At 40.7% G+C, this 144,179-nt stretch overlaps 1 protein-coding gene across 1 annotated transcript; it reads right to left on the bottom strand.

Moving 5' to 3' along the window:
• Positions 1-64,840: 64,840 nt before the first annotated feature.
• LOC126175407 (aspartate aminotransferase, cytoplasmic) lies at positions 64,841-142,606 on the bottom strand. The gene is made up of 8 exons (XM_049922201.1): positions 142,430-142,606; positions 135,238-135,419; positions 135,035-135,143; positions 105,351-105,568; positions 85,640-85,790; positions 76,749-76,914; positions 74,436-74,578; positions 64,841-67,581 (listed from the first exon to the last, which is right to left on the bottom strand). Exons 1-8 carry the CDS (start codon positions 142,539-142,541, stop codon positions 67,430-67,432), a joined length of 1,233 nt encoding a protein of 410 aa, XP_049778158.1. The 5' UTR covers positions 142,542-142,606; the 3' UTR covers positions 64,841-67,429.
• Positions 142,607-144,179: the final 1,573 nt, after the last annotated feature.

Raw genomic sequence — 144,179 nt, 5'->3', positions numbered from 1 at the left:
GAGAGAGCACTTTGCGGGAAGAGTCGGACAACATATTACTCCCCCCACATACGCCTCATGTAATGACCACGAGGAGAAAATTCAAGAAGTTAGAGCCAATACAGAGGCTTACCGACAATCACTCTCTCCACGCGCTGTTCGCGAATCGAACAGGACTGGAGAGCTTAGTTAAAAATGGTTCAAATGGCTCTGAGCACTATGGGACTTAACTTCTGTGGTCATCAGTCCCCTAGAACTTAGAACTACTTAAACCTAACTAACCTAAGGACATCACACACATCCATGTCCGAGGCAGGATTCGAACCGGCGACCGTAGCAGTCGCGCGGTTCCGGACTGAGCGCTTGAACCGCTAGACCACCGCGGCCGGCAGAGCTTAGTTAGTGGCTTGCGAAGTATGACGTAGATGTCGACGTTGTATCTGGCTAATGGTTGATAGTCTAACGCCACATTTCTAACGAACATGTTAGAGGCATTACCTCCCGTTCATAGTGTGGCAGAGACAGTGGGCCTCGTCTCTCCTGCCTTGCCTCTCCTGCTAGTGCAGCGCTCTCTTCTCTGTTGCAGTCACCGCGCCCACAGACGGGAAAGAAGAGGTTGTTAGTGGCATACACTTCCAGTTTTAGGTGCGTGGTGGCTCCTCTTAGGGAAACAACATCACTATAGGGAAAGAGACCAAAAAAATGGCTCTGAGCACTATGGGACTCAACTGCTGAGGTCATTAGTCTCCTAGAACTTAGAACTAGTTAAACCTAACTAACCTAAGGACATCACAAACAGACATGCCCGAGGCAGGATTCGAACCTGCGACCGTAGCGGTCTTGTGGATCCAGACTGCAGCGCCTTTAACCGCACGGCCAAATCGGCCGGCGAAAGAGACCAAATGTGTATTCAGGGGAGGAATTGTTCTCCCGGTGGAAGGGGCACCCCCGAGCAATTGACAGCACAAGTTGCAGTCAGTGCAGATCGTCATTCACGTCGTCACCAACGATGGTGTATGGGTTCCGAGACATTTCTCGGCTCTTTCTGGAGACTGGCAGACGTGGTGAAGATAGCTACTCTTACTCGTGAGGTGTCAATCGACTGTCGATTTGCAGCTTCGTTCTCAAGACTAACCATGACCCTCCAGTCTCGAGCCGAGTGGAAGGTCTAAACCAGAAGCTTCATAGGTTCTGTGACGAGATCGGCCGTAGACTCCTCAAAGTGCGCTATACAGTGAAGATTCGTTAAGTCGTGGTGTGTACTATGCGCTGGGAACGGCCAATTAGGTAGCAGAGTTGATATGGTATGTATTTATTTTGAAAAAAATTTGAGCCGGCAGAGGCTTAGAAATCACAGTGCAAGATGCCTAGTATTGTGACAGTGTTGGAATGTCGGATTTTTAAATTCTCTACTGGAGTTCCCCCTTAATACTGCACTATCCTGAAGAAGAACTGCTTTGACATCTACGCAACGAATTATGTAACGCTAACTAATCTGAATAGGTTATAGCATTTGGTGTAGAGTTGGAACTTTATCATAAATTCACAATTAGTCAACAAATATCCCACAAAATTTAATTAAGAAATTACTAAGTAAATTAGGTAAGACTGGTTGTGAGTGTGGGGTTGCTATTGTCATTCTGCGCAACGGATTAATCTGAGATGTACCCTTTACCCTGTGGCTCCTGCAAGATGCAATTTCCACCCCCACACTACTACAGAAGTCAGACAGACGCTCCTAACGTTCTAAAGAGAAATGCCTGAAAAATTTTCAGCAATAAATATCTTCTGGAGTCGTCCGCTGTAAGAAAATGACACAAAAATTCACAAAATTTCTTACGTAACTAGTGGGACACTTGGGTGCTGGAGTAGTGCTAGTTAGTGTAAGAAAAACATGAAACTAACGAAAATTATTATTTTTCTTTTATTGCAAAAATTCTGAGAAATCACAATGGCACTTTTAGTTATGAACTGAACAAGTTATTTCCCGGTTCTTTTCGGAATGTGAAGTTACCTCTTAAAGATAGGATTGGTTCAAATGGCTCTGAGCACTATGGGACGTAACTGCTGTGGTCATCAGTCCCCTAGAACATAGCTCATGAAATTTCTATACAAAGTTTAAGATTGTTATGGCAGAATGGCAGAGAGCCGCGCCTACTCAACTTAAATAATTATCCGTTAGAATGTTGCTAGGTATGGTCGAGGCTGTCACGTGTGAAATGCAGTGACGTGTACTGTTGCGAAGGAAATATTGGGCTCGCAAGAGCTGTAGCGCACAATACCGTAAGCTGCGATGACTGCTGTCTGCGCTACTCGCTGCTGTCAAATAAGGTAACTCTCGTTCTATCTGGATTGACCTTCGCCAATCAAACCCTCCCTACACCTTGATGAAGTCAAGGACTCCTATTCGCCCCTAGTCTAACTATTGGCGTGGTACACCAGTCAGATAACCAGTCCAGCGCGATGCCACTCAAAAATTCGCTCGGAGGCGTTTAATTATAACTCTGTCTGTTCACACTGCACAATAAGTTTGGCGGCCAACACAGTGAACAATGCTTAATCGCAAGGACTCAATACAGAGTCACGCTCCGATTCGCTCTCGACAGAGGTGCTCTCCCAGTGAAGTACTGAGGAGAGACTTGTTCCTCGCTCTTTGAGTACACATACGAGCGCGCACGCTCTCGTTACGTGTTCTCGCTCCAAGAGCAACAACGGAACGGCCCCTCTCCACGTCAGACGTGAAGGGGTATATCTTTCAGTCTCTTCCATTACTCCTTCAGCTCAAGGTGTCAGAAATATCGTCTGCCAATCAGCATTGCTCTTCTAAAACGTGAGAATGACGTTTCGTTTAAGGCGACCAATCCGGAAATCTGTAGCATCGGCGTTTGGCGTTTGCTGTATCCCTGTGAAAATCTCTGAAACTGCGTGCTACATTTGTAAAGAATGCGTAGGTTAGGCGCTCCCACACAATGTAGCGGAATTTGCTTTTAAGCTGAACACGGAGTTGTTCCCCTTTCACTCGGGCACATGATGTCTGCTCCACGGGCGGTCACCGGCCAATGTAGATAGGTTGGGACCGGCCTCCTGGCGTTCAGTTGCTCTCCTGAACTAAAAGCTCCTGTGACCGTCGTGTCTGGAATGTATGACTGTACGCCAGCCTCGAGTATTTCAACCACAGTGCGCTTACTTGTTATTTGCATATCGTTTACATGAATTCATACAACATTGACTTTACCTTATCGAGTTTGGGTTCGAATGAAGCGTCTTGATGTGCGGAATATGATTCTGAGGGCGGAATATGTAAGCAATGCAGGTCAGGAGACCACAACGTCTTACATGGTCTTGAAATAACAGAGTATTTCAATATCACAAGTAGTTTTCTTTAACTAGAAACACTGATATGATCTGCTATTCAAACATAGATATGTTAAGATAGATTGTATGAGTGGCTATCAATAATTTAAGATCGATAGAATGGTAAGTTGGCAATGTTGGATTAAAGGCTCACTGTTTGACAACGCCAGACTATGCCACCTACTGTGGACACGACAGTAATACTTTCTAATACTTTATTACCATTTCTCGAGACAGTGAATGAGCATGATAACAGCGTATGACTATGGTGCAAGCAAAGATCTGCTGCCACTAAGTGTACGAATACACTACTGAGGGTGAAGGACGAACTCGACAAAGTTCCCTATATGCCAGAGCTGCCGGTATGTTACTATATACAGAGGCTGTCATTTGTGAACCTCACAGATAGCACTGAGTGAATCTGGAAACAGGTGATCGGGTCGGCTGGTCTCAGTCTCGAATAACAGACTCTGGCTGAAGTCTGCACTGGAATCTCATCTCCCAAAAATAAACCAAGTTGTCCGTCCAGTGGTCTAGGTCGCAATACTCTGACCTTCTAGTCCCGTGGTCTGGATCGGAATACTAAATCTCGCGTTCCGCAAACAACACCCAAAAAATCACACCACGACCTGTCAGCCAAAACTCAAAACGATCAATAGTGGAAGGAAGGATTTCTTCTCACCGATCATATGAACATACCACCGTGCAGTTCCTCCCACGAGAAGATGGGCAAAATGCACTCCCCCAATTGAGCAGCTGGTTCCCAAAAACTAGCAGCATTTCGCTACGTCAACTGACGTAGGAGTCTGATCTCCGACAAGAATGCATGAATGGGCGCACCGCCACATCCCTCCTCTCTTCCACAGGGCAGGCGCCACAGGTTATCGGCGCGCGAAATAGGAGGATTACACCGGCTGGATCGCTGTTTGCAAAAGATCGGAATGAGATGATAATGGTGATGGTAGCGGCGTAACGGCAGCTGCACGGCGTCAGCATTGGCTTCCATTGGCTCAACAGCGTCCGAAGAGAGGTCACCCTCGCAGGGATTGGCCGTCAATTGTCTCTGGTTCAGCGGGGTGTATGAGCGAAAGTGGTCCGGACGATGGTGTGCTGACCGTTGTGAGGGTCCCGCACATGGGGTCTCTGTGGACCATGCGGCGGCAAGAGGCAAGGGAATGTCCGCCAGTGCTCTGATAAGCGGGCGGCGTCTGACAAGCAGCCGTCAGACACTAGCTGAGGGTCTGGGGTAGCAGTGGCTCCAACTGCATGTCGTCAACATCCACCAGCACATCCGGTTATATACAACCTCTCGCTCACAGAAAGATCCGTACCTAAAGACTGGAAAATTGCTCAAGTCACATCAATACCCAAAAAGGGAAATAGCAGTAATCCGTTGAATTACAGGCCCATATCTCTACAGTCGATTTGCAGTAGGGCTTTGGAACATGTATTATGTTTGAACATTATGAATTACCTCGACGAAAACGATTTATTGACACACAATCAGCAAGGATTCAGAAAATATCGTTCTTGTGGAACACAACTAGTTTTTATACTCGTGAAGTAATGAGTGCTATCGACAGGGGATGTGAAACTGATTCCTTATTTTTAGATTTCCAGAAGGCTTTCGACATCGTTCCTCACAAGCGTCTTCTAACCAGACTGCGTGCTTACGGAGTATCGCCTCAGTTGTGCGACTGGATTCGTGATTTCCTGTCAGAAAGATCACAGTTCGTAGTAATAGACGGAAAGTCATCGAGTAAAACAGATGTAATATCCGGCGTTCCCCAATGAGGTGTTATAGGCCCTCTATTGTTCCCGATCTATATGAACGACATAGGAGACAGTCTCGGTAGCCGTCTTAGATTGTTTGCGGATGATGCTGTCATTTACCGTCTTGTAAAGTCATCAGATGACCAAAACGAATTGCAAAATTATTTAGATAAAATATCTGTATAGTGTTTCCACTATACAGATATTTTATCTAATTGGCAATTGACCCTGAACAAAGAAAAGTGTGAAATTATTCACATGAGTGCTAAAAGAAATCCGCTAAATTTCGATTACGCGATAAGTCACACAAATCTGAAGGCTGTAAAAACAGCTAAATACTTAGGGATCACAATTAAAAATAACATCAACTGGAATTATCACATTGATAATGTTATGGGTAGAGCAAACCAAAGACTGCGATTCATTGTCAGAACACTTAGAAGGTACAACAGGTCTACTAAAGAGACTGCTTACACCACGCTTATCCGACCTATTCTGGAGTATTGCTGTGCAATGTGGGATCCGCATCAGGCGTGAATGACGGATGACACTGAAAAAGTTCAAAGAAGGGCAGCTCGTTTTGTATTATCGCAAAATAGGGGAAATAGTGCCACAGTCGTGATAAATGAATCGGAGTGGCAATCATTGAAACAAAGACGTTTTTCGTTGCGACGGGATGTTCTCAGGAAATTTCGATCACCAGTTTTCTCCTCCGATTGCGAAAACGTTTGTTGCCAGCCACTTAAATAGGGAGAAATGATTATCACGATAAAATAAGAGAAATCAAGGCTCGCACAGAAAAATTTAAGTGCTCGTTTTTCCCGCGCGGCCTTCGAGAGTGGAACGTTAGAGAGACAGCTTGAAGGCGGTTGATTGAACCCTCTACCAGAAACTTTATTGTGAATAGCAGAGTAATCACGTAGATGTAGATGTAGATCCATGGCGCCCAGCCCCTGGGAGGGGAAGGGGGGGGGGCGAGGCGCCTGCAGCAGGACCAGCCAACAGTGCCTGCTGTGGCTGCGGTGGTTCGTTGCCCCACCGAGGGCACAGATGACACTGATGACGCGATGACGGGAGAGAGACGCCCCGCCAGCGTCCACGGTGAACACTCTGCAGCCGAGCGGCTCACGTTCAGCGATCATCCCTGCTGCCGACCGAAGCCGCACGCCCTGTCTGAATCACCCACAGCATACTGTGTAGGATGCGGCTGCTCCGAAGGCTGTTGCACAGGATGGAGCAGGTGTAGCAGCGTCGAGGTTGTCAGACATGGATAAACTCTGACAGGCTCGGGTCATTCAGCAGGATGATCCTGTAGGTGCTTTGGAAAACAGGCAAGCGAGTCTACCTAGCATTTTGCCAATTGCACCATACGTTGCACATCGCATTTCAGTTGGGGGTGAAATGGTGTGGATCTGAGGTAAGCAATACCATTCCAGATGCAGAAATTGCAGAATAATGCAGAGGCAAACTGTGGGCCGTTATCTGAGACGACAATACGTAGCAATCCTTTTATAACAAAAATCTGTGTTACAGCTCGCACTGTAGCTTCTGCCAAGACGGAGCACATGTGTGTGGCATGTGGGTAATTTTACGGGGCATCCGCCACTACTAACCACATGGAATGACAGAAAGGACCCACCAATTCGATGTGGACATTGTCCCACGCCCACAGAGCTGAAGTTCATGGTGGGGCTGCCTGATGCTCGGCACACTCTTTGCACGCACAGACTAGGTTCTCAATCGCTGAATCAGTGCCAGACAAGTAAACAAAACGCCTCGCTAGCAGTTTGATGCTAGTTATGGCCTGATGGCCACAGTGCAGAAGCACAGTAATCCGGAACCCCAGAACCAGCGAGACGACAATGTGGACTTCGTCCGAATCCATACTAAGGGAGGAGTGTTCCATCAACCACCAACAGCCACTTACAAAGAAGAAAAAACTGCTAAGTGGGACTGACTCCTTAGTGGGCAAAAATGGTTCAAATGGTTCTGAGCACTATGGGACTTAACATCTGTGGTCATCAGTCCCCTAGAACTTAGAACTACTTAAACCTAACTAACCTAAGGACATCACACATCCATGCCCGAGGCAGGATTCGAACCTGCGACCGTAGCAGTCTCGCGGTTCCGGACGGAGCGCCTGAACCGCTAGACCACCGCGGCCGGCCCCTTAGTGGGCAGCCATTTGTGCCAACCTTTCAACACAAAATGAGACACCTGATGGAGCACCGGATCTTGCTGAGTGGCTTGCTTTGCGCACTTTGCTGTGACTGGTAGCCTATTCAACTCATATGACCATCGGTTTGGAAAACACAACTTCCGTTTTTCGAATTCTGGGTCAGGACCAATGGGTAAGCGCAACAGCGCATCTCTGTTGGCATGACCAGCAGTGGGACGATAATGAACCTCGTGCTGATTCGCGCTCAGAAATCAAGCCCACAGCTGAAGTCTTTGTGCAGTCCTGTCAGGAAGAACGGTGGCCGAAAAGCACCACTAGCGGTTTCTGGTGTGTGATGAAATGAAATTTGTTTTTCCATAAAAGTAAACGTGGAAATTGTAGACCAAGTAGACGATAGTCGACACTTCCTTTTCTATTTGCGAATATTTAAATTGGGCCGCTGTCAATGTTTTTGAGGCATATGCCAGAGGTTGTACAGATCCATCAGCTTCCCTCTGAGACAAAACCGGCCCATATCCATACTGGGACGTGTCTGTGGCAAGAAAAGCTGTTAACCCAGTGTAAAGATATGGAGACACGGGAAAAACTTTAGCAATGGCTTGATGTGGGGGAACCAAACAAAATGAAGACCTTGCTTCCATAAGTTGTTTGAGAGATGGATGACATCCACCGGACTGGGGGTAAATCTTGAGCAGTTACTGACTGCTTTGAGTTCTTTCAGGCTTCGTGGCTAGGGAAGGTTGACAACAGCCGTTAGATGATGCTGCCTGGAACAGAATCTATCCCACAAAAGAAGATGACCCACATATTCTACTTCAGTCTGAAAAAAACTTTGACTTCCGCAGGTTGCACTTAATGGCTGCCTCTTGCAATTTAATAAGAGTCTGAAGGTTGTCAAGATGTTCTTGCCATTAAGACCCTGTGACGATAATGTCAACTAGTTAGTTTACACAGCATGGGACGTCACGTAATTAACTGCTCTAAGAAGCGCTGAAAATAGCAGGCGGCGCACTCGCAATGCCAATATATGAGCGCTTGTAACGATATAACCTAAACGGTATGTTGATAACCATAACCTGTTGGGAAGTGGAATCCAGGCAAACCTGTAAATACGCCTCCGCCAAATCAATTTATGAAAAATATTCGCCACCCTCCAGTGCCGCGAGGATTTCGTCGGTCCATGGAAGAATCCACTACCACCTGAGTGTTAGTGGTGTATTTGGAATCTCCACACAAACGAAGCGTTCCTAAAGGTTTGCTAATGGTGCCGCCCATTGGCTAGAGGTGACCAGTTCAATGATAACCACGCCCTGCAGCCTATCAAGTTCCTCCTTGGCTGTCGATCTCAGGGCGAAGGGGAGAGGCCGAGCACGACAAAGTTGAGAAATGGCCATCGGTTTGAGGGTGATATGTGCCTCGAAATCCTTTGAGACCACCAAACCTATCGAAAACAGGTCACCAAACTCATGCCAGAGGTCGCCCAGTTTCTGGAACGGAATACTTGTACAGTGTCTTGAATCTGAAACTCAGAGACAATGAATGCACCGAGACCAAAAATGTTCTGCGACGTTCTCCGACATCGCACTGTCCACTGTCAAAAACGTGATCGCCCTCGTGACGAGCTGACACTCGACGTCAATCGTGGACCTTCAGTTAACAAGAATGGTCTGGTTTCTATAAACAAGCAAACGCCGACGATTTGTAGAGAAGAGAGCAGATCGATCCTGATGATGATATAAACACAGAGGACGCAGTGTCGCCCTGGAAACGGAACGGTCGTTGTTGAATCAACAGCATGATGTAAAACTTGCTCGCGGCCAAGGACTGGCGAAACACCATGCACTTCCGTGAACTCCACATCCGCTCTCGAGGCCCAGCTGTGCGGGGAGTTACAACAGACCGCGGTCGCATGGCCTTGTTTACGGCACACGGCACACACCGCTCGCTTATGTGGACTGCGACCCGAGAGTGTACACGGAAACAGTCGGGACATGACCGAAAACAGCGGTGGAAAACAGCAACTTCCGATTGCAACCCGAATGAATTAGAGGAGGAAAATGCAGGAGGTCGCAAGGGAATGTGCCAACAAACGCACTGACGCAACGTCCATGACCTGCATAAAGTGTTCAGCTAGAGCCTGTGACACTTCGAATGCCTTGATGACAGCCAAAACCTCGTGAACCGTTGGATCGGCTAAAGATAACGCCTACCGACGGACCTCTCCGTCCAGGACAGAACGAACAACGAAGTCACGAATCAGACAATCGGTATAGGAATGTTGGCAGTGAGCGCAGACAAATTGACACTTCCTACTTAGCCCACGGAAGTCAGGTACCCACGCTTGATAGGACCGGCCTATTTCCTTTTGCCGCTGGTGGAATTCCATATGGGAAACAAATGGAAATTTGTGGTAAGCACTATGGGACCAAACTGCTGAGGTCATCGGTCTCTAGGCTTATGCACTACTTAATCTAACTTAAACTAATTTACGCTAAGAACAACACACACACCCATGCCCGAGGGAGGGCGCGAACCATGACAAGACGCCTTACACCGCACGGCTACACCGCGCGGCTATAGGAAAGAACCATGTGAGTTTATTTAAGATAGTAAGCACTAAACAAGTCACACATTTCAGAAAATGACAACGCTGATGGCTCTTTCAATAGGGTAAGTTTTCCAAGCAAATGAAATGTTTCAGCCGCAATCCACGGCAAGAAAAAACCCATTGAATGACCAAGTACACATGCCAAGCAATTCATTATTTACACTAATAGGGAAAAAATAAAATAACGTTCGTAAAAAGTATTAATACAATAATACTGTCCAATGTAATAATAATAGAACCCAACGTCTTTACACTCACTCATCCATGAACCACTCCACAGAATATTGAAACGAAAAGTCAAAACAGCTGTCACCAAAGTTTTCAGCCACTTGCTAACAGTTGGTACACCTGCCACACAAAATGTCGGGTCTATCCCCCTCTCTCTCTCTCTCATACACACACACACACACACACACACACACACACACACACACACATGCGCGCGCGCGCGGTATAAATATCACAAATAGAAGTTAGTATCGAACATATACTTCGTTAGGTTGGCAACAAATAGATTAACATACCAAAGAAGATGAAACACGTAAAGGAGTCGCAATATTTACGCTGTGAACAGCAGTGTACGACGAAATAGTTGTAGGAGGAGGAAATTAGTGTTTAACGTCCCGTCGACAACGAGATCACTAGAGACGGAGCACAAGCTCGGATTAGGGAAGGATGGGCAAGGAAATCGGCGGTGCCTTTTCAAAGGAACCATCCCGGCATTTGCCTGAAGTGATTTAGGGAAATCACGGAAAACCTAAATCAGCATGGCCGGATGTGGGATTGAACCGTCGTCCTCCCGAATGCGAGTCCAGTGTGCTAACCACTGCGCCACCTAGCTCAGTGAAATTGTTGTATGGAGTGACAGAAGAACAACAGTCCACCACAAAAAAGGAGTGAGAAATATGGTGAACAGTATGTGGAAGGCGAGAACACAAAGATGTGATTATACGGCAGTGATAAAAGTGGTAATGCGACCTCCAGGCCAGATGTGAGGAAATGCAGATCAGCAATCCGTAAGTATTTACTTTTTGTACAAAAAAAATCGTGAAGTGAACTGTTTGATAATCTATAACTAACAAAACTGTGTCGTTATAGATCCCACTGATTATGCCTTAGAACAAGAGAAGGCGAAACGCGTATGGGATAAATAAAGTAACTAGCAGCAGGAAAAGGCAGTTTTATTTACAAAACAAGTATTTATATGCTTGCTGCGGAGGATGGCCACACAAACTTGTTAAGAAAAAATCTTTTTTGGACGATGGATCCTCTACCTGAAATGCTGCTGCAGACGTCGCACGTATGTGTCCCAACTTTCCCTTGCTTCTTAGAATGGTGGAAAAACTTGGGGCGGGCAGGGTTGGTGGGGGGGGGGGGGGGAGAGAGGGGAAGGCAGGGGATCGGGCAGCGGATACGTATGTTGGTGGAAGTGGCTGTGGGGCCGCTACTCCCAGCGAATTCTTTAAATAATTGACGCAATAACACTAACTGCTAGTGTTGTTCAAATTGTTGCTGATGTAGCAATTGGGTCAATACCGGACCCACTTCACTCGCGAAAGACACGAACTACCTCGTCGCCAAAACTGCGGCATCTGCACTCTTTATTAATAACCGCTACGCACACAAACATTATGTAGGCTAATAACTGCACCCCAAATAACGACAAGGTTTTTTTCTTTTTTTTTTCCTTGAGTGATCAGTCATCTGACTGGTTTGATGCGGCCCTCGACGTTAGAGGCGCCGTGTCACTGAATGCACTGCCCCTCAAGCCGGAGGTTCGAGTCCTCCCTCGGGCATAGGCGTGTGTGTTGTTCTTAGCGAAAGGTAGTTTAAGTTGGATTAAGTAGTGTGTCAGTCTAGGGACCGATAACCTCAGCAGTTTGGTCCCTTAGGAATTCACGCACATTTGAACATTTTGATGCAACCCGCCACGAATTCCTCTCCTGTTCCACCCTCTTCATCTCAGAGTAGCACTTGCAACCTACGTCCTTAATTATTTGCTGGATGTATTCCAATCTCTGTCTTCTCTACAGTTCTTCCCTTCTGTAGCTCCCTCTAGTACCACGGAAGTCATTCCCTGATGTCTTAACACATGTCCTGTCAATCTATCCCTTCTCCTTGTCTGTGGTTTCCACGTACTCCTATCCCCTCCTATTCTGCGCAGAACCTCCTCATTCCTCACCTTATCAGTCCACATAATTTTCAACATTCGTCTGTAGCATCACACCTCAGACGCTTCGATTCTCTTCAGTTCCGGTTTTCCGACAGCCCATGTTTCACTAGCATACAATGCTGTGCTCCAAACGTACATTCTCAGAAATTTCTTCCTCTAGTCTGCTTTTGATGTTCTTCTTGCTGCGTTCGTCATTGGTTATTCTGCTGTCTAGGTAGTGGAACTCCGTAACTTCATCTCCTTCGTGACCATCAATCCTGATGTTAAGTCTCTAGCTGTTCTCATTTCTGCTGCATCTCATTTCTGCTATATCTTGTAAGTTTGCTGTTTATGTTTTTATGTAAGTAGGCTGTTTATGTTTTCTTTATGTAAGTTTGCTGTTTATGTTTTTTTATTGGCAACGTTACGTAGCACTCTCTATATGAAAAGTTTGAATTGTTGTCTGCCATTGTTGTCATGAACTGCCATAGCTGGATGCGAACAGCGCGTAGCGCTGGGCAGTTGGAGGTGAGCCGCCAGCAGTGGTGGACGTGGGGAGAGAGATGGCCGAGTTTTGATAATCTGTAAGACTGGATGTCAATTATGAATATTAAGGTAAATACATTGTTTGTTCTCTAATAATATCTTTCATTTGCTAACTATCCCTATCAGTAGTTAGTGCCTCCAGTAGTTTGAATCTTTTATTTAGCTGGCAGTAGTGGCACTCGCTGTATTGCAGTAGTTCGAGCAGCGAAGATTTTTGTGAGGTAAGTGATTTGTAAAAGGTATAGGTTAAAGTTAGTCAGGGCCATTGTTTTGTAGGGGTTATTGAAAGTCAGATTGCGTTGCGCTAAAAATTATTGTGTGCCAGGTTAAGCACAGTCTTGTACAATTGTTCTAAGGGGACGTTTCATATGTCGACCCTTAGCCTAGGATACCTCACTGGAATCTTCTGATTTTTTCTTGTAGTTTGTGTATTTAGTGTAGCTTTTGTTTATTGCTAGCGCGTAATTGTAGAGAGAATCTCCTTTGTAGTTGCAGTCTTTCATTGTTGTAATGTAAAACAGTTGTGGCATGCATGTAGATTTGCAACAAGTATTTCGCAGCTGCGCTTGTAATTAACTACATATTATTTTCAGTGCTATGTTAATGTGTTCTCTTATTTTTGCTCTTCAAATTGTGTTTTCGTGTGTTATCGTGTGAAATATTGTCTCAATAATGGCGTGTGAAAAACGTAACACTCGGCTCCAAAGTAAACTAAGAAACGACAGTGAAGACGAAAGCAATGTTTTAGCGCCACTGTGTAATGAGTTAACTAATGTTCAAAGTAGTAATTTGGTAACTGTGCATAGGGAAATGGAGCGGGCGTCAAACAATGGCGTAGACAGTCAAACAGGTAGTGAACAGGGAAGCATTATCGATCGATCGGTCGGCAACAGCTCGCCTCAGGAATCCGAAATGATAGGACACAATTTTGCAAATACTGTAGATTCAGGTTTTGGGTCCTCACCTTTTTCTCAAATGAGTCAAGACACATTTTCTGCTTGTCAAAATGTGAATGTTGCCGGTCAAAATGCACTGCTAAAAAGCATAGAGAAACAGATTCCAGACACTAATACATTATTATTGCAATTAATGCAACAAATGGAACAAAATCAGAGACAGATGGGACAAAATCTTCAAAAGTTAGACACAATGGAACAAAATCTTAAAAAATTAGACACAGTGGAACAAAATCTTCAAAAGTTAGACACAATGGAACAACACCAGAGACAAACACAGCAAAAGTTAGACACAATGGAACAAAATCTTCGGAAGTTAGACACCACACTTGAACAAACACGTGAAGATTTAACTACTGAATTACATAACATTGAATCGAAATGTCAAAAAGTCTGTAATGACGTAAAAACACAAATTTGTGAGCATTTTCAGCCTATTTTTTCGCGGCATGAAAATGCATTACAGAATCACGAAGCAGCCATAAAAGAGCTGCAAACCATTGTTCATGAAAATCATGAGACCTTGTGGGCTAAAATTGACTCAGTTGCATCTACCGATTCGGTTACGCAACTGGCAAAAACTCAGGACAACTTAAAGAACACAGTAGATTCGATTGCAACACAAATGGACACTCTGAAACTTGGTTCAGAAAAACACACTGAGGAAATGTGTTCACTATCGGAGAAAGTAGCTGAACTTTCGGATCAGGTCACTAACTTATCTACAAAGGTAGATGATGATCTGAATGACACAAGACCCGTAGCCTTCACGGACACAGAAGAGTATGAACAAATAAGAAAATTCAAACAAAATCAGAATCAAATTAATACGCAATACAAAAGAGAAATGCGGGAAGTACAAGATCAGCTGACACAGGTAATACAAGAATTACGTATTTCAGAGGACACTCGCGCCCCAATAAGGGAAGAGGGACATATAAATACGGAAAAGCCACAAAATAATAACACAGAGCATTTCGGTAATTATGAAAGGAACTGGCAAGGTGCACCGAATTTTGAGATGGAACCGCCGACACGACGTAACAATGACCGATATGCTACTCGCCGACACGATGATTTTGATTATAAGCTGTTCATTACTACACGTAAATTCAAAACATTTAAGAATTCTGGCAACGACATTCATCCACAAGCATGGCTCCATCAATTCTCTCATTGTTTTCCTCCCAACTGGTCATTAGAACACAGATTAGAATTTATGTGTGGCTATTTGGAGAATGAACCAGCTGTAAGAATGCGATCGGTCATTCACGATTGTCACAGTGAAGGAGATTTTTATCATGCCTTCCTCTCAGCATATTGGTCTCAAGCCACACAAGACCGCGTAAAACATAGCATCATGATGATGAAACACTTTGAACAATCTGAATTTTCCAGTCTTGTCAAATATTTTGAAGACATGTTGCACAAGAATCAATACCTGTCAAACCCATACAGCCCCTCAGAACTCATCCGCATTTGCTTAATCAAACTGCCTGAACATTTGAGACATATTACTTTAGCAGGACGTTGCAAAGATGACATTGAAGCTTTTCAGGGACTGTTACAAGAACTGGAAATTGACACAGACAGTCGCGGAATGCGAAAACAGGAAAACAATCACTACAGGTCACATCCGTCTCAATTCCGTGACGACAGAAACAATAAATGGCCACGACAAACCTATTCTTACAACGTAAATCGTGACCAAAACAGACACCACCCATATGATAACCACTGGCAGAGTAATAGTTACAGGGAAAGATCACCTTTCCGCGGTAATGACTATCACAGAGACAATCAGAGAAACAGACAATATGGGAACCAAAATAACTATTATCAAGGGAGACAGAATAACTTTAGACGCAACGGTCCAGCGCGTAGTTACGATTCAAGGAGAAATTCTCCACCATGTGACCGACAAGAAAGAAACTATGGAAACTACCGACATGACGACAGACGATATGATCGTAACGACAGACCTGAATTGCATCAGAACTGGCGAGATTTAAACAGAGCAGAGCACTCTCGTCACGATGAATTTGTAGAAGTTAGGTCTCCAAATCCCAATAACGACGCGCGCCAACAAAGAGACAATAGGCGATGACTCACACCACTGGCAGCCACAAGACGTACTTATGAAACTGATGACGCAGCTGCCGTAGCTAGTAATTACGTAAAAATGGAAGACATTAGGGACATCTTACTCCAGGAACACGACGTAACATATAACACCATTGCATATCCTGTGATTCACATTACTGTACATGACGTAAAATTTACGGCAGTACTTGACTCTGGCAGTCCCATTTCAGTAATTAGCGAAACAGCGTTTAGCAAATGCAACAAAGCGAACGATTGCCCCACACTTCCGTTACGTAAGATTAAATTACAAGGTGCAATCTTTGGAAAAAGTGTAGATGTACGCCAACAAACCAATTTAGAATTCTTTTGTCAAAGCCACAGCTTCTCTATGAACTTCCTTATTGTTCCATTATTGTCGACGGAAATTATACTGGGAGTAGACTTTTTGAATGAATACAAAGCAATCTTAAGCTTTCACGATGCTGAAATAAGTTTAGAGAAAGAAGGTAAGTCAATAGCTTTGAAATTTGAAGACTGGCTCTCAAACCATGATGTGGAAATTAATCGGCTTTACCTTCTGTTAGATAACAGTTCGGAATTTTCTACGGAACTAGACACTAACAATCACTCTGCAAGTACTGACAGGGTTGACATCGACGGCATATTTGAAATTAATGAGTTAATTCAGAATAAAATTCAGACAATTGAGAATTGTAATGACACTGATAGGCAGGACCTTTTTGAGATTTTACAAGCACATTCCACAGTTTTTACTCACAAAACAGGAACAATCAAGGGATTTCAATACCAATTTCGTGTTCGTGAGCATACTAAATTTTGTGTTAGACCTTACGTAATTCCGGCGCATTATAGGGACCGTGTTAGAACAGAAATACAATCTATGCTTGTCGAGGGCATTATTGAGCCTGCAGTAAGCTCATACAACAACCCATTACATGTTGTTGAGAAGAAGAATGGATCGATCAGGCTTGTTTTAGATTCGAGACAAATCAATACTATCATCATTTCTGAAACAGACAGGCCGCAGACGATGGAAGAACTTCTTCAAAATTTTAATGGTGTAAAAGTGTTATCTTCCATTGATCTCAGATCCAGCTTTTATCAGATCGAACTTCATCCAGAATGCAGAAAATACACAGCTTTCCTTTGTTTCGGCGTTTGTTATCAGTTTCGGAAACTTCCTTTTGGTTTGAACATTTCTTCAGCGGCATTCATTCGGGGGCTAAATTCCATATTACCTGAGTTCTTAAAACGTCACATCACTTTATATGTGGACGATATTCTAATAGCAGAAGCTTCATGGGAACAACATAACCGCATCCTCAACAGTTTGTTACGTATTTTTGCAGAATCTGGAATTACAGTTAACTTGGAAAAGTCAGAATTCGGTAGGTCAAAGGTGAAGTTTTTGGGACATATTATTTCTTCTGAAGGCATTCAGCCGGATCCAGAAAAGTTAGAAGCAATCAGAGCCATTCCAGTTCCATCCACAAAAAAACAAGTCCGCAGTTTTCTAGGTCTCGTAAATTTTTACCGTCGTTTTCTGAATATGCAAATTCTAGTTACACCAAAACTTTGTTCTCTCACTGGAAAAAATACTATTTGGAACTGGGACGAACAAGCACAGTTGGAATTCAATTCTTTGAAAGAAGCGTTACTTCACGCGCCAATACTAGCTCATCCAGATCTGTCACAAGATTTCTGCCTTAGCACTGATTCTTCCAAAGTTGGTCTTGGTGCCCATTTATTTCAAGAAGCCATAGAAGATGACATTACTGTTCAGAAAACCATTGCTTTTGCTAGCCGAGTGCTAACAAAATCTGAAAAAAATTATTCCGTTACTGAATTAGAAGCTTTAGCTATCGTTTGGGCATTTAACAAATTCCGTTTCTTTCTTTCTGGTAAGCACGTAAAAGTATACAGTGATCATCGTGCATTACAATTTCTTATGTCTTCAAAATTAAATCATGATAGGTTAAAACGTTGGGCATTGTTTCTGCAAGAATTCCGCTTCACAATAGTCTACATTCCCGGCAAGGAGAACATTGTTGCGGACGCGCTGTCACGCGCACCGGCTGGGCTTGAGAAAAGTAACACAGAAGGCAACCTCGAGAAAAATTTCAGTATTCTTTACATTCAGAAAGTCGCCTTTGAAAACTTCATCACCACATCTTTAAAGGACATTGCTCATGAACAAGATAAAGATCCGATTTGGAAAGATATCAAAAGTAAATGGCATGAAAAGACACACACTCAGATTCGGCATTATTACCTGGTTAGAAACAACATACTCTTCAAACGCTGCACTGTTGATGACAAGCTATGGGTACTTTGCATTCCAGACGATTTTGTTAATAAGCTCATTTGGTACATTCATTTCAGCTACGCACATTTTGGCCCACGAAAATGTTATCATATTCTTCGAACGACTTGTTATTTTAACAATATGGAAAAGAGAATTCGAAGAGTCTTGTCTATTTGTAAACTTTGTCAAAAGGCGAAACCATCTACTATCTCACATCGTGCTCCGTTGTTTCCAATTATTCCTTCTATATTAAAAGAATTTGCTGCTGTTGATCTTTTGGGACCCCTTGTCAGAACATCGAATGGATTTTCGTACGTTCTAGTCGCTGTTGAACTTACTTCAAAATTTGTTTCTTTCACTCCGTTACGTAAAGCCACTGGACGGTCTGTATCCAACGCCTTTGTTAAAAATTTCTTACGTGAAGTTGGACACGTTAGTAAAGTCATTTCAGATAACGGACCGCAATTCAGATCTGCTGTTTGGTCACGCATGCTTCGGAATCATAAAATCAAACCTGTTTTTATTTCATTGTATTCACCACATTGTAACCCGTCTGAACGGATTATGAAAGAAATCAATAAGCTTTGCAGACTTTATTGTCACAGAAAGCATCAGCATTGGGACAGATATTTACACTTATTTCAAAATGTGCTGAATGAAATGCCTCATGATTCCACTGCTTTACCACCTACTCTTGTACTGAAGAATGTAGAACCTCCGAACAGAATCAGAGAGCTTGTACCTTTCCCGAATACACGTAAACTGCGACACAAAGACATAATTGATTTGGCTCTTAAAAATATAAAATCTGCAGCAGAGAAAAGGAGAAAACTACACGGTAAAGCAAATGCAAAGAAATTATATATTGGTCAGAAAGTTCTCATTAAAGCTCATTCATTGTCACATAAGAAGAAACACTTGAGTCACAAATTCTTTCTAGTTTACAATGGACCTTACAGAATCCGACGTATGCCACATGATAATTGCGTTGAAGTTGAAACTCTGCGTACTAGGAAGAGTAAAGGTTTACACCACATTTCTCATGTAAAACCATTTATTGACAGATAATCTGCTTTTTAACTTAGTCTTTGCAATTTTCACTTCACGCTACTTGTACAATTTGTCACACTGAGAAACTGTTAACACGCAACATTTTGGTTTGCTTACGAGTGGATTCTGGATTTGAGGTGCTTTATGTGAAATGCCAGATGACACAGTGGTTAGTTTATGTGACAGCTACACGATTATATCACGATGTTACTAATGAGTGACAATTTACAATGTCGCTTTTGCGGTGTATCTGTTTTATATCTGCACAGTTTTTTCTGAATTCTTCTATAAAGTGAGACATATTTTAGTGGTGACTTTTGTGCTATTGCTACAAGGAGACAGCCTTTTCCGTAGGACAACAATACGTTACAGCACAGTACTTTCCTCATCACGGCAATAAGCGTAATAACTAAGAAATCTATACGCAAAGCATTTCACTTTTGTGTATCATGAGGTAAGTACATTGACTTCTGCAGAACTTAGCTTTCGGAGGACAATAACTACGACACTTCCCAGAGATTATCTTACAGCAAGACGCATATTTAGCGCTACAGGACACGTATTTGAGTGATTAATTTTGTACTTAAAACATTTATTTTTAAAGAGTTTTGAATTACAAAGAAAGTTTTTCGTGATACATTTCATTCCATTGCTGTAATCTGTAACACCTGAGGGTATAATTACAATAACCTCAGGGGGGTACACGCCTACTTTGTGTACCATGTGTTTGGCAAGCACAAGGAGCCCTAGCTAATATGGTATTTGCTTATACAATTTAACACATCGGTACCATATTTCTCTAACACATAAATTACACACCTATCTGATCATTTAACAGAGAAACAAACATCCTTTTACTACGTCAGTGACACATGTTTACGCAATTACAGAGTTGGATTACTTCACACTTAAGAAATTGTACTTTGTCTGTACTTTGTGCACTGTTCATATTTTTTTGGAACCATTGTGATACTATGAGAACTTTGAATGATGTATTTGGTAAGGGAGTATAATTTTTAAAGTACGTTTGAGGTAGATGACACTACTGAAATGAGCAGAGAATTTTCTTTAGGTTTTGAAATCATTAGAGGAAGCTACGACGTTTTTGACATTTGACTGAGGTGTTATGATGTTATTTTTACGACGACGATGTGTATTATGCTGTTGAGGTATGTTTATGTCAATAAAATTCTTGACCTGTGAAATGTTTTTATATGAGACTGTCACTGTAGCGGAAACTACTGTCGTAAATATTTCCGTAAGAAAGTTAAGTGACCACCTGCACATAATGTGACGTGGGCACCCAGGTGTGTCAGACACCTGGAGAACAAGCCTTTTCAGACGCTCAGGTAGAAAAGAAAGCCATTAGGGTGTGCCAGAGGCACAGGTGGAAGAGAAGGACAAAGAGAGGCCTATATAAAGCTGTTAATGATATTCCTTTGTAGAGGGCATCGCTAATGCGACACCCTCATCACTTAAAAACATATGATTTTTGTAATGCGTTGTGGGCACACAGCTGTGTCAAACACCTGGAGAATAAGCCATTAGGATGTGCCTTTCATCGCTAATGCGACACCCTCATTACTTAAAAACATATGATTACTCGCACTTTGTGCTAATTATTGAAATGCTTATGAATTGATGGGAAATATTCGTACATCTGCTCACCTGATTATGACAAGTGTCTTTCTACGAGAGTTGAGAGCCATTAACTTATGAAACGAAATGCCACATGACTATTGAATGATATTTTTATGCTTTGGTTTGCGTAATTGCTTATTTCATTTGATATCTGGTTTCCAGCTGTGTTGCAGCATTGCTTTTATAAAATGAAATGCATTTGCTAATGTGAACTCTTTCTGTCAACAGATCTATTAAATAATTATTTTATGATCCACATTCTTTAAAAAAGGAGCACTTGGAAAGGAAAGAACAATAAGAAGGAACTAATAACAGTAACACATAATTTTCTTTTCAAGTACACGGTAATATTTTTTTTACAATAAGTTGTTATGGTGCACCACTTTAATTACATAGACATTAAGATGTGAATATGCTTTTCCCTTGTCTGCATTGTTGTTTTTACTGTAATATTTTTTCTGCTTGAGCTATGTCATGTTTAGGTATAAGTTGCTGCTGTTTGCCAGGCATAGTGTTACTGAATTTGACTTTGTGTTACTCTTCTAAGCTAGTTTTTCTTGTTTCCTGCATTGCCTTATATTAGTTGTAATATTGCACTTGCTTTGCTAATTTATGCTGCTTGCTTTGTCATTTCTATTTTTTGTCATTGATGTTTGTGTTAATTATTTTTTTTTTTGCTGCATTGCCTCGTCCCTTGGTATATATATCTGAGCTCAGTAGATTTAAGTTAGCTTAAGAGGGGGTAGACTATATAAGAAACTGACTATGGAGAATAGGTAAAGAATGCATTGCGAAGAAAGATTTGGGCCCCAATGAGTATTGTACAATCAGAAATAATTATTTTGAAAGAAATATGAATAGAATACAGGAACGAGGTATAGGTAGGATTTTCTTGTAAATAAATGATGGGGTAAGCAATATGTGAACATATAAATACAGAAAGCATGCTTAGATAGGATTTTTTTGGTGGAAGCAAAGGTTGAAATAAGACGAACGATCTATGGAATGAAGGGAGATCTCCAAGCAAAGTACTGCAGTAAAACAAACCCTGTCCTTTCCTCTTTGCTGTTTTTTCCCAATATGTAATTGTGTGTTGTCCTTTCCTTTTGGTGTTATCCCACTATGTGTTTGGGTACCCGTGTGTATTTGTGTTTTTCCTGTCTTTATGTGTTTAGCTGATGAGAGCTATGTTGTAGAATTTTTCTAATACTCTGTTATTTTCTTTGTAAAGATGCTTAGACTTTATTTATTCTGCTTTGTTTTAATGCTCATGTGTGAAGTTGACGTTTCAAAAGTTATTCTGATCTTTTATGTATGTACTCATGTCATCATTCCTGTAACACTGATGTATATGTTTATTTCTATTCTTTTGTAAAGCCCCTATTACTACAAATATTATCTGTATTGTTATGTTTTTAATGATGTATTTTGTATCTTTGTAATTGTATTCTTATGTTATATAATTGTAATTGACACCAGTTCATCATATTATTAACTTGTAAGCATTCATTTCACTGCACACATTCTGTTGGTCATAGTATATGGACAATATGTGAGAAGTAGGGACTGTTAGTGTTTGCACGTGTGTTACTAATTCAGCAAGGGACTGGATAACAGCATTGCTGGTTCTAAGGACAATTCCCAAAAACTTTGTGCGTGCACAAGTGGTGGTTTATGGACTTGCTATCTTCTCTGCAAGACTCTTCGATGGTGATTGTGCACCTGCACAGTCGCAGCAGATGGCTGCTGGCCATCTCTACCAGGACTACAGTGGGTCTACACCTTTGCTGACTCACCAGTACCACAGTTTCTACAAGGACTACAGTGGGTCTACACCTTTGCTGACTCACCAGTACCACAGTTTCTACAAGGACTGCAGTGGGTCTGCACCTCTGGTGGCCCACCAATACCATACTCTCTACCAGGACTGCAGTTGGTCTGCTCTGTGATGACCTATCTACCAATATTCGTCAGAACTTCGAATGACTCTGCTGTGGGTTTGCTCCATTGTGGCCCATTACCTGTCAGCATTTCAAGAGTCAGCACTGTCTTTCCGTTGGAAGGACAACACTACTTCTTCAATACTACATGGAAATCCACTACTTCTGTGTGCAATTTCTTTTACTAATGAGAAACTGTAATTACTATTATGATGAACAATCTGGACTGTCTTTATGGACTGTGAGAAAATTTTAGCTGTTGACCAACATTGTATTAATAAGTGTGTGCATTTGATATCTTTGTGATTGTAATTATGAAAATTTTTTTCAAATCTGTATTGGCCAGTGCCCAACACCATTTGTAAAAATTTTTTGTGGGGAGCATGGGGGCTATGTAAGTTTGCTGTTTATGTTTTTATGTAAGTAGGCTGTTTATGTTTTCTTTATGTAAGTTTGCTGTTTATGTTTTTTTATTGGCAACGTTACGTAGCACTCTCTATATGAAAAGTTTGAATTGTTGTCTGCCATTGTTGTCATGAACTGCCATAGCTGGATGCGAACAGCGCGTAGCGCTGGGCAGTTGGAGGTGAGCCGCCAGCAGTGGTGGACGTGGGGAGAGAGATGGCCGAGTTTTGATAATCTGTAAGACTGGATGTCAATTATGAATATTAAGGTAAATACATTGTTTGTTCTCTAATAATATCTTTCATTTGCTAACTATCCCTATCAGTAGTTAGTGCCTCCAGTAGTTTGAATCTTTTATTTAGCTGGCAGTAGTGGCACTCGCTGTATTGCAGTAGTTCGAGCAGCGAAGATTTTTGTGAGGTAAGTGATTTGTAAAAGGTATAGGTTAAAGTTAGTCAGGGCCATTGTTTTGTAGGGGTTATTGAAAGTCAGATTGCGTTGCGCTAAAAATTATTGTGTGCCAGGTTAAGCACAGTCTTGTACAATTGTTCTAAGGGGACGTTTCAATCTCATTACTTTGGTTTTTCTACGATTTACTCCTAATCCATATTCTGAACTTAATAAACAGTTCATTCCATTCAGCAGATCTTGTAATTCTTTACTTTCACACAGGATAGCAATGTCATCAGCGAATCGTATCACTGATATCCTTTCACCTTGAATTTTAATCCTATTCCTCAACCTATTTCTGTCATTGCTTCTTCGATGTACAGACTGAACAGTAGGGGACGAAAAACTACATCCCTGTCTTACACCCTTTTTAATCTGAGCACTTAGTTCTTGGTTGCCCATATCTCGCTATAGCTTTCCCCTATTTTTCTCAGAGTTTCGAAGATCTTGCACCATTTTACACTGTCGAGCGCTTTTTCCAGGTCGTCAAATCATATGAACGTGTCTTTGGTTTTGCTTCCATTATCAACCACAATGTCAGAATTGCCTATCTGGTGCCTTTACCTTGCCTAAACCCAAACTGATCGTCATCTTACACATCCTAAATTCTCTTTTCCATTCTTCTATATATTATTCTTGTCAGACACTTAGATGCATGAACTGTTAAGCTGATTGTGCGATAATTCTCACAGTTGTCAGCTCTTGGGGTCTTCGGAATTGTGTGGATAATATTTCTCCGAAAGTCAGATGGTATGTCGCCTGACTCATAAATTCTACACACCAACGTGAAAAGTCGTTTTGTTTCCACTTCCCCCAATGATTTTAGAAATTCTGATGGAATGTTATCTATCCCTTCTGCTTTTTTAATCTTAAGCCCTCCAATGCTCTATTAAATTCTGATTCTAGTACTGCATTACATCTCTCCTCTAAATCAACTGCTGTTTCCTCTTCTATCACATCAGACAAATCTTCTGCCTCATAGAGGCCTTCAATGTACTCTTTCCACCTATCCGTTCTCTCCTCTGCACTTAACAGTGGAATTCCTGCTGCACTCTTAATGTTAACACCTTTGCTTTTAATTTCACCGAAGGTTATTTTGACTTTCCTATATGCTGAGTCAGTCCTTCCGACAATCATTTCTTTTTCGATTTCTTCCTATTTTTCATGCAGCTATTTCGTCTTAGCTTTCCTGCAATCCCTATTTATTTCATTCCTTAGCGACTTTGCATTTCGGTATTCCTGAATTTCCCTGGACATTTTTGTACTTCCTTGTTTCATCGTTCAATTGAATTATTTCTTCTATTACCCATGATTTCTTTGCAGTTACCTTCTTTGTACCCGTGTTTTTCTTTCCAGCTTTGCCTTTTTAGAGATATCCATTCCTCTTCAACTGTGCTGCCTACCGAGCTATTCCTTATTGCTGTATCCACAGCCTTAGAGAATTTCAAGTGTATCCCGTGTTTCCTTAGTACTTCCACATCCCACTTCTTTTTGTATTGATTCCTCCTGACTGATCTCTTAAACTTCACTCTACTCTTCATCACTACTACATTGTGATCTGAGTCTATATCTGTTCCTGTGTAAGCCTTACAATCTAGTATCTGATATCGGCATCTCTGTCTGACCATGATGTTATCTAACTGAAATCTTCGCGTATCACCCGGCCTTTTCCAAGTATATCTCCTCCTCTTGTGATTCTTGAACAGAGTATTCGCTATTACTAGCTGAAACTTGTTACAGGACTCAATTAGTCTTTCTCCTCTTTCATTCCTTGTCCCAAGCCCATATTCTCCTGTAACCTTTTCTTCTACTCCTTCCCCTACAACTGCATTCCAGTCGCCCATGACTATTAGATTTTCGTCCCCCTTTACATACTGCATTACCCTTTCAATATCCTCATACACTTTCTCTATCTGTTCATCTTCAGCTTGCGACGTCGGCATGTATACCTGAACTATCGTTGTCGGTGTTGGTGTGCTGTCGATTCTGATTAGAACAACCCGGTCACTGAACTGTTCACAGTAACACACCCTCTGCCCTACCTTCCTATTCATAACGAATCCTACACCTGTTATACCATTTTCTGCTGCTGTTGGTATTACCCGATACTCATCTGACCAGAAATCCTTGTCTTCCTTCCACTTCACTTCACTGACCCCTAGATTGAGCCTTTGCATTTCCCTTTTCAGATTTTCTAGTTTCCCTACCACGTTCAAGCTTCTGACATTCCACGCTCCGACTCGTAGAACGTTACTTTCGTTGATTATTCAATCTTTTTCTCATGGTAACCTCCCCCTTGGCAGTCCCCTCCCGGAGATCCGAATGGGGGACTACTCCGGAATCTTTTGCCAATGGAGAGATCATCATGACACTTCTTCAATTACAGGCCACATGTCCTGTGGATACACGTTACGTGTGTTTAATGCAGTGGGTTCCATTGCCTTCTGCATCCTCATGTCGTTGATCATTGCTGATTCTTCCGCCTTTAGGGGCAATTTCCCACCCCTAGGACAAGAGAATGCCCTGACCCTCTATCCGCTCCTCCGCCCTCTTTGACAAGGCCGTTGGCAGAATGAGGCTGACTTCTTATGCCGGAAGTCTTCGGCCGCCAATGCTGATTATTTATCAAAAATTAGACAGTGGCGGGGATCGAACCCGGGACCGAAGACGTTTTGATTATGAATCAAAGACGCTACCCCTAGTCCACTTTTTTTTATTTACTTTTTTTTCTCCATCCCTTTTTTTATCCATCCTTTTCTTCCAGCAATCCAATTTTTATTAACCACTTTTATTTATTTTATTTTTTATTTATTTATTTTTTTATTTTTTTATTTTTTTTTATTTTTTTATTTTTTTATATTTTTTTTAGGATGGTCAGGGCTTGGTACACGCCGCACTAGCAGTGGGGTCTGTTCACGGCACTGCCAGTGCGTCGAGCCCCAAACCCCTCCCACCCCTTTTTCATGTTCCCTGTTGGGTCATAGCACTAAGTGTGTAGAAATCTTAACACAATATTCCCATTCTCCGATGTAAGAAAGACAAAGAAACCTCTTCTCTGAGTAAAAACTGAACACTGATTTAAAAAAAAAAAAAAGTTCCGGAAGCAAGGTAATAGTAAATAATAATAAGGAACCAAGTGACTTTTATTTTTCTTCTGTTCGTTCTCGTTCAAGGTGTTGTAGTGGTTTCACATATTTAACCAACACCCATTCTTTCAAAAATGATCTTCAGCATGTTGCCATAGTGCTTCTTGTGGTTGCGATACGTGCTGATTTTTGCATATTCACACTTCATGTAAACGCGGAATTCTATCTCGTTGTCCGAACCAAGTGTGTGGATGACATAACTAACATATTTGCCCAGTAACCAGCTAATGGCGTTGGTTTTTAATATCGGAAAGTATGTCATGTCCGGTCTCGGGAGGAGCGATGGCGTTATATATTGCGTAGAGGATCTGGTGAGAAAGGCGATTTGTTGCCTGATCCAATTCCAGTTATGCACATTGCCACCACAGGTGAATCTGTGGCTGAGTGTATCCACCAGATTGCATTTTCCACAAAGGTGTGTCTGGTTTAAACCGATTCCATATAGTCTCTCGTTGGTGCTGATGACATTATTAACTGTTTTGTACCATGCGGAAATAGCGTCTGTAGATAGCCCGGCATAGTTGATGTTCCGCCATACAGCTTTCCAGTCACAATTTGGGAATTTCGTTTCAATTTTGTTTCTACCCTCATTTAACTTCCTTTCAAATATGATGTCGCGCGCTGTGATACGTGTGTTGCTTCTGATTTCGTCACTAAGATAACTTGCTTCGAGGAAAAAGTTCCTCACATACTGCAGACGGGCATTAATCCTTCGCACATCAATCGGTGCTTGCAGGTTATGGGGTGTCACAGCCTCAAAGAGCTTTGCGATTATACATTGTGGAAGTTCTCTGAGTATATGGAAAGTCCGTTTGAGGAACAGAGCAGACGCTTTATTGCGAATATCCACCAAACCGAGGCCCCCGTTTCTGACATCCAGTATAAGCGTAGTCGCACCAACCCTGAATATGTCTCCTCGCCATAAATAATTGGTAACAGTGGACATGATCCCTTTCGCTACTAGTTTAGGGATTGGAAATACCTGCGCAGTGAAATACGCTTTAGACAAAACACAGGAGTTGATGAATCTGACTTTTTGCACCAGGTCCATAGTTCGATGGATGTTCTCCATTACAGCACCATGAACTTTCCTCCTAGTTTCCGTCCAGTTAAAAGCAGCCATCCGCATCGGACATGCCATTAAGGTTATTCCCAAAGTTTTATGTTTGTTGTCTTGTTTTGCCCATGCCAGTCGAAGGTGATCTAGGCCCCGTAGATTCAATATTTGACTTTTGTTTTCATTTGCTGTCGCTCCCGACGCTAGACAATACCTTTGGATTTCTCTTTCCAGTGTAACTGTCTCCGCCTTATTCCTTATTACAACGCCCACGTCATCAGAATAAGCTCGTATGACAGTTTTCTCACCACTCAATGTTATGGCTGTTAATCTTGCGTGGACAGTGCGGAGGAAGGGCTCTAAAGATACGGAAAAAAAAACATAGATAAGGGACTGCCCTGTGGAACCCCTCGCCTTATCTGTATTGGTTTAGATGTTTGACCATTGATTGCTATTTTCGCATTTATACCTGTTGCAATATTCCTTAGCATGTTCACAATCTGGGGGTGGAAAGCTATTCTTGACAGCGTCTCAAAGAGGTATCTATGACTAACGCGGTCAAAAGCTTTGTTGAAATCTATAAAGATTAACGCACATTTTATACTTGTCACTGAGGTAATTGCAATGACGTCTCTGTATGCAGATAGACTTTCGAATATCGTTCTGGTCGGAGAACAAGATTGGTGATGACTCAATATTTTGTTGGAAAAGGCAGAGAGTCTTTTGTTGATAATACGCGAAATTATTTTGTAATCAGAATTTAGTAGCGAAAGAGGCCGAAAATTGTTTAAGTTGGTTTTGCCTTTACTCTTAGGAATCAGTACTATTTTACTTTCCTTAAACTCTGCAGGGACCGGTTTTCCGTTCAGGACCTCATTTGCCATGGAAGTGATCTTGTCCCCAATTATAGACCAGTAGCGGGCATAAAACTCCACAGGGAGGCCATCAAGTCCCGGAGATTTGTTGAGAGGTGAGTTACGTACTGCCTCATGCACTTCATCTTTAGTAATAGGTGACAGGATGTCAGCGTTGTCTGTTCCCGACAATTGTGGATCTAAAATAGTGAGAAAGTCCTCGAGAGCTGCATCTTCCACTGTGGTAGGGGCATATAAGGTTTCATAGTACCTGTGGACTTCGTCCAGTATTTGTTTCTGGCATGTGAGCCTCGTACCAGTATGCGTCTGGACTTCATCAATTAGAGTTAGACGTCTGTTTTTAGCATGCCGCACCAAGTGATACAGAGAAGCTGTTTCATCTGCTACGACTGATGTGGCTTTCGATTTAATTTTGAGTCCCTCCATCTGTTGCCGTTTAATGCTTAATAACTGGGCTTTTATTTTTTTGATATCATTCAGACGAATTACGTCATCATTGATATAAGTCTCTTAAAACTTTATAATAAAACTCCATTGTATTCCTCAAACCCCCTGTGCCTTGCTGCACTATACTGCATGACATCTTTCCGCAGCCTTGGTTTAGCCCTCCTTGTCCACCAGTCAATGACTGTTGGGTGCTTGTCTACTGTGCGGAGGCACATAGTCCACGCAAACCTTATTTCCTGTTCCAGTTCTTCGTCAGTTAAAACAGAGATATTTAAGTTCCATTGGCCTCTGAATCGACGGGTTGGCTATACACTTAAATTAAAGCAAGTTAAAAGTGTACTGTGATCGCTAAAATACACGGGAATAGTTTCAACGTTTAATAAATAATTTTGCAAATTTGGTGACACGTAAATTCTATCTAGTCTGCTGATTAGATTAGATTAGATTAGATTAGATTAGATTAATACTAGTTCCATGGATCATGAATACGATATTTCGTAATGATGTGGAACGAGTCAAATTTTCCAATACATGACATAATTAAGTTAATTTAACAACATACTTAAGTTAATATAACAACTTTTTCATTTTTTGTGTCTTTATTTTTATTTTTTTATTTGTTTTATTTTTTTAATTTATACCTAAAAATTCCTCTATGGAGTAGAAGGAGTTGTCATTCATAAATTCTTTTAATTTCTTCTTAAATACTTGTTGGTTATCTGTCAGACTTTTGATACTATTTGGTAAGTGACCAAAGACTTTAGTGCCAGTATAATTCACCCCTTTCTTTGCCAAAGTTAGATTTAATCTTGAATGGCTGGTTATATACGTGAACCCGACTGACGTCGGGTGCTGAAGTTCCCACACATCCTTAAGGTGTAGATCATTTACTAACTTTTTTAACTATGGCGAGTAGTTGAAGTTGGGTTGTTGATCTTTCTGGTTTAAAACACAGTTAAAATCTCCACCTAGTATAAGAGAACACGGATTTTTCCTCAATAAATAAATCAGTTCATCTTGAAAAAACTTCGCACGATCCAATTTGTGGGAATTTCCTGATGGGGCGTAAAGGTTAAGCACTGTCACATCGAAAATTTTTATGCCTATGGCTCTTCCCGATTCTAGTCGTTCGATTTCAGTCACCGGAATGCCTTCCCTTATAAGAATGGCTGTACCGATATTGGCTTCCGTAGAAACATTAACAATTTCAAAAAAGCCTGGGATCCGAAATTCCGTTATCGCAACTTCTTGTAGCAACGCGATATCTGTTCCGAACTGGTACAAGAATTCTTTTAGTGCTGCCAATTTCAAGGGTGACTGTATTTTATTAATGTTAATAGTAGTAATGCTATAAGCTTGCAGCACAGACATACCAGAAGAAGCTATTTGGGATGAGGTTCGGTATGATTATAGCAGCAACGTGCTTCCCTACAAGGCACGATCTTTACAAGCTGTGTGCCCATTACATGTACTAACTTCCTAGAAAAATTTGCACTGCTTTTAAACAAATAGCTTGAGAAGAAAAGTATCCTGAAATCCTGACAATGCATTGCTATAAGTCACTGTGGCCATTCTCTTTCTCCTCGTCAGTGTTGGCCCTGATGACTTCATATTTAATATTCTTTTTCTTGATGTCCTTCTTCTCTGGTATGGCTTTCGCTTGATGACGCGTGACAGCAAGAACCGGTGTCGGTCGCAGCCGTCGGCGGTGGCTGAATGGGGCAACGGCCGTGACTTGCGAGTCGTCAATGTTTGGTTCCGGCGTGGTGTCTGTTGTGTTGTCTTGCTGGCGAGGCGGTGATGCTTGTTTATTTCCTCCTTCGGCGCGGTGTTGCGCTTCGGAGTCAGCAGGTGGTTTACTTGGTACTTCCCCGAACTGATCGCACTGTATGGGTTGTGCACTTGATGCGGTTATTTCAGCCATGACCTTAGGCTCAGGGTCACATTTCCGTGAAAAGTCACTACCCGCTGCGTCACTATCTGTTCGTGGCGGTGTAAGTCCCTGTGCGGAAGTGGGAGCCACATCGACCTTCATTCCATCTCCTTTTTCCACTTCCAACAGATCTTCAGGACTGGGCTTCGGCCTCCTGGCAACGGGTGTTTCACAGGAAGAGTCCTCATCAACATTTTTTTCAGTGTCCTCTAGAGGACGCTTTTTTGTGGGAATCTCGCTGTCACGGGGCGGAATTTCAGCAGTTAATGCAGGTTTTAAAGACGGAAAGTCATTAACATTAAGTGCAACATTTTCAGAGGTAGTAACAGGATCCACGACTGCCGCCGGCTCTGTTGTATTACTGGCTGGCAACAAATCGTTGAGTGTTGATTTCCGGCGTTGCGTAAGGTTATTTGTTAGCACAAAAACACGGCGAGGGCAGTCCTGACGAAGGTGACCAGACTCGTTACATACATGACATGTAGGGGTTTGCCCTGAGTACATAACATGCGCCTTGTGCCCGTCAACAAAGATGTGGGAGGGAATGTTTGCTTTCACTTCCATCTCCACGGAGCGAATGCCGTTAAAGCACTGCAGCTTGAAATGCGAAGCCCACCTTTTGTTGACTATTTGCCTGACAACCCCATACTTTGAAAGGACATCTTTAATTTTCGAATTGTCTACTTCTATGGGAATATTCAAAACCCTAACATTCCTAATTACAGACTCGGAATTCCGGAGTTTGACAGTACTTTTAGTACCATCACGGTGTATAAATTCCGTTTCATAACCAAAATTTGCCAGAAAGCGGTCTACACTCACGGAATCGTTAAACTTTACAAAAATGCAGTATTCATCAGAATCTAGCTGCATGGTATGAACAGATTCAGAATGAAGGCCAATTATCTCGGTAATCCAGTCGTGTATTTCAAGTGCAGAGGGCTGTACTCGACGGGTGTACTTGTCGAAGGTGAAAATCACGGTTTTTTCTCACGGAGTTTGCCATGGTGTTCTGCAGCGAAGAAATCTCGGACAACGCCGAAATCCCAACGGCACTTCGTAGAAAGATGACACGAAAGAAGACCAAATGCTCAACTGATAACGCTTAATTCACGTGCAAAACGTCAATAAACGAGCACAAAACACGAAAAACACTGGCGTAAACACTGAACGTTCACGGAGCAAACTTGAGGAGCGTGCGACCGCTGCGGCAGCTAAAGCCAGACTCGACCACGGGTACTTACAGGAACCAGATAGCAATCCCTTAATACCCTAGAAAGCGACCTGTATGGAGGTCGTGGTTTGATAGTGTGGGGTGGGATGATGATTGGTGCACGTACACTCCTGCATGTCTTTGACAGAGGAACTGTAACAGGTCAGGTGTTTCGGGACGTCATTTTGCACCAGTATGTCCGCCTTTTCAGGGGTGCAGTGGGTCCCACCTTCCCCCTGATAACGCACGACCCCACCGAGCTGCCATCATGGAGGAGCACCTTGAAAACAGAAGATATCAGGTGAATGGAGTGGCGTGCCTGTTCTCCAGACCTAAACCCCATCGAGTACGTCCGGGATGCTCTCGGTCGACGTATCGCTGCACGTCTTCACACCCCTAGGACACTTCAGGAGCTCCGACAGGCACAGGTGCAAGAATGGGAGGCTATATCCGAGCAGCTGCTCGACCACCTGATCCAGAGTATCCCAACCCGTTGTGCGGTCTATGTATGTGTGCATGGTGAACATATCCCATATTGATGTCGGTGTACATGCGCAGGAAACAGTGGCGTTTAGTAACACATGTGTTTCGCGACGGTTTTCTCAACTTATCACCAATACCGTGGACTTACAGATCTGTGTCGTGTGTGTTCCCTATGTACCTATGCTATTAGCGCCAGTTTTGTGTAGTGCCACGTTGTGTGGCACCACATTCCTTAATTTATGAGCAATGAGCATGAGTGTATTAACAGTCCAACCCGCCAGGACTGGGGTAGGCGCACCGGCCCCGGATCGAATCCGCCCGGCGGATTAACGACGACGGCCGGTGTGCTGGCCAGCCTGGATGTGGTTTTTAGGCGGTTTTCCACATCCTACTGGGTGAATACCGGGATGGTCCCCACGTCCCGCCTCAGTTGCACGACTCGCAGACATTTGAAGCACAATCGCACTATTTCACGATTTACACTAGACGCAGACAACTGGGGTCCAGTAATTCCGTCCCAGGCGGTATGCGTGGCGGCAGGAAGGGCATCCGGCCATCCTTTAAACTTAACCGTGCCAAATCCGTCCTTAACCCTGCTGACCCTGCGCATAATGCGGGATAAGGCAGTAGCAAAAGAAAGGAAGGAAGTGTATTAACAGTCCAAGTACAGTTTCCTATCACTGACAATTGAATGCACGAAGGCACGGAGGTGGTCTGAATCGAGAACATTTGCGTACGGCGGAACAGACGAAAGTGGAAGGTCCTGTTGGCAGCGGCCAGACGTGCTCGTATTTGCCGGCGCGCGATGGTTGTGCGCATGCTTCACCCGGCCGCCGCTGGTGCCGGATGCAAACGCTACGACGGAGGATTGCGCAGACCCGCCTCCAAAGAAACAAGCTGCCTGCATGGGCTCAGTTTGATGGCACCTCGCTGCGCTAGCTGTGCTCCTCCTCGGAAGAGGAACATTCTCAGTGACTACAGACACGGAACTCAGAGAATAGGTGCCCCGCTGTTCAACCAGCAAACTCCAACAGGCGTCCAAAACACTCCTCCCCCGCCGTAAAGCGATTTAGGAGGCGCTAGCCTGGTGTGGGCCACTGCGACATTAAACTACGAAAAATGGCGTGGCTAGTGAACAAAAGCGCCGGCCCGGCATTAGCCGAAGGGCAGGGGAGGCACTCCAGCGATATCTCGGTGTCCTTCCTTTGAGTCTACAAGAGTCAGAGCCTCGCTTCCTACTTGTCCCGCTCACTGTAAGAATTCGCCCAGAAGTCCAGCTCAGTGAAAACACCCCTCTGTAACGTGCTTCCTCGGTAAAAACTGGCAGTAAAGAGACCCCAGAAAAATACAGAGAAATGAAGGAACGGTCCGTCAGCTAAGTATCCAGAGCAACAAATTGTCGAGGCTCTCAGTACCCAGTCACTGACATTTCTCAATATTAACCGGCATACAATCAACAGATACAATGAGGTGACAAAAGTCATGCGATAGCAGTTTGCACGTATACAGATGGCTGTAGTATCGCGTACACAAAGTATAAAAGGGCAGCGCTTTGGCGGAGCTGTCATTTATACTTAGGTGATTCATTGTAAAACGGTTTCTACGTGATTATGGCCGCATGAAAGGAATTAACAGACTCGAATGCGGAATGGTAGTTGGAGTTAGACGCATGGGACATTCCATTCCGGAAATCGTTAGGGAATTCAATATAACGAGAATACCGAATTTTAGGCAGTACCTCTATCCTCGGGCAACGCAGTGGTCGATTGCCTTCACTTAACGACCGAGAGCAGTGGCGTTTGCTTAGAGTTGTCAGTGCTAACAGACACACAACACTGCGTGAAATAACAGAGTATCGGGTAGGACAGTGCAGCGAAATTTGGCGTTAATGCACTATGGCAGCAAACGACCGACATGTGTGCCTTTGCTCATGAGCAAATCGGTTGGACTCTAGACAACTGGAGAACTGCGGCCTGGTCAGATGATACCAAATACCAGTTGGTAAGAGCTGACGGTAGGGTTCGAGTCTGGTGCAGACCCCACGAAGCCATTGTTCCAATTTGTCAACAAGGCACTGTGCAAGATATTGGTGGCTTCATAATGGTGTGGGCTGTGTTTATGTGAAATGTACTGGGTTCTGGTATTGTTCGTCTACTTGGATACCATTTGCAGCCATTCGTGGACTGAACGTTCCCAAAAAAACGATGGAATTTTTACGATGACAATGCTCCAAGTCCCCGGCTCACAATCGCTCACGGTCAGTTTGAAGAACATTCTGGTCAATTCGAGTGAACGATTTGGCCACTAACATCACCGACATGATTTTTTCCGCCTTGTACCAACTCTAGGGGCAGATCGATGAGAGGATTTGGAACAAGAGAAGGCTGATGAACTTGCCTGTATTTCCGGAAACGCATGATTTCCATGCTGGAGACCATTTATTCAGTCATACATTGTTACAGAGAATGCGGTCTAATACGCGCTGTGCCTTGCAGCCACAGTTACAGTATGTGCTGAAAATGATTTCCATGTGCCTCAACGCATGGCATGTACGTGCCATAGCACGTTCTGCTCACACGTTCACAATGGTCAGGTAGAATCCGAACAGTGTCAAAGGTAGCATGAATACGCTGCTCCAGAGTCTCCACATCTGGAATGGGCTGTGCATATATGATACTTTGATACGATCCATAACTAGAAATCGCACGGATTGAGATCCGGTGAATGAGCAGGCCAAACAACTGGACCCCCCTCGTTAGATCCATCGACAAGGGAAGACACGATTGAGATGCGTCCGGACGTTAAAGGCGAAGTGGGCTGGAGCACCATCGTGTAGCAGCCACATAACCCTTCGAATCATTAATGGCACTTCTTCCAGTAGGGGAGGCAAAGTCACCCACAAGAAACACCTATAGTTCCGGCCTATTAGGCGACGTGGAAGGAAGACTGGTCCCAAAATAGAGTCGGCAATTATTCCGGCCCACACAAATCGGCTGCGCCGATGCTGATGATTCGCTGTCACCATACCATGGGAGTTCTGCGTACTATCCCACAGATGACCGTTATGAAAGTGGAAGGTACCACTCCGCGTAAAGGTGACGTCACCTGTGAATAGGATGGATGACAAATCCCGGAATCGTTGTTGCCTGGTGAATAAATCAATGACAAAACTGGTCCCGATATGGAAAGTCTGTCGCTAGTAAGCCCTGCACATGCTGCTAGTGATAATGGTGGTAACAATTGTCAAGGAGAATGTTCCACACGGTCGTCTGGCTCACCCTGTACTGGCAGGCCAACTGCCTGATACTATCACGGCGGTCGCCTTTCACAGTGTTAATAACATTTTCCTCCAAGTCAGGTGTACGAACATTTCTGGTACATCCTTCATGATTTCCTGCTTCCTAAACGACACTGTCTCTGACAAACGGCGAAACACTGTTGCAAACATTGATCGCTGTGATCCTGATACAACCATGCTGCCCGCCACCCGTTGCCATTTGCTTTCCGTGAGTGAACACTGTGTCGGCAAGCTCTCGATAGAACCGTTGTGTTCAACTCTGTGTCACATCCACTACAAGGTGAGTTAGCAAGAGAAGTGAATCGGAAAAAACATTACTAATGACTACGGCAGGAGAGGGCGCTAGGGTACGACGTATGATGAACAGTGCCACCCTCTAGGAGGAAACCATGCGTACTGTAACTGTGGATGCATGGTACAGCACGCAGTAGGCCGCAGTCTCGGCAACAAAGTGTGATTAATAAATGATCTCTAGCTTGGCAACCATTAGATCTTTTTTGTTCTGTATCCTCTCATCGATCAATCCCTACGGTGGAAAAAATCACCCTGTGTATGAGACATAATCGAGAGGTCAGTTCGCACTCAAAATCCTGCACCGGCAAAACCTTCGCAGTTATGGACGGATACAGAAGCAGCATGGCTCGGTATTTCTGCAGGGGGGGACCCCCAACGACTTGTTGAGTCTATGCCACATCGAGTTGCTGCACTAAACCGGGCAAAAGGAGGTCCGGTACGATATTAGGAGGCATCTCATGACCTTTTCCGCATCAATGTAAACATCACACTCGCAATGAAAGTCAAAGGATGGCAAACCGAAAGGCTAAAAGGGCTTGACAGCTTTCAAGAGATTATGTTATTAGCACCGTCTCTACTGAATACCGTTTAATACTACTTAAAGTGAAAAAGCTACCATGCCATGATGGAATTGCAGTTACATTTTACGTTGACTGTGCTGCAGAATTACCTCCTTTCCCATCTCATATTCATCGAGAATCTCTTGTGCAACGCATAATCCCATTCGTAGGGAAAAGTGTGTTAATCACTCATGTTTACATAAGATGCATAGAATTATATATCAATATCGCAGTCTTCGCTCTATTGCAGGATGCTATATTCTAAGCTCAAATATTGTGACTTTCCTGGAGGAAAACAAGATTCTCTCAAAGAATTGCAACCAGTTCAGGAAAACTACTTTTCACAAACATGTGACTGGTTCGAGGAATATTTCTCTGACAGAACCCAGTGTTCTACAGAAACGAAAGTAATATCAGGTGTGTCCCAAGGACTTGCACTGGAACCTCTGGTGTTTTTAGCACACATGAACGATTTACTAGACAGCACTATAAGATTATGCACTTACGGTGTACAAAACCGTATTTTCCTTGGACGATCTTATGAATTTGATCAAAATTTCCATTTTGGTTATGAATACCTCTTCTCCTTAAAGGTAAATAAGGATCAGATAACGTCTGTAACGCAGATAAAGGTCCCATTAGTATCTTATTACAGCGTTGACGGTGAACATAATTGAGAACGTCAGGTCATGTAAGTATTTAGGGGTGAAAGACTACATCCCTGATGTAATCTTTCGCCCCTACTGTTCAATCTGTACATCGAAGAAGCAATGGTGGAAATAAAGAAAGACTCAGGAGTGGAATTAAAATTCAAGGTGAAAGGATATCAATGATACGATTCGCTGATGACACTACTATTCTGAGTGAAAGTGAAGAAGAATTACGTGATCTGCTAATAGAACGAACAGTGTAATGTGTACAGAATATGATCGAGAGCAAATCAAAGAAAGACGAAAGTAATGAGAAGTACCAGACATGAGAACAACAAGTAACTTAACTTCAGGACTGTTGGTCACGAAGTAGATGAATTCAAGGAATTCTGCTACCTAGACAGCAAAACAACCAATGACGGACGGATCAAGGATGACATCAAAAGCACACTAGCACTGGCAAAAAGGGCATTTCAGGCCAACAGAAGTCTACTTGGATCAAACAAAGGCCTTAATCTGAGGAAGAAATTTCTGAGAAATGTACGTTTTGAGCACAGCATTGTATGGCAGGGAAACATGGACTGTGGGAAAACCGGAACAGAAGAGAGTCGAAGTATTCGATATGTGGTGTTACAGACAAATGTTGAAAATTATGTGGGCTGATAAGGTAAGGAATGAGAATGTTCTGCACAGAATCGGAGAGAAAAGGAATATGTGGAAAACACAAGGAGAAGGGACAGGATGATAGGACACCTGTTAAGACATCAAGGAATGACTTCCATGATATTAGAGGGAGCTGTAGAGGGGCAAAAACTGTAGAGGAAGACAGGGATTGGAATACATTCAGCAAATAATTGAGGACGTAGATTGCAAGTGCTACTCTGAGATGAAGAGGCTGGCACAAGAGAGGAATTCGTGGCGGGCTGCATCAAACAAGTCAGAAGACTGATGACTCAAAAAAATAAATAAATAAAATGTGTCCAATATTATGTAAGTCAGCAGCCTTTCGTGGCTGTTTTCATTGAAGATAAAATCTTATAGGAAATTAGACCTCATCATATTCCTCTTCAATGTCTTCTACACAATCGACGTTCCGACCCTTCTGCTGGGATCTTATTCAAGATCTTCTGGTACTGACAGTTTCCTGAACAGCTAACCGTGAACATCGAAAGAGCCAGTAAAGGGGTTGAAAGGTCGATCGTGTAGAAGAAACTGAAGAGGAACATGACCGGGCCTAATTTCCTATAAGATTTTATCTTCAATGTGCAGTTTTTATTGGTTACAGAGATACAACTGTTTAGGGAGATACGTTTTCATTTCCCGCGTTGGTATTCCAGTTGCTATGTGTTAATTGAGCGACTTTTATATTTGTTTTGAAATTCAGACTTTAAAAGTGTGCTTGTGTTTACAAAACTAAATTTTTTTAGTCGTACCTGTGATTTTTTTACCGTACCGCATGTATTTACAAATGCTGAGTATGCCGGTATGCTATTTATGAACGGGTTTTGTAAAGGAAACACTACTCCTAATGATTGTAAAGAGTACGGCAGGTGATTTCCTAACCACAGTGGACCAGATTAGACTGTATTTAGCTAGTCGTGTCTTCACTAAACTGTGTGAGACTAATGTAGTGCCCAGCAGTAATACTTTATCTGAACGTGAATGAACTAGAAAACATTGTTCAGATGGTAGTGCCTAGTCCTTCAAAAAGCAAACGCAGAATTTCTACCAGTTTCGTTGGATATTACGAATGTACGGCCTCTATACTTGTCATTCACAGCGGATTCAGTACTTTCGAGGAGGACAATGATGTAGGCGATCGGAATTTTGTCGTTGCCTAGTTGCAAATCGCCGAACAAACTTATTAAAAAATGTTTGGCGATGAAGGCACTTTCACACGCGACAGTATCAGTAACACTCGTAATTCACACCAGTTGTCCGACGAAGACACACTTGTTTTGTGGCGACGGATTTTGCAGAACGCTTCTCTGTAACTGTGTGATGTGGTTTGAGAAGCAATCAGTTGGCTGAGGTTGTTGTGGTACAGCATACATAAATGATTTGGCAACTTTCACTCTCGCAGGCATACGTTCAATCAGGTGCTGAATGTTTTCTTGGGGCATGGCAGTCCATTCTTCACGGAGTTCTGCACTGAGGAGAGAGATCGATGTCGGCGCGAAGTCGGCGTTCCAAAACATCCCAAAAGTGTTCTACAGGATTCAGGTGCAGACTCTGTGCAGGCCAGTCCATTACAGGGATGTTATTGTCAGGTAACCACATCGCCACAGGCCGTGCATTATGAACAAGTGCTCGGTCGTGTTGAAACATGCAATCGCCATTTCCGAATTGCTCTTCAACAGTGGGAAGCAAGAAGGTGCTTAAAACATCAATGTAGGCCTGTGCTGTGATAGTGTGACGCAAAACAACAAGGGGTGCAAGCCCCCTCCATGAGAAACACGAACACCAACGCCTCCGAATTTTACTGTCGGCACTACACACGCTGGCAGATGACTTTCACCGGGCGTTCGCCTTACCCACACCCTGCCATTGGATTGCCACATTGCGTACAGTGATTCGTCACCCCACATAACGTTTTTCCACTGTTCAATCGTCTATTGTTTACTCCTTAACCAAGTGAGGCGTCGTTCGGCATTTACCGGCGTGATGTGTGGCTTATGAGCAGCCGCTCAACCATGAAATCCAAGTTTTCTCACCTCCCGCCTAACTGTCATGGTACTTGCAGTGGATTCTGATGCAGTTTGAAATTCCTGTGTGATGGTCTGGATAGATGTCTGCCTATTACACGTTACAACCCTCTTCAACTGTTAGCGGTCTCTGTCAGTCAACAGACGATGTGGGCTTGCACGCTTTTGTGCTGTATGTGTCCCTTCACGTTTCCACGTGGACCTGGGGATGTTTAGGAGTGTGGAAATCTGGCGTACTGACGTATGACAGAAGTGACACCCAATCACCTGACCACATTCGAAGTCCGTGAGTCCGCGGAGCTCCCCATTCTGCTCTCTCGTGAAGTCTAATGATTACTGAGGTCGCTGATGCTGAGTACCTGGCAGTAGGTGACAGCACAATGCATCTAATATGAAAAACGAATGTTTTGGGAGGTGTCCGGATACATTTGATCACATAGTGTATATGTAGATCTAAAGAGATCCGTTAACTAAGACTTTCTTGATAGTGAGTTTGCAGTGTTGTTGGACGAGGTTCCTTTGGCTACAAGAATGCATATGTTCTGATCGTCAGATAACACGCCAGCTAAGCCTAACAATATCTGAAAGGCGGATCAGACTTTATCCCTTTAGAATTTTGCCTGTGTGGGGTGGTTCCAAGGGAAGTCTACAACGATAAGGAAATGCAAGAGAGAAATTGTCGTTTCAATTAAGAGTAGTAATGTCCTTATAAAAAAAAGACAAGGCGACCTGGGAATAGCTATATGTGGTGTTGTCAACAGAATCCTAAAGTGCACTGAAGTCGAAGGTGGAATTTGTGAAAATCAACTTTCAACTTAATCATTTGCCTTTGCTTAACATCTACATTTATTATAGGCGTTTTGACGGTAATAAAAGCTTCTGTACAGATGCACATTACGTCCGAACTCTTGTGGGAATCAGGTAAAGCAGCGAGCAATGAGGACTGTGGATGTTACGTGTGTAGTGTGCTACAAGTTGAGAATCTGGGTTGGAAGTTACTTAGTTGGTTAGTTAGTTGCATGTTCCATAGACCATTTGAACGATTCTTTTGTTGAAGTGATGTGGAACGAGTAGGTTACATTAATGAATGCATTATCGTTTTATTCCTACTTATGCAACTACACGTTTTGTCTGTCTACAAGTTTTTAAGTAGAAATTCGTCAATGGAATAGATAAAGTTGTCCAGCAGAAATGATTTTAAATTAGATTCAAAATTTTTCACTGTGTGTCAGACATGTTATGTCATTGGCCAAATCATCAGAAATGTTTATTGCTGCATAGAACGAACTACTCTCTGAGCCTCTGACAGCTTTAACAATGGGTAATAAAAGTCATTTTTCTCTCTTGCGTTGTAAGTCTATCATATTACTGTTCGTCTCAAATTGTTATGGATTATTTATGACGACTTTCATACGCGAAAACATATAGTGATCGTTTTATTCAGTACCCAATTGCGGCTGATGTCTGTATTTCTCTTCAATACTCTTTATTTGTTTGGATTATATTCTAACGGCTGTTATCTTTGTAACCAATAAAACTGGACAGATGTTTCATTGTCGTCTACCGCCACCTAAAGTATTTTTTGTTCCGCCTGATAAACCCAGTATACGTAGATGAAGAATCGAATCGGGTAAAAAAATTTATGGCACAGTTTTACTAAAAGAACGAACTGGCTGATAGGACAGACACATCTTGATGCTTCAAGGAATAGTTTCTTTAATAAAATAGGTAAATACGTGTGCGGGAGGAGAGGGAAGGGAGGAATGGAGCGGGGGGGGGGGGAGGGAGGGGTTACAAACTGTAAGGCAGACCAACAGCGTGACTATAGCAAGCAGACTCAAGTGTAAGTAGGTTGTTTAATAGTTATGCAGAGAGGAAGAGATCCGTGAAGGATAGACTAACATCAAGAGCTGCATGAAACTAGTCTGTGAACTGAACTACTACATTACTCTGAAAGCCTTTGTGAGACCGCTAACGACAGCAGAGCATTGCAGTCGTTAAACCGCAGCTCGTAGACTTCTTCCGTTTCTGGAAAGCAGTGGTTGGCCTTGCTTATTGCGTAACTACCGGCTAAGCGTTGCCCCTTCTTGTATACAATACGTCAGCGACTGGAGTACTGGAGCGGGAACATTCTCTTCTCAGAAAGGGAAGGGCGCTGCCGCACCACGGACAAGAGCGAGGGGCAGCCCCGCGCTCGCTGCAACGCAAGAGACGTCACTTCCGGTCGACACCGTGCGTGTGGTCCCATGCTGCCAAAGCGCCTAAATTGCATTACTCACTTTGAGTAACTGAGCGTTAGAAATATGCGGTAGTTTTCCAGCTTTTGACAAGTGAGTGATAGCCAGGAGTAGCGTAGCACCAATGTTTGGACTGTATTTAGCGACTGCTGGGGTTAGTAGTGTATCTCTTATTGTACACGATCCTATCACATTAATGTGACCACCTCCTATGTTCGACATCAACTTGAAATAACCACTCACAGACAGCAGGTGGAAACACTATGAGTGAAGGGTATATAAAGTGGAGGGTATATAAAGTGTGTCGATGGGACCTGCAAAACAGTGCAGTCATTGTCGTAATGCACAAGTAGTGCGATTTGCCTTATGTCCAAAACAACACGATCATTGGCTTTCGGGCCAAGGGTGGAAACATTCTCGAAACGGCTAAGTCTGTAAACTGTTCACGAACCGCCATTGGTAAAGTATACCGTGCATTGCAAAATGGCACTACTCAAAACTGGTGCCGAGGCAACTGTGTGCACCACGAGCGGTAGATGGCAGGGGTCACTGATTGTTGTGGAGATGTCCACGGGCAGACTGACATGCAACTGTCGATCAACTGACCAGCCAGAAGATCCAAGGGGCAACCATCAGCCTCTCGTCAATGACAGTTCAGCGGACGTTCCTGCATATGGGCCCGCACAGGAGTCGTCTGGTTCATACATTCATGCTGACTGCTGTTCACTGGCGACGAAGACTGGAATTTGCATGCCAATACCGCAACTAGACGTCCACCGAGTGGCGACAGGTGGCATTTTCGGATGAATTACGTCCTGTGTTCCATCGAACAGATTGCCATTGGTGTGTACAGTGTGAAACGTCTGAAAGCAAAAACCCTGCAACAATTTTAGAAGGTTCAGGTTGGTGGAGGAAGCTTTATTGTCTGGTAAATGTTTCCAGGCATCCCTGGGTGATCTTGTCATTCTGTAAGTCACAATGGATAAGTATGCATGTATCCCCGAGGAGAATGTCCATCCCTACATGCAATTTGTTTTTTCTCAGCACAATGACATCTACCAGTAGGACAATGCAATGTGTCACACAGCTCACAGTGTATCTGTCTGGTTCAAAGAGCACCAGGATGCGTGCAGTAAGATAGTCAGTGAGCTTTTGGAAAGTACCGACAGGGATGTGGAGTCATGCTGACTACAGGTTTCTTATTTGCGTATCCATGTCTGAACAGCCTAATCGATGTTGTCCCACAGATTCTCGACTGGGAATCTGGTGGCCAGGGGAGTATGGTAAACGCATCCTGGTGCCAGAATGAGGTTTTCACTCTGCAGCGGAGTATGTGCTGATATGAAACTTCCTGGCAGATTAAAACTGTGTGCCGGACCGAGACTCGAACTCGGGACCTTTGCCTTTTGCGAGCAAGTGATCTACCAACTGAGCTACCCAAGCACGACTCACGCCCCGTCCTCACAGCTTTACTTCTGCCAGTACCTCGTCTCCTACCTTCTAAACTTTACAGAAGCTCTCCTACGAACCTTGCAGAACTAGCACTCCTGCAAGAAAGGATAGTGTGTGTGTGTGTGTGTGTGTGTGTGTGTGTGTGTCCGTCCCCACATGTGTGGGGTGTGTGTGTGGGGGGGGGGGGGCGTGTGTGTGGGGGAGGGCATGTGGGGGGGCGTGTGTGTGTGTTTAGGGGGGGTGTGGGGATGGCGGTCGTGTGTGTGGGGGGAGGGGGGTGGAGGGGGGCGCGCGCGCGCGCGCGCGCGCCCGCGTGTGTGTGTGTGTGTGTGTGTGTGTGTGTGTGTGTGTGTGTGTGCGCGTGTGGTGGGAGCGTATGGGGGGGCGTGTGTGTGGGGGGCGAGCGTGTGTGTATGTGTGGGGGGCGTGTGTGTGGGGGGACGTGCGTGTGGGGGGGGAGGACCGTGTGTGTGTGGGGGGGGGGGGGGGTGGGGGGGGGTGCATGTGTGTGTGGGTGGGTTTGGGGGGTGCGTGTATGGGGGGGCGTGTGTGTGTGTGGGGGGCGTGTGTGGGGGGGCGTGTGTGTGTGGGGGGCGTGTGTATGGGGTGTGAGCTGTGTGGGGGGGGGGCCTTGTGTATGGAGGGTGGGCTGTGTGGGGAGGCGTGTGTATGGTGGGTGGGCTGTGTGGGGGGGGCTGTGGGGGGGGGGGGGGGGGCGCACGCACTCTCTACTCTGATGAAGGTCTGTTTTGCCAAAAGCTGTTTGACAGTCTTTTTGTTGTCTCTATCTGTGACTCAGCATCTCCACTATACGGTGAATAGTAACTATCCTTTTCATAATATTGTAAATAATGTATAAGCCTTCTTCCGCCACTGATCCCAATGCTACAGTTTCACCTGACAAGCTGCCCACAGAAGATATCGGAGATATTGTGATGAGCAACATTTTCATCAAGGTCATCCACCAAGAACTTTCAGAGGGATATACCATGACAACACATCCAGGCTCTTACCTAGAGCCTTATACTGCAAAAAAATGGGGGCTTAATATGATACTGCATTCAGTCAAAGATCATGTACTGTTCAGTAAGCCCTTTTATAAGTGTGTCATGAATCTCAACTGAGTATACAGTTCATTTCAGTCAACTGCATAACTCCTAATGTAAGAGGTACACAGAAGTGCAGTCCTTAAGCACTCTTACAAAGTTATGTGCCACAACAATCCAGTTAAATTAAATAGTAATTATACTACCACTAAAATTGGTAGACTGACAGAAAGGGTTTGAGGAAGCATAAAAAAGTGGTTAAATAAATATACCTATATTGAAAGGAAAGTAATAATATTTTTGACTCTAGAAATTACGAGCTTGAAAAAGTCTCCCTTTTCCCCAAGAAATTGTTGGTACAAACAAAAACAAATTTTTTATCTGTTTCACACATTGTGTGACACCTCCTGAAACAAAGTGCAAATTTGCCTCTTTATGCATAAACTTGGTGCTCTCATCCAAAATATGGCATGCAGGTGAATTTATATTATATAAACCAAACACTTGTGATTCACTGTCAAAGACAGTAGTTCCCAAACAGTAAGGTAACTGGACTCTCATTTTTACAAAAACAGAATGGGTTTTAAATTCTGACAGATGAAAACTTACCTATACTATGTGATCAGAAGTATCCAGACACCTGGCTGAAAATGACTTACAAGTTTGTGGTGCCCTCCATTGGTAATGCTGGAATTCGGCATGGTGTTGATCCACCCTTAGCCTTGATGACAGCTTCCTCTCTCTCTCTCTCTCTCTCTCTCTCTCTCTCTCTCACACACACACACACACACACACACACACACATATGTTCAATCACATGCTGGAAGGTTTCTTAGGGAATGGCAGCCCATTCTTCACAGAGTGCACGAATCAGGAGAGGTATCGATGTCGGTCGGTGAGACCTGGCAGGAAGTCGGCATTCAAAAAGATGCCAAAGATTTTCTATGGGATTCAGGTCAGGACTCTGTGCAGGCCAGTCCATTACAGGGATGTGATTGTCATGTAACCACTCTAGCACAAGCTGTGCATTATGAACAGGTGCCAGATCGTGTTGAAAGATGCAGTCACCATGCCCAAATTGCTCTTCAACAGTGAGAAGCAAGAAGGTGCTTAAAACATCAATGTAGGGCCGTGCTGTGATAGTGTCATGCAAAACAACAAACGGTGCTGGCCCCCTCCATGAAAAACACAACCACACCATAACACCACCACCTCCAAATTTTACTATTGGCACGTGACGTTCACCAGGCATTCGCCATACCCATACCTTGCCATCGGCTGGCCACACTGTGTACCATGATTCGTCACTCCACACAATGTTTATCCACTGTTCAATCATCCTACATTTACACTCCTTATGCCAAGCGAAGCGTTGTTTGACATTTACCTGCATGATGTGTGGCGTATGAAAAGCTGCTCGACCATGAAATCCAAGTTTTCCCACCTTCCGCCTAAGTGTCACAGTACATGGAGTTTGTAATTCCTGTGTGATGATGGGGATAAATGTCTGACTATTACACATTACGAACCTCTTCAACTGTCGGTGGTCTCTGTCAGTCAACTTCACTATCACATCGGAAATAGTTGACCTAGGGATGTTTAGGAATGTGGAAATCTCGTGCACAGATGTACAACACAGTTGACACCCAATCACATGACCATGTTCGAAGTCCGTGAGTTCCACAGAGTACCCCATTCTGCTCTCTCGCGATGTCTAATGACTACTGAAGTCTCTGATATGGTGTACCTGGCAGTAGGTGGCAGTACAATGCACCTAATATGAGAAACATATGTTTTGTTGGGGGGGGGGGGGGGTCCGGATACTTTTATGGGAATTACTGCTGTATTATTTTTATAATATTACATCTAAGGAGAAAAGCCCCCCCCCCCCCCCCCATGAAGCATGGACCTTGCCGTTGGTGGGGAGGCTTGTGTGCCTCAGTGATACAGGTAGCCGTACCGTAGGTGCAACCACAACGGAGGGGTATCTGTTGAGAGGCCAGAGAAACGTGTGGTTCCTGAAGAGGGGCAACAGCCTTCTCAGTAGTTGCTGAAAGCAAGGGGAAGCTACATTCATAATTTTTCCCGAGGGCATGCAGATGTATGGTTAAAGGATGATGGTGTCCTCTTGGGTAAAAAATTCTGGATCTCCGGGCGGGGACTACTCAGGAGGGCGTTGTTACCAGGAGAAAGAAAACTGGCGTTCTACGTGTCAGAGCATGGAATGTCAGATCCCTTAATCGGGCAGGTAGGTTAGAAAATTTAAAAAGGGAAATGGATAGGTTAAAGTTAGATATAGTGGGAATTAGGAAAGTTCGGTGGCAGGATAAACATGACTTCTGGTCAGGTGAATACAAGGTTACAAATACAAAATCAAATAGGGTTAATGCAGGAGTAGGTTTAATAATGAATAAAAAAGTAGGAATGCGGGTAAGCTACTACAAACAGCATGGTGAACACATTATTGTGGCCAAGATAGACATGAAGCCCATGCCTACCACAGTAGTACAAGTTTATATGCCAACTAGCTCCGCAGATGACGAAGAGATTGATGAAATGTATGATAAGATAAAAGAAATTATTCAGATAGTGAAGGGAGACGAAAATTTAATAGTCATGTGTGACTGGAATTCAATAGCAGGAAAAGGAAGAGAAGGAAACATAGTAGGTGAATGTGGAATGGGGTTAAGGAATGAAAGAGGAAGCTGCCTGGTAGAATTTTGCACAGAGCATAACTTAATCATAGCTAACAGTTGGTTCAAGAACCATAAAAGAAGGTTGTATACATGGAAGAAGCTTGGAGATACTGGATGGTGTCAGAGTATATAATGGTAAGACAGAGATTTAGGAACCAGGTTTTAAATTGGAAGACATTTCCAAGGGCAGATGTGGACACTGTGCACCATCTATTGGTTATGAACTGTAGATTAAAACTGAAGAAACTGCAGAAAGGTGGTAATTTAAGGAGATGGTACCTGGATAAATTGAAAGAACCAGAGGCTGTAGCGGGGCTCAGGGAGAGCATTAGGGAACGACTGACAAGAATGGGGGAAAGAAATACAGTAAAAGAAGAACGGGTAGCTTTGAGAGATGAAATAGTAAAAGATCAAGTAGGTAAAAAGACGAGGGCTAATAGAAATCCTTGGGTAACAGAAGAGATATTGAATTTAATTGATGAAAGGAGAAAATATGAAAATGCAGTAAATGAAACAGGCAAAAAGGAATACAAACGTCTCAAAAATGAGATCGACAGGAAGTGCAAAATGGCTAAGCAGGGTTGGCTAGAGGACAAATGTAAGGATGTAGAAGCATTTATCACTAGGGGTAAGATAGATACTGCCTACAGGAAATTTAAAGAGACCTTTGGAGAAATAAGAACCACTTGCATGAATATCAAGAGCTAAGATGGAAATCCAGTTCTAAGCAAAAAAGGGAAAGCAGAAAGGTGGAAGAAGTATATAGAGGGTCCATACAAGGGCGATATTCTTGAGGACAGTATTATGGAAATGAAAGAGGAGGTAGAAGAAGATGAAATGGGAGATATGATACTGCGTGAAGAGTTTGGCAGAGCACTGAAAGACCCAAGTCGAAACAAGGCCCCGGGAGTAGACAACATTCCATTAGAACTACTGATAGCCTTGGGAGAGCCAGCCCTGACCATCTGGTGAGACAGGCGAAATACCCTCATACTTCAAGAAGAATATAATAATTCCAATCCCAAAGAAAGCAGGTGCTGACAGATGTGAAAATTACCGAACTATCAGTTTAATAAGCCACGGCTGCCAAATACTAACACAAATTCTTTACAGATGAATGGAAAAACTGGTAGAAGCCGACCTCGGGGAAGATCAGTTTGGATTCCGTAGAAATATTGGAACACACGAGGCAATACTGACCCTACGACTTATCTTAGAAAATAGATTAAGGAAAGGCAAGCCTACGTTTCCAGCATTTGTAGACTTAGAGAAAGCTTTTGACAATGTTGATTGGAATACTCTCTTTCAAATTCCGAAGGTGGCAGGGGTAAAATACAGGAAGCAAAAGGCTATTTACAATTTGTACAGAAACCAGATGGCAGTTATAAGAGTCGAGGGGCATGAAAGGGAAGCAGTGTTTGGGAAGGGAGTGAGACAGGGTTGTAGCTTCTCCTCGATGTTATTGAATCTGTATATTGAGCAAGCAGTAAAGGAAACAAAAGAAAAATTCAGAGTAGGTATTAAAATCCATGGAGAAGAAGTAAAAACTCTGAGGTTCACCAATGACATTGTAATTCTGTCAGAGACAGCAAAGGATCTGGAAGAGCAGCTGAACGGAATGGACAGTGTCTTGAAAGGAGGATATAAGATGAACATCAACAAAAGCAAAATGAGGATAATGAAATGTAGTCGAATTAAATTGGGTGGTGCTGTGGGAATTAGATTAGGAAATGAGACGCTTAAAGTAGTAAAGGAGTTTTGCTATTTGGGGAGTAAAATAACTGATGATGGTGGAAGTAGAGAGGATATAAAATGTAGACTCGCAATGGCAAGGAAAGTGTTTCTGAAGAAGAGAAATTTGTTAACATCGAGTATACATTTAAGTGTCAGGAAGTCGTTTCTGAAAGTATTTGTATGGAGCGTAGCCATGTATGGAACTGAAACATGGACGATAACCAGTTTGGACAAGAAGAGAATAGAAGCTTTCGAAATGTGGTGCTACAGAAGAATGCTGAAGATTAGATGGGTAGATCACATAACAAATGAGGAGGTATTGAATAGGACTGGGGAGAAGAGAAGTTTGTGGCACAACTTGCCTAGAAGAAGGGATCGGTTGGTAGGACATGTTCTGAGGCATCAAGGGATCACCAATTTAGTATTGGAGGGCAGTGTGGAGGGTAAAAATCGTAGAGGGAGACCAAGAGACGAATACACTAAACAGATTCAGAAGGATGTAGGTTGCAGTAGGTACTGGGAGATGAAGAAGCTTGCACAGGATAGAGTAGCATGGGGAGCTGCATCAAACCAGTCTCAGGACTAAAGACAACAACAACAACAACAACAACAACAACAACAAATGCACCTATACAAAACCTTGATTGCTTTTCCTCCTACATTACTCAGCTGTTGTTTTTATCCACTGCTTCGTACTAAGCACTTGTGTAATTTTACTGGCTTCAAATAGCACCTTGAAACTGGAAAAGTTTGAACCTACTTAGAATGTAAACTCCAGTAAACACTAACATTTAATATTAGAGTGCAAATATTTTGGTAAGTTGTAGGAGGAGTTAATGAAGGAAGTATTCATTTACTTTGTATAGTTTTTTAGACCAGAATATAAAACGTCAAAGCAGAAACTGCAGTAAACTGGGGTGAAACATCACAGCAGGTGGCATAGGCATCATGATTAATGAGGAAGGCAGTGAGAGGGTGGGTAAAGGACAGCTGACACCTGATTGAGGGAGGCAGCAAATGCAGTGAACAGGAATATAGGGGAGGGGGAGGGGGGAGGGGAAAGGGGAAAGGGGGGAGGAGGAAGGGGGGAGGGGGAGGGGGAGGGGAGAGGAGAGAGAGAGAGAGAGAGAGAGAGAGAGACTGGTGCAGTGCTCAGTGCTCACTGGTGCATAGTGTAGATTGGGAGGGAGAAACAGAACAGAGCAAGGTGGAGGTTGTGGAGAAGAGGGTGTGACTGCAGGGTAAGTGAAATTAGGGTCATAAGGCAAATGTGGAGGTTAAGGCAGGGCAGGTGTTGCAGAAATTGAGGCAGGAGGATTACAGGATCGAAAGCTGTTTTGCAAGGACAACTAACACGTAAATAATTCAGGAAAACTGGTGTTGGGGGAAGGATCTAGATGGCACTGCAGAAATCAAGTATGGTAAGCTCAGCAGCATATTGTACCACTGGGTGGTGAACTCTCCTCTTGGGCACAGTTTTGCAGTGGCCTTACATTCAGGAGGACAGTTGTTTGGTGGTCACGACCACATAAAATGTCGTGCAGAGCATTTATAGCAGAACTGGTATATGGTGTTCATGGGCCACAATGCAGAGGCATCTCTCCATCCCATATGGGGAGATAAGTAGAACTGTCATGCACAATTCTGTGGCTCTCTCCATTTATTGATTGATTTACTACCTTCACTATTAAAAGATTCAGCTTTTTTGCACGGACTCAAATTTGCATTTGCATTAACACTTTGGCCGAGTAGTCCAATGAGAAACACATGGATTTTGAACAGTATTATCAAGCACTTCCTTTTTTTCTAGCTGGTTAATTCAATGGGTTATAAAGACATAGTGAAACAAAATTATTGTCTTGAATGATTCTGGGACCTTCGACATGCCTAAACTGCCTGGTTCCTTTACTAGCCATTTCAATTCATAGTTTGCATCAACAAAAGTAAACAAACACTGAAAATGTGCTTCTAATTGAAACAGCTGCTTCCACTGCTGTTCAGGTGATGCAGAATCATTTGTCTACCATCTAAAGACCCCCCACACACTGTGTGAAATTCCACCTCACTTCAGTATCTCTCCTGACATCCAACCACTCTCCTCTAGAGTTTAGAGACTGAAGGTAAACAAAAATTAAACTAAAATATCCATGTACTTTTCATAAAATAAGATGTTTTCTCACTGCTCATCAAACACATACATGAGCATATTCAGAAAATAACACATATTCGTATACCCTGGGACTATTGACTGTAAATGTTAACCGTGAAATAAGTGTTTGATTTTCCAGACAATGAAAAGTTAAGTGGTCATGAACTTACTTCACTGTAACTTCCCTGAGACTCTGTCAGAACCTGGCAAACGTCTGGGGCAATAGATTTCTATGCATTAGATATCTGGAACTGAATTTTAAACTGCAGTAACTGTCACCAGGAGTAAAACTTTGAAGTGTCAGATTTATCCTTGTTGCAACTGTTTAGTGTCCCTGTACACAGTATTTTCTTTCATTGCCAATTGTCAGACATAGTAGAGGGAGAAGAGCAAGTAATGGTATGTAAATGTCAAAGAGGTATGTAAGCATGGAGAAATTTAATGATCTTTGCCCTATGTGTTGTCATCTTTCTATTAAACAATCTATGGTCTATGAGTGCATACAGTAAGTTAGTTGCTGGGGAGTAATTTGTCTAGAGAATTTGTGTATGGCAGCAGGTGGTCAAGGTTGGATGAATGCTGCTCATCAAGTCTAAATAACAATGCTCAAAAGTATATTTCCCTAATTGTGACCCACAAGGAAAAGTGTTATTTAAATTTGTGAAACGATTTCAAGAATATATCAACAACGTGAAAACTGAAATGTTTTCATTGTTTTGATTACAACTGATACAACAAAATAAAACCCATGAACTCCTGCAAATCCAAATATTTTGCCAATATTCTACAAGGAAACGATAAAGAAGACCCCGATGTGAACCACAAGAAACAAAATGTTCAAATGTGTGTAAAATCTTATGGTACTTAACTTCACACTACTTAATCTAAATTATCCTAAGGACAAACACACACACACCCATGCCCGAGGGAGGACTCGAACCTCCGCCAGGACCAGCTGCACAGTCCGTGACTGCAGCGCCTTAGACCACTAGGTTAATCCCGCACGGCCCACAAGAAACAATAATGAAGAATTTTAACAGCAACATAACAGTCTTTTTGATCAATCAACATTTTTTTTTATCTTTCCACCCTGTTTGTTCAGTGTGCTGTTATGAAGGACGAAGTATATGTCCTGAAAATGAGCAGAGACAGAATTTAAATAATTAATTTGAATCAATAATTATAGGGTGGGGGATTAGAAAAAGGGGATTAGTGCAGGATAAAGTACAAATTACATATCTGTGATTAATCAAACAATACTTTTCAGGCTATTTGATTGTTGCTGTTCTTTCTGGATAATACCAGAAAATAATAAGTTATTCCAACTTGAAAGAAGATTTAATTTAAAGGACAAAAATCAAGAAGGATGAACCAGAATTAACAGTCATCAGCAATGTCAGAGAAGACAACAGCAAGCTGAGCATAAAAGTGAATTTTTTTTAATTTTTTTATGTTTTTTTGCTTTGTGATGAACAGAAGTGAAAATGACCATTTTAGGCCCAAAAGAAAATTCAGAATGTGTATAACAATGGGAACAGAGAAATGTTTAATTACAGGGACCTAAGTGCAACAGCAAAGGACAAAAATATTTATCATTTGTGGAACCTGACTTTGCTGAGAAAGACAGTAGTAGTAAGATAGCCCAATTAAATCAATTAATTCTAGACACAGGCAAGTCATTAAAACTGAACAATTAAAAGATGGACCATAAAAATGATCAATTAAATCACAGTTGAGGTATCAGTGGGTGTCCTTGAGACGTGAGTGGAGAAGTTAACAAGAGCCTTATTAAAAAAAATTGAACAATAAACAGACAAACTTGCAAAAAAAAAGGGAAAAATAAAAGTGCCTTTGATGAAGTAAACTTGAAAATCACTACTATTAATGAAAATCTAGATAAAAATATTAACATTGTTGAGGAAAATATAAATGTGAAGCTAGCTACTATTACTAGTAGCCTAGAACAGAAAGTAAAATCAGTAGGGTGAAAAGTAGAACTTAAACATTGTAATCAGCAACAATGACAATTTTTCTGACCTAGCTAAAAAAGTAAAAAACCTCAACACAGACACTGTCAATAGAAACCTAATTAATAATACTGGTATGATGGTAATACACCAGAGAAAAAATTTTCTGATGGTTAGATTTTATGTGACTTTGTAAAGGTAATTTTGTGCAAAACATGACAGACTGCATGAAAATTAAGTTCGTTAAAAATTTTTTAGATGTTGAAGCAATGTCATGTGCAAACCAAAATTTTTGTACTGATATGTCATCTGAAACTTTCAAAAAGAAGTTTTTAGAGAAATTGTGGTTGGAAACAGCATGCACAGGTCAGAAGTGAATTTTTGAATGGAGCAAGTTACAGGGAGGGGAGAGACAGTATGAAACAATTTTACAAAAAACAGATATGCAACTTAGCACACATCAGTAAACCTTTTGACAAACTCACAATGACTGATGCTTTAAGACATGGATTACCAGCAGAAATTCATTGGGATCTAATTTATGGATAGATGACACACTTCAATGGTTTCGGACATTTGCTGACAAGTTGGATAGCACTTTTGAAAGAATAGGAAAACAGCACCATAGTTACCACAGTTCTGCAAAATTGGAGAAATAGTAATTACCACTAAAAAAGAACACAGACTATCACCACCACAACAACTTTCCACCACAGAATCACAGTAGTCATTGTGAAAATAATCAGTATCAGCAGAACAGGTATCACACCACAGTTTGCCAAAGGAACGACATTAAAAATTTCGAACACAGAAACAGACATTGGCAAGATCATCACAATTTCAAAGAATACCAAAGTGCAACTGTACATGAAGGAAGGAGCGGGGGGAGGGGTGGGGCAACTAAGCAGCACTCTATTGTCGGTCCACAAGTCAGGAGCAGAGAAATGTAATAGCACGTGGACCAATCAACCTAATTATCCATGGCAAACAAAGTCATCTAATGTAATGAATAATTATAATAATTATTTTAAGAAAGCGTGTTATCCACTACACACCATTACGGTAGAGAAGAATGAATGCCACACACCAAAACACAAAGAAGCAACAGACAACACACGATAAGATTGAACATGATGTAGAAATGAATTTAGTAGATTTTTATGAATGGGCAGAAAACAATACTTTATCAGAAGAGTTAACTCATGCCTGTAATGATTTTGGGATGTCAATTTATGGAGAAACCAGGTAAGTCAGAAGCACACATTGTGTTATGTGAAAATGACTCTCGTGAATTTGGATATGAAAATGATGCTGTGTTTAAGAGAGATTTGAAAGGTAATGATTCTTGTAGTGTTGTTTGTGTTAGCAAATATGAAGATGATGATGATCATCTTGTGGGGCGAAAGTGAGGAATAGAAGTATTTTGTATGTTTTAAGAAAGAAGTTGAGGTATATGATGATAAGGAGGAGAATGATGTTCATAATAGTATTTTAGAAATATCCAAGGACATAGTTGAGAAAATTAATAATTGTAAAGATAGTGTTAAAGCTACTATGACCCTCTTGGTATAGACATAACTGAGGCAGAGTTTGAAGAACTTATTAACACTAAAATAGGACAAGCTGGTGGCTCAGTGAACATCAAAAGCAGGAATTAAGGTCTTTATTTTGGAAGTACAGTGATGTCTTCAGTAATGTGCCAGGAAGTGTAAAAGGTTACCAGTGTACTTTACAATTGAAACCTCACAAGACCTCCTAGTGTACCAATAGCCAGAAGACTAGCAGAAGACAAAGAATGATACAAAATGGAAGTATGTAATGTTATTGAAAGAAGTACTTGTCTTTGCAATAACCAACTTCTTGTAGCTTTGGAGAAATATGAAAGAGTGAGATTGGTGCTGACAAGTTAAATTTTTAAACAGGGAAATGCACCATCCTGAAAATATTGATCAGCTTTTACAAAAATTTAGGAACACACAATTTGTGTCAAGCATTGATGTGACCTAAGGATTTCATGTTACCTTTAGCAAAAGATTCAAGAAAGTATACTGCTTTTTTATATAATGGTCATGGTTATCAACACTGTGCTGTACCATTTGGTTTGATTTTATCTGTTGCTTAATTTATTGGAGCTTTGGATCATGCACTTGGTAGAGAACATGTATCACAACTGACAATCTATAGATGATATTTTGGTAACTGCTCATAATTGGAATGAACACTCAAGTTTTGAAACAAGTATACAATAAACTTAGACAGGGGTGAATGACACTTAAATTAGAGAAATGCAAATCTACTATACTAGAACTTCAATTTTTATGTTATGTTACTACTAAAGATAGGTTTCTTGCTGACCCTGAGAAAACAGAAGCCGTTTCCAGCACCACATTACAGAAAGCAGTTAATGTCATTTTTTGGTTTATATGGATCTTATCAAAAGTTTGTTAGTAATAAGTTTGAATGCACCATGTTTGAGAAATTGAGTTAAGAAGAATACTGTTTGGATTTGGGGTGATGAATGTCAGAAAGCTTCTGAATGTATTAATAAAGAATGAAACAGCCAACACACAGACCTAATTTCAGTTTGCCTTTTTGCTTACACACTGACAGCAGTAATTATGAACTAGGTGCTCAGATATTTCAGGAAAAAGAAATTAATTGTAAAATTACATAGTCTAATTGCTTGTGGCAGTAGAATGTTACTCCAACATGAAAAATCTTACACCATTGCTGAAAGAGTTATTGGCTAGTCACTGAGCATTTCACAAGCTTCAATATTATCTATTAGGTCATAAAATCAAAGTATACTCAGATCACAAAGCATTAACTTACTTTCAAGAGTGCAGATTACACCATGAAACACTCACAAAATGGGGTATGGTTTCACATAAATTTGACTATAAAGTGGTCTACATCAAAGATACTGACAATGTTGCTGCAGATGCTTTATATACGTTCCTCTTAGGTGCAGTTAAGGAATTACATGATCAGGAGGAGGAAAAGGAGTTTAAGATGAGATATATGAAGGGTGTTCCAGATGAGAAAGTCATTAGAGCTGGGTGTCACAGAATTATGAAAAATCAAAATCATCTTTCAAACTGGAGGTTAGTGAAAAACTGTTTAGCTAAGGGTTGGTATGAAAAACTGGATAAATTTTACAAGGTACACAAATGTATGCTGTTTAGGAGAAGAGATTCTGACTCTGATAACTGAAAGTTATGTTGGCCAGAGGAGGAAACTGAAAAATTAATTGGGTACACTCATGAATCATATGTACATTGTGACATTCAAAAGCTAACACAGAATGTTTACTTTTACAATATGGCTAAAAAGGTAACAAAAGAATTGTCATCCTCTCAAAGACGTCAAAGAATAAAGGTGAGTAACAGGACTTGTCAAGGTAAAATGCAATTCCGGAAAAACCTATGGATTTTGTAGCCGTCGACTTCTATGGATCTTTGCCACAGCGTAGAGGTGATCACAGTTACATTTTTGCTGTGACTAACATCTTTTCCAAATTTATAAAATTGTACCCTGTCAGAAATGCCACACATAAACAGATTATTTCCAAGACTGAAAAGGATTACTTTAAAAATGAAGGAAAACCAAAAGCCATTCAGTGAGATAATGGATCACAGTTCACATCCAAAAATTGGAATGCATTTGCTGAAAGAACAATAGTTAAACACATTTTGATTTCAGAGTATTGCTCGTCATCAAACCCTGCAAAAAGATACAAGAGAAATTGGTCGCCTTTGTTGTGCACATCGTATTCACAAGCTCCTACCTGGATTGAACACTTTAGTGATTTTGAAGACACAATGAATAACTTACAACACAGTTCTACTGGATTTACACCTTTTTGAGATTATGTTTCATAAGAAACCTGCAAACATTCTGTAAGAGTTGACTGAATACTCACCATGTACAATTTTGTCTTTACAAGAAAGAGAGGAGATGGTCAGAGAAACCATGAATAAACAGGGAGAGGCATGAAAAACAAGGCATGACAGTAATGTAAAAGTAACAAAGTTTAAGATTAGGGGTTATATACTTGTGAAATCAAACAAAATATCTCAAATATTTAAAGCAGCACTAAAGAAATTCCTTGACATACACATTGTCACATTCGAAATTGTTGAAAATTCGCGCCCTAATGCCTAACATTTGATGTACAAAATCCAGAAAACATCCTGGGTTGAGGAATATTACCTCATTAGAACTGCACAAACAAAAAAGTAAATTTTAAATCTTGTGTTTCATAATGAACTTGAGCAAAAAAATTAAAAAAATAAAAGTTTTTCACTGATAAACAGAACTTTAAATACTAAATTAGTAACTTTGTATGGATTTAGATAAAATTTGAGTCAGGTATTTGTCTGACTATTTGTGCCAAAGTATATGCAGATATGGTGTCTTGATGTCATGACTGTAACCTAAACTTCTTGTGCATTAAATGCTTGGTGAGCACAAAGGCCTTAGCTGCTGTTGTATGTTACCTGCTAGTTTTCTGTACTACAGCTTCTTCTGCTAGCTTTGCACCTATCAATATTTCTTCTACTGTCAATGCTATCTTTTCTTTCTGAAACCATCAATAATCAAGGAACAATAGCAATTTACCTGGAAAATGTTTAGCTATAAAATTCTCTCTATTGATTTAACACTACATAATGTACCTACTGTGATACGAACTTCTAATCTATGCTTTAAATTTTGATATGTACCACACTTTTGAATTATTTTTTTGTGAACTGAAGTCAACTAGGATGATAATGTAGCTGAGAGAAGTAGATACAATGGAAATAAAAAGAAAGTAATATTTTTCAAACCTGTGTACACTGGAGAGTAAAGTGAGACTAAAACTTCTGAGGTGACTTGAGTAACTTCTTGTTAATAAATGGGTTAACTGTATGGAGGAAAAGTAATAAATGTGATATTGAGCTGAATTTGAGATAGAGATGATGTATTGGGTTATCATAGAAGAAATGTTGTACTGAATTACTGAGAAGGATGATGTTTTTGGTGCTTGTTGCACACATTTGTGGAATGAGATAATTTGTGATGAATAGGGAGCAGCTTTATGGTAAAGAAAATGAAGCTTAAACAAAATACAAAAAAACTGATTCTGCATTATGTATAAAAAACATAGTTCTAGCAAAGGAAGGGATGTCAGACTTAAAAATGCAAGTGTTAAAAAGAAAAAAAAAGTTAATGTATAGAACAACAGATACCAGTTGGAATAGTCATGAGTAGCTCACATGGTGCCTGAATTTAAAAGATGTGCAGAAACTAATACGTCTGATTAATAAAGCAAACCTCACAAAGCAATATGCCTATACTTACACTAAAATATCTAACCAAGTAGCTAATGAACCACAATAAGCACAGTATGATACAGTTTCTCTTTTTTTCTTAGCACTTATCGTTCCTGATTATTTATTGTGTCTTTTATGCTATGTATTTTCATATTATTGTGATTGCTGTATTATCCTAGTTCTGTGACAACGTCTTTCACATTTTACAATCCACTGTGTCTCATCCACAAATCCTATTGTGATTGTGATTGTGTCCTCACCAGTTAGTGATAAAGTGTCATATCTGTTGTAGCTATCTCCAGAAATATAAAATGATTGTGAAGCAGTATGAGGATGTGCCATATACAACCCATCATGCTAAAGAAGTACAGCAAGAGAAACTCTCAACGCTATGGAGAACAGGTCAAACAAGCCCTTCATGAAGAAAACTAAAATGTACTATTTTGTATTGTATAAATATAATAATTCCAGTCCCAAAGAAATCAGGCGTTGACAGATGTGAAAATTACCGAACTATCAAATTAATAAGTCACAGATGCAAAATATAAATGCGAATTCTTTACAGATGAATGGAAAAACTAGTAGAAGCTGACCGGGGAAGATCAGTTTGGATTCCGTAGAAACATGGGAACACGTGAGGCAATACTGACCCTACGACTTATTTTAGAAGCTATATTAAGAAAAGGCATACCTACGTTTCTAGCATTTATAGACTTAGAGAAAGCTTTTGACAATGTTGACTGGAATACTTTCTTTCAAATTCTGAAGGTGGCAGGGGTAAAATACAGGGAGCGAAAGGCTGTTTATAATTTGTACAGAAAGCAGATGGCAGTTATAAGAGTCGAGGGACACGGAAGGGAAGCAGTGGTTGGGAAGGGAGTGAGACAGGGTTGTAGCCTCTCCCCCATGTTGTTCAATCTGTATATTGAGCAAGCAGTAAAGGAAACAAAAGAAAAATTCGGAGTAGGTATTAAAATCCACAGAGAAGAAATAAAAACTTTGAGGTTAGCCGATGACGTCGTAATTCTGTGAGAGACAGCAAAGGATCTGGAAGAGCAGCTGAACGGAATGGACAGTGTCTTGAAAGGAGGGTATAAGATGAACATCAACAAAAGCAAAACGAGGATAATGGAATGTAGTCGAATTAAGTCGGGTGATACTGAGGGAATTAGATTAGGAAATGAGGCACTTAAAGTAGTAAAGGAGTTTTGCTATTTGGGGAGTAAAATAACTGATGGGAGTCAAAGCAGAGAGGATATAAAATGTAGACTGGCAATGGCAAGGAAAGCGTTTCTGAAGAAGAGAAATTTGTTAACATCGAGTATAGATTTAAGTGTCAGGAAGTCGTTTCTGAAAGTATTTGTATGGAGCGTAGCCATGTATGGAACTGAAACATGGACGATAAATAGTTTGGACAAGAAGAGGATAGAAGCTTTCGAAATGTGGTGCTACAGAAGAATGCTGAAGATTAGATGGGTAGATCACATAACTAATGAGGAGGTACTGAATAGGATTGGGGAGAAGAAGAGTTTGTGGCACAACTTGCCTAGAAGAAGGGATCGGTTGGTAGGACATGTTCTGAGACATCAAGGGATCACCAATTTGGTATTGGAGGGCAGTGTGGAGGGTAAAAATCGTAGAGGGAGACCAAGAGATGAATACACTAAACAGATTCAGAAGGATGTAGGTTGCAGTAGGTACTGGGAGATGAAGAAGCTTGCACAGGATAGAGTAGCGTGGAGAGCTGCATCAAACCAGTCTCAGGACTGAAGACCACAACAACAACAAATTGTAAAAGTGTAGACAGAACAGTTCCCTTTATGATTTCATCAGCCTGTTAACAATCTCATGCTCACATTCTGACTGATGGGCTTGTGTAATGAAACTGGTCCGATTACTACATTTCATGTACCAAGTGTAATTTCATGTACCAAGTGTAATTTCCAATACTAGACATTTTGTCACGTGTTTTGCAGTTTCCTTTTTCAGTTGTCATATATTTTGTAAATATTTCTTGTAAATAAAAATTGTCTCAACTATTTTGATGAATGTAAATGTCTGAGGGGTATGTAGGCCAGAGAAATTTAATAATCTTTTTTGACCAGTTTGTTGTTATCTTTGTATTTAGCAATCTATGGACTATGCTTTGGTAACGTAAGTAAGTTGCTGGGAAGTTGTTTGTCTAGAGAATCTGTGTATGGCCACATGTGATTAAAGTTGGGTGAGTGTTGCCCATTATCTCTAAACAACATTGCTCAAAAGTATCTTTCCATAACTGTGAACCACAAAGAAAAGTGTTACTTAAAATTCGTGAAATGATTTCAATTGATAGAACAAGATCAAACCCATGAACTCCTGCCACTCCAAATATTTTGTCAATATTCTACAGGAAAGCGAGAAAGAAGACCCCTAGATGTGAACCACAAGAAACAATGTAGAATAATTTTACCAGTCAAGTAACAATTATTTTGATCGATCAACATTTCTGAACTTTCGACCCTGTTTGCTCACTGTGCTATTATGAAGGACAAAGTATATGTCCTGAAAATCAGTAGAGATAGAATTTAAATAATTTGAATCAGTAATTATACAATTGGGGGGGAGGGGGGGGGGGCAAAGTATGCAATTCCTATCACAGCAAATTTAATGGATCTGCGTTTGATGTTCCATACTTTGTTCCTTTCCTTTCTGCTACTGTTAAAGCAAAGTCATAGAATTTAGTGAGCAATGAATTAAACTAACACCATTTGTCCTGAAGTTATATTAATCAGTGTGTTTAGTATCAGTTGCCTTACACAGTTTATTCTTTTCATGTTTAATAATGCTAAACAGTCTCTGCTTTGATTTGCAATTCGTTTTTGTGTATAGAGTCTTGGTTTCTGATGATAGTTAATTTCCAACATTACTTTTACTTTGCTTTCTGTCTTCATTAAAGTTAATCTTTTGCATTAAATAGAGCCCTCCTCCTGGTACAAGACACTTATTGCAAATGTTAATCACTCTGTCTCCTGGCATCCATCTAAAGGAAAGCTGGATTCCTAGTGTTGTAAGAATATTTTTAGGAAAGAACTGAATTTTCACCTACTTTGTTCCCTTAACCCCTTACTGGCCATTGCCCCCTTTTTGGGACGCATATATTTTACTTATTTCTACGTAAGCAATGGAGCTTTTAGCCTTTATTGTTGCACCTGTAGGTTCAACTAACTGCTATAATGCCTGTAAACGTAAAATAAATAACTTTTTTTCTAAGTACTTCACGTCAGGAAAATTATAAACTTGCCGATTTTTTGTTCTCGCACTTGGCAGCACTGTACGTCTGCTGGTAGTTCCTGGGCGAAAATGAGCTGTGATTTAGTTGCCTGGGTGTGCTTGTTATGATCATATGGATATCCGTGTAAGATTAAGTATACTTCAGGTTTTTTGCATCCCAATAATGGGATAATGGCATGTTACACTATCATTTATTGTTGATGTGCCCTATTCTTGTATACACGTATTATACAGAGAAGAATTGCATTATATCTGCTTTTCTTCATATTCTATTCGAATTTTACGATTCCAACAGGATAAAAACATGCCACGTGGACTTACACTTGAAGAAATTCTAGCAGAACTAGAGAACCATCAAGAGAATGACGATGAAGATGATGACGTAGAATTGGCAGTTATTCCACCCGATGCACATGTAATAACAGATGAAGAAGACATTGACGAAAATGTACTGAACAATGAGTCTGTTGTACAAGATGTAGCCAGTACTTTAGAGCTCATAACCAACCGAGATGAAGCTAATGCTACAGATGCACCTCCAGAAACCAAAAGAAGGAAAGCGTTAGGAGATTGAGCAGCAAGTGGTATGTTATCTAAAAATAATAATAATAATAATAATAATAATAATAATAATAAATATGAATGTAAGTGGTGTAAATGTCAACCAACGTACACAAACACTAGTGAACCAGGGAAGAGCAACGAACATTAGTTGCAGAATGTCTAGCAAATAAGACAGTGCCCCAGGTGTTTGAGGATTTTTTTCTGAGAAACTAATGGATACTATTATTGAACAAAGCGAAATCTATGCTTGCCAACATAACAAAATAAATTTTCTGCTAACCAAAGAAGAACTAAAATAATTTATTGGCAGACTACTTCTGAGTGGTTATCATAAGCTTCCCCATGAGAATATGTACTGGGAACAGGCTCCCGATGTCAGTGTTCCTTTAGTCTTCAACTCCATGCCAAGAAATAGGTTTCGGGAAATAAAGAGATTCATGCATCTCAATAACAACTCCAAAATAGACAGAAACGAGATGTACAAACTGAGGTTGTACTTTGAAATGCTGAAAAACGAATTTGGTAAATTTGGCGTATTTCATTCAGAACTCTCAATTGATGAAATGGTGGTACGTTATTATGGCAAACATTCAGCTAAAATGTTTCTGAGGGGAAAGCCTATCAAATTTGGATATAAAATTTGGTATTTTACAAGTTCCAATGGCTTTCTTTATAATTTTTTGCCATACTGTGGCAAGACTGACAAACAGGAGCCTTTAGGTGCAAGGGTAATAAATGGACTAACCAGCATGATTCTAGAATCAGAGTATCCAAATTATAAGCTTTTCTTTGCCAATTTTTTCACCAGTTTGACGCACTGATCACATTCGGAAACAGTAAAATGAAAGCTACAGGAACAATAAGAGAGATCCGAACTAATGCATGTCCTTTGATTGACTCAAAAAGAAAGGCAAAAGAAAAGGAATGAGTATTCTATGACCACATGTTTGACAAAGAGAATGAAGTTTTGGTTGTGAAATGGACCGACAACAAACCAGTATGTGTAGCGACAAATTACAGTACTATTACTCCTCTGAGTTCTACTAAAGGATACTCACCTCATTGAAGAATACAACTCCCATATGGCTGGTGTAGATCTACTGGACAAGCAGAAATCACTTTGTAGGACGAGGATAAGGTCAAAGAAATGGTGGTGGCCATTATTCACACAGATGATAGATATCTGCATAGTAAACACATGGCGTGCATACCAAATTGCTAACTCTAAGAAGCTCTCACTTTTGGATGTCCGACGGACATAAAAGAAAACAGGATCAGTACCAAAACGCAGAGGACCACAAGGAAGCAAATTGATGGGAGGACGACTAGATCCAGGAAATCATTTCATTGTGCCAAGTAAAACACAGAAGAGATGTGCTTACTGCAAGAAAAAAAAAACAACAAAAATTTGTGATAGGTGCAATTTTTGTGTACACGACAAGTGTTTTGCTTCATTTCATACTGAATAGACATTCAATAATATTAAAACATTTTTTATTTATGGTCTGTGTTGTTTCTTACAACATTATGCATGGAGAATAAGGTTGTGAATTTGGATAGCGCATTTGGCCAATGTCCCAAAAATGGGACGGTCTGTAGTTTTTGTTCTAATAAACTGAAAATTTTCAAAACAACTTTTTATTCAGTTAATCACTCAATGTAAGGTATTTATGTATAAAAGTTTGCAAAAAATGATCTGATAAAGTTTTGGCCAGTAATGGGTTAATAAAACTGCTTCCAGCTGCCTGGCCTGTAAATTATTCCTGAATAGTGAGGCTGAACCAGTATTTTTCCCCTCTTAGCTAAACCAAATTGATAACTAACTGCTGCTGTTTAACCATCATAGACAATTTATTATGGGGGTCCACATCTGTTTAGAGGAGAACAGTTGTATTTAGATATCAACTAACAAATGTTCTTGCACTATTCTTCCTACTCACATTGGTATTGTTATATTAAGGACCAAACCAAAGCTGGACATCAACTCAAGGTTCCTTTGATATATTCTATCTGAATTGAAAGCAGTTTTTAAATCATCAGATAACATACTTTCTCAGTTATTTCTAGCAATCACTTCTTTATCAGTACCCTGTCTAACTGCCATATGAAGCTGAAACTTTTCGTTTAGGGGATCTGACATGAGGGAAACTAGTACTAAAATTTACAATACTTACCCAGACAAATTTTTTAACTGACACATTTAATTGTAAAGGTAGAAGTGCTTACTCATACTTCACAAAAATGACTTCCTTGTAAATAATACATAGTCAGGTCACATATGGCCATAAAATATTACAAAACAAGATAAATCGTACAACTTTATTTTTACTGTCAACATGCTACTGAACAAAATACAACTCAACAAAAAAATCAACACTGAATAAATATTTTTTTATAATTTTAATTGTTGTTTATATTTTGCTAACTGCAATATCACACTTTGTACTTCCCTAAATTTGTTATACCAGGAACTACATAAATAAATCACTCTCATAGGTAACACATGATTCCAATACAGGGAAAAACAGTTGGGTAAATTAGTTTTCATTCAAATATTACTGAAAGACTTCACTAGTCGTGTTAAAGGCAACAGTACCACAACTTGAACAAAGGAACAAATATTTGAAATTATATGACATAGCTGCCTTGTCATACAATTACAGTGGTTTAACGATATGCCCAAATGTACTGAACATCTTCTAAACCCATGTACATTGCCCACACCCTAAAATCTAGTAGCAGGCATGAGTGGATGCATATTAAATCTCAAAAGTTATACTCTTTAAACGGCTGTTAAACGTTAGCTGCTGGCTATAGCAATACCTTACGATCTTACAAAATATGTGTATCTTACTATCTCATGCCAAACAACTTCGTATGCAACCAAAGGACAATAAGATGACAACAGTTGTATTGATGTTACTTGATACATTTTGTTTTCCTATCTTATTAACAATGTTCAGCTTACAGCCATTTAAAGTCAACACATTCAACTAACACCATGGAGTATGATTTTATGGGAATAATACAGAAAGTTGGGTAGCAGGTCTGGGAGTCTTGAACTAAATGCAAAATAAATTCATTTTTTACCAACTCTGGTAAAACCAAATTATATGAAAATAGATCTCCAAATATCTCTGCAAGCATTGTTAGGAGAAGTGAGGTACATAGCAAAATTCTTGATTCCAACATCAGTGAAAGCTTTGAAATATCCTTGGGGGGTAAGAGTGGAATATGGCTCTGGGGAAAATATAATTAGGTATCCGATTTGATAGTTGCGTATACCTAATATTTGACATGCAAGTTGGCGAAGCGGTGTCTATTCGATGGGAGGCCCTAGCCAAATCATCATCATCATCATCATCATCATCATCATCATCATCATGCATATAACATGATAATGCAATGAACGATTAGTGGCTGTCTCAGGTCTTGTATAAGTAATATTAGTTAATGACCATTGTTCTCTAAGAGAGCAAATTTTTTGAAGGCTATGGAGTTATTTTTTGTTTACTGTAAATACAAGTTTTTCTGCAAGGGCATGGCTAAAAGAGGTTCTCTAGAAAAAATAAAAGTTATCTAATGAAATTAATGTTTAAACATGCAAGGGGTGTTCTGGAAATAACAACTGTCACTGAGGTTAACTATTTACAGTCTTGCTGTTATTCAATAATTTGAACAACACTATTAGGTGGTTTGAAGGTTTTCTATAGTATTATACAGAAGAAACATTTAATTGTGAAATGGGAAAACTTTCTTCATAATAAAATGGTACAAAATACTGTAACAGGCTGGCAGTAAAAATGGTGTAATGATAAAAAGATGCACAAAGTCAAAATAAAATTTGAGACCATGTAACAAAAAGCTTAAAAATTGCAGTTATGATCAAATGCAGAGTCCTCAGTTACAATCTTAAACTTAATTGCTGTTATCACTTATATTTTCACAGTGAACAAGGTTATTTTTTCAATATTTTGCAAATATTGCAATATTAGGCTTATACGTAGCTTATCTCAAATTAATAATTAAATTCATCAGTGTGACTTTAACAAAAATTGGATGTGCTAAATAACTTTATAGGTATAATGCAAACATATCATAATGACTGCTGCAGAATACCACTAAAACGTTCCAAATGAAAATATATGTAATACAGCACAAATAAATATTTCATAACTGCAATAAACTGGTAATGTTCTATACAGCAGCAAGCTTCTATATTATAAAATGCAAAAAAAAAATCACATAACACTGATTTCTATACCCGTCTCAATATGTTTTTGCATAATGTCATTTTTTTTGTCAGCCACAAACTCATAATACCAATTTTCTCAATTATTTCATAAAGCTATATAATGTTGAACTACATTCAATGTATAAAAATATTTACTTTTTCAACAACCAAAATTCCCCTTTTTAGAGTGCAATTCCATCTACCACATTATTCTAATTTAACATTGTTTCTATTTCATAAATTCGACTAAAGAATAAATTTGACACAGTAAAATAATTAACTGTATTTTCCCTGAGAGCAAACAATGTTCATAAAACCACATTCCACAATGTTTAGTGTACTTACACAATATTTCCTTTCTCCTTTTTACACACACACACACACACACACACACACACACACACACACACACACACACACACACACGAAATACAAAATTGGGCCCTAAGATCAGCGTAAGACTATATATACTTGGTGTTTTAAGAAACTCAGCTGTCTACATACTGCAATGGCTACTCAAAACTGTTGCCACTGCAGAAGTTAAAACTATCCAGTACAACTGCACGCATTCGCCAAGACTACGAAACCCACAAATCCTCAACAAATCTGGTTGGCTGCAGACAACCAAAGTATGTCACATATTAATACTGAATAAATTTTTCATATTTTGCTTTCAGGCAACAGTAGGATTGTATCATGGATTGCTTTGGCAATATAATCTATGTTATGTGTACTGACACCACACATATTAATACGTCCACTCTTCAGGAGATAGATGTGGTATTCACTCATGAGATGTTCACACTGACGAGCTGCAAAGAGACAAAAAGATAAAGGTGAAATTAGATAAATGAGATAGGAACTTATAAAGGTACAACAACCTGATTGAAATGTAATATATCAAATGCCGCAAAATATAATAAATAATTACTTTTAAAATTGCCGAATTCTCAGTCCTAAATGGGCATAATTGAATGGAATTTGTGGGTTTGAAACAAAGCAAGGTGAAATAAGTCCATATTCTGCATATTTAAAGACATCCCGTAACACCAATACTCATTTTTTCACTCTCTTCCATTTAAATTATTTGTGTGCAGTCTACATAAATATCGTAACGTTGTTATAAACTGTGTTTTATAACCTTCATTGTTCAGTCTGTACTTTTTCATGACAATGGTTTATATTGCTTCTCATCACATAGGAGAGACACTGAGTCACACACAGGCACAATGAGGAACACTGCTACCAACTGGCTCTGAGCGCTCAACCGTGTGCAGGCGTGCGCTTTTTCTTTTGTTGTTGTTGTTGTTGTTGTTGTTTTTTCCCTTCCCCTTCCTGTTTCTGAAGAAGGAGCTTGCGTCAAAGCTTAATTATTTTAGCACTCTCGGCATTGCTCTGGCCTGCGACTCAATACCTCTTCATTGTGCTGAGTAGCAATCTATCTTTTCTACATGTTATTCCTATGCCTTTTGGCATAAATATTTCATAGAGAAACGTTTTATTGAAGGGAATAATTGAAATTTAAAATCTGGATAACCCAGGTGTACCTTAGAATCTTTTCTTGCTAGTAACTATTTGTTTGAGAGCCACATTTCCCATTATGTAAAGAACATCTTGTCTTGTTCTAAATGTAAGACATATTATCATTCAAAGCTGCTATTGTATAACCATATTAAAAATCCAGCTATGCTGTAGCCCTATTTTTTCTGTATTCAAAAGTCCATACTTTTGCTAGATAAACATGTTAGTTGATGGAAATTTCATGAATCTGAAATTTGGATTTCTATAGAAATCTTGGACAGAAAATATTTTGCTAGAAAAAAGTGCACTCCTAAAAATATGCTCATCAAAATAGAACCTAGTATTAATGCGGAAGAATACATGGTTTACAGTTAAAAGAAATAACTTTATCAGCAGATATGAGTAATTGTTATTTATTATTCATGCCATCTATGTTATTTATTGCATATGTACCAGTAAAGTGAACAGCAATAACAGATTAGGCCTTACAACTGTTCTGACTGGTCAACTGAACCTACAAGGCAGTACAGGGAGCGATCTATGATGGCGCGACAAGCCATTATTGCCAGTAGATCAGCTCCTAATTTGGCATCACAAGGGCTGAGTGCACTCCATACCAGACCTCCCTACCTCAGAAAAAATCCAATGAATCGAACCAGTGTCCTTTCGCACTGAAGGCAGCGACACTAACTGTTCGGCTATGGAGGGTGTCATATAGTATGTAATTGCTCTGTATTTTGATATTTTATAAAAAACATATTCCAATGCCAGTGACGGTCAATCTTCAATGAGTAATATTGCATGAAATCAGTCTCCAAGAATTTGATTACACGTATATTTACAAACTACCATTCATTTAACTGGACTCCTTGAAACTGTTTAGATAATTGAACTATTTTTAATAACTGGCACTATGATCACAATTTATTAAGATAAAGGCACTATGGTTAATAACTTCGGTATTTGTTAATATTTTTGTGTCAAATTTGGCATGTTTGCCGATAGGACAAGAGTACATCGATTGTCATTGTTAAATATGCAATACTTTGAATTTCCATTTCTGACGTTCTGCCGTACGCACATACTAGCCTCACTAGATATGCGCGTACGGGCTAGGGGTCCGAGCCCCCTAGAACCCCGGTCCAATCCTTCTATAGCATTTTGTTTTGCTGAGCAGTGAAAACAGATAACCCTAAGTCTACTGTATTATGTGAGCAACCTTCATACAAATTCTGTACCAGCCTGCAGGTGTATGATAAACTCTTCAGCAGAAATTCCAAGATGGAATAACAATAACATTATGATAAGGATAGATAGCTGCTCACCATATAGAGGAGACCATCCCTAATGAGGATTATACTTCATGCACGTGTAACTTAACCTGAAAGGCAGTAGTTCAACATGGAGCAAAATGCTGCAACTGCACAAAGTAGGAATAACACTATGTTTGTTAATTTTATAAATAATGAAAGACTGCTCCAACAGAGTACTATTAATTAGGTTCTGTAACTAACATTTTTATATTGTATCACCTTCAGAGTAAATGTAGCTACTGCTTGGGGAAACAAAAATGCAAAATATCATGTCACAGGGATAGGGTGAATCAGAGAGATATTTGAAGCACTGATCTGGTCCTCTGTAAAATCTGTGTACTAGCTGAAGATGATGAAACAGAAGCCAAAGTTTTAAACTTCACATTTAAGAAATCATTCACACAGGAGAATCACATAAGCATACCACAGTCTGACCACTGAACAGACTCCTGTATGGATGACATAGTAATAAGCATCACTGGTGTAGAGAAACAACTGAATGAATAGGAAACAAGTAAGTCAGCAGGTCCAGACAAAACCCCAATTTCGATTTTCAAATTTTGGCATTGGTCCCTTACTTAGTGGCATTTATCATGAATCTTTCGCCCAGCACTAAATCCCATGCAACTGTAAAAAAGTGCAGGTGACTCCTGTCTACAAGAAGGGCAGAAGACCAGACTCGCAAAATTACAGACCAATATCCCTGACATCAGTTTGGTGCAGTATTCTTAAACATATTTTCAGTTTGAATATGACAAATTTTCTTGCGAACGAGAAGCTTATGTTCATGAATCAGCACGGTTTTACAAAGCATTGCTCATGCAAAACTAAACTTGCCATTTTCTCACACGATATATTGCAAATTACGGATGAAGGGCAACAGGCAGACTCCATATTTCTAGATTTCCAGAATGCGTTTGACATTGTGCTTGGAAGGTATGAACATATCAAGTAGATATGTGAATAGCTGAACACTTCTTAAGTTATAGAACCCAGTACGTCATCATCAATGGCGAGCGTTTATCACAGACAAGGTTGTCACAAGTGCACCAGGGAAGTGTGATAGGAATGCTATTAGTCTCTATATACATAAATGATTTGTCGGACAGGGTGTGCAGCAATCTGCAGTTCTTTGCTGATCATGGTGTGGTGTATGGCAAGGTGTCAAAGTTGTGTGACTAGGAGGATATAAGTTGACAGACATAATTTCTAATTTGTGATATGAATAGAAGTTGCCTCTACATGTAGAATAATGTAAGTTAAGGTAGATGAATAGGAAAAATAAAACTGGGCCACACAGAGGTCACTGGAGCCCACTCACCCTCTCAACCAGTTTTGATTCTACAGGAAACAATATAGTTTGCACAAATGACTTGCATGTACTGAAAAGAAGATAATGTCAAACAATGTGTTCTCTGAACAGTAAGAGCTGTGGATGTGAAACATAATGAGAAGCAAAGAACAAAATGCATAACTTTTGTGAATAGATCATTGTCTGGTGTAATAAAGACCTCTTTGTTCAATACATATCCATATTCCTTCCCTGTGAAGGGAATTTTTCTTGTCTGTTACTACCTTTTCTTTTACTTGTAGTTAATAGCAGAAAAGCTTCATCTCCCTCATGTCACACCAAAGCATAACACATCAAAACACAGTACAGCACAGTGCTACAAGCACACATTTTGCTTTGACATATTACATATATTTACCTTTACACTGTCCATATTACCAAAAATGCATCGATATATGCCAGTTCTTATACGTGCAGAATCAAAATTTGAATTCCATATAGTGCCAATAAGATCCGAAACAGTTGAAGTGGGAACCAGTTTATATTATTTCTAGAAAATTAAATTAGAGGCCTTAGGGGCAATGGAGTGTAGGAGAGAAAGGAAAAGAAAGAAAGCAAGCTTGGATACGGAGATAGAAAGCAGAAGACAGGCATCATCCAGTGGTTTCAAGGAGAGAATGTGAGAGAACCAAGGGAAAGAACAGGAGATAGGAACATCAAATGAAGAATGAACTGAAAGTGTAAGTCCTTAGAATACCCAGAAGGAAAAAGAAAAACCAGTTCAGTTGTATGTTATTTCTGTGACCAGCTGTGTTCAGCAACATAAGGTAGTAAAATATTAAATGCTGTACACTTAATGTATTATTATAAAGCTATGTCACTATAATGAAAAAGAAGAAAATATTTTCTTAATTTACTGTGACAAATCGAAGGTTATTTGCACTATCCTGTTAAAACATACACAGCCCAATTCAGAACACAGCTCTTATGTTTCTCTTCAAGTATTTCTTCATTACTTATTTTGTCCTTGTGATACGGTCATTTATTCATTTACTTACTTCAACTGATCTGATTAGCACCATCAGACCATGGTTTCACAAGTACAGTACCTTTCTTTTACATTTTATTTATCTACAAAATAATTTTAATAATAAATATTAAAAGGATACGAATGCCTTCATTGGCAACATGACTAAATAATACTAACTATGAACTAATAAAGTTAATACTGGCAGTACTTTTATTACAAGTATGGCTGCTGCTGCCGCCACAAACAACAACAACAACAACAACAACAACGACAACAACCATAGTAGCAATATACATGTTTTGCATGATGTCTATCAACATAGTATTGATTTCAGCGTAGCAAAGTACTAATGACCACTGCTATACCTTCACTGAAATTACTTGTCTTTTGACATTTGTCAGATGGTATTACAGGAGGGCTTTACAGCAAACACGTTCCATGAGTAGAAAGTGAGCACATGCCTGCAAGCAGTGAATACCGTATCCCTTTCATCACTTCAGGTGATACGGTGGGGAACCGTTCACAGATTTTGGAAACAAGAAAATCCATCCTGACGAAAATTCTTTGAAAAATCTAGAATAGAGTCATTCCACATCAACTCATCCAGGCCTCCTGCTCAACCATCATGGATTTCGATGAAATTTTATGTGAACATTTGCCCACTTCCCAGTGAATGCTGGTAAAGTTTAATGTCTGTCAAGACAATACTTGTTTAGATACAGTTACTTTTATTCTTTAGAAGGTATATATATTTCACTTAAGTGTAGTACACACAAAAACGTGTTATAGATTGTAAGAAATGTACCCTTTTAAGCATATAGGGTGGAATAAGTTCAACTTGAAGCTCGTTTCTAATTTTCACTGAAATCCCAACTTTTTTCTTGGTAGTACAACTAAGTGACAACTTTTGCATGAGATGAAAGATAGCTGTTTTATAGCGTTGGTCTCTGGTACATGGCTTACAAAACAGTTATTTCTCTCAAAATCCAGAAATGAGAGTTTTCACATGCTCATGTATGAAAAAGGACTCATGGTTAATTCCAATGGTTGAATACTGAGATTAAACACAAGCATGTGATTGCACTATGTTTAGGATCTCCTTCCTACTACATACTGGCAACATGCAAGCAAAACGAAGTCAAATGCCCATATACAACCTCTGACAATAAATTCCTGTGAATAACACTGTAACATTAATGTAGATGAACTGCGAACTACAGTTACCTTGCTGTCCTTCGAAACTGTCACCTCCCGTAACTAAGCAACACAGAGCTCCGTGATACAGGTCCTGGAAACTTTGCGCGAAGTCTTCCTTCGGGATGATGTTCGAAAACCGCATCACATTTCATTGGATGTCAGGAATATCGTCAAATCTCTTTTCTGTCAAAGTGAGTTTGAGTCGAGGGAATAAGTAGTAGTCTGGAGGTTTGAGATCCGGCAAGTATGGTGGATGTTCAAGTTTCACCACCCTTTATTTGCCAGGAAATGTTTGACGATATTGGTTGTGTGCGGTTGAGAGTTGTCGCGAAGAAAACACCAGAAACCTCGTTGTGCGTACTGGGGTCATACCCTGCATAGATATTGCATGAAACAGGTCAAAATTTCAACATACCATGCAGTGTTCAACATCGTTAGCTCAGGTAGAAATGCCTTGTGGATAATGCCTTGACTATCGAAAAAGGTGAAACATCATTTTGATGCGTAATTTTTCAGCTCTGACCTTTTCCCAATGATGTCAGATCACCATTCCATGCTTTGCCATTTCGTTTCAGGGTCATACCAGAGACATCAGTTTTCATCCTCTGTGACAATATGGATCAAGAAATTGGGTGTCGCATCCACTGTTTTCACAAAATCCTGTGGAGCCTCAAAATGTGCCTGCTTCTGATCATCAGTCAAGCGATGTGGCACAAGACGACAACACCTTCTCCTCTTCCATAACTCCTGGATAAGGATTTATCGCACAGAATCATGGTTCATCTGCAGTTCATCCACTATCATACACACAATTAATTGACGGTTGCTCATGATTAATGTCCTCACTTTCTCAATGTTTTCGTCACTGATGGCAGTCACCAGTCATCCACTAAAGAGATTGTCAGAAACACTTTCCCTGCCTCCTCAGAAACAGGTGTACCACTTGTACACACACTTCATGGACAGTGCTTGAACCTCTTAAACACTTACCAGCATTGCATGCGTTTCTTTCAGTGACTTGCCAAGCTTAAAACAAAACTTTAAATTGACCCTTCGCTCGTTCATTGTCCTGTTCTCAGTTCAGAACCAACACACTACACAAGCACTTTGTCCAACAGGTGCAACACACACGACGCTCAACTGAACTACGGTGGGGACAAATTGTCAACAACAGCAGCTACACAGATGCAGCATTGTGAGACACCAGTGTTGCCCGATCGACTGTTCTGACTTCATTCACCGAACTTTATTGTCAGAGGCTGTAAAATGTGTTTTCATGCTTTGACAAGAAAAAAGTTTCAAGAGGATACTCACGTGATAGCCCTGTGTAAGAGAACATTCCAATCTGTTGTGTGATGTGGTCCCATGTACCAGGAGTACCCAGTCGTTGAAGTCGCTCCTTTAAACCTTGCCTCATTTCCTTGATACGAGATGACATGGTAACAATGCAATCTTTCCTAGAATTCAAACACAATGCCAAAAGTAGATAACACCTCTGTGGGAAGAGTGAAGTGAAATCAGAAAAAAAAGTTTGTACTCATAACAATAGCTGAGAGAGAGAGAGAGAGAGAGAGAGAGAGAGAGAGAGAGAGAGAGAGATATCAATTATTGATTAGGTCATCTATAGCACATCACTGCATTACTAGTCTATTCTGTAAACTCATTTTCCCATTCAGTTCTTAGGGAGCAACACCAGGCACACTCCCAACTAATTCGCAATATGTGTGTGTGTGTGTGTGTGTGTGTGTGTGTGTGTGTGTGTGCGCACACATGCGCACACACTCAAGCTCATTAAAGAATATTCCAAAAACTACGAAGTTTTCACTCTTTTTTGTGTTCCTATCAATAATTCCAAACTTCTATTATTTGGCGAGTGGCCTCCTTTACTCCAAGCAATATGTTTTATTAACAAAAAGCTTATCATTTACTGAAATTTAATCCTACTTCAGTTCTGCTCATAATCAAGCCTGTTTAAGTATTTTCATACCTGTCTACAAGCTTAATAATTTCCATGTAGTACATGGCCACTGCCAGTTATTCACTGCATTCTTAGCCTCATCATCATTTTTGAAATATTTCCCACTTATCAACTGTCAGAGCTTTGTGAAACTGAAAACTGTTAAGAGAAAGATATGAAATGTAATGTAGATGTTTAAAATTTTCTCATCCAAATAAGCCTCTGGTTGCAGCAGCATTGTAAGAGCACACACTTTCATGAACGAGCAGAATACCATGTTGAAGCATTTTGGATTGCTTATTATAGTTTTCAGGTAATATCACACTGTCGATATGGACTACCTACAGATATAAATAAAAATCCACTTCAGCTGCTAGTAATTTTCTTAATTTATTCTACAACTGGTTTTGAAGCTTAAAGTTCATCTTCAGGTGCAACAAAATAATTATGAAAACAAGAATGTGTGGCAGTCGGGTCAGTCAGCCATTGGTGATCCCACCCGTGTCAAACAAATGCATTGGAGCGCAGGTGCAGCAATCGCAGTGTCTGCCTGTGCCTGGACAACATCTGCTGTCACGGATGTTCACCTTATCAAATATTTTGCAACAAAAAAACACCTTTACAATAAAAAAAAAGAATTAAAAATAAAAATCACTAAACTTCCACACCGACAGAGTTAGTCTGAATTTTCATGGATCTTTGGGTAAAAAGGGATGACATCATTTAAGTGACTGGCATGTGGGAGAAGTAAAATACTTGTCTCACTGCCAGTAAACATCTTAATCCAGAAAGGTATTACATCCTCATTGTACTGTGTCAGTAATGGCAGTACTGTGGCAATTCACTGTGTTTTGTGTTGGCCACTCAGTTGCCAGGGAACCCATTAGAGACAAATTTTGCTATACCCAACATGTTTGAACACAATTTCACCACAAAAAGAATGAGAAATATTTGAAAAAGGCATATGTAACTCGACTTGTGTTCCTTGTCTGTGCTACACGATTTCATTCCTTGTTTCATTCTACAAAATGTCTAATGAGTAACAGTTGTTCAGGTCAAGTTTAGTCATGCACAGTTATTCCCTCATTGCTGAATATTTCATACAACACTCCCACATGTCATTTGTTCACTGGCACCACTTGACACTTTCTGCAAGTTTCAGTTTCCAAGCGTTCAAAAAATTAAACAAATTCGCTGGGCTCACACTTCACAGGGCTTTGTCATTCAGTTCATTTTAATGAATCACACAATGGAGAACAATGGCAACTAATTTCAAATGGTACTCAGAACACAGACAAGATGATGAAACACCTCAATCTTGCATAGAAGCCTTTAATTAATCTGCGCAGAGGGAATGTGCAAAATGTCGTTACTTCCTAGATGACCCTTATACATATACATTGTGAGAGCACAGAATAAAATTGTGTCAATTACAGCTAACAAGTTTCTTTGAGTTTGAAGTTTCAGTATTGAATCTAACTTCATTTAGAACTTGACAACATTTATTTTAAATGTAACATATGTGGGGATGTGCTTAGTACTATAAATTAATGGCAAATGATCATTTGCCCACAATGCGCTCAGGCTTTCAAGCATGAAAAAGTTTTGGATCAATCTTCATTGGTTTAAGAGAAAACTTAAGTCAGAAATTTTTAACAGTGCAAACCTACCATTCTTGGCACAAATGTTCATTATTGAGAACAGTGCTAACAATCTTCGCTCCATGATTAGGTGGATTAGAGTACATTCCTCTCACAGTAAGAGTAAGCTGTGATTTAACATTTATAATCTCATCGCTGCTGTTGAGTACCACTGTCAGATTTCCCACTCGTTCATCTGAAAAAGAATAAAATATATATATCTGTAACATAACTGCCAATAGTACTTAAATACTGACTAGGATATTGCATCCTTTATCTCACATCTTCCAAAAGATGTTACAATGCAGCAATGGAAGAAATATTATCTTTTAGAAACAATGCAGCAATGGAAGAAATATTATCTTTTAGAAATATTCCGCGGACAGCATAAAATACAAAACAAATGGTAGCGAAGTAATAAATGTAAAGCACACATTATGGTCAACAAAATGCCCCCAAACATGTGGTTTTAATGAGGTTAAGTGAACTACACACTCAATTTTACAATTTTGTATTTTATTCTTTAAAGCAGTCTGTACGACACATGGCATTATGACAGGCCAGTTGAAATGTACTTGATGCACACTAACAATACATTATAATCTTCTGATGGAATATTTAGCAGCTCTCTGCTTACCATCCCAGCTCTCGCCACCATTTTTGGGTTATACATAAGAATCTGTATGTGCAATACAGAAAGAAGGATATAGTGAGATGTATCAGCAGCCTGGCTTTGGCATAAATCAACTCTATTTTAGAAGCATTTCCACTTTTAAATGAAATATTCAATGACAAATAGTAACATGAGGATGACATTGTATATGAAGCTATCAGACTCTTACTACTTTGAAATTAGAAGAACTTTGTGATATGCAATGACCAATTTCTCTTTCACATCCTCAAGCACATGCTTGAACCACATTCACACTACTGTAGGAGAAGGTGTACATCCATATAAATATGTATCTTAAATCTGTTTTGGCCATAAAGTCTCTCCACAAATGACTGAACAGTTTTTCTATGCAACTGCATCACTTCTTCTTGGGCACTTTGTACGAGTTTGTCTAATAACTGTCAGCTACTTCTTTCCAAGTCAACTGTTTTCCAGAAATGTTTAAAGAAATTTATACATTTCAGCTTCAATCTCAGCTGGCTAAAGAGTACTTACAGCTATTGTCAACTTAGGTATGTGGATACTGGGGGAATATTTTTACAAAGAACAACTTTTTGAAGAGATCCTCTGCATTCTTACAGGAACTGAAGCAATTCTGTTGTCTTAATGTTTTTATGTAGGTTCAATTCCCGCAAATACGAAATCCAAAGGAAATGAGCATTGCAAGAAGTATATTATTGGAATTTTCAATATCTTCTGTGTTACTGAAGCAGCAATATTTAACGTTCCATACACTTATTGTCAAAAGTACGATCATATTCGCTATCAAGGGAAATTTGTGACTGAATTGAGGACTTTTTGGAAGGGAGGACACAGCATGTTATCCTGGATGGAACAGAAGTAACTTCAGGGGTGCCCCAGGGACATTTCCTGGGACCCTTGCTGTTCATGCTTATATCAATGACCTTGCAGACAATATTAGCAGTAACGTCAGACTTTCTGCAGGTGATGCAGTTATCTATGATAAAATACTGTCTGAAATAAGCTGCATAAATATTCAGTCAGATCTTGATAAGATTTCAAAGTGGTGCAAAGATTGGCAACTTGCTTTAAATGTCCAGAAACGTAAAACTGTGCATTTCTCAAAACAAAAAAGCATAGTACCCTACGATTATAATAGGAATGAGTTACTGTTGGAATCAGCAATCTCTCACAAATACCTGTGGGAATGGTATGATCATACAGACTCAATTATGGCTGAAGCAGGTGGAAGACTTCAGTTTATTGATAGAATACTGGGAAAGTGCAGTTAGTCTGCAAAGAACATTGCTTACAAATTTCTCATGGGACTGGTTCTAGAATATTGCTCAAGTGTGTGTAACTCATATCAAATAGAAATAACAGGGGATATTGAACATATACAGAGAAGGGCAGCACAAATGGTCACATGTTTGTTTGATCCATGGGAAAGTGTCAGAGAGATACTCAAGAAAATGAACAGGAAGATTCTAAGACAGACTTAAGCTATCCCAACAAAGTCCATTAACAAAGTTTTAAGAATTTCCTTTAAACTATGATTCATGGAATATTCTACAACCCTCTATGTATCACTCACATAGGGATCATTAGGATTACAATAATTACTGCATGCACAGAGGCATTCTAACAATCATTCTTCTCGCACTTTATATGTGAATGGAACAGGAAGACACTTCAAAAACTGGTACAATGGGACTCTGCCATGCACCACAGTGGTTTGCAGAGTATTGACGTAGCTGCAGATGTAGATTTCATGCCTTAACAGCAATTCTTTTGCATTTTTCAAAATCCACAGCAGTGCTTAAGTTGCAATGGAAATAATGTGAAGCATTGGACTGATATTCTCAAATGAATGCTTCCATGTTGAATGTGAACCAGCATGTAACAACTAATTGTTGAAAAAACTACTGTATAGCTCCACAATGTGAATTCAAGTTTTTCCTCTTTCCGTTTTTTAGTGTATTTCTCAAAAAAGTGGAAACTTTGCACGACATGTGGAATGGGAAATAACATTGCACAACCAATTTTCTGAAATAACATGGTGCATTTTAAATTAGAAAGTAATCAGAATTACAGACGCAGTGCAAAATACCTACGATAGTTAAGGCAGCAAGAGTATGTTTATTTAGTATCATTAGCCAGGCAGAAAAAATAAAAATATCCCTTTAAAACTTACCCACCAAGTCAAATTAGAAGTTCTTCCTGTTGTAACGCTATAGTGTGAGCACACACAATCAAACAGTGCATGAAACAAATGTCTCCAAGGCCAGCCTAGAGAGGTCACCTCACTACCAGGACACACGACACAGCAAGCTCTGTGCCGTGTGCTCAACAGACCAATGTAAGCCCAGTGCGCCGAGTCTTCGGCATCACTTTTACTTACTTGCTTACTATAGCTAGGATACTTTGTACTATTCTATACTTCATTCAGTGTTATTGTGGATCTCTTCATGTGAAAGCAGAATAGAACTTGATTGGTGTTATTTCTGGTATCGTGTCTGTACAACATACTTGGCAATGAGTGCGATATTCCACTCTGCGCGTTTCGTTTCCTTGGTTCGATATACAGTGAACTTGTCAGTGAAGAAGTTCTTCAATCTCTTGTGAACAACAGTGAACCCTCACCGACCAGCAGCAGGCTCTCACTATGGCACTAAACAATTTAGCAGCCTTGCTGACGTACCATGTCCCACCACCGTTGACGCGACTCACACTGTTTTCTCCATATCATGATTCTGCAGAAGATTGGGACACACATGAAAAATTCCTTCAGCAACATTTTCAAGCTCTTTGTGCTGCAGACCCCAACTCGTATAGGGCTTTATTTCTTTCACAGATTTCTCCTCATGTTTATCACCTTTTGAGTCAGCTATCTCTTCTTCAGCAATGTGCCAGTCTCCTTTTTGATGAAGTGTGTAAGTTGCTCTATTATTATCACTGCAAATGTAGTTATGTCATTGCTGCTTGCACTGAATTCTACTGTTGTCACAAGCAGCCGCAACAGTCGTACAGAGCTTAGGTAGCAGAATGTCTTGAACTTCTGCATAGTTGCCAGTTCATTACTGAGCTCACAGCTTCATGCTGCTGTAATATACCTGGCCTGATAGGGAAGTTTTGGTGAATGTGCTTTACAATGTGAAAATCCCTCCCTTGCAGATGTTCTGAACAGTGCTCCGTCTTTTGAAGTATCTAGGGCAGCAGGAAATCAGATTGAAGAATGGTGTGAAGTAGCTGCTTCTCTTACTCAGCCGCCATCAGTTAGCTCATGGGTGGGGGTGGGGGTGGGGGTGGGGGTGGGGGTGGGGGGGTGGGGGGGGAAGAAGACATTGCGGTCATGCAACAGTGGCCTCCACAGCACATGGGGCAGCACCATGCTAAGCAGCAGCAGACAACATCACAACAGTGGTCATGTGCTCTTCTTCCATTGTGCCCTTATTATTTCAATCAACATGAGTGGGTCAGGTGCCCAAAACATTAGGCAACATACTGCTATTGTAAAAGTGGGGGGGGGGGGGGGGGGGCACTGAGTCTGTGTGCAACATTCAAAGTCCTTCACCAGACATGAACATGGCTGTGAATCATGTTTCCCAAGTAAAGATAGCCCCTAACGAACTCTACATTAAAGTACATGTGATGGACAAGATGTTAAAAATTCATGTGCACACGGGTGCAGCAGTGACTTTGTTAAATTCTCAAAGCTATGTGAATATGGATCACACACATTGTCCCTGTTCTTATCGGTTGGGGAGTTACAACAAACTACAAATATCTATACTGGGGTAGTTTTAGACTCCCTTAGTGTAAAAAGCAGTTCTTCAGCCTTTGACCTTTCTCTTCGTGGATGATGTCAACACTGAAGACTTATTTGGGTTAGATACCTTCAAAAATTTTGGCTTCTGTATTTTTGACAAATTGCATCGGGTGTCAGATCAAGCTTCATACCAATAACTGGACATGCTCTGCTTGGAATATTCCTCCCTGTTTTCGAAAAGTTTTCAGTGTGCTGCCAATTTCAACACTCACATCACACTGAAACTGACAGCAAGTCCCGTTTCTTTCATCCTCGCCCAGTCCCAGTAGATTTACAGGAACCAAGTCAGATTCGAACTAGATCAACTTACATCTTTGGGCATTATGATGCCTGTCTCCTCTAGTGGATCACCTACTCCATGGGTGTCAAAAAACCTAATGGCAGTCTTTGGCTCTGTGGTGATTTTGAAGTGTCATAGCCTATTATTGATACCTATCCTTTACCCCATCTAAAAGGACTCTTAGCACAGCTTTCTGGGGCTAATATTTTCCAAAGTAGACTTGTCAGAAGCCTGCTTACAACTGCCTCTGGGTGGTGATCTCAAACGTGTCCTCGTAGTGAATACCCCCATCAGGTTATATCAACACCAGCAGCTGCCGTTTGATGTGGCTAGCAATCCTACCATTTTACAACGATTTTTGGAGCAACTGAGAGCATCCATGTCAGGGTGTGTCAACTACCTGGATGATTCTGTCGTCTCAAGTTCTCCAACAGATGAACATTTGCAAAACCTTTGCGCCTTGTTCACAGTGCTACAGGTCACCAGTTTGAAATGTAACTTGCACAAATCACAATTTTTTCAGCCCTTTATCAACTATTTCGGTTTTGAAGTATCATGTGCTTGGCTCAAGCCCTTATGCCAGCACATCGAGACCATTACAGCTTTGTTGTGTCCAACAACATCAAAGATTTGTGAGCATTTCGCAGAAAGACTATAAACTACAATAAATTTCTTACTGGTACAGCTGCAATGGCCCAGCCACTTCATACAGTCTTACATAAAGATGTTTGTTTTCAAAGGTCGCCCACCTGCAAGTAAGCCTTTCCCCTCTTAAGATCAAAATTATACTCAGCACTTTGCTTGGTTGCCTTCCAAACAGACTGTTCTCATGCATAAATGTGCAGACTGTTCTGAACACACTATTGCTTGTGCTTCCAAAACTCTAATCAAATGCAACTGCGGTACCTGCAGATAGAAAAAGAAGCCGTTGCTATTGGGTACGCACTCAAAAATTTCATGTTTTATATGGTTCCAAGTTTTGTTTGATTGCTTATCAAACTTCTGGTTTCTCATTTCAGTTCTTCAGCATCTTTAGTGGATAAAGCGGAACATCACCAGCAATGCTGGACTCCGTTTTTGTCATGTTATAACTGTGAGATACATTCCAAAATAAAGCCCCGATCCAGTATTTGATCAGGATGAACTGTTGCGTTTCCATTTAGAGATCGAAGCCCAAAACAACATGGATAGTTTTCCTACTACTAGTTCTTCGATTTTGGTGGCTGTCATGGCATATAGACTTTGCTGCCTCTTTGGTTGCTCATGCCTATAGCAAATACCCTTTTGTTATTCCAATATATTTGATGAATGCTGCCAGCACCATGAAGGTACTTGCTTTTGTATTTTCTCTCCAAGGCTTGACACAAAGAATTGTTTCTGACAATGGACCTCAATTTTCTTCAAAGGAATTCTCACAATTTTTCAAATAAAATGGAATACAGCATGTCTGCACAACACCATTCTCACCACAGTCTAATGGAAAGTTTTTGTCAAACATTCAAGCCACAAATGTTGAAACTTCAAGCTTCACATTCACTTTAAGATCGCTCACTGATGTTTCTGAGTTCATATCAAACTTTGCCTCCTCCTGACATTTCGCTGGCAGTACGTTTGCATGGGAGATGCCATTGGTTTGCTGCATTTGCTTCATCCTTACCGCTCTCGTCCAGCTTCCAGCCTCACTATGAAGTTTCACTCAAACGTCGGAGTTCAATATCATGTGACAAGAAGCCACATTTATGGGAATCAGGTGCTGTCCTTAGATGAGCTGGTAGAGTGCAGTATACTATTCACAGCAGTGCAGGCATGCACCAGCACCACCAAAATCAGCTACGGCTCCATGAATTCAGTGATCCTGCCATAGGTCAAACTGTTTCAGATTTCTTCATTGCACAATGTTCGGCGGCCGTGACGCAGCCATGTCTGGCCGTCACAATGCAGCCATGTTTGGCTGTCACAATGCAGCCATGTTTGGCTGTCACAATGCAGCTTCCTAGACAGCTTACCAAGCCGTCTCACCAATGGGTGTTGATGCCGGCCCACCTGTGATACAGTTGCCATCAACACCCCAGGTCACCTCTCCCTTGGACATCGACGTTGTTGCCACAGCTAATCACCAGCACCCTGTGCTTTCATATGTATCTTGTGCCTGGTTTTCTGGGGCAGTTTCCCTGGCACTCACAAGGTGCGATACTGGGATGCAGGTTGATCTCTCTGCAGCCAGCCAAGCAACCAGCCTCATGATTTTCTATGGCACTGGCCTCCCCCCATACCATACCCACAAAGTTAGGCAGGGAGGGTGCGGTACCATCCGCCATTCAGAGGGTCACACTTTAAGACATGCACACTGCTATTCCTGCAGCAGCCATGGCGGTATGAGGGCACTACCTGCCGGAAACGACTGAGCTACTAACAAAGACTGCGAGCATCTGCTATCCGGAGCTCCAGTGTCAGGTCTATTTAAGCTCAAATATCGATGCACAGAGCCCTCATTTTGAGTTTCTGCCACTTAGGAACATTTACAGACAGGGCGTGTCATCTACGGAGTAGTCATCGAACTGCAAATCTTTATATCTGTATATATATATATCGACATTCACATCTACTGTTAGCAACTGATGTTGCAACTACTGTATTATTTTTACTATTTGATATTAGATGTAAATAAATTAATATCTGAATTCTCTGCCAATGAACTGCATCTGTTCCTCGCTCCTGTATCCGCTAAAGAACCATTAAGCATGCAAAGGAAGTTACAACAAAACAAAAATAGGGAAAAAGAAGGGATCCTACATACACAGTCAAAACTTGCAACTCTGGTTTTTTGCCTGTTTGAGAGCTCTACCTTTCAAATGTATTCCAACTGCCTGAATTAAATTAGCAAATGCTGTTCATGTAATATGTGACGAATTGAGGAGTGAAGCTTCTACTATTCATAATTATTTTCCTGTTCTCCATTTACCTTTATCATGATAAAATTTTTAAAAATTCTTTACGCTGAATGCATACTCTTGGGCCTAAGTAAACTGCTAAGTTTACACAACATCCAAAACCTACACAACATGTGCTCTTTCTTTACCACATGCAGTTTCAGAGAGAGATTGTTTGATTCAGTCAGGGAAGTAAAATGAGCACAAGAAAAGCAATGTTTCACTATTTTGGATATCATGAAAGTTCACAACATTGTTTAGAGAAATAAAATTTGTTAAAGTGATCTAGTGAAACAATGTCCATTAGATTAAATGCCAGTTGCTCCATCTAATGACACTCAGATGAGAAGAGAGAACAGTGATTTAATTAAGGGCCAAAACCATAGATTTTCTAATCTCCTTTATAGAACTGAATTAAATCCAACAACTTATCAAAAGTAAAAATGATGGTTGGATTTGGAGAAAGACTGAAAGCAGTGAAAGAATCTGCCATTTGAAGTCAACTGTATCTAGGCCAGATATCAATTACAAAACTTCACATCACTGGAGACAACACTGTCTTGCAGCATGTTCTTGACAAACACTCTAGCCCTATGGCTAAGTCAGAAAGAAATTTGATAAAGTCAGACACAAGCACAGCCTAATTAATTTCTGTGCACAATTCAAATGGTAAATTTGACAAACTGCAATTCCCAAAGAAAACTAATGGCTAACAAAATCAGTGAAAAATCAATAAATAATCCACAACAACAGATAATTTGAAGGAAAACAACAGTACAATGAAGTGGTTTCATGTGGACAAACGGCAATGTATCTCGCAAACAACACACCAAAACAAGATGCAGGACGTAGTAACAAAATCGTGACTGGAATATTTAAGGTAAGTAATGTACAAAAGGAGAACTAGACAAAAAGATATAGACTAGAGAAAACAGCGTGTTGAGAAACAAAGGGCAACTCATAGTTCAAAACTGACGACAAATACAGAAAATGCCAACAATGTGTGATCAACAACAACAACCAACAACAACAGCAACAACAAATGTCTTGCTATTGACATTTAGGTTAAATGCAAAGGAACTTAGTCTCAATAATCAAGAAGAAGGTGATTAGGATCAGAAAACATTTTTCTTCCTAGTACATGACAAAAACTGATTTTTAATTTAAAAGTTCAAAATTTTAAATACAAGCAATACCATTCAATGTGAATTGAAAACAAACGTTAAATAAAGTATACTTTATACTCACTATACAGGCCAAAGTTTTTGGCAAATGATTGGGCACACACAAATTCAAAGCCTTGCTGAGCAAAGTAACGAACAGCCCACGCATCTTTATCAGGATCTCCAGAAGCAAAGCCTTGGTACGCAGAGTCAAAAAATGGAAAAAGTTTCTTTTCCTGCAATAACAAAAAAGATCATCCTTATAAATTACTTAGAGCGGAAGAGTTTAAGTTGTTTGATAAAATTACAGCTGACAAAAACTGTACAGAATTAATAATGCCACTAATTTTTTGAAAGACTGCATTTTGAACATCTGAATAGTGAATACGGAATTATACAAACAAATAAAAATGAAATATAAATGAAACACTGGCAGAAAAGGCAGTAGGATTAAGATTTATCTGTCATTTCAGAAAAAGCCAAAAACACTATATTACTAGTGATATGCAATGGAGAATGTGAAATTATCTATGGCAGAACTAGTACAGTAGTAAAGGAAAGTAAGTGAAGGGAGGAGCATAGATTTATAAAATACAATTCGAAACAGTAGGTAAGAATTTAAAATAGAAGCTATTTGATATATAGGCACAGTAAATGCAATTAAAACCAAATGAAGATAGAACAGATACTTGTGGGCATTAACCAACAGACACACAACATAAGGAGGCACAAATGACAGTTTTCATAACTAGTGGATACTTACTTAACCTGGAAAGATAACAAATGGTTTTAAGAAAGAGGACAACTCTGGAATTAAATAAAAATTGTCGAAGAAGCCTACTTCAGGGAGCACATTGCATGGTTGCTCTTTGGGTGGCTGGGAGAGAGAAAAGGATGGCGATGGTGACCAGTAGGGGGTGGATTAACAGTAAGATGCATAGCTGCACATTGCTGTCGAGTTTTTCATGTTTTTTGTGCTGTGTGCTCCTTGGCTATTAAACTCTTGCACAAATCTTTCTAGCACTGAACATTACATGTGCCTGTTGCATGCAAAGGACCTTGATATTAGAGTGCAACTGGATATGCCAGAACATTCTTGCATCTCATCACTTTTCCTACACTGTTGTGTGACAAAACCTTCATGGTATGAACCAAAGAACACAACACAAAGAAACAGGTTTTAGAAACTACTTTTACATGCCACATTATAAACTAAATTAAAACATTATTTACATGATGTTAGAGGCAACGAATTTTTTTTTGGGGGGGGGGGGGGGTTAAGTGGGGGGGGGGGGGGGGGAGGGCCGTTAGCCAATTATATAGTTCTGCTGCCATTTATCTGCAACACGCTCATTAAAACAACTTATTTGACATTTGTCATGTACTGCTACAGTGCTGTTCCACTGCGTATCGGTCAAAAAATTTTTTTTCAGGCAACTGTCATCAGCATTGATATACTCTGAGAAACGCATGGTAAACACTGTGCTGCCTTACAATACATTTATTCACAACCAGTTTCAATCGTTGATCATCTTCACAGTGCTGGCACACAAATGGGAACAAAGTGAGAACTGTGAATATCAACACAAATTACATTTTCATGAGAATTATTAGTTAGAAAAATTACTTATGAACATGATGTGCACTAATAAAAAATAATGTGACAACTTCCATGTCATCAGAAAACGACACTTCATGCCATAATACCAGCTCAAGCAAACAGAAAACATTGAAAAATGAAACCATATGTCAGCAGTAAGTGCAAAGCACCAGTGCTCAGGCACAACAATATCCAGTAGGTTAACACACAAGTGTTGATCAAAGGAGCTACAAGCCAGAGTCGAAGAACAAGTAGCAAACCATGTACACTATACTATAGTCACAGAAAAATATACATGCACTACAATTATAATAAAAGGAATACAATAAAAACAGATATAAATGTATTTTTTAATCCTATTTTTCTTTTTCACTTTATTTCAAAACAATAGCAAGTAATCATACATAGTCGCATACAATAATATGCAATAAAACAGACACGTGATGCTATTGCAATGCCACACATGGTTAAAAACTAACTGAACATTAAGACCTATATCATGTAAAATTCTACATACGTATACAATGTTGCAAAAAATTATATTAGACAATACAACTACCACGAATCATTCAAACTGGCAGCAGCCAGAGGTCTGAGGATACAAATAGTGTTAACAAAATGAGGAGCTGCATACTGCACAAAATTTGCATAGATATATAATGTTACAACACAATGATAATCAGTAACTACTAAAAGCAGAGAGCATAAAAACCAAACAGCAACTAAAACAATTCCAGTGTCAAGTCCGTATCAGAAGTCGAGGATTAAACATAGCGTAACCAAATGAAACACCAAGGCTAAAATTGCTTCTCAGAGTGTCATACAGAAGCTGTAATTATTCATATATTACAACATGTGTGACACTACTGTCCATCCCTAAACAACTTTATTAAACTATTTTACCAGTTATCTGAACATGGAATCTGACAATGACTATCTATCACAAAACACATCCATCTCTTATCATATACCAGTAAGCCAGCTGTGAAGTAAAAGTCAGAGTTTAAAAAGAGAGAACGGGGAAGGGGGAGAGGGAGGGGGGGAGTGTAGATAAATCTGAGTAAAATATATGTGTGTGTGTGTGTGTGTGTGTGTGTGTGTGTGTGTGTGTGTGTGTGTGTGTGTGTGTGTCTACAAGATGTGCAACTATGAACCCCACACATTATTCTAACCACTTTCTTTTGAGCAGTGAATACTTTTTGTTTAAATGTCAAGTGTTGCTTTAGAAGATCCAAAGTATGAATTTTCCAATTAAGATTCTCATCTATATGTACACGCAAAAACTTAGTATGCTCTACCCCGTCTAATGACTTCTGTTGATGTATTTATTGAAGGAACTGTACTTTTTACAGCAGATGTAGTGTGTTTTTTCAAAGATTAGAGCAAGCCCATTTGCAGAAAACCAATTAATGACTTTTCCAAAGACCTTATTTGTATCATTTTCAATTGGAGTTTCTTTTACTGGATTAATAATGATGCTTCTATCATCAGCAAACAGTGTCAGTTCAGCTTCCTGTTTCAGACAGGAAGGGAGGCCGTTCACATATATCAAGAACAGAAGGGGACACATGATTGAAACCTGCGGAACACCTAATGTCATTTCACCTCTGTTAGATGAAGTGGCAAACTTATTTAAATCAGTTGACACATACAAGGAAACTTTTTTCCTTCCTGTTCTGTAGGTATGACAAACCATTCATATGTTATTCCATTTATACCATGGAATTTTAATTCCTGTAACATAATGTCATGGTTCACACAATCAAATACTTTGGACAAGTCACGGAAAATTCCTATTGGTGACATTTTACTATTTAAAGACTATTATGTGGACAGTGAAATTGTATATTGCTCTCTCTGTGGAACAGCATTTTTGAAATCCGAACTGTGATTTCCTAAGTATCCCATTACTGTTGAGATGGCTAACCATTCTTGAGTACATTACTCTCTCGAAGATATTTGAAAATGCTGTAAGCAAGGATACTGGCCGATAATTATTGACATCTGTGGTGTCCCCCATTTTGTAGAGAGGCCCGACTATGGCATATTTTAACCTGTCTGGGAAAATACCTTGAGTTAGTGATGCATTACATATGTGACATCAGCTGTAATTGCTCCACATCATTTTAATATCTTATTAGACATGTCATCTACTCCAACAGAACATTTATTTTTCAAAGATGTAATAATTTTACTTATTTCACAAGAGGTTGTTAGGTGAAAGTTAATCTGACTAAATTGTTTTCAAAACAGACTTCCATGTACTGCCTGGCTTTTTCTTTTGAACTGTTCTCACCAATTTCTTCTCCTACACTTAAGAAATGGTTGTTAAATACATTAGCTACTTGTGTATTGTTGGTTAGAATGGTCTTGTTCTCTTTAATAGTAATACTACCTACCCCAGTGGTTACTTTTCCTGTATCCCTCCTAACAACATTCCATACTGATTTGATTTAGTGCCAGAGTTGTTTATTTCTTCTATAACATACATCTTTCTTGATTTCCTTACAACTTTTCTCAGTATGTTACAATAATTTTTATAGTGTAAAACTACTTCTGGCTCTTTACTAGTTCTTGCTGTCTCATAGAGTTTTCTTTTCCTTTCTGAAGACACTTTAATGCCTGTAGTAATCCAAGGTTTCTTTGAAAAGTGTGTGGTGTTGCATTTAGTAATTTTCTTTGGGAAACAATGTTCAAAAAGGGTTATAAATTTATCAAGAAATATGTTACATTTATCATTAGCATTTGGCTCATTATATACACCTCCCCAATTAACATTTCTTAAGCTTTCTCTGAAAAGCTGTACAGATACCGAGGTTGAGTGACCTCACACTTTTACTTAATGGTTTCTGAACTGCACACATGTAATATATGAATAATTACAGTTTCTGTATGACACTATTGTAACTGATTTTAGTCTTGATATCACAATTGGTTACACTACTTTTAATCCTGAACTTCTGATATGGACTTGACATTGGAATTGTTTTGGTTACTGTTTGGTTTTCATGCTCTCTCATTTTAGTGGTTATTGTTTCTCATAGTATTTTAACATTGCTTATCTATGCACATTTTTTATTATGGTGTTGTTCTAATCAAATCTTTGGCTTCAATTTTTTTAACAGTATCATGTGATTATTGTTGTTTGTTGTGGTCTTCAGTCCTGAGACTGGTTTGACGCAGCTCTCCATGCTACTCTATCCTGTGCAAGCTTCTTCATCTCCCAGTACCTACTGCAACCTACATCCTTCAGAATCTGCTTAGTGTATTCATCTCTTGGTCTCCCCCTACGATTTTTACCCTCCACGCTGCCCTCCAATACTAAATTGGTGGTGCCTTGATGCCTCAGAACATGTCCTACCAACCGATCCCTTCTTCTGGTCAAGTTGTGCCACAAACTTCTCTTCTCCCCAATCCTATTCAATACTTCCTCATTAGGTATGTGATCTACCCATCTAATCTTCAGCATTCTTCTGTAGCACCACATTTCAAAAGCTTCTATCCTCTTCTTGTCCAAACTATTTACCGTCCATGTTTCACTTCCATACATGGCTACACTCCATACAAATACTTTCAGAAACGACTTCCTGACACTTAAATCTATACTCGATGTTAACAAATTTCTCTTCTTCAGAAACGCTTTCCTTGCCATTGCCAGTCTACATTTTATATCCTCTCTACTTCGACCATCATCAGTTATTTTGCTCCCCAAATAGCAAAACTCCTTTACTACTTTAAGTGTCTCATTTCCTAATCTAATACCCTCAACATCACCCGACTTAATTCGACTACATTCCATTATCCTCGTTTTGCTTTTGTTGATGTTCATCTTATAACCTCCCTTCAAGACACCATCCATTCCGTTCAACTGCTCTTCCAAGTCCTTTGCTGTCTCTGACAGAATTACAATGTCATTGGCAAACCTCAAAGTTTTTATTTCTTCTCCATGGATTTTAATACCTACTCCGAAATTTTCTTTTGTTTCTTTTACTGCTTGCTCAATATACAGATTGAATAACATCGGGGAGAGGCTACAACCCTGTCTTACTCCCTTCCCCACCACTGCTTCCCTTTCATGTCCCTCGACTCTTATAACTGCCATCTGGTTTCTGTACAAATTGTAAATAACCTTTCGCTCCCTGTATTTTACCCCTGCCACCTTTAGAATTTGAAAGAGAGTATTCCAGTTAACATTGTCAAAAGCTTTCTCTAAGTCTACAAACGCTAGAAACGTCGGTTTGCCTTTCCTTAATCTTTCTTCTAAGATAAGTCGTAAGGTCAGTATTGCCTCACGTGTTCCAGTATTTCTACGGAATCCAAACTGATCTTCCCCGAGGTTGGCTTCTACTAGTTTTTCCATTCGTCTGTAAAGAATTCGTGTTGGTATTTTGCAGCTGTGGCTTATTAAACTGATTGTTCGGTAATTTTCACATCTGTCAACACCTGCTTTCTTTGGGATTGGAATTATTATATTCTTCTTGAAGTCTGAGGGTATTTCACCTGTCTCATACATCTTGCTCACCAGATGGTAGAGTTTTGTCAGGACTGGCTCTCCCAAGGCCGTCAGTAGTTCCAATGGAATGTTGTCTACTCCGGGGGCCTTGTTTCGACTCAGGTCTTTCAGTGCTCTGTCAAACTCTTCACGCAGTATCGTATCTCCCATTTCATCTTCATCTACATCCTCTTCCCTTTCCATAATATTGTCCTCAAGTACATCGCCCTTGTATAGACCCTCTATATACTCCTTCCACCTTTCTGCTTTCCCTTCTTTGCTTAGAACTGGGTTTCCATCTGAGCTCTTGATGTTCATACAAGTGGTTCTCTTATCTCCAAAGGTCTCTTTAATTTTCCTGTAGGCAGTATCTATCTTACCCCTAGTGAGATAAGCCTCTACATCCTTACATTTGTCCTCTAGCCATCCCTGCTTAGCCATTTTGCACTTTCTGTCAATCTCATTTTTGAGACGTTTGTATTCCTTTTTGCCTGCTTCATTTACTGCATTTTTATATTTTCTCCTTTCATCAATTAAATTCAATATTTCTTCTGTTACCCAAGGATTTCTACTAGCCCTCGTCTTTTTACCTACTTCATCCTCTGCTGCCTTCACTACTTCATCCCTCAAAGCTACCCATTCTTCTTATACTGTATTTCTTTCCCCCATTCCTGTCAATTGTTTCCTTATGCTCTCCCTGAAACTCTGTACAACCCCTGGTTCTTTCAGTTTATCCAGGTCCCATCTCCTAAAATTCCCAACTTTTTGCAGTTTCTTCAGTTTTAATCTACAGGTCATAACCAATAGATTGTTGTCAGAGTCCACATCTGCCCCTGGAAATGTCTTACAATTTAAAACCTGGTTCCTAAATCTCTGTCTTACCATTATATAATCTATCTGATACCTTTTAGTATCTCCAGGGTTCTTCCATGTATACAACCTTCTATCATGATTCTTAAACCAAGTGTTAGCTATGATTAAGTTGTGCTCTGTGCAAAATTCTACCAGGCGGCTTCCTCTTTCATTTCTTAGCCCCAATCCATATTCACCTACTACGTTTCCTTCTCTCCCTTTTCCTACACTCGAATTCCAGTCACCCATGACTATTAAATTTTCGTCTCCCTTCACAATCTGAATAATTTTTTTTATTTCATCATACATTTCTTCAATTTCTTCGTCATCTGCAGAGCTAGTTGGCATATAAACTTGTACTACTGTAGTAGGTGTGGGCTTCGTATCTATCTTGGCCACAATAATGCGTTCACTATGCTGTTTGTAGTAACTTACCCGCATTCCTATTTTCCTATTCATTATTAAACCTACTCCTGCATTACCCCTATTTGACTTTGTGTTTATAACCCTGTAGTCACCTGACCAGAAGTCTTGTTCCTCCTGCCATCGAACTTCACTAATTCCCACTATATCTAACTTTAATCTATCCATTTCCCTTTTTAAATTTTCTAACCTACCTGCCCGATTAAGGGATCTGACATTCCATGCTCCGATCCGTAGAACGCCAGTTTTCTTTCTCCTGATAACGACATCCTCTTGAGTAGTCCCCGCCCGGAGATCCGAATGGGGGACTATTTTACCTCCGGAATATTTTACCCAAGAGGACGCCATCATCGTTTAATCATACAGTAAAGCTGCATGCCCTCGGGAAAAATTACGGCCGTAGTTTCCCCTTGCTTTCAGCCGTTCGCAGTACCAGCACAGCAAGGCCGTTTTGGTTATTGTTACAAGGCCAGATCAGTCAATCATCCAGACTGTTGCCCTTGCAACTACTGAAAAGGCTGCTGCCCCTCTTCAGGAACCACACGTTTGTCTGACCTCTCAACAGATACCCCTCCGTTGTGGTTGTACCTACGGTACGGCTATCTGTATCGCTGAGGCACGCAAGCCTCCCCACCAACGGCAAGGTCCATGGTTCATGGGGGGGTATGTGATTATTATATGACATAATACTGTATGCAGCTCCTCATTTTGTTACACTATTTGTATTCTCAAACCTCTGGCTGCTGCCAATTTGAATGATTTATGATAGCTGGATTGCCTAATATAATTTTTTCAGCATTGCATACCTACATACAGTTTCATATGATGTAGGTCTTATTTAATGGTGAGTTAGTTTTTATCACAAGACATTGCAATAGCACCATATGTGTATTTAATTGCATATTACTGTATATGACTAAGTATGTTTTTGCTGCGATGGTTTTCAGCAAATGGTTAGCATCATGTGCCTATTGTAATACTTAATATACTTTATTGAAATGAAGTCAAAAAGAAAAATAGGAATACAAATACATTTATATCTGTTTTTATTGTATTCCTTTGTTGTGATTGTAGTGCATGTGTATTTTTCTGTGACTGTACTATAGTATACCCATGTTTTGGTACTTGTTCTTTGACCTTTTTCTCTGACTCTGGCTTGTAGCTACTTTGATCGACACTTGTGTGTTAACCTCTTGGATATTGTTGCGCCTGAGCACTGATACTTTGCACTTACTGCTGAGACATGGTTCCATTTTTCAATGTTTTCTGTTTGCTTGAGCTAATATTATGGCATGAAGTATTGTTTTCTGATGTTTGCAAGTCAGCTAAGGCATCTTTCCTGGTTAAATAGCACATATGACATGTGAAGTTGTCACAATATATTTCATAAGTATACATAATTTTTCTGACTCATAATTCTCATAAAAATGTAATTTTGTGGTTGATATTCACAATTTCCTCTTTGTGCCCATTTTTGTGCCAGCACTGTGGAGATGATCAATGATCGAAACTGGTTGTGAGTAAATATACTGTCAGACAGCACAGTGTTTACCATGCATTTCTCATAGTGTATTGGTTAAAGCTCATAAAACAAAGAGTGGACTGCCAATGTGAGCAAAGTTCATTCTTGCTTACTGCATGTAGTGACAGTTAAATAGACACCTGACACTGCCTAACAATGACTACACATGTAAATCACACAGCTTTAGTACTTCAAGTCAGCTGGTGCTCTGTTAAGGCAAGTTAGCAACAGTGGTGGGTGACAGTGAGAGCTCTGATTGGAGGAACTGAGTATGCTGTGTTAACTAAAAAGAAATTTTAATCAAACCAAAGTGCATACCCCACTTACACATGAATAAATCAAGTACTTCATCCTCCTCAAAGGTAAGTTAATCACGCAAATGCTCATCTAAGATGCTGCATAGTTCATGATGATGATTATGGTGATTATTATTATTATTTCTTTACTTTCTCAGACGTTAAGTCTGGTTAAAAATGGAAAGTGACGCGGACCTTGATCAAGCGTCACTTCCTTTTAACTGTACGGTATATGTTATAATGCATTTAGGAACTTTTGGGTAATTGAACATGTATCAATAATTACGGATTTCTGTAATTGTATATATAAGTTTGGATGTAGCTGTATTGCATTGATATACTGGTGGATATTGTGTGGTATGACTCCTGTAGTTGATAGTATAATTGGTATAATGTCAACTTTATCCTGATGCCACATGTCCTTGACTTCCTCAGCCAGTTGGATGTATTTTTCAATTTTTTCTCCCATTTTCTTTTGTATATTTGTTGTATTGGGTATGGATATTTCGATTAGTTGTGTTACTTTCTTCTTTTTATTGGTGACTATGATGTCAGGTTTGTTATGTGGTGTTGTTTTATCTGTTATAATGGTTCTGTTCCAGTATAATTTGTATTCATCATTCTCCAGTACATTTTGTGGTGCATACTTGTATGTGGGAACGTGTTGTTTTGTAAGTTTATGTTGTAAGGCAAGCTGTTGATGTATTATTTTTGCTACATTGTCACTCTTCTGGGATATTCTATATTTGCTAGTATTGTACATCCACTTGTGATGTGATCTACTGTTTCTATTTGTTGTTTGCAAAGTCTGCATTTATCTGTTGTGGTATTGGAATCTCTAATAATATGCTTGGTGTAATATCTGGTGTTTATTGTTTGATCCTGTATTGCAATCATGAATCCTTCCGTCTCACTGTATATATTGCCTTTTCTTAGCCATGTGTTGCATGCGTCTTGATCGATGTGTGGCTGTGATAGATGATACGGGTGCTTGCCATGTAGTGTTTTCTTTTTCCAATTTACTTTCTTCGTATCTGTTGATGTTATGTGATCTAAAGGGTTGTAGAAGTGGTTATGAAATTGCAGTGGTGTAGCCGATGTATTTATATGAGTGATTGCTTTGTGTATTTTGCTAGTTTCTGCTCGTTCTAGAAAGAATTTTCTTAAATTGTCTACCTGTCCATAATGTAGGTTTTTTATGTCGATGAATCCCCTTCCTCCTTCCTTTCTGCTTAATGTGAATCTTTCTGTTGCTGGATGTATGTGATGTATTCTATATTTGTGGCATTGTGAACGTGTAAGTGTATTGAGTGCTTCTAGGTCCGTGTTACTCCATTTCACTACTCCAAATGAGTAGGTCAATATTGGTATAGCATAAGTATTTATAGCTTTTGTCTTGTTTCTTGCTGTCAATTCTGTTTTCAGTATTTTTGTTAGTCTTTGTCTATATTTTTCTTTTAGTTCTTCTTTAATATTTGTATTATCTATTCCTATTTTTTGTCTGTATCCTAGATATTTATAGGCACCTGTTTTTTCCATCGCTTCTATGGAGTCACTGTGGTTATTCAATATGTAATCTTCTTGTTTAGTGTGTTTTCCCTTGACTATGCTATTTTTCTTACATTTGTCTGTTCCAAAAGCCATATTTATATCATTGCTGAATACTTCTGTTATCTTTAGTAATTGGTTGAGTTGTTGATTGGTTGCTGCCAGTAGTTTTATATCATCCATGTATAGTAAATGTGTGATTTTGTGTGGGTATGTTCCAGTAATATTATATCCGTAATTTGTATTATTTAGCATGTTGGATAGTGGGTTCAGAGCAAGACAGAACCAGAAAGGACTTTATGAGTCTCCTTGGTATATTCCACGCTTAATCTGTATTGGTTGTGATGTGACATTATTAGAGTTAGTTTGGATATTAAGTGTGGTTTTCCAGTTTTTCATAACTATGTTTAGGAACTGTATCAATTTAAGATCTACTTTGTATATTTCCAATATCTGTAGTAACCATGAGTGGGTTACACTATCAAAAGCTTTTTGGTAATCAATGTATGCATAGTGTAGTGACCTTTGTTTAGTTTTAGCTTGATATATCACCTCTGCATCTATTATCAGTTGCTCTTTACATCCTCGTGCTCCTTTGCAACAGCCTTTTTGTTCTTCATTTATAATTTTGTTCTGTGTTGTATGTGTCATTAATTTCTGTGTAATGACTGAAGTTAATATTTTGTAGATTGTTGGTAGGCATGTTATGGGGCGATATTTAGCTGGGTTTGCTGTGTCTGCTTGATCTTTAGGTTTCAGATAGGTTATTCCATGTATAAGTGTATCAGGGAATGTCTATGGGTCTGCAATGTAACTGTTAAATAATTTAGTTAGATGTGAATGTGTTGAGGTGAACTTCTTTAGCCAGAAATTTGCTGTTTTATCATTTCCAGGGGCTTTCCAATTGTGAGTAGAATTAATTGCTCGGGTGACTTCATGTTGCAAAATTATCACTTCAGGCATTTGTGGTATCATCTTGTATGAGCCTGTTTCTGCTTGTATCCACTGTGCATGCCTGTTATGTTGTACCGGGTTTGACCATATGTTGCTCCAGAAGTGTTCCATGTATGTTATGTTTGGTGGATTGTCTATTTTAATGTGTATGTTATCTATTGTTTGGTAAAATCTCTTTTGGTTTGTGTTGAATGTTTGGTTTTGTTTCCTTCTATTTTCACTTTTTTTTGTATCTTCTAAGTCGTTTGGCCAATGCTTGTAATTTCTGCTTCTTTTCATCTAATTGCTCTATTGCTTCTTGTTGTGAGATTTTACCTAACCTTTTTCCTTTTTTTTCTCTGTTATCTCATTTCTTATAAATTGTGTTAGCTGTCCGATGTCTTTTCTCAGTTTTTCTATTCTGATCTGTAGCCTGTGTTGCCATGCTGGTTTTGTGGGTTTCTTCTGTGTGTTGGTTGGTTCTGATCTCTGCCTAGTGTGTATATTTAGTGTAGTGAGTGCTCCTACATAAACCAGTAGTTGTAACTCTTCCATAGTTGTGTTTTCATTTATTTTGTTGTGTATGATTGTGTTGATAGTTGTCATTGTTGTTTCGACTTTTGTGTTATTTGGTGGTCTATGCAAGAATGGTCTAATGTCTGTATTTGTCTCTTTGTATTCTATATATGCCAGCTGAAATTTTTCTTCTATATCTAACATGTGTGTCACTTCGTGTTCTATTTGTGCTTGTTCTGGTGGCTGTCTTAAGATGTCGTTTTCCTCTGATTGTTTAATTGACGTGTTTTGTTCTTTGTTTGTTTTCTCTGGGATGTTTGAGTCCGTTACTGTATTTTCTTCTTCTTCTGATTGTACATTATTTTGTTCTAGTATTTGTTGTACTTGTTGTTCGATGTTTTCTAATTCTGACTGGGGTATCCTGTTTTTTTTTATTATTACACGGATCTGATCAGCTAGTCGTCGTTCTGTTAAAAATTTTAATTCTGGGTATCTGGTAATAAATGTTGTGTATACTTGTGATCTGTATCCAGTTGTGTTGGTTCCTAGGTTTGTTGCTTGGTAATAACAGAACATGAGGTGTCGATTAACTTCATCTGACCATCTCATCCTCTGTCTTTGTTTTCCTTCTAGGGTGGTTGCAGGAATCATATCCTGCAAAACACCTCTATTATTATTATTATTATTATTATTATTATTATTATTATTATTATTATTATTATTAGGATGAAGGTGAAGAAGTGTATTCTGCCCTCATAATAATAGTAGTAGTGTTTTATTGGTTGTGTTATGGATTTTCAGCCTTCTTCAATAGGCTGATTCTAAGTTTATGCTGAATCCAATTTGTATGCTGCAACTGCCTTTTATTCTGTAACTGGCAGCTTATTGTTTTTGCATTAATATACATAAAACACGCACTTTCAGCTCCGCTGATGATTGCTATTCAATTCTGATTTCCCATAAGTATATGTAGTACTAGCTTAGCACCCGCTGTCCTGCTTGCACGGTCTCCACAGATTATTATTATTATTTGTTTTCCTTTAATCAACTTTTTATGTTGTTCACCAATTGCAGCATGGTCTTTTCCAAATTTACTTCTGACAAAAAAGTGATTCTTGTCACAGAGTCTAAGGTTTTTGGTCACCATGCCTTCTGTGTTCTTGTGGTGATATTTCTATATAAACTTTCATCCACTGACACATACTGCATTATACCTAACTGAGCACTGGAATACCAATTTTCACAGAATATAATGGAATATTTTCTTAAAAATTTTCATCCCCTATTTCACATCCTTTCTGGATGAATTCCAAAAACAGCAAAACACGTTTTTTTATTTCTAACACAGAAGCCAAATAAAATTTTCATATATTTAGCTATGGAAATGCTTTTGTAATTAAATAACTTCACAGAACTTTTGGTATAGAATTTCCAAAAACAAAGAAACACACTTTTCTATATTTCTAACCAAGAAAGCAAATACCAATTTTCATATGTGTGACTTCAAAAATACTTTGATGGTTCTTAAATAATTATTTATTCTCAAAATAATTTTTTATCGACTATTTCACCCCCAAAGGGGTTAAATTTCCAAAACTGCTGAGTCACATATTTCTTTATTTCTGACCTAAAAACAATTTTTGTTGGTCTAGCTTCAAAATTGCCTTAATAACGACTTATTTTCAAAAAGTCCTTTCATCCAGTATTTCACCCCCTTTGGGGTGGAATTTTGAAACATTGATGCCGGTAGGGTAAGGTCAACAACCTCTTCAAATTTCAAGTTTCTATCCTTAGCAGCTTCGGCTGGGCAGCTATGAGTCCCTCTGTCAGTACATTGCCATTTATATATACTGAGGCTACAAAAGTCATGAGCTATCTCCTAATATCGTGTCGAAAATCCTGTGGAGTGCAGCAACTCAATGTGGCAAGATTTAACATGTCTTTGGAAGTCCCCTGCAGAAATATTGAGTCATGCTGCCTTTATAGCCATCCATAGTTGCTTGTGTGTTGGCAATGCAGGATTTTGTGCATGAACTGACCTCTCGATTATGTCCCATAAATATTTGATGGGAGTAAAAAAATTCTATTACAGTGCATAATGGGAAAACATTTTTAGCTAACACACCTGACAACAATGACACTACTCAATTGAAAGGCTGGTATCTAGGCTTTATATTAACATTCCGATTCTGAAGAAACTAATCAACTTAAGAGATAATGTTACAGTTCGAACACCCCTAGATTTTCCATCGCAAATTTAGCCAGACTGCTTGTTAGATTCCAACTTTTGCCAAAATACTTTTGTTGCTCTAGATTTCCCCAACCAAATGACACGCTTCACTAAGTAATTAGGCCAATAATTAAGAATTGGCTAAAATTGGTATAAATACTTATAAATCTAAATAAGGCATCTGTTCTTGTAAGTGAGTTATTCCCAAAGTAGATACATAACCTGGTTCCTTGATTTTTCATATTTTCTTAAACCTCTAAATATTTTGTGAATGAGATCATTGCTGTAAAATACAATCCACGTGAATTAGCAAAATCTAATCTCATCATTTTTTAGTTGCTTGTAGTAAACACTTTATATTGTATACTTGTTTTGCTCCGTTCAAAATTTTGCAAATTCTGCCTGAGATGCAGGAAATGGCAGACTCGAATGAAAGTGTCCACTCTAACAGAGGGTGACTTTCATACTATTAATGGCTGAATATGACATAAGTTGAATAATTTGTTGTTAACTTCATTTACTCTCCTGCGAGTAGCCACATTTCTCACTGTGAAATTCTGGTCGTTAACCATTTTCTGTTTGCTGCAAGCTTGAGCCTTGATATGATTTTTTTTTAAGTCATCAGTCTTCTGACTGTTTTATGTGGGCTGCCATGAATTCGTCTCCTGTGCCAACCTTTTAATCTCAGAGTAGCTACTGCAATCAACATCTTCCATTATTTGCTCAATGTATTCCAATCTCTGTCTTCATCTAGAGTTCTTACACTCTACAGCTCCCACTAGTACCATGGAAGTTATTCTCTGATGTATTAACAGATGTCCTTTCTTCTAGTCAGCTTTTTCATATATTACTTTCCTCAATGATTTTGGAGAGAACCATCTCACTGCTTACTTGTAAGTCCACTTAATTTTCAACATTCATCTGTAGCGCCACATCTAAAATGCTTTTATTCTCTCCTGTTCCAGTTTTCCCACAGTCTATGTCTCACTAATGCAATGCTGCAATCCAAACATACGTTCTCAGAAATTTCTTCCTCAAATTAAGACCTATGTTCAATACTAATAGACTTCTCTTGGCCAGGAATGTCCTTTTTGCCAGTGCTCATCTGCTTTTCATGTCCTCCTTGGTCTGTCCATCACGAGTTATTTTGCTGCCTAGATAGCAGAACTTAACTGTTTTTTGTTCTTCTCATGTCCGCTACTTCTCATAAACTTCATTTTTCTTCAATTTACTCTCAATCCATATTCTGTACTCCTCATTAGACTGTTCATTCCATTCAACATATCTTCTAATTCGCCTTCACTTTCACTGTGGATAGCAATGTGATCAGCGAATCTTATTTACATCCTTTCACCTTTCTTTTATTTCCGCCACTGCTTCTTCAATGCACAGATTGAACAGTAGGGGTGAAAGACTAACTCCCTGTATTACAACCATTTTTAATCTGAGCACTTATTTCACTCTTATTGTTCCTTCTTGGTTCTCACAAATATGCAATTTCTAACATTTTGCACCATTTTATTGTCAAACACTTTTTTTCAGGTTGACAAATCCTATGAACATGTCTTGCTTTCCAACAGTCTTGCTTTCATTATTAACTGCAACGTCAGAACAGCGTCTCTGGTGCCTCTACCTTTCCTAAAGCCAAACTGATCGTCATACACCAGATCCTCAATTTTCTTTTCCCATTCTTCTGCATATTTTTCTTGTCAACAACTTGGATGCATAAGATGCTAAGTTGATTGTGCAGTAATTTTTGCACTTGTTGGCTCTTGATCTCTTTGGAATACTGTGGATGATGTTTCTCTGAAAATCTGATAGTGCATCACCAGTCTCAAACATGCCATACGTCAATGTGACCAGTTGTTTTGTTGCTATTTCCCCCAATGATTTCAGATATTCTGATGGCTTTGTACCTATCCCTTCTGCCTTATTTGATCTAAGTCTTCCAAAGGTCTTTTAAATTCAGATTGCAATACTGTATTCCTTAGCTTTTCCCTATCGACTTCTGTTTCTTCTTCCATCACGCCATCAGACCAGTCTTCTCCCTAACAGAGGACTTCAATGTACCCTTTCCAACTATCTGCTCTATCCTGTGCATTTAACAGTGGAATTCCCATTACACTCTTAATGTTACCACCATTACTTTTAATTTCACCAAAGGTTGTTTTGACTTTTCTGTATGCTGAGTCAATCCTTCTGACAATCTTTCTTTTTTTCCCTGTAGCCATTTCACCTTTAACGTTCCTGCACTTACTATTTATTTCATTCCTAAGTGACTTGTGTTTATGTACTCCTGTGCTTCCAAAACTTCCTCCTTTTGCGAATCAACTGAAGTATTTTTTCTGTTACCCTTGGTTCCTTCGCAGTTACTTTCCTCGTACCAATGTTTTTCTTTTCAATTTCTGTGTTTGCCCTTTTTACATATGTCCATTCCTCTTCAAATGAACTGCCTACAGAGCTATTCTTTATTGGAGTATCTATGGACTCAGAACTTCAAGCAATCTCTCTTCATTCCTCAATACTTCTGTATACCACTTCTTTGCACATTGATTCTTCCTGACTAGTCTCTCTAATTTCATCATTACTGAATTGCGATAGAAGTCTGTAACTGCTCCTGGGTACTCCTTACAATTCATTATCTGATTTTGGAATCTGTCCAGCAATGATACAAGCTAACTGGAATTTTCCCATATCTCCGGGTCATTTTCAAGTATATGTCTTGCCTATTGTGATTCTTGACTATAGTATTCAGTACTGAGAGTTGAAATTTATTGCAGAGTGTAATTACTCTTTCTCTTTTCTCATTCCTACTACCAGGCCCACATTCATCAGTAACCCTTTGTTCTATTCCTTCCTCTACAACTGCATTCCAGTCCCCCATGACTGTTAGATTTTCATGAACTGAATTATGCATTCATGATCCTAATATACTTTTTCCATCCCTTCATCTTCTGCTTTCAATGTCAGCACGGATACCTGAACTACTGCTGTAAGTGCTAGTTTGCTGTCAATTCCGATGAGAACAACCCTATGTTATACCATTTTCTTTTGCTGTTGATGTTACCCTATACTCATCTGACCAGAAATCTGTCTTCCTTCCATTATTACTTCTCTGATCCACACTACATCTAGACTGATCCTTAGCATATCCCTTTTCAGATTTCCAGTTTCCCCCACCACATTCATGCTTCTGACGTTCCACACCCCGTCTCAGAGTGTTATCATTTCGTTGATTATTCAATCGTTTTCTCACGGTTTCTCCCCCTTGGCAATCTCCTCCCAGAGATCCAAATGGGGACAAGTCCAGAACCTTTTGCCAGTAGAGAGATCACATGACACTTTTTCAATTACGCACCACATGTCCTACGATACACATTGTGTGTCTTTAATGCAATGGTTTCCAGTGCCTTCTGCATTGTTATGTCATTTATCACCGCTGATTCTTCTGGCTTTTCAGGGTAGTTTCCTACCCACAGAGCAAGAGTGCTTCTTTTTTTAAAAAAAACAGGCTTCAGGGCACTCTCTTGCCCTATGGGTAGGAAACTACCCCGAAAAGACAGAAGAATCAGTGGTGCACATGCACGCACGCACCCATCCACCCACCTTACTGCAGTATAGTGTCAAAGTTTTGCCCTGTAAAGAAAATAACTAAAATGTTCAGGTCAATAGTTTTGAATACAGTCTTTGTTGGGTGATTTTAGGTTTTCCCGGTATAGAAAGATCTTTAATAGTTTTTGGGTATTCAGACAGGTGTCAATGTCTAAAAAGGTACAATATTTTGGCAAGCTAACTTCTTGCTATCTTAAGGCTTTAACTGAGCTGCTGGGTGCTGCGTTTATTACCCCCTTCCCCTCCGCTCCTGTCACCTCCAGCCGGCAGCTAATGGTACGGACCTGTTGCAGTGGTGAGGGAAGTGTGGTGCTGGGCATTCATCCAGGGCCTTCAGTAGCACTACAGCCAGCACCACATGCAAATCTCTGTTGGCGTGGCAACAATGCTTTTTTGTACTCTTCAGTTGTCATGAATGGGGTGGAACTCCATGCAGACTGCTGCTGTGTTCTGATCATGCTCATGGCTGGATACCAGGCCTCACATAACTGAAACCCATTGTCCTAAGGTATTAGTCCGACGTAAGTCAGATCTCTACAGCTTCTTTGATAATACAATCCCACAAGGTGCTGGATTGTTGCAAGAACTTTGTGTCATCATAACTCGTGGAATGTCTGTGGGAGATGCAGTGTTCTGCGACAGCGGACTCTGTTGCTCAAATGCTGTCTGTATGATGTTTATGCTTAGTGCGTGTCTCCTGTGCTGTCTGGATAGTTCTGCACTACATTTTCATTTTCACACTGGCAAGGGATGCAGTAACTCCCAGTTTCTGGAGTCTTAGGTCATCCTTGAGTGATCCTAACAACAGGTTTGTCTCAGCAGATGGGCTGAACACGCAACAGACACTGTCTTTCCGAAGCAGTCTCCTGATGCATTCCTGACAACCGGAGTAATAAGCATCACGACCGCTTTCATCAACAGGTTGTCTTGGCTTCTTCAGTTTTAAGGCATACTCTATCTAGCATTTGTTGTAACTGTTCGTCTGGAACATGAACTGTAAGAGCTGCAATTCACCTGCTAGGCTGTTACAGTTTAAGATTGTGTGTGCTCTGTGCGCTACCGTGCTTGCAACACCTCATTATGAAGGTACACAAGAGCTCAACCCTGCAAATACAAATCTGGAAGGAAGAAGTGTGCTAGTACTGCAAGGTTCACTGGAGAACTTCTGTGAAGTTTGGAAGGTAGGAGATGAGGTACTGGCAGAAATAAAGTGGTGAGAACAGGTCATGAGTCATGCTTGGGTAACTCAGTTGGTAGGGCACTTGTCCACGGAAGGCAAAGATCCCAAGTTCGAGTGACGGTCTAACACACAGTTTTATCTGTCAAGAAGCCTAATATCAGTGCACACTCTGCTGCGGAATGAAAATCTCGTTCTAGGAACTGGCCAGTTGTTGGAATAAAAATCTGAAGACTCACATACAAATGATTTTATATGCGTAGTTCCATCTGCAACTTTTGAAGTTTTAAAAATTCAGTAGGAGGAAGGGAAAACTACAGACACTGAAGAGAAAGAAAATAATTAGTTTCATCGGAAGTTCTTTTCAAGAGTGCTTGTATGCCAACCATCAACTCAGTGTTACGGCACACAAAGATAAACAAAATGTTTGCCAATAAACGTTAATTATGAAATCATCATACACTAATTTTCAGTTACCTTTAAATCCCAGTATGTATATTAGCATACCATCAAATGGGACCAGCGGAAGAGGGTAAATTAATCAGTCTACCACAATAAATTCTGATGCTAGATTATGGTATATATGGTAGCATACCTTCATTACATCTGCAATTTTTATCCATTGCTCTTGTGTTGGGTCACTCCCTGTAGGATTATGGGCACAAGCATGTAATATAATAACAGAATTTTCAGGTGCGTCCCGCAGGTCAGCAATCAATCCATCAAAGTCTATTGCCCTCTTACTTGGATCCCAGTACCGATATTCCCTTGGATCAGTGAAGCCAGCATTTGTAAAAACCAAGCGATGATTTTCTGTAAAAATATTACAGTTTGAATAAGATCCAGTATGAAGTCAACAGTTTATGGACTAATCAACCACAAGAAAAATAACAATCCATACTGCAACTCAAAGACTGTAACAAGTAACAAAAAGTAAATCAGCTTACTAACACTGGAAAAAGTGTCCTTGGTTGAGGGAATTACAAATAAAACTTATCTCAAGAGACATTCTTTGCAGCTGCACACTGAGAAACTGATGAGTCGAGAAATTACTGATGTAAGTTATAGGACTGGAACCAATAATTCCATCAATTATTGTGACATTATTATGTTAGTCATATATTTTTATGCCAGTAGTTACAGTTCGCATGTTGCTCCGAGGGTAACTTAAGAGTACAAAAATTATTGAAGACTCAAAGTCTCCTGTTTACGAGGGATAAAAGCAGAAAAATTCATTATATAGTCTATCAGCAAGCAGCAATGTATCTCATAAACTTCAAGTTACTACACAAATACTTTAAACACGATTTAATCTGAAAGAAATTCATCATCATTGTGATACCATTTCCACTGTGTGTACAACTGCTTATACGAAATAAAAGATTATATCATTCTGCATGAAGTTTGAAGAAAACCACATCTAAGTACCTTCACTCCACAACAATGGGTAAAAGATTCCTCAAATTAAAAACCTGGTGGAAGATGACTTAAATGTCATTTAGCGGACCAGAAGAAATCGTGCATATGACATCAGCTATAATACAAACTTTACGTACTGGCCACTTGCACATGTCACAGGGAAGCACTCAGACTATTACATATGAACAAGAAGTGGTTGTTTCACTGATGGCTTTACACACTGTAAACATTAAAACAAAGTAATGTGGGAGTGTGAAATGGGAGAATAAAAAGGTGGCAAAAGACTTTACAAGTGACTTTTCCATGTGCAAAATTGTGGTAATTTTGTTAAAGAGATAAGACCGCTAGTTTGTTATGCTTGTAAAGAAGCATAGCTTAACAATATAGAAATCTGACAAGCTCCACTTGAACCACAAAATAAAATGAGGTGAAAAACTGGGTTGGCTTCAGAATTCACATCCAGTAGTTGTAATGCAGCAAAACATGTATTGTTAAAGAACATCATGACATCATTTTGGATAAAATAATTTTGGGTTTTGGGCCGCATCATTGTAAACAGTTAAAATAACTAAACTGCCAACATTTCAACCGAATTGCTGCAGTCCTCTTCAGGGCAGTTCACTGCTGTACATTGGTGAATGTCTTCCTTTATATACTGTCATTTTCAGTTATCTTTGATTACCAACATCACATATCTGAGATGTCAGACAATCTGAAGAGGTTGTTATGGAGAAGGTGGCTCTACGGTACGCTACTGCCCGTGCTACCCTGGTGGCTGATTGAAAGACAACTCTAGTAGGTGTTTGGTAGAAGGTGTATCAGCTGTCTGCGGCCTGTGCCATTCTGGTGAGTGATTAGTAGCCAATCTCACAGTGACGGGAAGACAATAGCAAATCAGCAGCTTGTATCCAGGGGGTATTGTTTTCCTACAGCAAAACAGTAAGGATGCATAGGAGTTCCCTCATAGCCTTGTTTATACTGTCAAATCTTGATCAAGTGGTGCTGCTGGCTGGCAAACACACACTGTCCACCGGGCTGGAATAGGTGGAGTCCAGGTCATAGGTAACATGTTGCCATACTCCCTGTTCATACTGTTGGGCATCTAATTACTTCAATAGCCTATCCCATTTTCTGTTGCTGCATTCCATGGCTACCAAGCAAGTACACAAGGTTTTTGAAAACTCATAGGATGGCCACATTTCTGGTGGTACTCTGCTATGGCTAACTTTTTCCATCCCAGTACGTAATGTTCACACACTAAAATGCAAATGCTAATGCTAATGGGTCTCCCAGTTTCACCAACTAAGATTTCACCACATGCACATCAAAGTTCATAGATACTGTAACATTATGTGTATTTATGCGAGTTAATCAGTGGCAAAGTAGTGGTACGAGATAAGATGAAACTGTTTTACAGCTGAATGCTAGTAGGTCCAAGAGCTCAAGCAGGCCTGAGGGCTCAGGGCACAATGTGGCAGGTCTGGCTAGGTGACTGGTCCAGGCCAGCCCAGGTGCAGATGCAGAGACAAGCAGCATGTGACCGGTAATGGGAAAATCCAGGTACAGGGAATTTTGACACTTAAAGAGGTCTAACAACACTGCATGAAATAAAGGAGTGTCTGGCAAGCTGAAAGACAGCTTCTTACAGCTCTTTGAGGGTCTACAATAATTTACAATCTAATATTAATGCAAATCTGAATGCTTCAGTGATCCCAGAAAAACGATGTGCATCCCATGACAACAATATTTTACTATGGCTTTAGGGCGCAAAACAGCTACGGTCATTAGTGCCCGGTCTGTGACTTAGGAAAAGGTAAGAAAATGAAACTGGAAACCAGCAGTAATGGGAACAAAACTCAAAAAATTGGGGAAACTAAAAACAGAAGGAAAGCTTAAAAAACCACTATAGAAGGGGGGTTGTTTGTCCCAAAAAGAGCTTCAAATGACTGATGTTATCTCACTGGCACTTATAAACTCGAGAACGCGATCGGCTGAACACGTGTCATCTGCTAAAATGGAAGATATATCAGGCGACAGCTGTAGACGGGCGCGTAACGGAGTAAAATAGGGGCACTCAAGTAAAAGGTGTCTCACCGTCCACAGCTGAGAGCAGTGGGGGCAGAGTGTGGGAGGATCGCCACTTAAAAGATGTCGATGGCTAAAAAGACAGTGCCCTATCCGGAGTCTATTTAAAATTACCTCCTCCCGATGACGAGTTCGGGAGGAAGACGTCCAAGCACAGGGAAGAGCTTTCACGTCCTGCAATTTATTATTGGGAAGTGTTGACCAATGTGCATGCCATAAAAGAGCAACACGACGACATGAAACACTCCGCAAATCGGCGAAGGGAATCATGCGAATGGCTGGCTGAAGAAGAGAGATTGCAGCCTTGGCCGCTATATCTGCCGCCTCATTTCCACAGATACAAACATGTCCTGGGATCCAGAGGAATGCCAAAGAGACATCCCCCAAGTGGAGCAAGTGGAGGCAGTCCTGAATCTGGTGGACCACAGGGTGGACAGGGTAGAGAGCTTGGAGACTGAGGAGAGAGCTGAGCGAATCTGAGCAGATAACATACTGTATCCGCTGATGCCGACGGATGTATTGGACAGCCTGGAGAACAGCGTAAAGCTCCGCAGTAAAAACCGAACACTGGTCAGGAAGCCGAAATCGATTGGGGGTGTTGCCAACAATATAGGCACTCCCAACTCCAAACGATGTTTTTGAGCCATCAGTGTAAATAAATGTGGCTTCCTTCATTTGTGCACATAGAGCAGAAAATGCCCGACGATAAACAAGTGAAGGGGTACCATCCTTGGGAAACTGACAAAGGTCACGGAGCAGGCAGGTCCGGGGATGGAGCCAAGGCGGTGCTGTACCCCAAGTTGTTAAGAAAGTTTTAGGAAAGCGGAAGGAAAGAGAATGGAGCAGTTGACGGAAGCGGACTCCCAGTGGTAGTAGGGAGGAAGGGCGGCCTGCATACCCTAAATCCAAGGAGGCGTCGAAAAAATGTCATGGGCCGGATTAGCAGGCATGGAAGACAAATGGCTAGCATAACGACTTAGGACAGCTCGCCGATTGGACAGCGGAGGTTCAGCAGTCTCAGCATAAAGGCTTCCACAGGGCTGGTGTAAAAAGCTCCAGACACTAAACGTAATCCACGGTGGTGGATAGAGTCGAGTCGCCGAAGAATATACGGCCGATCAGAGGAGTAAACTATTTTTCCATAGTCCAATTTTGAGTGGAGGCGGAGAAGGACCACTCTGTCCGCTCCCCAGGAGGTACCATTCAGGACACAGAGGGTGTTGAGGGATCGCAGACAGCGAACCGAAAGATAGGAAACGTGGGAGGACCAGCACAGTTTTCTGTCAAACAAAAGACCCAAGAATTTAGCAACGTCCGAAAATGGAAGGTTGACAGGTCCTAGATGTAAGGAAGGTGGAAGAAACTCCGTACGATGCCAAAAATTAACACAAACGGTCTTACTGGGAGAAAAGCAGAAGCCTGTTTCGATGCTCCAAGAGTGGAGGCGATCGAGACAGCCTTGAAGACGACGTTTAAGAAGGCTGGTCCGTTGAGAGCTGTAGTAGATCGCAAAATTGTCAACAAAGAGGTAACCCAAGACATCAGGAAGGAGACAATCCATAATTGGATTTATGGCAATGGCAAACAGTACAACACTTAGCACGGAGCCCTGGGGTACCCCGTTTTCTTGGGAGAAAGTACGGGAGAGAGTAGTGTTCGGGAGAGAGTAGTGTTCACCCGCACTTTAAATGTGCGCTCTGCCATAAATTCGCGATGAAAAAGGGGCAACCGACCTCAAAAGCCCGAAGAGAACAGTGTGCGGAGGATGCCTGTCCTCCAACAGGTATCGTATGCTCTCTCCAGATCAAAAAATATTGCTACTGTTTGGCATTTCCGGAGAAAATTGTTCATGATATAAGTGGAGAGAGCAACAAGATCGTCAACTGCAGAACGATGCTTTCAGAAACCGCATTGGGCAGGCGTTAAAAGACTGCGGGACTCCAGCCACCAAGCTAAACGGCAATTCACCACACTCTCCAAAACCTTACATACACTACTTGTGAGAGAAATGGGGCGATAGCTAGAGGGGAGATGTTTGTCCTTTCCAGGTTTCAGAACAGAAACGACAATAGCTTCCCGCCACCGTCTGGGGAAAGTACTGTCGGTCCAAATTCGATTATAAAGGCGAAGGAGGTAACGCAGACTATTGTATGATAAATGCAGCAACATTTGGATGAGGATACCATCCGGTCCCGGGGCAGAAGAGCGAGAAGAAGAGAGTGCGTGTTGGAGTTCCCGCATAGAGGAAACAGTATTATAGCTTTCGCAATTTTGAGAGGAAAAAGCTAGAGGTCGCACTTCCGCTGAACGTTTCTTCGGGAGAAAAGCTGGCGGGTAATTTGAAGAGCTCGAAATCTCAGCAACGTGTTGACCCAGGGAGTTAGAAATTTCGACAGGGTCCACTAATTTACCATGCATGACAGTGGGCCCAGAGACCGGGGAGAAACTAGGTGCACCAGATAACTGTCGAATCCGACTCCAAACTTCCGAGGAGGGAGTGAAGGTGTTAAATGAGCTAGTAAAGAAGTCCCAGCTTGCCTTCTTGCTATCGCGGATGATGCGACGGCATCACGCACAGAACTGCTTATAGCGAATACAATTGGCCAAAGTAGGATGGTGACGGAAAACGTGAAGAGCACATCACCGCTCACGTATTGCGTCTCGGCATGCTTCGTTCCACCAAGAAACAGGGGAACGCCGGGGCAATTCGGAGGTGCGAGGTATTGAACATTCCGTAGCTGTAAGAATAACTTCTGTAATATGAGTGACCACATCGTCGACGCTAGGAAAGTGACGGTCATCGAATGTCGCTAGAGACGAAAAGAGTGTCCAATCGGCTTGGGCAAACTTCCAGCGTCTCAGGCGCATATATGGCAGTTGTGGCTGCAATCTAAGGACACATGGGAAGTGGTCACTGGAGTGTGTATCAGCAAGAGCGAACCATTCGAAGCGCCGAGCTAGCGGAACAGTACCGACCAAAAGGTCCAAATGAGAGAAATTTGTCGTGGAGGCAGACAAAAATGTAGGGTCCCCAGTGTTGAGGCAAACAAGATCTGCTTGGTGGAAGACATGTATCAATAGTGAGCCGCATGGACAAGGACGTGGAGATCCCCAAAGCGGGTGGTGGGCATTGAAGTCCCTAACAAGCAAATAGGGAGGCGGAAGCTGACAAAGAAGATGAAGGAGATCAGCTCTTGCCATTGGTGTGGACGATGGTATGTATACAATACAGAGAGAGAAGGTTTATCCAGAAAGGGAAAGACGGACAATGACAGCTTGGAAGGAACTGTTTAAGGGGATTGGATGATAATGGACAGTGTCATGGAGAAGAATCATGAGTACTCCATGTGCTGGAGTGCCTTCAACAGAGGGGAGATCAAATCGGACTGACTGAAAATGGGGGAAAACAAAGCGATCGTGGGGACGCAGCTTTGTTTCCTGAAGAAACAAGATGACCGGTGAGTAGGATCATAAGAGGATCGACAATTCATCCCGATTGGCTCGAATGCCGCAGATATTTCAATGGATAATGGACACTGGGTGGACAGAAAAGGGAAGAATGTGATCAAGGTTGCCATCAACTCAACGACTGCTTAGACCTTGCGACCGACAGCGTGGAACAGCTATCAGCTGAAGGCAGAAGATCCTCATCCATAGGTTGTTCGGGAGCAGCTCCTGCCACCAGCAATCGGCCGGTTGACCAGCCGCCAGCAGTGTGCCTCGGCGACACACAAGACGGCTGAGGGCGGTTACCACCAGGTGGTGCTGTAGAGGAGACACGCCGTGACAGAGGAGGAGAGGAACTGGGTTTCTTATTAGCCTTCTTGGAAACTGGACGTTTAGATGAAGGAGGAACCGATGGTTGTGAAGGTGGGATACGTAAAAAATCTTCACAAGTAAGCTCTTTTTTGAAACTCCAAGTGTCTGATTTTGGGGCTCGAGATTTAGCAGAACCCGATAATGGGTGAGCCATAGTGAGCAGGTGAGAGTGGGGACGTTGAACGAGCGATCTTCGCGCTGGCCGATCTGACGACCGTGGCACTAAAGGTGAGATCAGAAGTCTGTGTGGTTGCCTCCTTTGTTGGCCGAGGAGAGGCAAGGACGGTGCTGTATTTACCTGTGTGAGGCACAGTGGGCTTTCGGCTGGCGAATAACTTTTGAGCAGCAAAGGTCGACACCTTTTCCTTCACTCCGTTTTCCCGAATGAGCCATTCGTCTTTAAAAATGGGGCAATCTCGAGAGGAAGCAGCATGGTCACTCATAAAGTTGATGCAGTGAGGGGATGGAGGTGGACAAGCTCCCTCATGGGCATCCTTGCCACATGTAACACATTTGGCCGGATTGGAACAGGACTGGCTGGTATGATTGAACCGCTGACACCGATAGCAAACGCGTAGGGTTTGGGATGTAAGGGCGAATGGAAATTATCTCATAGCCCGCTTTTATGTTCGATGGAAGTTGAACTTCGTCAAATGTCAAGAAGACAGTTCGGGTTAGAATGATGTTTTTGTCAACCCTTTTCATGACGCGATGAACAGTCATTACGCCCTGGTCAGACAGGTAGTTTTTAATTTCCTCATCAGACAATCCGTTGAGGGAGCGTGTATAAACGACCCCACGTGATGAATTTAGGGTGCGGTGTGCTTCCACCCGGACAGGGAAGGTGTGTAGCAGTGAAGCACGCAGCAATTTTTGTGCCTGGAGGGCACTGAATGTTTCTAACAACAAGGTGCCATTTTGTAATCGGGAACAAGACTTTACAGGACCCGCAATTGCGTCAACACCTTTCTGAATAATGAAAGGGGTGACTGTGGAGAAGTCTTGACCTTCGTCAGACTGAGAAACAACAAGGAACTGTGGCAACGATGGAAGAACTGTCCTTGGCTGAGACTCATTGAACTTTTGCTTGTGGGCCCGCATCTCGTGGTCGTGCGGTAGCGTTCTCGCTTCCCACGCCCGGGTTCCCGGGTTCGATTCCCGGCGGGGTCAGGGATTTTCTCTGCCTCGTGATGGCTGGGTGTTGTGTGCTGTCCTTAGGTTAGTTAGGTTTAAGTAGTTCTAAGTTCTAGGGGACTGATGACCATAGATGTTAAGTCCCATAGTGCTCAGAGCCATCTGAACCATTTTTTTTTTTGCTTGTGAGCAGACACAGTAGATGATAAGGAAACCATTGCGGAAATATCACCATGATTACTGGCGTCTCCGATGGCGCGCTCCTTCCTTGTGGGGTCCCTCTCTGAGGGCACTCCCGCCTTAGGTGATTGTTGACACCTCAGGTCACACCTCCCGAGAAACGGGCGGAGGGACAAATTGGCACTTTCAGAAGGTATCAGCTCGGGTAATCACCCCTCCCTGGGCCTGGCTGTTACCAGGGGGTATGTACGTGTGCTACCTGTCTACCCGGGGCTGGGAATAACACATTACCCTGTCACCGGCTATGCATGGGAATGCGTGGGTCGGCCTTCAGACACGCACAGGGAGGAAAAAAGAGAAAGGGAGGAACAAAGGAAAGGAAAGAAAAGAGGTCTCAAACACCGAAGCAGAGAAAGGGGTAAAGAAGAGGTAAGGAAAAAGGAAGGACAAAGACTTGCCAGCAGAGAAAGCATAGAAGAGTAAGCAGAGAAGAGAGACCGATGTACAGTTTCGAGCATCCGTCTCCGGACGTAGGCACTAAACATACTCCCAGAGGGGGAGAAAGGGAAGGGAAGAGGTGGAGGCGGAGGTGAGGGGGGGGGGGGGGGGGAGAGGATGGGGAAGGATGCGGAAAAGGATGGTATGCAGCCCGAAAAGGAAGGAGGGCCACACTACCTCAGGGTCCCGTGCTCGCTACACACGTATCCACAAATAAGTTGTGGACCCCCTGGGGGGATTTTACTGTCTATAAAACTACAGAAGTTAATATTTTACAGCAAACAAACATTTTCATAATGAACCTCCAAATTAACACCTTTTAAACGCTTCATGCGATTTCAACATACGTGTCTCAGATGATAACATTGCAGTATTGTTATCTGTGAAAGCTACTTATCTGTATGTATTTTATTTCTTGATTTATTACATCTTTTATATCCTGTGTTTTTATTTAATGAATAGTTTACTATTTTGCCTGTAACATTTTTTAAATGTTGACTGAAAGTGCAATTAAAAAACTGTGCTAATTTAAAAGTGGTTAATTGCATGTGTTAGTGAGCACCACAACTGCAAACCAAAAAGCCATAAATAATTCTGTAAGCAATATTTAAGGACAATCTGTTATTTACTGAAAACACACTTACATCAGAATGGTGGCTAATTTATTTGTGAAACAACTATACCTAATATTTATTGTAAATGATCTGAGTGCAACGAAATGTTTATGACACTTCTTTATTTAAGAATTGTTCAATATATTAGTTCAGTCCTGCAGGTGGCCAAGATGAGTCATGTCATGTCCGTGAGGCTTAAGAAAAATGATTTTTGGTGGGGATGGCCTCCAGCCAATGGAGGTGATCAATTCTGGGTGGAGAATGGCTGCTACAATACTTAAACTTTTGAAGCAATTCTATCACTAGAGATCTGTATGTGCCCCAGAGTAGTGCTCAATTTTTTCCGCTTGTATTAAGATCTGAGAAGTGATGGAGTATGAGTTACTACTCTTTATTACCTTTGATAATTTGTAAATCATAATGTTGAACCCTGAACTGTTGGCAAATATTTTGTACATTGTGATTAAAAAATGGACTTAGTTTTTGTGTATTTGATGACCATTTAGTTTGGGGATTTTGATACACGAGTAACTTGGAAGTAGATGTCCTAAGAGTAGTGAATCAATTTAAATCATTTAATAAAAGCATGTCTTCCAATCCAAACTGTTTACCAATTAGCTTCCATTCAGAGTATGGCGACGCAATAGCTCCATACTTAACAACCATATACAGTGTGTTAACTGTAAGACGGCAGAGTTGTGAAGGGAGTGCGGGGAGAGGAGGAAGCAAGCATTGGCTGGCGAGGGGAGAGGAGCTGTTTGGGGGGGAGGGGGAGGACAAGGCACGCCTACCAGTTGTACCAGTTGCAGTGCTGGCACTACAAATTGCGCATCATGCTTACATGAAAGCAGACGAAAGGCTTGGAAGTAAAACTCGCTTTAAATGTTGTTTGTAAACGAAACTGAAATCGTCATGTACATTAAAATCTATATATATAAAAATGAACGTATGTATGTTTGTCTACTATGCGCTCACAAACCATTCATCCGATTGCAATGAAACTTTGGTGAGTTGTTCTCCGAACGCCCAAAAAGAGTAATGGACAACGTTTCAACAATTAGATCACTGTAGCATGCGTAGTGCAATTGATTAGGTAAAGGCTTGTCATGCAGCGGGCCCAGGTCCGATTCCCACTGCTCGCAACTTTTTTTTTTTTTTCATTTTATTTCATTCCCCGCAATGTTAAACTATTAATTATAAAATTTAAATATACTTAAACAGGTCATATAGTATAACGTAACTGTCAATCTCTATATATAAAAATGAATGTATGTATGTCTGCCCTCTGGGCGTTCCCAAACCATTCATCCGATTGCGATGAAATTTTGGTGATTTGTTCTCCGTACGCCCACGAAGGTTCCTAGCCGAAAAGAAAAGAAATAAGACACAATAAGTCACATGACGTCATAAACAATGAGATGACACCGCGGGAAAATACCCAGATTTATACATCCACTATTTGAGAATGAGAGCACTTAGCGACTAGCAACAAACGTTACATACAATTTCAAACCTTTAAGAAAATTTTTCTCGCCGACACCCCCCCCCCCCCCCCCCCCACAAAATAATGAAAGGAAATAAGGTTGTCGCCTACTACATTTTATCAGTACATACCGTAAATCTGCCATAGTAGGCATGACGTTTTAATGTATTATTTGGTTACTATTAACTCTAATCGCAACATATTTCGCACACAGTATCCACATATATCAGTAAATGCGCCGACAAATTTATGTCTCTTTACAACATATAATTCAGGAGATATGATGTGGTAAACATCGAGATGCGTGAAAAAGTGCCACGTCAGGCATGACGTTTTGTTCTATTATTTCTTCACTACACACACTATTCGCAACACATTTCCCAAACATGTTAAAAAAAGTATATAAAACCACAGGTGTATTCCTAAAAAACATTGTGCCAAAATTTTAAATCAATCGGTCAACAACTTTCCGAGATTTCTTCCGTTGTGAAGCACGGGCTTACAGCTAGTGTTTAATAAATATCTTAACTGCAGCAATGAAGCACGCTTATCACAAGGAAAGGAAACAGTCTGAAATAGAAATAAAATTTACGACACAATGAATGGCAGATTGTTTTTCGTATTTATTCGAGATGTCATCTTTTGTAAAAACATTTCACGCCATGTGATCAATCGCTTTCACTGTCACTGTCTTCCATTTGTGTCTTCCTCACTAACATCTGATGTGGCTCTGTTAATGATAACTTCATCCATAGCAATTTCGATGACACCATCACGTGCGCAATATTCTTCTTCTGTTTCTTTAAATTTCATGCAATATCCCTTCCAATCATTGGCAGTAACCGACTGGAAAGCTGCGTCCACAAGATTCAGCATGTTTGTGGCAGCCAAGTCCCCTGATATGTTGTGCTCCCTAACATGCCTTTTTATCTTCGCCCATGCTAATTCTATTGCGCTTAAGTCGCAGTTGTAAGGTGGCGAGCGAACGACCTGGTGGCCTTTGCTTTCAGCCAACAGGTTTACAGCAAAAGACTTCTCAGCTGGCTTATTCGCTCGTACTTTTGCATACAGCTTGTCCTTCCTCATACTCTCATCACAGGGGATATTTCTGTGTTGCAGCCACTCCAGCATTCGCACTTTCGTGTCAAACTTCGTTGGAGTTCTCCCTGTTTGCCTGTTATGGTAAGGAGCGTTATCCATAACTATTACTGAATAGGCAGGAGATTTGGCAGTACCTTCTCTCCAAACCACTTCTCAAAGTTTGCCGAATTCATCTGACCGTGATAATCGCCCTTTGTAGACTTTGCCCAGAACATGAGTTGCCCTTCCTTGATGAACCCATTCTTGGATCCGACACTTGCAATTATCAGTCTTCTCGATGAGCTCCCCCATGCAGTAACGCCAACGGCACTCTCTTCACGTAAGTCACCCTTCCTCTGCCAACATTTATTAAACGTTAAGTTATTATTGACCCACGATTCATTGAGATAAAATATTTCTCTGCCTGCGTCCCTGAAGTTCTTCATGTCAACAATGAAACGAGATCACCAGTGCACAATGTCTGGACGTTCTAATAACACATTCCTCTTGTTTTCCACCATACGCCATATGAATCCCATAGACAAAAGTACTTTTCTCAGCGAGACAATACTCCACTTCCAGCCTATTGTCATGCAAAACTGGTAGCAATGTTTGCAGGCTCGGCACAATCTTCCGCACTGAATAAAAATTCGCTATTGTGTCACGAATGACACGGTTGAAATCATCAATCATTACTTCGATTTCTCCACTTCTTTTCATAAGTTAAAAGAGAGAGAGAGATTTATAAGAAAATGCCTTCTGCACTGCATGTATTTTTTTGAATTTGGAAATGTACAGTAATATGAATGTGTTTCGAAATAATACAGTAACCAGTGGTGTTTCCATACAAAGCAATACAGTAGCAAGGAAAAATGAAATATAAGGTATTTCGGACGAAATAGGGGGCTCCTTCAAAGTGATCGCGAACAAAATATCTGAAATGGAAACTCACCTTTTCTTGCCAGGCGTTCGTGGTGATACGCCAGGATGATTCTTGGAAAACTGTTTGTCCTGGTATGTAGCAGCTCTCACTGAAGATTTGTAAATGGGGTGAAGCAATTTTTTCTGCTCCCTTTCCCTTTCGCAGCATTCAATCACACGCATTATACTTTTGTGAGCATCGCTACATAATACTGGTTTCCTTCTACCGTAGGCCTACCGGTAGGGGTTGTTGGCAACTCCCGAGATGGGCTAGCAACAGCCTCTTCACTCATTTTGATAATGTTTAGCACAACCGCACAATAAAAACACGCAGAACAGTACAGCGCAAAACCATAACGAAGCAGATGACAATGGCTACCTTGCACAACACAGTCTGCTACGTAATGTTGGCAGCAGTCGAAACTGCGTGCCTACCGAAGCCTCCCGACGTTTACCGACTTCTACCGATTCAGGACTAGGGAGAGGTCTGCCATCTAAAAGTTTACACACTGTACAACTGTTCACTCAACAAAAGATCTGTACCCAAAGACTGCAAAGTTACACATGTCACACCAATATTTGAGAAAGGCAATAGGAGTAATCCACTAAATTACAGGCCCATATAATTAACATAGATACACAGTAGGATTTTGGAAGATATATTGTGTTCAAACATTAGGAATTACCTCACAGAGAATGGTCTATTGACACACAGTCAACACTGATTTAGAAAACATCATTCCTATGAAACACTACTAGCTGCTTATTCATAATAAGTTTTGGAGGCCCTTTGTCATTCCTTATTTATATGAACGATTTAGGAGACAATTTGAGTAGCTATCTTCAGTTGTCTTCAGATGATGTTGCGGTTTATCATCTAGCAAAGTCGTCAGAAGATCAAAAGAAAAAAATGTCAAAACAATTTACAGAAGATAACTATATGGTGCGAAAATTGCAAGTGCCGCTAAATAATGAAAAGCGAGGGGTCATCCACATGAGTGTTAAAAGGATTCTGTTTAACTTCTGTTAGAAGATAAATCAACTCAATACATAGGAATTATAATTACGAACAACTTAAATTGGAAAGAACAAACAGCAGACGTTGTGGGGAAGGCGAACCAAACACGACGTTTTATTGGCGGAACACTTAGAAGAAGCAACAGATCTACTGAAGAGAATGCCTACACTACACTTTTCCATCCTCTTTTGGAGTACTGCTGCACAGTGTGGAATCCTTACTAGATTGGATAAATAGTGTACACAGAGAAAGTTCAAGAGCAGCACATTTTGTACTGTCACGAAACAGGCGAGAGACTGCCACTGACATGATGCAGGATTTGAGGTGAACATTATTAAAACTAAGGCGTCTATTGTTGCGGCACAATCTTCTCACGGAATTTTAATCACCAACTTTCTCCACCGAATGTGAAAATAAATTGCTGAGATCAACCTACAAAGGAAGAACGACCATCATAATAAAATAAGGGAAATCAGAACTCATATGGAAAGGATAGGCATTTGCTTTTTCCACACACTGTTCAAGATTGGAATAATAGAGAATTAGTGTGAAGGTGGTTCGCTGAACCCCAAGAAAGGCACTTTCGTGTGATTTGCAGAGTATTCTTGTAGATGTAGATGACGATTCTTGTAAGGCTCTCAATGCAACTTTACTACATTTGATATGAACATTTTCTGTCTGTATTTAATGGAATATTGTAGGACGACTTCCTGTTTGTTTGAGATGTCCTTTCTTGAACAAACATTATTCAGCATAATTCTCTGTTGTCTACATCCATTACAGACATTACAATAGAACCCATGTTATTAAATTATTCATTTAACTTTTATTTTGTATTTCTGTGCATTTTATTAACTCACAATTCTAGCCAATGTATAGCTATCTGACTACAGGATCACAGCTACAGGTTGTAATTTTCAGCGAATCATCTGCAGGGAATGAAAGCAGACGTGCAGAGCTTGACCCTAAGATTACATCAAGCTATTGTTTTTAAGCAGAGCCATGCATAGCCCAAGTACCTAAAGGACAAGTAACTGCAGGTAAAGAAGTAACTGGTTTGCTCATATGAGATGCTGTTTGCAACAGCAATTACACTAGCTGTAATAGTCTAAACAACTGCAGTGTGGAGAAGTTTCACAGGATCCTTAGTGGATGTCAACAAATTTCCAATCTTGCAAGCACTCTTGAATATAGAGCTGATACCTGTGCAATGCAGAAACTTGCCTACATGATCACCGACACCATGTAAGGAATGTGAGCAACATGAAGAGTATCTTTGTTTTGTCTTAGCTGCACCTCACAGCTTGTTGTATGTCTCAATTGTATCCATTTGTATAGAATGTTTTCTTGAGCTCATTCAGTTCCTGTTTTATGTGGATGGCATACCTAGTCCAATAAGCTTGAGCTGTCAGCATACATAGCACAGCACTCTTTTATGCTGGATGACGGTCCAAATCCGCATGTAGGTACCTGTTGGTGTGCGTTGTCTTCCTGTAGACTTTATGGCCTTGTTTTCCACTAGATGTCCTTTAGACATCCATATCCAGAAAAGGAGTTACTCCGTTTTCCATTTTTAGTGTGAATGGTACATTCTTATGTAAGCCTTTGAGGTGTTCAAAAAATATGCGTAGTGTTGCTGCTTTCTCTTACTGCCAGGTGACAAACGTGTTTCCCACATACCTTAGCATGCAGTGTGGATACAATGGCATGTAAATTAGCACTGTTTGGCTTCCGTGAATATATCAGCTGTTACAAGTGAGGGGGGGAGGGGTTAGTCACTCCATTTGTTTGCTCATATAATTTGCCCCACTAAGTAAAATATGTCGATGAGAAGCACAAATGCACTCGGTCACAGATGTCTGGTGGTATTTGTATCTGTAGGATGGTACGGTACTGTCACCCCTCAATAACAGCTTCTTCAAACTGTCCAATGACATCTCAGATATGTGATGTCAGTAGCCACCAGATAACCGAAAATGACACTATATAAAAGAATAGATAAAAAATCTACTCGCCAAGTGGCAGCAGGAGAACACACATACGAAAGGATTTAACTTTTACAAGCTTTTGGATCCAGTGGCTCCTTCAGGCAGAAGAGTTGAAGGGGAAGGAAGAGAAGTAAAGGAAAAGGACTGGAGAGGTTTAAGGAAAGGGATACAGTTTTAAGTCACCCAGAACCTCTGGTCAGGGAAGACTTACCAGACAGGACGAGAAGGAAAGACTTAGTCTTCTCAGTGACTTTTCTAAACTTTACCCATTTCCTTAAACCTCTGTAGTCCTTTTCCTTTACCCCTCTTCCTTCCCCTTAACTCTTCTGCAAGAACAAGGAGCCACTGGCTCCAAAAGCTCGTAAAAGTTAAATCCTTTTGTGTGCGTGATCCCCTCCCGCCACTCGGTGAGTAGATTTACCTATTCATTCACATTATATTATCAAATTAATTATTTTCATTAGTATATAAAGGAAGACATTCACCAGTATATAGCAGTGAACTGCCCTGAAGAGGACCACACGAAGTCAACCGAAACAGCACCAATTTCATTGCTTTAGTAATTTACAATGATGCAGCCCAAAACCCAAAGTTATTTTATTAAAAATGACACTGGCCATGGAAGCCTACAAACTTCTATCATGACATCAGTTTAACATGCTGACTGTTACAAAACTTTCATCCAAGTTTGAGAAACATTTTTACTAAACTTCTTTTCAATACATATACAGACACTGATGGAAAGCCAAAATTCACTTAGCTTACTCACACTATCAGATTTTGTACTGAAGCACTTATTTAAATAAGCTGAAAAATCAAGTTCGATTTACATAGATGAACCAGTGTGATCCTACTTCATGATAGCAATGGTGATTCTCAGAAGAGGCTGCATGTTATCAAAACAAACTTTTTTTTTTTCAAATGCCTTAATTTCATCCAGCTCTTTCATGTCAGCACAAAATACTTTTTTTCCATTTCAATGAAGTATGTATGCAGCATATGCATAAAAAATTTTAAGAGTCATCCAAACAAGGAAGTTCAATGTACCTCACCAGCAAATGTTCTCTATTTGGAATACTCCACATTATTCTGATTGTGATCCTTTCCATACTATTATTAACAGCACCTGTTTAATATTATAGCTTACAATGTTGTTGTAGTAATTTCTAATTCATTTTGTATATATTTGTTTGAGCGATTATATCTACATTCTTGCTCCACAAGCCACCACATGGCACGTGGCAGAGAGTACACTGTACCACAAATAGTCGTTTCCTTTCCTATTCCATTTGCAGATATAGCAAGGGAAAAGTGAGTATCTATATGCCTCTGCATGAGCCCCAATTTCTTTTATCTTTGTGGTCCCTACGCAAAATGTATGTTGGCCGCAGTAGGACAGTTATGCAGTCAGCTTCAAATGCCGGTTCTCTAAACTTTCTCAGTAGTGTTCTTTAAAATGAATGTCTTCTTCCCTCCAGGGAGTCCCCCCTCAGCTCCTGAAGCATATCTGTAACATTCACATGCTGACTGAGCTTACCGGTAACAAATCTAGCAGCTTGCCCCTGAACTGCTTCAATATCTTCCTTCAATCTGACCTGGTATGGATCCCAAACACTCATGCAGCACTGAAGAATAGGTCACACTAGCACCCTACATACAGTCTCCTTTACAGATGAACCACACTTTCTTAAAATTCTCTCAATAAACCAAAGTCTACCATTTGCCTTCCCTACCACAATCCTCACATGCTCACTCCATTTCATATCACTTCACAACGTTATGCCCAGATATTTAAACAGTGTGACTGTGTTAAGCAGGAGACTACTAATGCTGGATCTGAACATTAAGGTTTGTTTTTCCTACTCGTCCACACTAAATTACATTTTTCTACATTTTGAGCTAGCTGCCATTCATTACACCAGCTATAAATTTTATCTAGGTCATCTTGTACCAAGCTATAGTCATTTATCTTTGACATCTTTCGGCACACCATAGCATCATCAGCGAACAACGGCAGATTGCTGCCCATCCAATCTGCCAGATCATTTATGTATATAGAAAATAGCAATAGTCCTATCGCATTTCCCTGGGACACTCCTGGTGTTACCTCTGTCGCCGATGAACACTCGGCATCGAGGAGAACATACCGGGTTCTATTACTTAGGAAGTCTTTGAGCCAGTCACATATCTGGGAGCCTAGCCTGTATGCACGGACCTTTGTTAACAGTCTGCAGGGTACCACATCAAATCCTGTTCGGAAATCTAGAAATATAGAATCAACCTGTTGCCTTATATCTACAGTTCACAGTACATCATCTGAGAAACGAGCACGCTGGGTTTCGCACAAGCGATGCTCTCTAAAGCTGTCCTGATTCGTGGACAAAGGCTTTTCGATCTCTAGGAAATTTATTATATTCTAACTCAAAATATGCTCTAGAATTCTGCAGGAAATGAATGTTAAGGATTTCAGTCTGAAATTCTGTGGGACCGTCTGAAATTCTGTGGGACCGTTCTTTTACCCTTCTTATATACAGGAGTCACCTGCACTTTTTTTCATTGCTAAGTAAAGAGCCAATGATTTAGAGTACTCTTTATAAAACCGAATTGTGATTCCATCTGGACCTGGAGACTTATTTGTTTTCAACTCTTTCAGTTGTCTCTACACCAGGGATCCTCATGACTATGTCATCCAAGCAGGGTGGTCAAACGACAATACATTTGTACGATTCTCCTGTGTGAACGATTTCTTAATTGTGGAATTTAAATCTTCAACCTTCCTTTTGCTATCTTCTACTGCCAAACCAGCCAGGTCAACGAGTGACTGAATTAAAGCCTTAAAATCTGTTAGTGATTTTACATAGGATCTGCCAAATACCTGTGTACATTCCATTAAACGTCCAGCTCTTTGATAGCTAACAGATCAACAAAAATAATTTCTGAAAATATAATTGGACCAATAAAAAAAAATTGGTTCATCAGTGGCAAGAGAAAACACATACAAAGGTTGAAGAAATGTGCAAGTTGTCGGAGCCAGTGGCTCCTCCTTCCGGCAGAAAGGCTGAAGGGGAAGGAAGAGGGATGAAGGAAAAGGACTGGCAAGCTGTAGGAAATGGGGAGAGTTTGGCAAAGTTGCCCATGACCCTGGATCAGGGGAGACTTACCAGACAGGATAAGAAAGAAAGATTGGCTATTGGGGACTGCACCAAATGAGTATATTACATGTAATGGTGGCAGGGAGGGAGGGGGAGGTGTATCAGACAGGTCAGAAAATAAAAGATATAGAAAACTAAAAGGGAATGAATAAATAAATAAATAGTTACAGAGAAGAAATGCTAAGACAAAGGAAATTAAAGAAAGTAATTCATGTAAATTAAGGCCAGGTGGGTGGCGAAAGGCAACACCATGTTTTAACATGTTTTCACCTGTGCAGCTCTGTGAAAGTAGTGCCTAGGGAAAAATTCTGATATCAGGTGAGGTGAAACAGGTCACGACTGTCATGTTGCGGTCACAACTGTCACATTGCGGAGCATGCTCTGTAACAAGATACTGTGTGTTGACAATATACGCCCTTCATCTATGCCCATTCATCCTAACTGGTAACCTGGAGGTAGTTATATCAATGTAGAAGGCCGAACAGTATTTCCATAATAGATGGTACATGACATGTCATTTCATTTCATTTCATTTCATTTCATTTCATAGGTTGTTCTCCCTCTGATAGTGTATGTTATGCTGGTTACAGGGATGGTACAGGTGGTGGTAGAAGTGTGCATAGGCCACATCTTACAGCAGGGACGTTTACAGGGATAGGAATCATAGGGTAGATAAATTGGTGCAGAACAAGCATAGGATCTGACGAGGATATTGTGGAGATTGAGGGAGCAGCAAAAAGCTGTTCTACGTATGGTAGGCCAAATGTCAGACAGACTGGGACTCACTTTAGGGCACAGTTTTAGGGAGTCACAGCCTTGTCAAAGTAGCTCAATTAACACATTCGAGATCTGACAAATACTGAGAGACAAGAATTGTACTCCTAAACTGTTTTTTGAAGGGATAAGCAATACCTGGATTAGATGTTATGGGAAATCTGCTTCTAAACTACGTTCGTGGAGTAATTATGTCCAGTGAAGGTTCAGGTGAGACTGGTGGTGTGTTGCTGTAAGAAGTCTGCATCTGAACAAATATGTTTGCCTTAAATGCCAAGGCTGTAGGGGAGTGAGCCTCCGACATGGAAAGAACAGTAACAGTCGAAATGTAAGGAATGTTGTTTGTTAGTAGGTTTAATGTAAACAGCAGCCTGTAGCTGACCCTCAGTGAGAATGAAGTCAGTATCAAGGAAAGTGGCACGGGATTCAGAATAGGATCGTGTGAAATTTAACTGGGAGAAAATATTACGAGTTTCCAAAAATTTTAACAGGTTAGCCTCACCGTGACTCCATATGAAAAATATGTCATCAATTTATCCAAATAAAAGCAGGTGCTGAAGTCTAATGTTGACGAAATGATTGGCATACAGTAGGAAGGAGCTATCCTGGTTCCCATGGCTGTGCCCCTGACCTGTTTGTATGTCTGCCCCTCAATGGTAAAGTAATTGTTGAGAAGTATAAAGCCGATTAAAGTGAGCAGGAAGGATGTCATAAGATTGGAATGAGGAGGGCAGTGATTGAGGAAATGTTCAGCAGCAGACAGACCACATACACTGGGGAATTTGGTATAATGGGAGGTGGCATTCATGGTGACAAGCGAGGTGTGTGATAAAGAGTGCAACAGGCACAGATTTCACACAATCGAGAAAACTATTAACCTATAGTAGAATGGATGACAACATACTTTTGTACAGGTTATTATAAAAATCTTGTGCCAGATGCACACAAAATCTTTCCATTAAATTCCCATATGACAAGAGTAGTGTGCAGGCACGCCAAAAATAAATGCTAAAAAAGTTCATAATTTATATTTGTGTAATGAAATGAATGAGATTTCATAGTGTTGTGATTCCTCACATTTTCTATTTTATTCAGTATTATTTGGTTACAGACATCCATGGTCTCAATCTAAGAACAGGCTGTAACCATGTTTGTCCACTTTCTGTTGGCATGCCAGGTAAAAATTATGGCCAATATACGCAATCACAATGCCTAATCTTTCCATTCTGTAAATGCGGTGTGTTGCACTATAATAGTAAATTTTAAGATTAGTTGCGCTAGCTCCAGACTTTGGATTGAACACCACTGCATTTTAATAATTTCCCAAAAGTTTTTTTGTCATTCAGTTTAACTTCCTTTCATAATGTTTAAAATAATTAATTTTCTTTAGTATTTATGCTGGTGCTTCCTTAGCTGTGCTTTCTTAAAGATACTTGCAGTTTTGTGACGATAGAATGTGTTTATCGTAAATATGATGTATAGCATATCTTAACTATGTTTTCTCAGGAAAAAGCATCAATAAGTTTTTCTTACAGAACTTTTATATTTGGGATCATGGTTGGTTTTAAATTACGTATTTAACTCTTAATGGCAGAAACTATGCTCTGCAGCGAAGCCTGTAGTACTTGTCAGTTCATATCATGCATTGGCTGTTGACAGTCAGTCTTGTGGCACCCTAGTGGGCAATTTTAGGATTTACTTTTGACGTCCCAGCACATCATTCATATGCAGCGCATCTGGGGATTTAATGGAAAGATTTTGTGTCTGGCACAAGATTTTTATAATAACCTGTGTGAAGGTAAGTTGTCACTGATTCCTCTATGGGTTAGTCTGGTATTGTTAAACAGTTTGTAGCACCTTTTGCAATGTTATTACAGATCTGATGGTGGTAACATAGTTTACCGAAACCAGCTATCCCAAATACAGTGTTATATTGTGATCTTGGCTAAGAAGTTTTTTCTTCTACTGAGAAAATAAATACAGATCACCCCTCATACTCAGTGTGAGTAAACTAAAAACTAACCACATTCATTTGAACATTACCTACAATACAGGGCAGATCTGTCAGCAAACCTGCCGCGGCCCGCCAGTCACAAAATAAAACACAGTCCAGTAAAACATGGCACACAGTTATCTGTACGCCAGAAGCACCACACATTGGAGGGTCCTCTCTCTGGAGCAAGAAACCATGCATCATCGGGATGTGAAGACGAGTGAGGAGGACCTCGTCCCAACAGCACAGCTGGAAGGAGGTATGCCACAGTCATGTTGTGGGGTTTACTAGATGGAGCTTATTGTCTGTCACTTCCAGCCATTCATCCTCCCCCTGAAGCAAGACTCTTGAGCTCAACAACGAGGCTATAGCATGTAGGGGGATGACATTCTGAAACAGCTGAGGATCACGACATGCCTCCTTGGCTGCTAAACCCACCATTTTGTTCCCTGCAATACCAGTGAGCCCTGGAACCCAACAAAAAGACAACTCCTTCCCCAGTAATTGTAGTTGGAAGACGGAATCCTGGACATTTTGGACTACTTCATCTGCTAGGTACAAGTGATGGAGAGAGTGAAGGACACTCTGAGAATCAGAACAGACTAGAAATTCACCACTGAAAGAATGTCTAATGTGCTCCAGTGTCCACAAGATCGCATATACACTGTGTGATCAAAAATATCCGGACACTTGGCTGAAAATAAATTAAAAGTTCATGGTATCCTCCATTGGTAATGTTGGAATTCAATATGGTGTTGGCCCACCTTTAGCCTTGATTGTTTTGTTTTGCTTTAGGGAGCAAAAAACAAATCGGGTTATACACGCCCAAGTCAGAACTATAGAACACGAACACTGAAAGGAGTTCAACTACTATACTTCAGTCCCAATTGACAGAAGAGAAGATAGCTAAAAATAGGCACATGGAAAAAGAACTCACCATACAGAAACAGAGGCCCAAAACTAAAATTTAAATGGTCTTTGCCATGTTGCTTCGGCGGATAAAAGGTAAAATGCAGTCGACAGTCCGCACATCATTCGCTAAAACGGCTGATAAATCAGACAGCAAACCCAAGCTGGAATGTAAACAGTAGCAAAAAGGGCATTTCATCAGGAGGTGCCGGACAGTTAAAATTTAGGCACAATGTGTACAAAGTGGTGGGGTAGCACCACTTAGCAAATGGCGATTGCTAAAAAGGCAATGCCCAATACGTAACAAGGAGGTCATCCAAGGCACTGGGAGAGGCCTAATAAGCCAAAGCTTATTCCCGTAAAGGTAGGACCCATTGGTGATGCCAAGGGGACACCACCACCTGACAGACAGCAACACAGAGATCATAAGAGGGAATATAGGTACTCACAGGCTGAGGTACGAGGACTGCAGCCTTGGCAGCAGCATCAGCAGCCTCGTTTCCTGGCAGACCAACATGACCAGAAACCCACAGAAACATCACACTAGCTCCACAAAGAGAGAGCAAGTGACAGTCTTCCTGCACCTGCTGCACTGAGGGACAAGCAGTGTACAGCATACGTAGACTTTGAAGGCCACTGAGTGAGTCTGAGCAGAGGACACAATTGAAAAGCCTGTGTCACCAGATGTACTCCGTAGCCTGACTCAGGGCAAAGAGCTCAGTTGTAAATATGGAGGAGCGGGCCGGAAGCCGACATCAAAAGACACGGGTGCCAATGATGAAGGCACACCCAATCCCACAGTCAGTTCAAGAGCCATCAGTGTATACAAAGGTATTATTGCGAAGTTCGATGCAAAGGTTGTGAAACTGAAGGCGATAGACCGAGGCTAGAGTAGTGTCCTTAGGAAGCAAACGAAGGCCAAGGTTAACATGGGCTGCTTCACAAAGCCAACATGGTGAAGGGTTCACACCCACTGGGAAAGTTGCAGGTAGTGTGAAGTTAAGCCACCTTAGCAAGTGCCAAAAGCAGACTCCAGGAGGTACCAGAGAAGAGGGACGAGCCCCATACTGACAATCAAAGGAATCATCAAAGAAGAAGGCATAGGAGGAGTGGCAACGCAGGGCAGGCAAACAATGTGCATAGCTGCCGAGTAGAAAGCCAGGGCAGTAGGACAATGGTAACTCAGCAGCTTCAGCATACAGACACTCTACCAGGCTAGTGTAAAAGGCACCCATGGCCAAACTGATGCCACATTGGTGGATAGTGTTGAGACGGCGTAAGAGGGATGGGCGTGCAGACGCATAAACAAAGCACCCATAGTCGAACGGACAAGGGATCGGTACAAATGGAGGAGGGTATTTCAATCAGCACCCAAGGAAGTACCATTGAGGACACATAGGACATTGAAGAACTGTGTCAGCAGGCTGAGAGGTAAGATACATGGGAGGACCAGGAATGTTTCCTATCAAGCATGAGCCCCAGAAATTTCATAGTTTCAATGAAAGGAAGGGTAACAGGCCCAAAATGTAAAGATGGTGGGAGAAACCATTTGTGGCACTAGAAATTCACACAGATGGTTTTGTCAGTGGCAAAGTGAAAGCCATTGTTCAGGAGTGAAGACAATCAAGACAGCACTGAAGACGCCGCTCAGTGAGACATGTCCATGGAGAACTGCAATTGATAGCAAAATCGTCTACAAAAAGGCAGCCAGAGCTGCCAGATGGGAGACAGGCCATTATATGGTTAAAGGCAATAGCAAAGAGGACAACACTCAGGATGGAATCCTGAGGCACACTATTTTCCTGGATAAAGGTGTCCGACAAGGCATAAACCAAGCGCACCTTGAAAACTCGGTCTTGTAAAAATGCCCGAAGAAAACAGGGCAGGCGCTCACGGAAGCCCCACGTGTAAAGAGTACAGACTATACCTGGGTGTCAACAAGACGTTCAAGTGTGGTTGAAACAATGACACCGGTAGCAGCGCATCGGGTTTGGAATGTTAGCTGGACGGTGATAATTTCATAGCCTGCTTTGAGCTTGGACAGAAGCACCACTGTATCAAAGGTGAAAAAGAGTGCGGGTACGCACTAAGGAGGAATCTACCTTTTTCATTACACGATGGACAGCAGTGATACCCTGATCAGAGAGATAAGATTGGATTTCAGCCTCGGTTAGACCATTGAGCAGCATGGTGTAAATTACACCACGGGAAGAATTCAAAGTTCTATGTGCCTCGACACGAACAGGGTAACCACGGAGAAGCGAGGCAGCAAGCAGCTGTTGTGCTTGAGAATCAGAAGTGGTCTCCAAAAGCAAAATGTCATTCTGTAAACGAGAGCAGGATTTCAGTGCCCACAACTGCATCTACACCTTTCTGAATAATAAACCCATTTTCCATGGCAAAGGACTGACCGTCTGCAGTATGTGAGACCATGAGGAATCGTGGTGCAGCAGGATCTTTGAATCATTAGCCTCATTACATTTATGTTTTGTAGATATTGAGGGGGAAATGGATTGACTCATCGCGAGGAAATTCCCCACAATTGCCAGCATCTCCGATGGCGCACTCCTTCCAACTGGGGGCCCCCTTCACACAGGGGCGCACCCACCTTAGGTGACTGTTCACACATCACGTCACACCTCCCGAACAACCTGACAGGTGGACCAATCGGCAATTTGGGAAGGTTACAGCTCAGGCAATCACCCCTCCCTGGGACAGCTCAGGCAACCCCGAGGGAGGGGAAAAAGAACAGCAAGAGGATAGACATGCAGCACAGAAAAGAAAAAATGCTGCAAAGGTTGTGGCCCCGTGGTAAACACGCACAAACCAGTCAAAGAGTGGCGAGCCTCCTGGGGGGCTTAGCCTTGATGACAGCTTCCACTCTCACACGCATAAGTTCAATCAGGTGCTGAAAGTTATTTGGGGAATTGCAGATCTTTCTTCATGAGTGCTGCACTGACCAGAGGTATCGATGTCAGTCAGTGAGGCCTGGCACAAAGTTGCCATTCCAAAGATGTTCTATAGCATTCAGGTCAAGACTCTATGCAAGCCAGTCCATTACATGGATGTTATTGTCGTGTAACCACTCCCCCACAGACTGTGCATTATGAATAGGAGCTCAATCATGTTGAAAGATGCAATCGCCATCCCCGAATTACTCTTCAACAGTGGGAAGCAAGAAGGTGCTTAAACATCAATGTAGGTCTGTGCTGTGATAATGCCACGCAAAACAAGGGGTGCAAGCCCCTCCATGAAAAACACGATCACACTGTAACACCACTGCCTCCAAATTTTGCTGCTGGCACTACACACGCTGGCAGATGACATTCGCCATACGCACACCCTGCCATTGGATCGCCACTTTGTGTGCCGTGATTCATCGCTCCACACAATGTTTTTCTACTGTTCAATCGTCCAATGTTTACACTCCTTACACCAAGTGAAGCGTCGTTTGGAATTTACCAGCATGATTTGTGGCTTATGAGCAGCCACTCAATCACATGATCCAAGGTTTCTCACCTCCCGCCTAACTGTCACAGTACTTGCAGTGGATCCTGGTGCAGTTTAGAATTCCTGTGTGATGGTCTGGATAGATGTCTGCCTATTACACATTACGACCCTCTTCAACTGCCGGCAGTCTCTGTCAGTCAACAGACGATGTTGGCCTGTACGCTTTCATGCTGTACGTATCACTTCATGTTTCCACTTCACTATCACATCAGAAACAGTGGATCTAGGGATGTTCAGGAGTATGGAAATCTCGCTTACAGACGTATGACCCAAGTGACACCCAATCACCGAACCACGTTCAAAGTCCACGAGTTCTGCGGAATGCCCCACTCTGCTCTCTCACAGTTTCTAATGACTACTGAGGTCATTCATATGGAGTACCTGGCGAAAGGTGGCAGCACAATGCACCCAATATAAGAAACATATGTTTTTGGGGAGGCCAGATACTTTTGATCATATAGTGTAATTCTGCATCTAAGACAGTACAGTCTTGAGGCAGTCAGACCTTAAGGACACAATTCTGGGTAACAGAGCAACAAATTGAAGGCCCCTCACTAGACCCATCCGTAAAGACAGCTACATAGTAGTGGCTCATATAAAATGACAGAATGTCACATGAAAAACGGAAGCAGAAGTGCAGTCTTTCCTATACTGCAGAAAATCTAAAATTACGCTAGGCCTCTGTAGTCATCGGGACGACAGACAGCTAAAACCAAGCATCTGGGGTTGTACATGGTCCACACCAAATGAATCCAGCACAAGCTGCACACGGATCCCAAATGGCATTGTGGATGTGAACAGTTGGAGAAAGGTGTTCCAGAGGCGAAAGAGCAACAGTACAATATCCAGGTGAAGTCATAGCTGCAAGGAACTTACCTGATGCACCAAAGAGTTCTGGCTTTCAGGTCAACTATGACAATTTGGAGTCAGAAATGAGGCCCAGAAACTTCACTGAGTCTCAATTGTAGGATCATGTCCCTCATATTCAAGTCAGGTAAATTAAAAATATGAGAGGAGAAAAAACAAACACACACACACACACACACACACACACACACACACACGTGATGTCGTCAGTCATACAACCACACCACCGCCCGAGAGATCGATCCACCGGATGCGATTCTCTCGATAAACGTAACAGAAGAACGGCTGTGTTAGCCAAAGAGTACACAGCCAGTCGCAGTACTTACGCTCGCCGTGAGGCGCCACTAGGCCACTTCATGTGCACCAGAGAGTAGTGCAGTTGTGCCAGTCTATAGCTCGTAGCCGCGCTCAGTGGTCAGCCAGCGCCAATGTTAGGCATCGTCTGCAGCTCAGTCATTGCTGCCACCAAGTCTTTGTAGCTCCGTTCCAAGTTAGTCTTCAAATTCACCGGATTCGACATTCAAGATTACGAGAGATTAATTCGTCACTGCAAGATTTGTGACTTGTAAATTATGTCATTCTACAGATGTTTAGTCTAGTTGCGTCTTCTATAATTGTCAACCAACTGATCATGGACTACAGTAAAGTTAAGTAATAAATACTTTCTTATTTTGTACTCCTGCTAATTAACTGTGTTTTCCTGTTGTAGCTACCAAGCTGTCTTGGCATAGTAGAAACCATGTTTCCACCTCCTTGGCTACCTCATATTTGCCACCTCATGTTGATGGACTCAATTATGGTGCAAGATCGTGAGCCATCAACACACACATCTGCAGAAAACTGAAAACGTATTGGGTTAGGAAAATAAGGCCACATGCTGAGGCGGATGCAACAGCCTTAATGTGCTCTGCAAGTTTCATGCTGGTGAAAGTTAGTACAAGAGAGTCCAATTTCACAAGGTCGCCATCCACCCATTTCATTAGGTTCTGTGCATCACGACACCTTCCTGAGACCACTCAGCTTTCAGTTCTTTTCAGGGAATGTCAAACAGATCCCAGCAAGTCAATATCTTTGCTATAGTTCAAGGTGCTGTGCAGTTCACTTTCTATTGAATACTCCCCGAGCCACTGAGTTTTCTGGATGTTCTTCACTTGTTGGGAATTGGATGTTTCTAGCAATAGGGTCCCATTTCACAATCACTTGATAGTTTTTAAACTTCCAGTGATTTCCTCTAAACCTCTTTGTATATAGAAAGATGAAACTTTCTCAGAGTTTCCCTCTTTCCATTTAATTATAAGAAACACATTTTGGCCACCAGCATGTGTTCTGTAACTCGATACTGGAAACATCTACGTGATCACCAGGTCTAAAGGCTTGCCTACACAAGCACTCTTGTTTGACTGTGTTTTGAAACCCACCAGCAACCACCCTTTCCACTGAGAGGAGGAAGAGAAGATTTTGAAGGATCCACACTGGCCACCGAGCAGCTAGGGAAATAGACGTCCACCTAGACATAGCGCTGCGTGCCTAAGTAAACCTTATACAGCTGAGGTGCAGCAGGTTCCCCAGAGGTTGCCTGCTGACAACTATTACACCTCTACAGCCACGCATCTCATCAGCATGTGAATGAGGGTTTTTAGTTGAAGTTCTTACCATCCCCGCGATCTGGGCGGTCAAGCCAAGATCCCTGTTCCCTCTGACACAATATTCCACCACTGTGCCACACAGTGGTCAATGAAGCATGCCCAGAGCTTATGGTGACAGAAGACTGATGGCGCTTACCAGTCCCCAACTCAGGAACCCCTGGATCGCCAAGCCATACTCAGAAAATGAATGCTGAGCCCCTGAGAGGCTCTGTACTATCGACTGCAGATGTTACAAACTAAGGCAGATATACATTCAGTAGGTGCTTTGAAGCCAGCAACTATGGGATGGGACACCCAGGTCAACTGGATTTGTCGGTCTTTGGAAGAAGGTAAAAAGAAGGAAAAAAAAGGGGGGGAGATAAGATGTTCTATGGACTGAGGTGTTAGTCCATATGAGGGGAATGAGGTTTTAAGGAGGATATGTGGATCAGTTTGTATCACGGGGGTGGTATCTTGATGGCAGATGCTGTATGCAGAAAGCTGGCATAGACCCTCACTTACATACTCCCTTTGGTCAAGTACCAAAATGATAGATCCCTTGTCCACTGGAAGATAATGTCTGAGTCATAAGTTATTACGGAACAAAGAGACTGGAGTTCTTATGAGGACTGGTTAGGGTCATCTTATAAGGACCTGAGAACGGGTTGTGAAGCAATGCTGGATGTTATAAATTCTCAGAAGGCTTGCAAGGGGTGATTCTGAAGTAGTAATAGTGGTGGTGGATCAAGTTGGGATCGTGACTGGAAATGTTCAAGGCAGACGTCAATATCTGGTTTCCTGTTTGAAAGGTTTTAGGGTTGCAAAGTGATATTTCCAGTTGACATTACACGTGAAGGAAAGTAGGTCCTTTACCAAAGCAGCATGATTAAATGCAGGTCTAGAGCTGAAAGTGAAACCCTTGGATAATACAGATAATTCAGGAGGGGGAGAGGGCCTTGGGTACGAGGCTGAGAACACTGTATTGTTGTGACTGGCTTTTGAGACCATCAGTTACCATTATGAGTTATTTCTATTGAGGACTGACAACATTTCTTCACATTATAGAGAAAGTTACATTATATTAATTTCAATCAATGTTGTTTTAAATGGAAAACCACAGCAGGATTCAGTCAGTAAGAGCACAATTTATATTTCAAATGTAGTACTAAGTCTCTCTATAAAGCATAAAATTTTTCTAAATTTACGTTACCCCATGTTGGTTTTGAGTAATAGAATGTGGTGTAGTGTAGGTGCTTGTTTAGAAACTCAGCACCAACTCTCAATGCGCCCGTACCACTCAATGTCTGGACACCAAAAGCCTGAGAGCACACAACACTAAGATAAAGGACTCTGAATAAGTTAAAAATGTAAAAGTTATCATCAGGAACAACATCTGGTACAAGCTTTACTTACCCGTCCTTGAACTACAGCACTCGAGTCATGCCCAAGTAACATCTTTGTTGCTGCAGATGTGAAAGATTCCATTCCCAGCACTGGCAAGTACTCATGGTTGCTTGTGTCATCCTCTGCCATATGTTTCTCTGTTTTTCTGACAACTGGCAGCACCCATGGCTTCCCTTCATTTGTCCGGTATGCTGATAAAAGCAAATAATCATCAGTGGAGAAAATATAATCCATAAATACACTAGTAATAACACATACTTTTGTAAAAGGTTTTTGTGATATTTATTTGACATTCAGTGGTGCATTATCATAATATAAATGGGAACATTACTAGATTTGGAAAGAGTAAACAAATTACCACCATGAAACAAAAACTTTTCCGTATAAAAATAGCATACATTCAGTATCACTAACGTTTACATTGGTGTACATATATTTTTAGTACTCTAGTATGAGTTAAGAAACCAAATGAATTACCCAACATGTCACTCAAGACAAATTGTTTCTTGCATTAAAACAAATAACCAACCTGGATAAGCCTTGGAAAGTGTTTATGGTACAATGTGAACTGAGCTTGAGTATTTTGTGCTACGTTAGAGTTTTATTAATCTTTCTCGGACGTTTCTGAAGGAGTGTTATGTACTACACCCTCTTATGCATGAAGCTGTATTCTTTGACAATGGCAAATAAAGCAAACATCAATAGAGTAATCTTCTTCAAACAATGACTGTACACAGCTCAATATTGAAACAACAACAACCGGCCCCGAGACATCATCAACAAAAGCAGGGTATTTTAAATCATCTTCAATTAATTTACATAAGTTTAGGAAGCCCTTGTGAATCTGAAGGTCTGAATGACTGTCACACACTAATTACTATGCATGATTTCCAGTTATGTCTATGGATTTCTTAGGAACACATTCACCCCTTATGCAAGTTAGTCACAATTTTTGCAACAATATTGGAAACCTAACAATCGCAAGAAATCGATGTGTGTGCCAAAATACAGATTATTGATCAGATTTTCTACTGATTACTAAAAGCTAAGAGGAGGATGACAGGGACTTCTTAGCAAACTTTTGGAATGTATGTTGTCCATCTGTTGGCCACTCTTACAATTTAGAAATCTGCCTCCCTTTTCCAGTTACCTACATATATTCATCATATTTTATGCCAGTTTTTGATGTTTCCCCTTTGCCTTTACCACATATCAGGTACTCCGGATCCCAAGAGATGACTAGGCACATTGTGATTGGTCTGCTTCCTTGACACTACAATACAAAAACTACCTCATGGTTTTGTTTATTTTTGTAAGTTAATTTTATTCATTTTTATTTATTCTCATTTTTCATTTGACTGTCAGTGGATGTATATGCAACTGTTTTTTTTTAGAATGTGCTAAATACAGGGTATTACAAAAAGTTACGGCCAAACTTTCAGGAAACATTTCTCACACACAAAGAAAGAAAATATGTTATGTGGACATGCGTCCAGAAATGCTTACTTTCCATGTTAGAGCTCATTTTATTACTTCTCTTCAAATCACATTAATCATGGAATGGAAACACACAGCAACAGAATGTACCAGCGTGACTTCAAACACTGTTACAGGAAATGTTCAAAATGTCCTCCGTTAGCGAGGATACATGCATCCACCCTCTGTCGCATGGAATCCCTGATGCAGCCCTGGAGAATGGCGTATTGTATCACAGCCGTCCACATTACGAGCACGAAGAGTCTCTACATTTGGTACCGGGGTTGCGTAGACAAGAGCTTTCAAATGCCCCCATAAATGAAAGTCAAGAGGGTGGAGGTCAGGAGAGCATGGACTTGGTCTGCCTCTACCAATCCATCGGTCACCGAATCCATTGTTGAGAAGCATACTTCTCTGATGCTTACATTAGGGTTATCGTCAACTGCACAAAGAATTGCCTCGTCCATTGCAGGTGTCCTCGTCGTTCTAGGTCTTCCCCAGTTGCGAGTCATAGGCTGGAATGTTCCGTGCTCCCTAAGACGCCTATCAATTGCTTCGAATGTCTTCCTGTCGGGACACCTTTGTTCTGGAAATCTGTCTCGATACAAACATACCGCACCATGGCTATTGCCCCGTGCTAATCCATACATCAAATGGGCATCTCCCAACTCCACATTTGTAAACATTGCACTGACTGCAAAACCACGTTCGTGATGAACACTAACCTGTTGCTACTACGTACTGATGTGCTTGATGCTAGTACCGTAGAGCAATGAGTCGCATGTCAACACAAGCACCGAAGTCAACATTACCTTCCTTCAATTGGGACAAACTGGCAGTGAATCGAGGAAGTACAGTACATACTGACGAAACTAAAATGAGCTCTAACATGGAAATTAAGCGTTTCCGGACACATGTCCACATAACATCTTTTCTTTATTTGTGTGTGAGGAATGTTTCCTGAAAGTTTGGCCGTACCTTTTTGTAACACCCTGTATAAGTTTTTTTGTTTTGCCACCCGAAACCTATTCCTGTGGAGCTCCTAGCAATTTGCCAATCTTTATTCTGACAATGTTTTCATTTTGTGATAACACCCACTGCTCATTTTTTGAGGCTCCTATCTCTGACAGGCTGGTAACATTGACAGCTTTGGACACTGAATTCACTGTTTACTTTTCCCACCAAGTAGGCTTTCAAGTTCAGATCTTCTATTTTGTGGCAACATGCAACGCTGATGATTATCATCAACACTTTACAAAGGCTGCAGTGATTTACATGTTACCCTCAGCCATGTTATTCAATCAGTTATTAACAGTGCACTTCCAGAGAAAACTGAGCACATCTGAATATTGCCAATTTAGGCCTTTTACAGGAATAACGTATGCATATCAAGTTAGAAAGTCATATTTACTTAAAATAATGTGAGAAGGCTCACAGTTCAAATGTCTCTCTTGCAAACTCACCTTAGGCAAATTACCTGATGCTAATGATAAGATGGTTTCAACAGTGACACTACACCTAACTGGTTACCCTTGTTTCTCCTCCATATAAGCTTACACCCTGTCTCTCATGATCCCACCAGTGATAAGATGTCTAATCAACTATTTTTCTTCAAATTCCAACTGGAAAACACCCTAAACAAAAATACCCTTGAACACAGAAGCAGTCTATATACCAAATATCAAGATGGATAGACTGCTGATTAATTATATGCCCCACTTTTTTCATCCTTTCAGACAGACTGCAATATTGCAGCTTGGGGATGTAATACAAAATGTAAGGTTCCTTGGAAAAATGCTCCTCTAGTACCACACGCAGTACACTCAGTTCCTGCAACACAGTACAGTTAAGACAATTTTTAGTTTTACATAAGAACAAGCTACAACACAAGATGAAACTTTTATTATCTTCCAATAACGAAACTCTCAGAGCATTACAGCCAAGGAACCTTTCACAGGCAGGGTGCTGTTGTCATTAGAATCGCAACTAGCGAGAATGAACAGTTCAAAGACCTCGTGAATTTTCAATGTGCAGTGGTCTATGCCCTACATACCAGGCTAAAAAGGACAGGTTAAAACTACCAGCACTAATATGGGACCAAGCTTTAATCACATAACACACACTCACAGAGTCATCCAGCATGATTAGGTCTGATAAGCGGTGATACCACTTATGTGGCAATGCCTTTCTTAAACATCCCAGACAGTAGAAGACATGGAAAGAAGTTGTCTTTGCTGATGACAGCAACATCATAGTCACTGGTAAAATATCTCACCAGTACATTTTGGTCTTAAGGTTCTGGCATCAGTTGTAACAGCCAATGTCTTGTAGTGAGATACAAGGTTATTATAAATGACTGCAGTGATTTCATAAATTCACTGCAGTTACACTGACATATTGTCATAAAACTCACCAATCATATAGAACAACTCTAAAAGTTTTGTAATGTTGTAGCCACACTTCAGATTTCTGCCACGAGAGCTTAGCAGTGAGCAGTTAGGTAAGATGGCGGCAGGCGCCAAGAATGTGTATGTTGAGCTTGAAATGCTCCTGACCTAATCCAATGTCTTTTTTTTGTGTGTGTGGGATTATGTAAAAGATTCAATGTTTACATCTCTTCTGCCAATAAACCTACCAGAAATGGAAGCTCACATCAACAGTGCTTTTGAACAAAGTGAAATGGACATGCCATGCTGAATGGGGAAGACATGGTAAGAGGGACGCAGGGGGGAGGCACATGTGGAGCATTTGGGATATGTCTAAAAACTTTATTGGGTTTTTCTACACGTGTGCGTGCAAAGCCCTGTGGCAATATGTCAAATAATATAGCTACAGCAAATCTGCGAAATAATTTCAATCATTTATAATGATGCTGTACTGTTCCTACCTGCACTTATTTCTTAGCTATGGGAATCTTTTCTGGGGATTGAAGGCACAAAACAAAGACATAACTTTTAAGAGGAGGAAAGGGCCATAAGAATAAAACTGCCAGCAGTAGTCAGGCCCATCGTGAAGAACTGTTCAAATAAAACTCTGCATTTCAGACAAAATGTTACTAAGTATTTCATTAATAGTTCTGTACATCCAGGTAGACTGAAGAGAGCATATGGATATGTGCATAACATGCGGCAGCATGTTTTGAGCCCAGAGTCAGTTTTCCGGACAGACAAAGGGAACCCAAGTGGCTTAGCAGCATGTTCATGGTCCTTGAGTCACCAGAGGGTGTCTTGGTGTGGGCAGTCAGTGTAGAGAGATGCAAAGGAACAGTGTAGAACTGTTTTATACAAGAACATCATACATGCAGGACCAACTGAATGAGGGAGTGCAGCTGTTAAGGAGGATGTAGGTTTTTCACTGTTTGGCTACCCTGATTTAGTTTTTCTGTGGTTTTCCTCTTTCATTTCAGGCCACTGCTGGGATGGGGCCTTCATCAAGGCCATGGCTGACCACCTGACTATCCTCATAACACTGACATCTCTATTTTACCTGTATGTATAAATGAGCTAGTTATTTCATTTTATTATCAGGACAAACCCAGTAACATTGTAAAATGATTACTGCACGAACGAATAAAGGAAATGAAATGACCTGCCGTACTCTGTTAGAAACCCAAAATATTCATATTACAGAAGAAAGCCATTCAAATTATACTGAAAGAGAAGCAAGAATAACCTTGAAGAAATTGTATCAAGACCTTAATTTTTAGACACTTCCACCACTGCATATATAGATCATTGTGACTGCATAACAAAATTCTACTAAACTAGAGAACAGGGTAGTTGTTCCTCCCCATTAACCCAAGAAACAGCAAGCAACTGCAGTGCATTTCACACAAACATGTAAATACTCTGGTATCAAATTAATACACCCTCCATCGGGTCGACAGAAGCGTCCGATCCCACGCGTCTGCTTTGACCCGTGACGTAATGGTGTTGTCGTGTGCGACGTCATGACGGCGCGGAGTTTGGTTTGAGTGTGGCTGTCTCCAGTTCTGTTTTATCTTATTTTATTTACTTTTCTGATCTGTTCGTTCTATCTCGTGAGATTTTTTTTTTAATTTAAAAACACTTATTACTTATTTTAATTATCTGTTTCCTTGAATTTCTGTTTTAGTTTATTATATTTATCTTTCTGATCTGTTCGTTCTATCCCGTGAGATTTTTTTTTTAAAAAGACAAAAAACACGAATCAGCTACTGAAGCATCTTTATCTTCTAGGGGTTGCAGGGGTTACGACCCCTGGGGAGGTAGGTGGGTATTCATGCATGGCTGTCTTCACTTACACGTTGTAGCTACGCAAGGCGTCTAAATTTGTTTATGTTTAGTTTGGCCCCCCACCCAAAACACCCCATTTCCCGCGATTGTCCCGTTAGTGTCATTAGGCTTCTTGTGGAAAGTGCGTGTGTTTGTTTTTGTTTCCGCCATATTTGTGACGTCATGGGTGAAAGCAGACGGGTGGGATCGGACGCTTCTGTATTTCCCCTCCGTCAAGAGAATTACAAAATCTCAAAACTGAGACCCCCTAAAAAAAAAAAAAATCTAATAGAAGAAGAATTCTATAGTGAGGCTGAGTACATGTGTTGACAGTGGACAGAAGTTCACCCTCTTAAATGGCAAGTTTTATTCATCACATTAAGAGACACCAGAATCAGAAACTAGTGTTAGAGAGTAAACTAGAATTATAATCACTCATGTAAACTATATGATGATAATGTGACACAAAATTGCATTTTTTCAACTCTGGGTAGTCGAAGTCATATGTTAGCCTACTGTAAATCATTAAGAATTATGTAACATTATGTAGGCCTATATACTGTGTAAGCTAGTATGTGTAGAACCTACAAATTGTCTAGATTGTAAGCATAATGATGAATGCTATGTTACAAGTACATAGCTGTACAAAAGGTAATATATGGGACAAATAAAAATCGCAAACACAGTTTTAATGTCAGCCAGTTTCATAATAGTTCTCAGATAACAGTAATGTGAAACGTTCACCTTACCAGCACCAATCACATAAAGAATATTTCGAATTCACATATGAGCCATGAAGGGGAAATAACATAAGCAGTCAGAAACATTACGTGCACCTCTGTTAACATACTGCAGAAAGGAAGATTATAACGCTACCTATGCCGAAAATGGTTCTTGTAAGTTCGTACATTGCCTCTAGTTATTGCAGTAATACTTCACAATAAGTGTTTCCTTGATTATGATGAACTCTGGAAATTTTAGAAGGGTTATTATCTCTTTGATATGTACTTTAACAAGTATTATGTCATTGGAAATTTTTCCCTTATGCTGTAGTGGTCACGAACTGTATTTTTCCGTCGGTTTATTTGCGCGGTATTCCCTGACAATACAGGCACCCCTGCCTCGAGTAGGTACAATTATAACAATTCAAACAATAAACTAATGTTTGTGCATACGGATGTTCTCGGTAGGAAAAGCCCGTATCAAACTAGTAATAGTAACTAACATAAATTCATTGCTGCTACCTTCGAAACTTCAACGAATTATTTTTTTTTTTTCATATTTAACAAAAGTGCAGGTTACAATCTCAATCACTTCTCCAGTATTCCGTTTCTATAACTGGATCATAAGTTTATTACGCCTCACTGCTGCAAAATATTTCTGTCACACATGTTCGTCTAGAAAGATAGACACGCACAGACTGGTGTATCTGATATTTTTCATGCCACAAGGAAATACACAACGACACTTACCTCCTATAGTTAAATTAGCTTTATTAGGATGAGAATCATCTAAATATGCTTTATTTAATGCAAAAACTTCAATGGGAGGCCCAAGCTTTACGCCAGAAAATCTGGATGACATCCTGCTGCTGCCAGCCGATTGACCACAGTACCACACCTCCCACACTTCTTGCTTGACTGACCTTACAACGACCTCCAACCAAAGCATTTGAGACGAAGAAAATACGTTCTGTCGCGACTATGTAAACAAGATTCCTGTCAAAACAATTATTTCTACAGACTTGGCAGCACACAGAACACAGGAACCTGCATCTTAACAGTGCTCCTTTCTGTTTCCAATAATGTGAATATTTTTCACAGAATAAATATTCTATTCTATTCATTGTACAGTGCTAGTATTTTCACATTGCTTGTGAGAGGCAACAGTGATTTAAGAGTTATCGGTCTGATCCGAACTGTCGCGGAACAAGGAATACGGACAACGCAACAATCCATTTAAATAGTCTCACAAAAGAACGATCATGAAAGAGTTTGTGGCGACGTCATTTATCCACTGCGCCAAAAACAGCGGGTGAAAGTTGCAGCTGATAGATATTTAACTTTGCCGTAGTCGGCTTGGTTACGAGTTGTTTATTCTTGTTAGTTTTTGATCTGTGCTTGAAAAATAAAATGTTTTCTCATCTCATGAAAAAGCTGTTACTTCATAAAATATAAAGGCTCCCATAGTGGTGACCCCGAAAAATCGTAGCAGAAGCATAAAGAAAATATATATACCGACGAGAATAATGAATTCAGAGACAAAAGCATGGGGCAGTGGAATCAAGATTGAAGACTACAGTCTGTTCGACCAAGGATCGCGGTCCACGCCCTTTGATTCGCCACAAAACGGAACGACAGATGTTAACGAAAAAGATGGTAGTACCTACGCGCGACACGGAAATGTTAAGCTTTCCGCGTTCTGGCCGACGCGCCCCCGCTTTGGTTTACGCAGGCTGCACGCATATTTAGGCAGCGTGGGGTGTCTAACAACATTGATGAATTTAATATAGTGGTTTCACATCTAAATTTAGAAGTGATAGAGCAAGTAGAAGAAACCTTGTCTCAACAAAATTACTTTGTGCTAAAGGAAGCTCTCATACAGCATTATACGTTGTCACCAGATTTGCGACTACAAAAAATTTTCGCATACGAAGATTTGGGCGACAAGACTCCGTCACAAGTACTCAAAGCCTTACTACATTAGCCGGCCCGGAACTCCTACCTGAAGAGTCTTTACGTCTAATAAGGCTTCGTAAACTTCCTGCCAACATCCGTGCCGTCATTGCAGCAGAAACAGACTTACCATTGCAAGTCTCAGCAAAAAAGGCAGACACCATCGCAAACACCTTAACCGAAGTTTCTGCGGGTTCAGAATTCAACTACAGCCAGGATAGTGGCCCAAGAACGTGTAGTGTGATGGAATCTGACGTCAGTGAGCCAGGAACAAGCAATAATACTTCCCAATAGCAGTGCTCATCGACCGAACCCACCATACAGCAACTGGCAGCACAAGTGGCAAAACTCAACGTGCAAGTAACTTCACACCACCAGCAGCTACGAAGTCGCAGTTGGAAAAGACGAAGAAATGCTATCCAACAGAATCTGACAGATCAATGGTGCTGGTACCACAGACGCTTCGGTAACCCTGCCCGTCAATGTATTCAACCCTGCAGCTACCCAAACTTAAGAGGCGGGCGTTAAAGGGCGCTAACGTTCGTCA

This window comes from Schistocerca cancellata, chromosome 3, assembly GCF_023864275.1.
Source record: "Schistocerca cancellata isolate TAMUIC-IGC-003103 chromosome 3, iqSchCanc2.1, whole genome shotgun sequence".
Taxonomy (NCBI): domain Eukaryota; kingdom Metazoa; phylum Arthropoda; class Insecta; order Orthoptera; family Acrididae; genus Schistocerca; species Schistocerca cancellata.
This window is presented reverse-complemented; position numbering and strand designations above follow the sequence as displayed.

Excerpts from the sequence above, each read along its gene's own strand:
- LOC126175407 (XM_049922201.1), bottom strand. The coding sequence starts at position 142,541 with ATGTCATCCAGATTTTCTGGCGTAAAGCTTGGGCCTCCCATTGAAGTT. Across the intron at positions 135,144-135,237 it reads GTGCTGTAGTTCAAGGACGG|GCTTTTGGTGTCCAGACATT; the intron begins GTAAGTAAAGCT and ends GTGTGCTCTCAG. Across the intron at positions 85,791-105,350 it reads AAATTGCAGATGTAATGAAG|GAAAAGAAACTTTTTCCATT; the intron begins GTATGCTACCAT and ends TTGTTATTGCAG.